General features: G+C 45.0%; 1 protein-coding gene across 1 annotated transcript; it reads right to left on the bottom strand.

Moving 5' to 3' along the window:
• Positions 1-21,653: 21,653 nt before the first annotated feature.
• LOC110496813 (glutamate receptor ionotropic, NMDA 2D) lies at positions 21,654-84,658 on the bottom strand. The gene is made up of 14 exons (XM_036952719.1): positions 84,389-84,658; positions 68,181-68,799; positions 62,553-62,819; positions 57,723-58,054; positions 48,825-48,939; positions 46,877-47,085; positions 43,826-43,994; positions 43,161-43,314; positions 38,851-38,976; positions 38,308-38,537; positions 31,400-31,560; positions 30,697-30,884; positions 28,220-28,452; positions 21,654-27,275 (listed from the first exon to the last, which is right to left on the bottom strand). The coding sequence occupies exons 1-14, from the start codon at positions 84,442-84,444 to the stop codon at positions 24,258-24,260; spliced, it is 5,877 nt and encodes a 1,958-aa protein (XP_036808614.1). The 5' UTR covers positions 84,445-84,658; the 3' UTR covers positions 21,654-24,257.
• Positions 84,659-111,838: the final 27,180 nt, after the last annotated feature.

Below are 111,838 nucleotides of genomic sequence, written 5' to 3'. Positions count from 1 at the left end.
TGCAAGGAGCCAAAATCCTACGACACAGAAGCAGGCAGGGACACGCAGTTGGGTTGGCTATCGCACTCACGCAAGCACGAGCCCGCACGCAACTAGCAACACGTACACACACATTGCATTCAACGTGGTATGGAGAGGGTAATGAGGACAGTGATTATTCTACCAGTCTCGCGCAACAACACAGTGCTAATTGGAAACATTGCATTGGTTCATCCAATTAATGTATCATTTGAATTGAAACAGAGAATGAACAGGGAAGCATATAGAAACTGCTCCTGAGTTAGAGTCTAATTAGGATTTTCAATACAAAATGTTTTTTTTTACGGAGAGGAGTGATCAGAGACAATATATGTATGGTTTTGAATCATATATCAATACTATTTCATGCTCACAGATATACTGACAAAAATACAGAAACGCAGCATGTAACAATTTCAATTATTTTACTGAGTTACAGTTCATATAAGGAAATCAGTCAATTGAAATAAATTTGTTAGGCCCTGGAGGCGGCTTATGGTAGAGAAATTAACATTGTACTCTCAGGCAACAGCTCTGGTGGACATTCCTGCAGTCAGCATGCCAATTGCACGCTCCTTCAAAACTTGAGTCATCTGTGGCATTGTGTGACAGAACTGCACATTTTAGAGTGGCCTTTTATTGTCCCCAGCACAAGGTGCACCTGTGTAATGATCATGCCATGCAGGTACTTCTACACCTGCATTGCTTGCTGTTTGGGGTTTTAGGCTGGGTTTCTGTACAGCACTTGGAGATAACAGCTGATCTAAAAATGTCTATATAAATAAATAAATAAATAAATACCTATAAAATCATATTCTTGGTATGCCACACCTGTCGGACGGATGATCTTGGCGAAGGAGAAATGCAAACATAACAGGGATTCAAAGAAATGTGTGCATTAAATCTGAGAGAAATAAGCTTGTTGTGTGCATGGAACATTTCTGGGCTCTTTTATTTCAGCTCATGAAACATGGAACCAACACTTTACATGTTGCCTTTATATTTTTCTTCAGTGTATATTTGATGCATGCTTAAAAAGGCAAGCGAGTGAGCTGCGCTAGCTTGCAGAGGGAGCTGAAGTTGTATAAGGGAAGGGGAGGAGGGACTGGCAGTAGTAGCTCAGTTCAGGCTGCTGCTCCACCGCATGACGTACACCGCTCTGCTTCTATGCCTACAGCCAACTGCACAGCCGCACACACACACTGGGCATACCTGACTTTGTGGTCATCCAGATGTATAAATCGCCATGGTGTGTGTGTGTGTGTGTATGTTCATGCATGCATGCGCCCATTCATGCCCGAGTAGCCACAATAACCTTAACAGACTGATAGGAATGGCTGTGAGTCACAGAGGTGTGTGCTCAGCATTGGACTCTATCCCTTTCCAAACCACACACAACCACACACAGGACCGACTGTACCGCCAGTCCTGCATAATAGACTGAAAGGTCACAAAGTAGATCAGAGATTATTTTATTGATGGGGGAAATTAGACCTTTCAACCCTATGGATGCTATCACCATAGCTGTCAATCATTGGTCCGATCTGATGCTCTTTGACATTTAGTAAAGTTTTCATTGAGTTGCATGAGTAGTTAGCCGTTAGCTATTTCCAGGTTCTACGTTGCTTATATTTAAGCAATGAGGCCAGGGGAGGTGTGGTATATGGCCAATGTACCACAGTTAAGGGCTGTTCTTATTGGCCATATACCACAAACCCATGAAGTGCCTTATTGTTATTATAAACTGGTTACAAACGTAATTAGAACAGTAAGAATACATGTTTCGTCATACCTGTGGTATATGGTCTGATATACAGCTTTCAGCTTTCACAGCTTTCAGCCAATCAGCATTCAGAGCTCGAACCACCCAGTTTATAATAATGGGTAACTCCCTGTTTGCTGTACTTGAGTATAACTGTTTATTGCTATGGCACCAATGCATTAGAACAAGGGGATTGGGAACTGCAGAACTTGCTTGGTCACAGAACTGTTTTGTGCTCTCATCCCAACTCCTAAGGTGACAATGACCAAAGGAGTTGGCAAAACAGCACAAACAGATCTTGGACCAGGCTAGTAGAATCATCAAGCACTTGGGGGGAAAAAAAACAGAAAATCTGAGATGACAAAATAGGATTCAAAAACCAGAAAAAAAAAACGATATGTTTCTGAAATATGTTAAAAAGAAGCCTTCATTTGAACACAGCCCCCTTGAGAGAGGGGCAAGTGGGGCCTCATTGACCCAAACACCCCAAGCCAGCTCATGGAACACCAACAACACTAAGAGGACATATTATTTTAATCGTTCATCATCCCTCCCTCTTCCTTCCCCTTTGTATTTATTTATGGTCCCCCTTCCCTCCTCCTTTCTCTATTTTTTTCAGTCTATTTTTAGATGCATGCTGGGGAAATCCAATACATGAACAGTGATATAAATAGCATGCTGTACATTGACCGCCACACATGAAATAAAAGGTGACACGGTCATAACCATGTTATCATATGTCATAGCAACTGATATAACTTGTTCATAACCTGTCATAATGTGGTCATAACACTGTCATGACCCATATACTTGCACATATATTGTGTTATTTTATGGCTGGTGATGACACCTACATACTGACTGTCAAAACCCTCATTCATTAAATGTGTTTGTTTTTGTTCAATGCCAAGAAGTTTCCATTAGTTTGAAAGTTTGTTTCTGAAGCCCTTTGCTGTTGTTGCAATTAATTCTTTACAGTCATGTTTTTTTTTTTACATCCGAAATAACTTGTAGAAAAGACACTTTATGACACTGTCATTAAACATTATGACCCTCCTGTGTCGCTTTACTTGGACTAAGAAAATGCACTTTTTATGACACTGTCAAGAAGCATTATGACCCTCACAATCATTTAAGCCAGATAAGGCCTATCACATACATGCCCTTATGTCAATCCTCAGTCACAAAGAGGGTGTCTTGTCCTGCTCCTAAAATATGCTCCTGCATTCATCCCAGTCATTGGGGGTAGGTGCACGTCTGACATCAATGTTTGTGCAATTACAATTATCATTTAATATGGTAATTTTCAGAACATGTTACAATAACAAAAACATACGGGTGACAAGTAGGCTATGGTGTAATGGAACGTTTTGTCATAGGTGTCATAACCAGCCATAGGATAACTACCATGGTGGGTTTTGACACTTTTATGTAGGTGTCATAACCAGCCATAGGATAACTACCATGGTAGGTTTTGACACTTTTATGTAGGTGTCATAACCAGCCATAGGATAACTACCATGGTGGGTTTTGACACTTTTATGTAGGTGTCATAACCAGCCATAGGATAACTACCATGGTGGGTTTTGACACTTTTATGTAGGTGTCATAACCAGCCATAGGATAACTACCATGGTGGGTTTTGACACTTTTATGTAGGTGTCATAACCAGCCATAGGATAACTACCATGGTGGGTTTTGACACTCTTATGTAGGTGTCATAACCAGCCATAGGATAACTACCATGGCGGGTTTTGACACTCTTATGTAGGTGTCATAACCAGCCATAGAATAACTACCATGGTAGGTTTTATGGGTTTTGACACTCTTACGTAGGTGTCATAACCAGCCATAGGATAACTACCATGGTAGGTTTTATGGGTTTTGACACTCTTACGTAGGTGTCATAACCAGCCATAGGATAACTACCATGGTAGGTTTTATGGGTTTTGACACTCTTACGTAGGTGTCATAACCAGCCATAGGATAACTACCATGGTAGGTTTTATGGGTTTTGACACTCTTACGTAGGTGTCATAACCAGCCATAGGATAACTACCATGGTAGGTTTTATGGGTTTTGACACTCTTATGTAGGTGTCATAACCAGCCATAGACTAACACAAGATATGTCACAACAGGTCTAAAAATGTGTGTCATGACAGTGTTATGATCATGACAAGTTATGTCAAGTTATGTCAGCTGTTATGACATATTATGACATGGTTTCCAAATTAGCATGTAAGGAACAGAGACACCTGCTTAGAATTTCAGGCCAATGTTGATGCTTGAACCTATGCCAATGAATATGTCCAGTGTGGCATGATAAATAGAACAAAGCTATAACAGGAATGTTACAATATAATTCTGCCTACGTTGATGTATATGAAGACGTGTGATCCGTGTGTTTGTTTTGGGGGGCTGCGTCCTGTTGGAAATTCCCACTCTCCTTATAAAGATGGTCTTGAATACTTCCATTATCTTGTTGCTGTGACAACCATGACTTCAAAGAAATTCTGTCAGAAGAAAAAGGTGGGGTGGGAGAGGGAGAGAGGGAGAGAAAAAAAATGTGTTCAGCAACAACAAAAAAATAGCAGAGGGGGTTTGACAGTGAGCTGTGAGTTCGTGATGGGGAGGGAGGTGAAGAGGAGAGGGTAGCAGTTGATGTGCGGTCTACGGAGAGAAAGGGGGAGGGAGGTGAAGAGGAGAGGGAAGCAGTTGAGGTGCGGTCTATGGAGAGAAAGGGGGAGGGAGGTGAAGAGGAGAGGGAAGCAGTTGAGGTGCGGTCTACGGAGAGAAAGGGGGAAGGGGTTAAGAGGAGAGGGTAGCAGTTGAGGTGCGGTCTACGGAGAGAAAGGGGGGGGTGAAGAGGAGAGGGAAGCAGTTGAGGTGCGGTCTACGGAGAGAAAGGGGGAGGGAGGTGAAGAGGAGAGGGAAGCAGTTGAGGTGCGGTCTACGGAGAGAAAGGGGGAGGGAGGTGAAGAGGAGAGGGAAGCAGTTGAGGTGCGGTCTACGGAGAGAAAGGGGGAGGGAGGTGAAGAGGAGAGGGAAGCAGTTGAGGTGCGGTCTACGGAGAGAAAGGGGGAGGGGGTGAAGAGGAGAGGGAAGCAGTTGAGGTGCGGTCTACGGAGAGAAAGGGGGAGGGAGGTGAAGAGGAGAGGGAAGCAGTTGAGGTGCGGTCTACTGAGAGAAAGGGGGAGGGAGGTGAAGAGGAGAGGGAAGCAGTTGAGGTGCGGTCTACGGAGAGAAAGGGGGAGGGAGGTGAAGAGGAGAGGGAAGCAGTTGAGGTGCGGTCTACGGAGAGAAAGGGGGAGGAGGGTGAAGAGGAGAGGGAAGCAGTTGAGGTGCGGTCTACGGAGAGAAAGGGGGAGGGCGGTGAAGAGAAGAGGGAAGCAGTTGAGGTGCGGTCTATGGAGAGAAAGGGGGAGGGAGGTGAAGAGGAGAGGGAAGCAGTTGAGGTGCGGTCTATGGAGAGAAAGGGGGAGGGAGGTGAAGAGGAGAGGGAAGCAGTTGAGGTGCGGTCTACGGAGTGAATGGGGGGGTGAAGAGGAGAGGGAAGCAGTTGAGGTGCGGTCTACGGAGAGAAAGGGGGAGGGAGGTGAAGAGGAGAGGGAAGCAGTTGAGGTGCGCTCTACGGAGAGAAAGGGGGAGGGGGGTGAAAAGGAGAGGGAAGCAGTTGAGGTGCGGTCTACCGAGAGAAAGGGGGAGGGAGGGTGACCAAACAAAGTGGTGGGAAATGTGGGTGGGATACAAACACTGAAACTAACAAGCAGAGAGAGATATACATCAACAGTAATGTATACAGCACAGCTACCTGTATGTACAAACAGAGAGGGAGAGAGAGAGAGAGAGAGAGGGGGGGGAGAGGTGAGGGAGAGAGAGAGGGGGGGGGCTAGAGAGGTGAGGGAGAGAGAGAGGGGGGGGAGCGAGAGAGGTGAGGGAGAGAGAGAGAGACAGAGAGAGAAAGAGAGAAAGAGAGAGGGGGGAGCGAGAGAGGTGAGGGAGAGAGAGAGGGGGGGCGAGAGAGGTGAGGGAGAGAGAGAGAGAGAGAGAGAGAGGGTGAGGGAGAGAGAGAGAGGGGGGGAGCGAGAGAAGTGAGGGAGAGAGAGAGGGGGGGGCGAGAGAGAGAGAGAGACAAAGAGAGACAGAGAGCGAGGGGGGTGGGAGCGAGAGAGGTGAGGGAGAGAGAGAGGGGGGGGGAGAGAGGTGAGAGGGAGAGAGAGAGGGGGGGGCGAGAGAGGTGAGGGCAAGAGAGAGATGGGGGGGTGGGTGGGAGGGAGGGAGCGAGAGAGAGAGGTGAGGGAGAGAGGTAGAGCAGTTTCGTTCAGACTTTTAGATCGAAATTTAGAAGGACAAGGAGAAGGAAGAAAGTGGTGGGGAGGGAGGGAGGGAGGGATGAGGAGGAAGGCTTGGGTTACTGAAAAAAAGAGAGGTTTTGCTGTTTCAACCATTACTAAACGGAGTGGTCAGCATCTTATGACTGCAGACTGAGGAAAAAGGGAGGACAGAGGAGGTGCGATAGAGAAAGAGTGGGAGCGGAAGAGAGAAAATAGGGAGGAGACCGGGTCAAATTGGAGAAGTGAGAGATGGAGGAATGCAGTAAAGGAATGAAGCTTGGAATAAGAGATAAGGGAGGTAAGGGAGGATGAGGGGTTGAATGAGAGGAAGACCAGAATGACGAGGAGAAGGAAAAGGTTACAGTGGCTGGTAAAGGAAGAGAGAAGAAACGAAAGATTGGGAAAATGGAGGAGGGAATTATGGAATCATTGGGGGGGGGGGGGGGGTTGAGAAATTTGTCAAGGATTCAAAAGACGCATTAAGATTTGGCGCCATCTCTGTTGAAGTGCGCCTGAATCATTTCTTTAGGCTTTTAAAGCAATAACAAATCAAATCAAATCAAATGTATTTATATAGCCCTTCTGATGAGCTGATATATCAAAGTGCGTTACAGAAACCCAGCCTAAAACCCCAAACAGCAAGCAATGCAGGTGTAGAAGCACAGTGGCTAGGAAAAACTCCCTAGAAAGGCCAAAACCTAGGAAGAAACCTAGAGAGGAACCAGGCTATGTGGGGTGGCCAGTCCTCTTCTGGCTGTGCCGGGTGGAGATTATAACAGAACATGGCAAAGATGTTCAAATGTTCATAAATGACCAGCATGGTCAAATAATAATAATCACAGTGGTTGTCGAGGGTGCAACAAGTCAGCACCTCAGGAGTAAATGTCAGTTGGCTTTTCATAGCCAATCATTGAGAGTATCTCTACCGCTCCTGCTGTCTCTAGAGAGTTGAAAACAGCAGGTCTGGGACAGGTAGAACGTCCGGTGAACAGGTCACGATTCCATAGCCGCAGGCAGAACAGTTGAAACTGGAGCAGCAGCACGGCCAGGTGGACTGGGGACAGCAAGGAGTCATCATGCCAGGTAGTCCTGAGGCATGGTCCTAGGGCTCAGGTCCTCAGCGAGAGAGAGAAAGAAAGAAAGAGATAATTAGAGAGAGCACACTTAAATTCACACAGGACAATGGATAAGACAGGAGAAATACTCCAGATATAACAGACTGAGCCTAGCCCCCCGACACAAACTATTACAGCAAAAATACTGAAGGATGACACTGTATAATATGAGGCAAATTCCACCAAATATCACAGCATGAAAGCAACAACAGTGTTCATCCTCATAATTTGGTCCCACTGTAAAAGATACTGAGCAAGTGTTGATCTCATGTTTCACGAGCTGAAATAAAAGATCCCAGAAATGTTCCATATGCACAAAAAGCTCATTTTTCTCAAATTTGGTGACGTTCTGAGGGAGCGTGCAATTGGCATGCTGACTGCAGGAATGTTCACCAGAGCTGTTGCCAGAGAATTTAATGTTAATTTTCCTACCATAAGCCACCTTCAACGTCGTTTTAGAGAGTTTGGCAATATGTTCAACCGGTCTCATGACCTCAGACCACGAGTATGGTGTTGTGTGGGCGACAGGTTTGCTGATGTCAACGTTGTAAACAGAGTGCCCCATGGTGGCGGTGGGGTTATGGTATGGGTATTCATAAATTATGGACAATGAACACAATTGCATTTTATCGATGGCAATTTGAGTGCACAGAGATACCGTGACGAGATCCTGAGGCCCATTGTCGTGCCATTCATCTGCCGCCATCACCTCATGTTTCAGCATGATGATCCGTGTCGCAAGGATCCGTACACAAATCCTGAAAGTTGAAAATGTCCCAGTTCTTCCATTGACCCATTGAGCATGTTTGGGGTGCTCTGGATTGACTTGTACGACAGTGTGTTCCAGTTCCCGCCAATATCCAGCAACTTCTCACTGCCATTGAAGAGGAGCGGGACAACATTCCACAGGCGACGATCAACAGCCTGATCAACTCTATGCGAAGGAGATGTGTTACGCTGCATGAGGCAAATGGTGGTCACACCAGATACTGACTGGTTTTCTCATCCACGCCCCTCCTTTAAAAAAAAAAGATATCTGTGACCAACAAATGCGTATCTGTATTCCCAGTCATGTGAAATCCATAGATTAGGGCCAAATAAATGTATTTCAATGGACTGATTTCCTTATATGAACTGGAACTCAGTCAAATCTTTGAAATTGTTGCATGTTGCGTTTCTATTTTTGTGCAGTATATAATCACTACTTTGTCGCACATGCAAACTTTGCCAAGCCTTTGGATGACATAAGTAAAGAAATTATAATATGCCCTTCGCAGGAGAGAGAAAAAAACACAAGGGGCACATATACAATCTGGAAAAATGTGAGTTAGCTGTCATACATCTCATAATACTTACAGTACTGGAGATGCTGCACTAATGAATATGTGTATTAAAAAAAGAGAGAAAAAGGAGGTGCATAGTGAACATACACAATCTGTCATACATGACATAGTCATGCACGTACACTACCGGTCCAAAGTTTTAGAACGCCTAGTCATTCAAGGGTTTTTCTTTATTTTTAAAACTATTTTCTACATTGTAGAATAATAGTGAAGACATCAATGCAGCGCTCCATCGCTCTCCTTCTTGGTCAAATAGCCCTTACACAACCTGGAGGTGTGTTTTGGGTCATTGTCCTGTTGAAAAACAAATGATTGTCCCAATAAGCCCAACCCAGATGGGATGGGATTTCTGCAGAATGCTGTGGTAGCCATGTTGGTTAAGTGTGCCTTGAATTCTAAATAAATCACTGACAGTGTCACCAACAAAGCTCTCCCACATCATAACACCTCCTCCTCCATGCTTTACGGTGGGAAATACACATGTGGAGATCATCCGTTCACCCACACCGCGTCTCACAAAGACACGGCGGTTGGAACCAAAAATCGCCAATTTGGACTCATCAGAACAAAGGACAGATTTCCGCTGGTTTAATGTCCATTGCTCGTGTTTCTTGGACCAAGCAAGTCTCTTCTTCTGATTGGTGTCCTTTAGTAGTGGTTTCTTTGCAGCAATTTGACCATAAAGGCCTGATTCACACAGTCTCCTCTGAACAGTTGATGTTGAGATGCGTCTGTTATTGAACTCTGTGAAGCATTTATCTGGGATGCAATTTCTGATGCTGGTCATTCTAATGAACGTATCCTCTGCAGCAGAGGTAACTCTGGTTCTTCCTTTCCTGTGGCGGTCCTCATGAGAGCCAGTTTCATCATAGCACTTGATGGTTTTTGCGACTGCACTTGAAGAAACTTTCAAAGTTCAAATTTTCCGGACTGACTGACCTTCATGTCTTAAAGTAATGATGGACTGTCGTTTCTCTTTGCTTATTTGAGCTGTTCTTGCCATAATATGGACTTGGTATTTTACCAAATAGGGCTATCTTCTGTATACCCTACCTTGTCACAACACAACTGATTGGCTCAAACGTATTAAGAAGGAAAGAAATTCCACAAATTAACTTTTAAGAAGGCACACCTGTTAATTGAAATGTATTCCAGGTGACGACCTCATGAAGCTGGTTGTGTCACACCCTGATCTGTTTCACCTGTCCTTGTGCTTATCTCCGCCCCCTCCAGGTATCATCCATCTTCCCCATTTATCACCTGGGTATTTAAACCTGTGTTTTCTGTCTGCCTGTGGCCAGTTCGTCTTGTACGTTCCAAGTCAACCAACATGGTTTCCCCCGTGCTCCTACCTTTTCTATTCTCTTTTGCTAGTCCTCCCGGTTTTGACCCTTGCCTGTTTTCTGGACTCCGTACCCGTCTGCCTGACTATTCTGCCTGCCCTGACCTCGAGCCTTCCTCCCACTCTGTACCTCCTGCACTTTGAACTGGTTTTGACCTTTTGCCTGTCCACGGCCATTCTCTTGCCTACCCATTTTGGATGATTAATAAATATCAAAGACTCAAACCACCTGCCTCTCGTGTCTGCATCTGGGTCTCTCCTTGTGCCCGTATAGGTTGAGAGAATGCCAAGAGTGTGCAAAGCTGCCATCAAGGCAAAGGGTGGCTATTTGAAGAATCTCAAATATAAAATATATTTTGATTTGTTCAACACTTTTTTGCTTACTACATGATACCATACGTGTCATTTCATAGTTGTGATGTCTTCACTAACACAGTATTCCACAATGTAGAAAATAATACAAATCTAGAAAAACCCTTGATTGAGTAGGCGTGTCCAAACGTTTGACCAGTAGTGTACATACTGTCTAGCAGAAATGAACAGACAACGCACACATATTTATAAGCATATACATATCCACATGGGGACACACATGACTGAACACACAGATCACACACCCCACATTTCCATTAAAAACAGCAACTTCCTTCCCCCCGCGTTGGGCAGAAGCCACAGAAGCCATGTTCTATTGGCAGAAGGTGCAGGAGCCTACAGGGCATTGGCAGTGAACGTGACTGACTCCTCTCCATCTCTCTCTATCTAGAATATCCAGACACATCCACGTGTATCCGATTCTGATGTATTGCCTTAACGCACTTCCATGCACCTGGATTAATATGGATTCAATGACTACATACATTAGGGCTATTGAGGAATATTAAGTGGCTGTTAAGAGTGTTTTTTGGCCTATTGACCCAGTTAGGGACTCAAGTGAGAGGTACTCTGGGAAGCTGTGTTTTTAGCCGCTAGCTACTCAGCTCAGGCACATCTGTGACAGAAGCCTTTTGGACCTCCAACATGTGTTTATGAGGACTTAGAGGCTTGAGTCCTCACTTTGCCATGTGTGGGATTGTGAGGACATAGGGATCCCATGTCCTCATTTCTTGGCATCCTTACAGTGTGTCTTTGAGGACTCAATGACCCGTGTCCTCACTTTGCCATCTGTGGCAGTTTAGGTGTTTACGTTTACTGAAAGCCTTCGGTTACAGTGTGCTTGTGAGGACTCAATGACCCGTGTCTTCACTTTGCCATCTGTGGCTGTTTAGGTGTTTACGTTTACTGAAAGCCTTCGGTTACAGTGTGCTTGTGAGGACTCAATGACCCGTGTCTTCACTTTGATATCCAGTGTGTTTTTGAGGACTTACTGACCCGTGTCTTCACTTTGATATCCAGTGTGTTTGTGAGGACTTACTGACCCGTGTCTTCACTTTGATAGCCAGTGTGTTTGTGAGGACTTAATGACCCGTGTCTTCACTTTGATATCCAGTGTGTTTGTGAGGACTTACTGACCCGTGTCTTCACTTTGATATCCAGTGTGTTTGTGAGGACTTAATGACCCGTGTCTTCACTTTGATAGCCAGTGTGTTTGTGAGGACTTACTGACCCGTGTCTTCACTTTGATAGCCAGTGTGTTTGTGAGGACTTACTGACCCGTGTCTTCACTTTGATAGCCAGTGTGTTTGTGAGGACTTACTGACCCGTGTCTTCACTTTGATATCCAGTGTGTTTGTGAGGACTTACTGACCCGTGTCCTCATTTTTTCCCCAGTGTGTCTTTGAGGACTGAATGAGCCATGTCCTCACTTTGCCGCCTGTGGCTGTAGGTCTTTTTGAAGGTCTTTCATTTAGCTACTGCTCCAATGGTGTATGTGGCATTAAAAATGACCTAATAATTATTCCAACTTTGCAGTTCATTCAAATATTTGGTACGAGACAGTTTCCAATAGTTTACAATTCTTTAAAGGTTACGCCAAAAAGCAGTGCTTGCTACCACACCAGTCAAATACCAACTGAAAATGAACTATAATGAGCTGCAACAGGGACTCGAACCATTGCTCCTAAGGTGCAGAGGCATCTTGTGAACTGTGCCTCCGGGCCGAGGCAGTCAAATGTTACCAAGGTTTTTACCATTTAGATTTCAGGTTTCTGATTAATAGATTGATGTGTCAATGTCATCACATCACAGTGAGCATGAAGATATATTATGAATATGTAATGACAGAGGTGGCTCTAAGAAACGTGAGATGTAATCAATCGTTAGATAACTATCTCGCCATCACACACACGTATGCACGCACGCACACACACACGCTCGCTTTTACACTCACATATCCGACACACACATTATGTAACTCGCTTTAGGTCAAAATGCAAGAGCAATCTGTTCTTGTTAAACACCCCAGCGCATGACTGTTAATAATGGCCTTGTTAGGAGACGCAGGCTCCTTTTTAAAATGAACTTGGTTAATTAAAGCACTGAAGTGTGCCAGCGTTGAACATTAAAGGGGGTGAAACACCTATGAGACCAACGATTAAAAGGTACCCCTCGTTATCTGCCTGTTTACATATATTACCCAGACTACTGTCCCCATATTACGGGACAACAAGGGGTGATCAGTGTTCCCTTCTCTGCTTTCGTATATACATTGTCTCTCATTTCGTGTAGTGTAGTTTGACAAGCCTTTCGTAATGAGCCGTGTGTGTCCACACCCTCGCCATGACACTGACGATGAGTTGTCAATTGCACCTCTTCCACTTTTTAGGGCATCATGTCCTAAATAAATAAGATGGATTTTTGCATCTGAGCCTCCATTTTGGTTTTCTCCTTGTTTTTCGACAGTGTGTGGCTATCTATCCTTCCTACACTCTCAATTTCTCTGTCGTATACAGGACAGGACATACAGTGTGTGTGTAATGCTTGAGTTCCTTCCCAGGACTGCTGACCTGGGACATTAACTTTAAAGGTCAAATGCAGCCGTTTTGATCTCAATATCAAATCATTTTTGGGTAACAATTAAATACTTTCCTGTGATTGTTTTAAATTAAAATGGTTTAAAAAAAAACACAAAAATAACAGGCGCCGGGTGGCGCAGTGGTTAAGGGTGCTGTACTGCAGCGCCAGCTGCACCCCAGAGACTCTGGGTTTGTGCCCAGGCTCTGTTGTAACCAGCCGTGACCCGGAGGTCTGTGGGGCGATGCACAATTGGCCTAGCATCGTTTGGGTTAGGGAGGGTTTGGCCAGTAGGGATATCCTTGTCTCATCACGCACCAGTGATTCCTGTGGCGGACTGGGTGCAGTGCACGCTAACGTTGCACGGTGTTTCCTCTGACACATTGGTGCGGCTGGCTTCCGGGTTGGATGTGCGCTGTGTTAAGAAGCAGTGTGTCTTTCTTATTGGTCTAATAACTAATTTACAACCCCAGGCAGGTCGAAATTCCATTTCAGGCTGAAATTTCAGGCAACCTTTTCAAACAGCTCTTACGCTAAAATGCCATTATCCTAATTTTCACAATTTCAGAGTATTATTCCAACCCCATAGTGTGGAAATGTATAGAAAACACCAGAAAATCACGTTTTTGACTGCAAAGGGCCTTTTTATTCTGCTAGGAGACATCTGCTACATAAGTATGTATGCTGAGTATTTTGCATACAGAACATATACACTTGGTTTCGGTTTCCGTTGTCTGTTATGTAAATATATCCTCACACACATGCACACACTCACGCACGTGCGCACGCACGCACGCACACACACACTTTCTTTACACACACTGAAGAGTACACACTATCCCTGCCTGTTAAAACACACACATATTTACTTCTCATCATCAATCAACCTCACTTTCCAGCAGCCTCATGCTCATGGCCAGAAACACACTGCACACACTCTCTCTAGCTTGAACACAAGCCCACAATGACTCTCTTCGCCTCTATCACATTCACTCTCCTCTGCATAAACACACTCTTTTCCCCCCTTGCCATGTGCACGCACGCACGCGCACACACACACACCAGTGGAGGCTGCTGAGGGGAGGACGGCTCATAATAATGGCTGGAATGGAGCAAATGGAATGGTATCAAACACATGGAAACCACTTGTTCAATAGATACAATTCCACTACTCCGCTCCAGCCATTACCACAAGCCACCAACCTTCTGTGACACACACATACTGTATGCACGCGCATGCATACAATATCCCCCTTTATCCCTCTGCCACATGCACACACACACGCACGTTCTGCGTAAACACACTCTTCCTTGCCAGAATGTGCACTCATTCACGCACTCTCCATATCTCTCATTGTCACATTTTCACACCCCACCATCGTCCTCATTGGTCCTCTGCATCTCATATTCTCAGTGTGGTGCAGTGAGACCCTATCTGGGGGCACAGCACTGGATCGTTCTGTGACTGTTACCATCTGACGCTGTAGTCTACTCTACCTCCTCTTTCCCCCATCCCTCCTGCATAGGAAAACATTTACCTAACTCCAAATGTGTGATCACTTCTGTATCTAAATCGATATAGACCTGGGCCTGAGTCGGCAGCATTTCAGTGGTGGCGTTGGCCAGATCCTTCGAAGGCGTCCAGGCGGCATGGGAATGGGGCTGAAATTAGCCTCATCGCCGTCGTGCGCGGGCAGTTCTCCAGGAATATGCGTATGGTGAGTGATTCATTCCACTGGCAACCGCCACGCTCTGCTGCAGAAGAGGACCCCACCTGCGCCATGGTGGCGGAAACAGAGTACTGCACCCTCCGCAGCGTTTTTCATACATACAAACTCCCAACACCAAATTAAATGTAATGTGTTCGGACAGCACAAGAGCTTTGACGTATCCGAGGTCGCTGGTGCTTGTGGGTCGTGAAGGCAGCCGAAGCCGCTCTGAGTAAAATCAGAGTTCAAAAGGAGAGAGGGCTAAGATAGTAATTACTAATTAGTGATTGAAACACTAATTTGATTTATTTCCGTTAGGTCAGTACAGTACGTGGGGATTCCCTGGTCCCATTCTGGTGGTTCTGCTGCCCTCTGGTGGAGTGAGGAGGACTGTGCTGCAGAACAGCAGACCACTATTATGACTCATACATAGTCAATGACCACCGGCTCGTCTGACCATCACATGTTAATTTCATGTAGTTTCTTTAATTACACTATAAATGATTTACAGTTCAGAGGCCTTGTTAAGGGACTGGATGTTATTCAATTGGTCCCAATTTTATCTCCTCGTATATATTAAAAGAAAGAGGTTAAAGGAGTATATTCAACAGAATATAACATTTTCGTGTGTGAAGTCTAGGTAGAAGAGGAGTAAAAATCTCCAACAGTGCAGTAATGCCTAGCAAGACAAAACAATACACACACAATCCAAAAAGTTAAATTAAGAAATATCAGAATAAACAATGTCAGTCTGGAATATGCACTGCATATAGTTTTTTTTTAACCTTTATTTAACTAGGCATGTCAGTTAAGAACAATTTATTATTTTCAATGACGGCCTAGGAACAGTGGGTTAACTGCCTGTTCAGGGGCAGAACGAAAGACTTGTCAGCTCGGGGAATTGAACTTGCAACCTTTCAGTTACTCGTCCAATGCTCTAACCACTAGGCTACCCTGGTGTGTATCGACAGCATGGACAATATATGAACAGCAAAAGGTGTGTACATTAGCACTTATATAGGATGAACCATGACTAGAATACACTATATACATTTAAAATGGGTTAAACAGTATGCAAACATTATTCAAGTGACCAGTGTTCAATGACTCTCTGTACCTAGGGCAGCAGTCTCAACAATGCAGAGTAGAGTAGAGTATCGGGTGATAGCCGGCTAGTAACAGTGGCTAAGGTTCAGGTCAGTGTACTGGGTGGAGGCCGGCTAGTGGTGACTAACAGTCTGATGACCTGGAGATATAAGCCGTCTCTATGTCCCAGCTTTGATGCACCTGTATGCTCTCTGCATTCTAGATGGTAGCGGGGTGAACAGGCCTTGGCTCGGGTAGCTGAGGTCCTTGATGATCGTCTTGACCTTCCTATGAAACCGGGTGCTGTAGGTGTCCTGGAGGGCAGGCAGTGTGCCCCCGGTGATGAGTCGGGCTAATCGCACCACCCTCTGGAGAGCCTTGCGGTTGCGGACGTTGCAATTGCTGTAGCAGGTGATACAGCAGTGATACAGCCCGACAGGATGCTCTTTACACCTCTCCACCCCCCCCGCCCTTCTCTCCCCCATGTCTCTGAACCCTCCTCTCTGTCTGTCAAAGTCCCCCTCTCCCTTCCTCTCCATGTCTTTCTTGGGTTCTAGCCTTCTCCTCCCCCCACCCTTTTCGTGTGTGTGACTCTCTCTCTCTTTTCCCCCTCTTCTCTTTGTGTGTGACCCTCTCTCTCTTTTCCCCCTCTCCTCTTCGTGTGTGTGACCCTCTCTCTCTTTTCCCCCTCTCCTCTTCATGTGTGTGACTCTCTCTTTTCCCCCTCTCCTCTTTGTGTGTGTGACTCTCTCTTTTCCCCTCTCCTCTTCGTGTCTGATTCTCTCTCTTTTCCCCCTCTCCTCTTCGTGTGTGACTCTCTCTCTCTTTTCCCCTCTCCTCTTAGTGTGTGACTCTCTCTCTCTTTTCCCCTCTCTCTGTGTGTGTGACTCTCTCTCTTTTCCCCTCTCCTATTCGTGTGTGTGACTCTCTTTCTCTTTTCCCCTCTCCTCTTCGTGTGTGTGACTCTCTTTTCCCCTCTCCTCTTCGTGTGTGACTCTCTCTCTCTCTTTTTCCCTGTTCTCTTTGTGTCTCTCTCTCCATTTTCCTCTCTGTCTCTCTCCTCTCCTCTTCATGTGCGTCTCTCTCTCCATTTTCCCCTCTTCGTCTCTCTCTCCTCTCCCCTAATGTGCGTCTCTCTCTCTGTTTTCCTGTCTCTCAACTCCTGTGCACTGTCAGGGTTTACTTTGGCCTGGTTTCTGTTCTAGTTTGTCTAGCAGGAACAGAAGAGTGAACAGGCTGTTCAGACAATATGACAGGTGTTCTGTCATCTATACATAGAATAGAATACATTAACATTCATGACATACATATGTTACACAATAAACACGCCGTGAATTAATTAAGTGTAGACTCCCTCAATAATAGCGGAATTAGTGATATCATTTTAAGTGGTGATATAATTTAAGTATTGCAATAAAGGACAATTGTATTGTATGGTGTAATTGCGGTGTGACAACAATTCTGAGAATTTTAAGGGGCGATTATGGTGAAAGGCAGAACACAAGCACTTCCTGAGACAGGCAACAATGGCAACTCAGGGCGAGAGCCTATCTTCTTGGCAGATCATCACGTCTGCCTCGCCTTGGATCGTGGCTCTCACACCAAGAGTGTCTGCCTGAATACCAAGTCTGTCAGGTGGTTGCATCAGAAAGTGAGGACCTTAGTAATGGAACAGAAATAGGCTACGTGCACATCCATCTCACGGGAGAAGACATTACTTCACGTACAGTGCATTCGGAAAGTATTCAGACCCCTTGACATTTCCCACGTTTTGTTACACTACAGCCTTGCTCTAAAATGGATCAAATAAAAACATGTTCCTCATCAATCTACACACAATACCCCATAATGACAACGCAAAAACAGGTTTGCAGACATTTTTGCAAATTTCAAAAGATTGTAAATAAAAAAAGTACCTTATTCACATAGGTATTTAGACCGTTGACTTGAAATTGAGCTCAGGTGCATCCTGTTTCCATTGATCATCCTTAATTGGAGTCCACCTGTGGTAAATTCTATTGATTGGACATGATTTGGAAAGGCACACATCTGTCTATTTAAAGGTCCCACAGTTGTATATCAGAGTTGTATATTTCAGAGCTACGAGACAGGGTTGTGTTGAGGCACAGATCTGGGGAAGGGTACCAAAAAATATCTGTAGCATTGAAGGTCCCCAAGAACACAGTGGCCTCCATCATTCCTAAATGGAAGAAGTTGGAACCATCAAGAGCTGGCCGCCCGGCCAAACTGAGCAATCGAGAGAGAAGGGCCTTGGTCAGGGAGGTGACCAAGAACCCAATGGTTACTCTGACAGAGCTCCAGAGTTCCTCTGTGGAGATGGGAGAACCTTCCAGAAGGACAACCATCTCTGCAGCACTCCACCAATCGGGTGGAAGCCACTCCTCAGTAAAAGGCACATGACAGCCAACCTGGAATTTGCCAAAAGGCACCTAAAGGACTCTCGGACAACGAGAAACAAGATTCTCTGGTCGGATGAAACCAAGATTGAACTCTTTGGCCTGAATGCCAAGCGTCACGTCTGGAAGAAAACCTGCTCCAGAGCATTCAGGACCTCAGACTGGGGCGAAGGTCACCTTCCAACAGGACAACGACCCTAAGCACACAGCCAAGACAACACAGAAGTGGCTTTGGGACAAGTCTCTGAAAGTCCTTGAGTGGCCCAGCCAGAGCCTGGAGTTGAACCCGATTGGACATCTCCGGAGAGACCTGAAAATAGCTGTGCAGCGACGCTCCCCATCCAACTTGACAGAGCTTGAGAGGATCTGCAGAGAAGAATGGAAGAAACTCCCCAAATACAGGTGTGCCGAGCTTGTAGCGTCATACCCAAGAAGACTCGAGGCTGTAATCGCTGCTAAAGGTGCTTCGACAAAGTACTGAGTTAAAGGGTCTGAATACTTATGTAGTGATGAAGGTATTTATTTTGAACACATTCGCAAAAATGTCTAAAAACCTGTTTTTCCTTTGTCATTAAAGGGCTATTGTGTGTTGATAGATTGGCGGGAAAACGATGTAATCAATTTTATAATAAGGCTATAACATAACAAAATGTGGAAAAAGTAAAGGGGTCTGAATACTTTGCCAGCAGCATACCACTGCTGGCTTGCTTCTGAAGCTAAGCAGGGTTGGTCCTGGTCAGTCCCTGGATGGGAGACCAGATGCTGCTGGAAGTGGTGTTGGAGGGCCAGTAGGAGGCACTCTTTCCTCTGGTCTAATAATATCCCAATGCCCCAGGGCAGTGATTGGGGACACTGCCCTGTGTAGGGGGATGTTAAACGGGTGTCCTGACTCTCTGGCGTCATTAAAGAGCCCATGGCACATATCTTAAGAGTAGGGATGTTGACCCCAGTGTCCTGGCTAAATTCCCAATCTGGCCCTCAAACCATCACAGTCACCTAATAATCCCCAGTTTACAATTGGCTCTCTCATCCCCCTCCTCTCCCCTGTAACTATTCCCCAGGCCGTTGCTGCAAATGAGAACGTGTTCTCAGTCAACTTACCTGGTAAAATAACGGATACATTTTTTAAAATTAAAAAACTTTCTGAATGCACTGTCAAAATGTGAATACAGTAGATATTAGATACGGACTGGAGCACCAAAACAACAAACTATAGATCAATATAAATATATTTGATATTCAGAGGAAATAATGTTTATAAAATATACACTGCCCAAAAAAATAAAGGGAACACTTAAACAACACAATGTAACTCCAAGTCAATCACACTTATGTGGAAGCAACACTGATTGACAATAAATTTCACATGCTTTTGTGCAAATGGAATAGACAACAGGTGGAAATTATAGGCAATTAGCAAGACACCCTCAATAAAGGAGTGGTTCTGCAGGTGATAACCACAGACCACTTCTCGCTTCCTGGTTGATGTTTTGGTCACTTTTGAATGCTGGCGGTGCTTTCACTCTAGTGGTAGCATGAGACGGAGTCTAGAACCCACACAAGTGGCTCAGGTAGTGCAGCTCATCCAGGATGGCACATCAATGCGAGCTGTGGCAAGAAGGTTTGCTGTGTCTGTCAGCGTAGTGTCCAGAGCATGGAGGCGCTACCAGGAGACAGGCCAGTACATCAGGAGACGTGGAGGAGGCCGTAAGAAGGCAACAACCCAGCAGCAGGACCGCTACCTCCGCCTTTGTGCAAGGAGGAGCAGGAGGAGCACTGCCAGAGCCCTGCAAAATGACCTCCAGCAGGCCACAAATGTGCATGTGTCTGCTCAAACGGTCAGAAACAGACTCCATGAGGGTGGTATGAGGGCCCGACGTCCACAGGTGGGGGTTGTGTTTACAGCCCAACACCGTGCAGGACGTTTGGCATTTGCCAGAGAACACCAAGATTGTCAAATTCGCCACTGGCACCCTGTGCTCTTCACAGATGAAAGCAGGTTCACACTGAGCACGTGACAGACGTGACAGTCTGGAGACGCCGTGGAGAATGTTCTGCTGCCTGCAACATCCTCCAACATGACCGGTTTGGCGGTTGGTCAGTCATGGTGTGGGGTGGCATTTCTTTGGGGGGCCGCACAGCCCTCCATGTGCTCGCCAGAGGTAGCCTGACTGCCATTAGGTACCGAGATGAGATCCTCAGACCCCTTGTGAGACCATATGCTGGTGCGGTTGGCCCTGGGTTCCTCCTAATGCAAAACAATGCTAGACCTCATGTGGCTGGAGTGTGTCAGCAGTTCCTGCAAGAGGAAGGCATTGATGCTATGGACTGGCCTGCCCGTTCCCCAGACCTGAATCCAATTGAGCACATCTGGGACATCATGTCTCACTCCATGCACCACAGACTGTCCAGGAGTTGACGGATGCTTTAGTCCAGGTCTGGGAGGAGATCCCTCAGGAGACCATCCGTCACCTCATCAGGAGCATGCCCACGCGTTGTAGGGAGGTCATACAGGCACGTGGAGGCCACACCCACTACTGAGCCTCATTTTGACTTGTTTTAAGGACATTACATCAAAGTTGGATCAGCCTGTAGTGTGGTTTTCCACTTTAATTTTGAGTGTGACTTCAAATCCAGACCTCCGTGGGTTGATAAATTTGATTTCCATTGATAATGTTTGTGTGATTTTGTTGTCAGCACATTCAACTATGTAAAGAAAAAAGTATTTAATAAGAATATTTCATTCATTCAGATCTAGGATGTGTTATTTTAGTGTTCCTTTTATTTTTTGGAGCAGTGTATTTTATATCAGTACCCCTTATAAAACAAAATCCCATTCCTTCTCTTACATTATCTTATACAGATCCATCTAATCCTTTTTCACTTGAACTGTGTGGGTGATAACTGACCTTCTCGCAGTGAGGGGTGATGGGAGAAAGGCACTCTGGCATAAAATGGCAGTCAACCAACATCCATGAAGGTGTTTATTAATGGCCCTAGCAAACTCGTAACAATGCACTGCTCTGTAAATGCTCCAATATCTGTTGAGGGGCTCCATCTCAATGAAATGTGTTATTGGCATTAATGAGCTTCCGTATTAATTGGTATGTGTGTGTGAGTGTTCCTAGTCCAGAGTTGGTACGTGGTAAAAACACATTTGAGTCAACACTTTGGACGTGAGCCTCGACGAACCCGCCTTTCTCTTCTTATTGCCGTTGCATTGTTGAGAGGTGAACCTGCAAGTAAGAATTGAATTGTGTACACAATGTGTTCCTGTGCAATATGACAAATGAACTTGACCTGTAAAATAATTGAACTGGACGTGGACCCTAACCACAGCTGTGTGTGTGAATGAGAACACCTCATTCTATTAGTCTCTCCACCACAGTGTCACTCGCTGTGATAAAACCGTTGCACTTTTCTCAGGACGGACTGTCTCCTGCACAACACGTCCCCATTGATATATGTGAAAAGATGTATCCCTCGCTCCACGTTTTCCCAATCATCCCTCTCGCACCCGCTTCTCTGAGGCCGACACAAAGAAAAAAATGGAAATGGACGGAAGAGGTTTTAATACGAAAATTATTTTTTATTCTGTTCTGCTTGCAGTACAGCACAGTATTGTCTTTCCAGTGGCGCGGCAGCCCAACGTAGCCACTGCGTTCTGCCCTAGTATGGCACATTGATTCTCACACAGTGACGCAGTGCAGGTCCGCCTGGACACAGTGTGGCGTAAAGACCGCGCAGGGTTAGCGGACGGAGACAGCGCTGGACGGGGCGCTACAGTGGGGATTGTTATGGAGGAACACAGTGTGTTTTTTGTTTGTTTAGTTCAGCACGACAGACACAGGTTTGCAGAGAGGGAACACACGACACCGTCCTGGTATGGCTCACCATGGATAGTATACTGCTGCATGACGCAACAAAAAGCCTGTTGCTGCCCGCTAGACCACATTGCGTTTTGGTGTTTAAAGAAGTTGAAATCCAGGCTCAGTTATCTCATTGGTGTTACTGAGCAGACTATGCCCTGGTAAAAAAAAATACCTAATATATTAGAACGGTTATTAATAATGTGTTACAGCCAAGGCCCAAACGTACACTACTACAGTGACACGGTCGTCAGACACACACCTCCATCACATGGCGAATATCATTGTTAACTAATCGTGGTGGATGGTCGGTAAGAACACAGTCAGGTACTGGTCTCTGATTTCACTGGGTTTTGAGACAAGGTAAGACAGACAAAAAGCCAGCTTCCTAGATAATACTGTAAATGTAGTAGACAAACTTAACAGATAAGATCTTATCTTTGAGATATATTATTATATATAGATATGCTATTATTCAGATGAAAGAAATATTCACAGATACATCATAAAAAATAGGACGGTTTACAGTTGCAGACACTCACCAACACAACAAATAGACGAGGAGAAGGGACAGAGATTTCGGTTCAATTGTGGCACAAATACCTTAGCAGGTAACATTTCGCCCACGGTTAGCCTCGTCATTGGATTCTTGCAAGCTGTTGATTGTAACAAGCAAAGCACTGCTTCCATTGTGTTCCTGTCGCTCTCGGGTCAACTAGGTTTTAAGAATAAAAACCTATACTTTTAGCAACAAAAAGCGCTCCCAATTTGCGGATGAAAAAAAAGGGAGATATTTCCTTCACATGGAATATTCATATCTTATCTAATGACACTGGAATGATAAACAATATCCCCATATCAAGATGCTAAACAACAATTACTCTAATGCTACCCAACTACACAAATATATATATATATATATGCGATATATATCTAGATATTCAAAGAAATGCAGACAAACTTTACACAACAATTTTGTGTTAACTAAGGTTACTCTTTTTTCTTCCTCAGCTGAAGTATGGCTCAGATGCAGTCACTGGCAGATGAATGAGCTAAACAGACTATATGGAGAAGATGAAACTACCCTTGTGGGTTACTGACAACACACACACACAAAACTGGCTGATTTGAAAGTACATCTGACTGTGCAGGTATCAGCTTTACCGTCAAATTGCTACGAGCAAGCTAGCTCGTGATTACGGATTTTCAAGCGCAGCTCTGGTAGCATCATTTAGGCACCTATCATGTTGACATCATTACTGGGACACAGAATGAATCCTGGCCACCTGTGAGGCCACATGTCCAACAATTCCATCTAGTCCCCCCCCCCCCCCCCCCCCCAAAAAAAAATGCTACAATCTTATAGTGTCTTCATAGTTGCAGCAGACTAGGTCAGACTAGGGGGGGGGGGGGGAGGCTGCCAATGACGTTAGGTAGTTGAAAACATTTTGCTTGTACCCAGTATAGTACAGCACAGTGCTAACATGTTGTCAAAATGAAAACATTTGTCTCAGTTTATAATAACACTATAGTAAAATAACCTTTTAACATATAAAATGCATGAACTGTTGGTCTGCAGGTAATGTATTGCTCAAGAGGGTCATGAATGGGGGAGTACCTGTGGCATCAATGAAACAGCATTGTATGTGAGCTCCACTGAAGTTTGGCACAGTATAAGATCAGTCACAGTCGACTTACCCTGTTGTCAAGAATACAAACACGCTAAAACACAGACACAGAACATCAAATGTGAGTTTGAGAGGGTGAATGGAGAAAACCGAGAGAGCTAGCTACTATTCTATTCTCCCTAAACGTGAAACATAGAACGTACACAACTATGACCCTCAGATCTCACAGGCATGTGAGGTGTACACCGCTTGGTAAAGGAACGTTGGAGGTTCATGTTTCAGGGATGTGAGTCAAATGTTCCTGCATTGGAGCCCTCAGTAGGGAGGCCTATGAACGAGTACCTGAGCCCTCGTGAACAAATATAACTGAACAATGACAACCACTTCACTTCAAGACCCAAAGACGCGGCCGTGTCAGGAGGACGGCCCCATTTCGGAGATCCCACATCTGACACCAGTTTCAGTTCACCAACAATACATGTAGGTCTCACAGATACTCTGACCAGAATGAAGAGAGCCCCAGTAAACATGACATTACTGTGCACTCCCTTTGACTGGACAATGGGGGTTGTGCAAGAGTTACAGGGGGCTGAGATACAAAACTGCAGTGGCCAAACAGTCATGACCCAAGGTTGTCTGAATAGGTTGGTGTTTCCGACCCAGGTAGGTGTCTATGATTCGCCTCACACCTCGCTCTCAACACTGGAGAAGTGTGCAGACCCCCTCCGTGAGCAGAGGCTCTTGGCCTTGAGGGGCAGGTGAGGTGACTGTAACCTTTGGGGCGGAGGCACTGAGCGCAGTCTCTGGTACAGAAGTTTGGCACTAGCAGAAGCCATAAAAGACGGCTGGGGGGCGCCTGGGGTGGAGGATACTACAGAGGGAGACGAGACCGAAGAGGAGGAGTTCGGAGGAGGGATGTGGATGGGATGGGATGAGGAGGGAGGGGCAGGAAGGGCTGGGAGTGTTGGTGGAGGGAGGGAGGGGATGAGGACCTGCGATGTAGAAGGCTGCCGAATGCGGTCTGTCCGCTGGATGCTGAGGTTGGACTGGCTTCCCAATTTGGGTTGATTCTGGGTCCGGTCGGGTTTGAAGGAATGCCGTTTGGAATTGGCGCTGGTCACAAAGCTTTGACAGTGTAGAAATAGTTCCTCCTGGCTAGGAGAGCTCACCTTGGCCAATTTAGAGTGAGCGTGTTGATGTTCGAGGGCAGATTGGCAGTTGCAAGCCACATCACCTCGCCCTTTGTCCTTGTCCTTCCGTCTCTCTTTCTTCTCCTCCTTCACGGGAAGCTTGTCCACGGACCAGTATCTTCGAGGAGCTGGTGGTGTCAATGGAGGTGGAGGCCACTGTGTACCACCTATCCTCCCTGATCCCCAGCCACCTTCCCCTACTCCCTCTGCTCCGCCCCATCCCTCCCCACGGCCCAATAATGAGCCATCCCTACTGTTTATGCTGCCAGCTTTTTCTCTGGCGGGATAAGTGCCGAAAAACCAACCTCCCCCTCCTATTCCCCCAACCGCTCTACCCTCATGACCCTCCCAGTACCTTTCGAACTTTCCAAATTCTCCCGAGGAGCCGTCGTCGTCTGAGTAGATGCCCACCATCTTATCACTTTCCCTTTCGGACTCTGATGCGGTCCTTCGTCTTCTTTCATGTCTCTTCTCTTGCTCCACTTTTCTCCTTTCCTCCTCGGAATCTTCATCCTCATCTTCGGAGTCCCACTCGTGAAACGACAGACCTTCTTTGGAGTGAACCTCCACTCTTTCGTTCCTGCCCAACAGGGGGCGCGTCTCCCCTCCTTTCCCTAGGGCCGCTCTATCTGAACCCTTACTCCTGCGCCTGGACGAGAGAGGGATCAGTGGCAGAAATGCAGACGAAGGAATCTCTGACGATGGGTTTCCCGCTCCCCAGAACTTGACAGCGGTTGAGGGTTTTCTGGGGCTCTGGTACTGCTTGCTGGAACTGGAAGGCCTACCTGCATGCCTGTGGCGAGAGTAAGGACTTCTGTGCCTTTCCTTGCCTCTAGTGTCCTCTCCATCTCTTGCCTTGTCATCGCTGTCTCTCCTCTCTTCCTCCCTTGGAATATCCCATCCGTAACTTCTGATAGAACCTTCACTCTTTTTCCTCATAGAGTCACGCCTCAGAGCCGGGTAGGAGGAGTAGGCCTCTTGCATTATCGCTTTGAGCTGCCCTCTCTGCTCACCACCTCCCTCCTCGTGCTCTGACCGCTTGCCCCGGTCTCTTCTCTTCGCCTTGTCCTCTCTCTTCTTCTTCTTCTCCTTCACTTTACGCCGCTTGCGCTCCCGCTCCCTCTCCTTCTCCTCTCTCTTTTTTTTCTTCCGGCCTTTCTTCCTCCTCTTTCTCTCCCTTTCTCGCTCTTTGTGATGCCGTTTCTCCTCCTTCCCCTCGGCCCTGGTTCCTGTTCCTCTGCGTCTTTCTCTCTCGCCCCAGGAGGCCCACCACTCCTGCAGCTGGGCTAGCTGGCTCCCAGCCCTCTCTCTCTCATACTGCAGACGAGGCTTGCGGGGTGGTACAGGCGGAGGGGGCGGACTGCAAGGCAGTGAGCGAGAGGACATGCGTCGGGATTTGCCCTTTCTCCGTCCTAGCAGGAGGCTAGACTCCTCTGTCAGCTCATCAGAGTCATAGACGTCCTCAACATCCCTACTGCCAGCCCTGTACTTAAAACTCTGGGACGATGTGTATGTGATGGTGGAGGATGAGGGTGAGTTGGAGCGTGAGGGGGAGACGGAAGATGAAGACGAGGATGAACTGGATGAGGTGGAGGAGCAGGAGCTGGAGGTGTAGAGGGCGGAGTGAGAGGGAGTGGTAGGGGTAGTGAGGGCAGGGGACGCGACAGGGACAGGCAATGGGAGTGGGGGAGGGCGACGGCCTCGCCTGCCACCTCCATCCCTTACTCCGTACCGCCCTCCCCCTCTTCTCCCCAAGGGGAGGATGTTCTCATACAGAGGCCCCCCGGAGCCCTTTCTTTTCGGGAGGCTGCCTCTTCTCCAAAATGGCGGTGGATGTGGGGATGAGGGGAGCGGTAGAGGAGGCTTGGACATTAAGTGACCAGGGGGCGGTCCTTTAGAAGGTAGCCGTGGAATTCCTGAGGACTTTGTCCCCCTCTGGTTCATTTTGGGGGTTTGAGAGCCACCTGTTTGTGGGTCAGCATTTGCCCCTAAGCCCTCTGGATCGATCGGGCCATAGTATCGCTTGTATTCATCCAGACTCCCGTCCCCTCCACTGGCTCCCCCAGCCCAATGAGGGGGCAAGCCCTGTTGAAACTGTGCCATGTCTGGGATCCCACCGCTGCCACCAATAGGCTTGTCCGTGCCGGGCTTGGGACGGTTCCAGCGGTCTACCACAGCCAATCTGCGGTCATGGCGAGGCAGAAAAGTGGAGCACGGCATAGGACCCTCCAAAAGGGGACTGTTTGATGGCCCAAGGGCCATTGCAGAGTGCCCAGTAGTTGGAGGAGATCCAGCAGGAAGCATGCTGTATGCTTGCTGCTGCTCATGCTGCTGGTGATGATGCCTCTGCTGCTGCTGCACCATGGCAAGAGTGGTGTTACAGGTTACAGCCGCTGAGATGTGGGACTGGGGTGGAGGCGGCATTGTGGGAACACTCTGATATAGGGGAAGTGTGTTTCGGAGGCCTCCAGAGACGGTTTCATCTTCAAACTTGCAGCAACTGTACATACCCTGTGTAGACATAGAAGGGGAAGCTAGTTAGGATACAGCTAGAAAACTCCACATCCCAGTATCCCTAGACGAGAGCATGGACACTGAAAGTCACGCAAGTCTCGTAAAACTAGGTTACATAAGTTGTGGCAGAAATGTAGCAGAAATGTGTCCCCGTAGAGGTCTGCATATACTTACCTCAGTGTCTGCCATTACGGTGCACTCAAGCTTCAGTTCGACTGATCTTTCTAAATGACCACTCGGGAGCTCCTAGCGCAGTGGTCAAACAGTAAGTCAGAACTGACTCTTTAAAAGAGAATCATTTGTCCTCTCTTTCCTCTCTAGCATAAAACGTGACGTGCAATGAATGATGGCGGATGCCCCTGTATGCAATCTCTCTCTACTTTGTACTCTCGGAGAGGAGGCAACTGACCACAAAATACTAATGAGGGCGGAGGAGGAACTCGTGTTCTAAATGCAGGTCATTTACAGCCTTAAAAGACTGATAGGCTATTGGTTAAGTGTGTTGAATGGGCGGGGCCGTGTAAATCATAACAGCTTTATCACCTTTACTTGAAGAAGATTCATTCAATACCAATATGTCTTATTGAAAATCAAGAGTCATCCCACTGAATCGCAATTAACAGCGGGACAGAAATCCGATGGCCGTGAATCAACACTGCCCGTTGAGCACGTGAATCAACATTCGGTGAAATTGAAAGCGGGAGTAACAGTCGGAGATATCCCGGAACGTTGACGTAGAACGCAGCAGGAGGAGGAAGACACAATGTCATCTGATATCTTGGAGAAAACTAGGTCACTTTTAAAAACGAGGTACGAGGACCTACCTTTTGAACAGTACTGCCTAAACATAGCCTGTGATGTGTTGATGCACCAAGCCCTTTTTCCTTTCACCACCACCAGGGGGCATCGCTTCCATCACTATAACTCAGTCAGTAACTCACCCTGCTGAGAGCCAATAGGAAGTCCATGCCACCGGAACGGCCCAGGCAGTGCCTGATCTTCCAGTACACCAGGTGCTCCCAGGCGAAAACCAGCAGACTGAGCCCCATGGCCACCAGCAGCATGTAGAAGACCCCCGCCATGTTGTCGATGTCCAGCTTGGAGCTCATCACCTCAATCTTGTCGTTGTGACAGATCCCCGAGAGCCACAGGCGCTCGAGCATGTCGATCTCGTCTGACGGTGGGAGAAGAGGAGATGGGAGAGACATTTTTAAAAACAACAAGGAGGGATTATCTGCCATTGTTATGGGACAGGCATTGTTCTATACCTTAAGGGGGAAGCTGGGAAGGTAACAGTTGAGAGGTCAGGAGGAAGAGGGGTGAAAGTGTGTCTGGCTCAGAGCTGTTGCATGATGGCAAAAAGAAAGCTGAAAATTGAGAAAATAGTGTGTGTGGGGGAAAGGGGAGGTGAGAATGTGAGAGAGTAAGCCTGTGTGTGTGTGTGTGTGTGTGTGTGTGTGTGTGAGAGAGAGAGGGGGGGTGGAGGAAAGGGGGAGAGAGAGAAGCCGCATAGCTTTGATGGATGTCGGAAATGGCCTGGATACAGAGTCTCCCGTGTTAAGAGTGACCTCGACAGATGAAAGGCAGTGGACACTAATAGGAGTCCCAACACAAACCATTAGTTCCATATATCAAAAACAATTGTTACACTGGAAAGGGAAAAAATGGAGGAAAACCCAGAGTTTGTGCTCAGCGAAGAGCAGACAACATGTATTGAAATGACAGCCACGTCTTGCGGCTAAAGCACCCTGCATTGTAAGAGTAGCTACTTAAAGTGCGTTTCAAAATCCCTGGTCATCAGAGTTAAAACAGTGAGACATTCAACTATATTAAACTTAGGTCAACTGCCCTGTGTTGGAAATTGTAAAGCCCAAACTACATGGATTAGAAAAACATGAATTAACCATGTTGACTGGAATGTCATAATCCACTCCAATAAAACAAAATAAAAAGGAATCTACCTAATAGAAATATTCTTCCCAGAAAGTGTAGCTAAGAGTCAGGAGCTAAAGTGATCTCTATGATTACATTTTAGTCATTTAGCAGATACTCTTATCCAGAGTGATTTACAGTTATTGCATTCATATTAAAATAGCGAGGTGGGACACCACAGTCATAGTAAGCCCCCCCCCCCAATGAAGTATCGATCCGCAAAGTCGGTGGAAAAATTCAAGAGCTAGATGACGAAAATCACCATACTTCACCGCCAATTATGTTGCTGTTGTTTTTTTAACAATATATGCTAATTTGCGTGATCATAAACTGTGACAGACTCCTAATCCCACTCATCTCACATTTCAATAAACCCCCCGCACCCTTTCACATTCAACCCTTACTCGTGACCAAACTCAGGGCCTCGTAGAGCTGCTTTGAGCTGAGACGGAGCTGCAACATCCTCAGCACAAGCCGAAGGAACAACGCCACCTTCTAATCACAGAACCGGAACAAATGAGAGTCAGTCACAAAAATGTGTGTAACAAAGTAAGTCCCCGATTGTGAAATTAGCAACGCAACGTATGACACAGTGCTTGAGAACACATATATGGAACCTTTAAGACCTTTTAGGATGTAAGGATTTGTGAAACATTCTGGGGGGTGATTGCACAGAAGACATACACGTAACTGCCAAAATAATGGAAACACTTGAGTAAATGAGGGACACAAAGAGTCTATTGAAAGCAAATGCTTCCACACAGGTGTGGTTCCTGAGTTAAGCAATTCACATCCCATCATGCTTAGGGCCATGCATAGAAATGCCGGGCAGACCATTATTGTTTTCCAATATTTTGGCCACCATGACTATAGGATGAAAATGCCCCCATCCACAGGGCACAAGTGAAAATCAAAATGAATGGTTTGTTCAGCATGAAAACGATGTAAACCATATGCCATACCCATCTCAGGCCAGATTTCAACCCAATTGAACACTTATGGGAGATTCTGGAGTGTCGCCTGATACAGTGTTTTCCACCACCATTCAACAAAACACCAAATTATGGAATTTCTTGTGGAAGAATGGTGTCGTATCCCTCCAATAGAGTTCCAGACACTTGTAGAATCTATACCAAGGTGCATTGAAGCTGTTCTGCCTCGTGGTGCCCCAACACCCTATTAAGACACTTTATGTTGGTGTTTCCTTTAATTTGGCAGATACCTGTAGTATGTAGGTCTACTGTACAATGTACAGTATGCAGGACAAACTGTAAAACCGTGAATGTGAACAGCATTCAACTGAATTAAGCAGAAGGTACTGCAGGAAAGTGGTTTCCCCCCCCCCACCTCACTTCAATCCACCACTAAAAGCAGAGACAGATTGATGCTGCCAGCCCGCCACCAACAAGCCAGAACATTTATCAACTTCTCCTGCCTGTCCCCAACCCCTCTCTCCCCCCCCCCACACTCCTTTCTCTCTCCTCACCGTCTCCCACCAGCTGCAGGAGGGCCAAGTCCACGGGGCGTTTCCAGCGGGTGTTCTTATGCAGGGCGATGCCGTAGCCCGTGGTGGCAAACACCTTGCCCGAGCCAATGGTCATCACCTTACAGCCCTCGTCTTTCCTCGCCATGTAGTTTAGCACAGCCGCGTCATAGATGAAGGCATCTAGTTTACTGACGGGGAGGGAGGGAGGGAGGGAGGGGAGGGGAGAAAGAGAAGAGGGGATGAGGGTGAGATGATAAGTGAGAATGTGAGGTTCAATAACACGGTACGTCAAGTCCGGGTGAGGACTAAGCTTCTGGTGGCCAAGTCGCACAATTTGTGACAACTACTCTAATAAGTGTGTGTGAGTTTTATCTAATGTAAGCATAATTCATACAGTAGTTTGCACTATAAACCCCGGCAAAGACATAAACACACATACAGTAGGACAGGACTGCATGAGGAGATAACTGTTACTAAGAGGCTGCTATGCTGGGTCATGTTCATTAGGGCACACAACAGAAAATGTATATAAAAATACGTTTTTTGCAACGGAAAACGAAAATTAGCGTTTCTTATTGGACAAGTCTAGGTAGTCCCTCCATGTTTCAGGCTGTTTTCCTCCGTTTGGTGCCTAATGAACATGGTCCTGGTGGAATGCAATGAAATGAACGGGGATGTCGTCTTCGGAAACACACAAACTGACCCAGTCTTGAGGTTGTCGATGGCCTCCTCCACGCCCTTCTGGTTGTTGCGGATCATGAAGTTGTGCATGTTGGCATAGTTGCTGCGGATGTTCTCCTCCGTGCTCCCGTTGGGGACGGTGCCAAATCGGAGCGGGGGGTACTGCTCAGTGGGCTGCTGGAACTGGGGGGATAGAGGGGGAACTAGAGGTTGATGTGGAGATTCAGGGTAAGTGTTGAGTGACAACAGTACATTACAACGTAAATAATGCATGCATCGTGATCTAAGGAAGTCGGACAGTTGGACAATACATCAAGCAACATGTCAAAAATCATAGAACTGCCAAAATGCAAGAACATTCGAAAATATTGGTGCTCAAATCTCCAAAACCAACTCAACAAGTTGAGCATCTATCTTTTGAGATGTTCTTGTGATTTTGGGCTGCATCTCGTGGTGCTGTCCGGTGTCCACCCAACTTCCTTAGATCTCATTTAAAAGACAGTTTCTTCTTCTCCCCCCAAAGAGAACAGAATTCTGCTCTCCTTGCATTTTTATTACAAAGATCTTTAGAAAGGGAGAGAAGTGAGAGGGATGAACATTAGGGATGGATCAATTGTCATGACAGAAGACATGAGATGGATGTTTCATAATACCACACAAATGACTAAAATAAGTGGCTACTCTGACTGACAAACTGAGGACAATCTGGTCTTGAATTCAAACAATCAATGGCCCAGGCCAATGAAGCGACACACAGATTGTACAATGTTAGGAGGAAATATGTATACAGTTAAAGTCGGAAGTTTACCTACACTTAGGTTGGAGTCATTAAAATACATATAGAAGTTTACCTACACTTAGGTTGGAGTCATTAAAATACATATAGAAGTTTACCTACACTTAGGTTGGAGTCATTAAAATACATATAGAAGTTTACCTACACTTAGGTTGGAGTCATTAAAACTCATTTTTCAACCACTCCACAAACGTATGGTTAACAAACTATAGTTTTGGCAAGTCGGTTAGGACATCTACTTTGTGCATGACAAAATAAATTTTTCAAACAATTGTTTACAGACAGATTATTTCACGTATGACGTGAAATACGTGAAATACGTTCACTGTCTCACAATTCCAGTGGGTCAGAAGTTTACATGCACTATGACTGTGTCTCTAAACAGCTTGGAAAATTCAGAAAATTATGTCATGGCTTTAGAAGCTTCTGATTGACTAAAATGATGTCAATTAGCCTATTGGAGGTGTACCTGTGGATGTATTTGAAGGCCTACCTTCAAACTCAGTGCCTTTTTGCTTGACATCATGGAAAAATCAAAAGAAATCAGCCAAGACTTCAGGAAAAAATGTGTAGACCTCCACAAGTCTGTTTCATCCATGGGAGCAATTTCCAAACGCCTGAAGGTATCACGTTCATCTGTACAAACAATAGTGCGCAAGTATAAACACCATGGGATCCCGCAGCCGTCATACCGCTCAGGAAGGAGACGCGTTCTGTCTCCTAGAGATGAACGTACTTTGGTGCCAAAAGTGCAAATCAATCCCAGAACATCAGCAAAGGACCTTGTGAAGATGCTGGAGGAAACGGGTACAAATGTTTCTATATCCACAGTAAAACGAGTCCTACATTGACATAACCGGAAAGGCCACGCAGCAAGGAAGAAGCCACTGCTCCAAAACAGCCATAAAAAAGCCAGACTACCGTTTGCACCTGCACATGGGGACAAAGATCATACTTTTTGGAGAAATGTCTTCTGCTCTGATGAAACAAAAATAGAACTGTTTGACCATCGTTATGTTTGGAGGGAAAAGCTCACAAGCCGAAAAAACACCATCCCAATCGTGAAGCACGGGGGTGGCAGCATCATGTTGTGTGGGTGCTTTGCTGCAGGAGGGACTGGAGCACTTCACAAAATAGATGGCATTTTGGGGAGGGAAAATTATGTGGATATATTGAAGCAACATCTCAAGATATCAGTCAGGAAGTTAAAGCTTGGTTGCAAATGAGTCTTCCAAATGGACAATGACCCCAAGCATACTTCCAAAGTTGTGGCAAAATGGCTTAAGGACAACAAAGTCAAGGTATTGGAGTGGCCATCAAAAAGCCCTGACCTCAACCTATAGAAAATTTGTGGGCTGAACTGAAAAAGTGTGTGCGAGCAAGGAGGCCTACAAACCTGACTAAGTTACACCATCTCTGTCAGGAGGAATGGGCCAAAATTCACTCAACTTATTGTGGGAAGCTAGTGGAAGGCTACCCAAAATGTTTGACCCAAGTTAAACAATTTAAAGGCAATGCTACCAAATACTAATTGACTGTATGTAGACTTCTGACCCACTGGGAATGTGATGAAAGAAATAAAAGCTGAAATAAATCATTCTCTACTAATTCTGAAATTTCACATTTTAAAAATAAAATGGTGATCCTAACTGACCTAAGACAGGGAGTTTTTACTAGAATTAAATGTCAGGAATTGTGAAAAACTGAGTTTAAATGTATTTGGCGAAGGTGTATGTAAACTTCCGACTTCAACTGTACAGTGTATACACTACATGTCCAAAAGTACGTGGATGCTCATCAAACATCTCATTCCAAAATCATGGGCATTAATATAGAGTTGGTCCCCCCGTTTGCTGCTTTAACAGCCTCCACTCTTCTGGAAAGGTTTTCCACTTGATGTTGGAACAATGCTGCAGGGATTTGCTTCCATTCAGCCACAACAGCATTAGTGAGGCTGGACACTGATGTTGGGCCTGATTTAGGCCTGGCTCGCAGTCGGTGTTCCAATTCATCCCAAAGGTGTTCAATGGGGTTGAGGTCAGGGCTCTGCAGGCCATTCAAGTACTTCCACACCGATCTAAAAAAAAAACATTACTGAATGGACCCCGCTTTGTATATGGGGGCATTGTCATGCTGAAACAGGAAGGGGACATCCCCAAACTGTTGCCACAAAGTTGGAAGCACAGAATCGTTTAGAATGTCATTGTACGCTGTAGCGTTAAGATTTCCCTTCACTGGAATTAAGGGGCCTAGCCCAAATCATGAAAAACAGCCCCAGACCATTATTCATCATCCACCAAACTTTACAGTTGGTACTATGCATTTCAGCAGATAGCATTCTGCAGGCATCTGGCAAATCCAGATTCGTCCTGTCAGACTGCCATATGGTGAAGCGTGATTCACCACTCTTGAGAATGTGCTTCCACTGCTCCAGAGTACAGTGGCGGTGAGCTTTACACCAATCCAGCCGACGCTTGGCATTGCTCATGGTGATCTTAGGCTTGACCTGCGGCTGCTCGGTCATTGACACCCATTTCATGAAGCTCCCGACGAACACTTATTGTGCTGAGTTGCTTCCAGAGGCAGAAATTTGACAAACTTGTTGGAAATTTGACGACTTGTTGGAAAGGTGGCATCCTGTGACGGTGCCACGTTGAAAGTCACTGAGCTCTTCAGTAAGGCCATTCTACTGCCAAGGTTTGTCTATGGAGATTGCATGGTTGTGTGCTTGATTTTATACACCTGTCAGCAACAGGTATGGCTGATATAGCTGAATCCACTAATTTGAAGGGATGTCCACATACTTTTGTATATATAGTGTATATACCATTGCCTACAGTAGGCTACATAATAACATTTCCAGTGGGACAATGTCTCACCTAATGATAAAGATTAAGCCATAGGCTACTCACAGTGATGGCCGATGCGCTCATCGTGGCAATAGCCTATCTCATGATGAGCTACTTTGATAAACAGCGCTGCTGTTCGCAAAACAAAATGGGAGTTGTTGAGAAAAATGTGTTTCTATCGGTTTTACAGACAGATCAGACTTTTCAGAAGTAGGGATTTGCTTTCCAAACTGTACATTTTTCCCACAATTGTATTTTGAAATCTTCAAAAAGGCAAAACGACAACCGCAAACAACCATAGAAATATAATCCATAGATAGCAGTTCAAGTCTGGACAGGCATCCATTGCTAGAGTACCCATGAGTTTAACAGTCAATTTGCCAGGGTAAGAAGTTATAAAACCTTTCTATGGATTATATGTCTATGGCCACAACGCAACAAGCTGTATATTTGGCACGCATGCTGGCCAAAGAGCAGCATTCCTGACTGGAGGCATACCGGTAACTGCCAAAATAAAGGAAACACTTGAGTAAACGAGGGATACAAAGTATGTGAATTTTCCTGGCATGGTTTAGGTCCACTTGTAGAATTTATGCCAAGGAAGCTGTTCTGACAGCTCTTGGTGGCCCAACACCATTTTCATTAAGACACTTTATGTTGGTGTTTCCTTTATTTTGGCAGATACCTGCATGTGAGTGTGGTAAAAAATAAATCCACAATCATTTTTTAGAAACTATTGATCCTCTGTGGCAAAATGATGCTCTCTGGTGTGGTGTGATAAAACGATTCAATATTACAAAAAATAACGCAATTTTATATGTTTTTTTTTTTTTGCATCTTGGGCTTAGGCCCAAAATATATATACTAATACTGAACAAAAATATAAACGCAAAATACAAAATTTCAACTGAGTTATAGTTCATATAAGGAAATCAGTCAATTGAAATCAATTCATTAGGCCCAAATCTATAGTATTTCACATGAATGGGCAGGGGCACAGCCATGGGTGAGCCTGGAAGGGCATAGACCCACCCACTGGAGAGCCAGGCCCAGCCAATCCAAACAGAAATACTCCTCAGTTTCATCAGCTGTCCGGGTGGCTGGTTTCAGATGATCCCACCGGTGAAGAAATTGGATGTGAAGGTCCTGTGCTGGCGTGGCAAAAAAACCCCGTTGGAGGTGGCTTATGATAGTGAAATGAACATTCAATTCTCTGGCAACACCTCTGGTGATGATTCTTGCAGTCAGCATGCCAATTGCACGCTCCCTCAAAACTTGAGACTTCAGTGGCATTGTGTTGTGTGACAAAACTGCAAATTTTAGAGTGCCGTTTTATTGCCCCAACACAAGGTGCAACTGTGTAATGATCATGCTGTTTAATCAGCTTCTTGATATTACACACCTTTCAGGTGGATGGATTATCTTGGCAAAGGGGAAATGCTCAATAACAGGGATGTAAACAAATTTGTCCACGAAATTTGAGAGAAATAAGCTTTTTGTGCGTATGGAAAATTTCCAGGATCTCTTATTTCAGTTGATGAAACATGGGACAAACACTTTACATGTTGCGTCTATATTTCTGTTCTGTATACATATATACAGTTGAAGTCGGAAGTTTACATGCACCATAGCCAAATACATTTAAACATTTAATCCTAGTAAAAATTCCCTGTCTTAGGAATTAAGAATGTGAAATGTCAGAATAATAGTAAAGAGAATGATTTATTTCAGCTTTTATTTCATTCATGACATTCCCAGTGGGTCAGCAGTTTACATACACTCAATTAGTATTTGGTAGCATTGCCTTTAAATTGTTTAACTTGGGTCAAACGTTTCAAGTAGCCTTCCACAAGCTTCCCACAATAAATTGGGTGAATTTTGGCCCATTCCTCCTGACAGAGCTGGTGTAACTGAGTCAGGTTTGTAGGCCTCCTTGCTCGCACACGCTTTTTCAGTTCTGCCCAAAAATGTTCTATAGGATTGAGGTCAGGGCTTTGTGATGGCCACTCCAATACCTTGACTTTGTTGTCCTTAAGCCATTTTGCCACAACTTTGGAAGTATGCTTGGGGTCATTGTCCATTTGGAAGACCCATTTGTGACCAAGCTTTAACTTCTTGACTGATGTCTTGCTTCAAAGATGTTGCTTCAATATATCCACATAATTTTCCCTCCCCATGATGCCAACTATTTTGTGAAGTTCACTAGTCCCTCATGCAGCAAAGCACCCCCACAACATGATGCTGCCACCCCCGTGCTTCATGGTTGGGATGGTGTTCTCCCCATTTTTCCTCCAAACATAACAACGGTCATTATGGCCAAACAGTTCTATTTTTGTTTCATCAGACCAAAGGACATTTCTCCAAGAAGTACAATCTTTGTCCCCCTGTGCAGTTGCAAACCGTAGTCTGGCTTTTTGATGGCAGTTTTGGAGCAGTGGCTTCTTCCTTGCTGAACAGCCTTTCAGGTTATGTCAAAATAGGACAAATTTTACTGTGGATACAGATACTTTTGTACCTGTTTCCTCCAGCATCTTCACAAGGTCCTTTGCTGTTGTTCTGGGATTGATTTGCACTTTTGGCACCTAGTACATTCATCTCTAGGAGACAGAACGCGTCTCCTTCCTGAGCGGTATGACGGCTGTGTGGTCATATGGTGTTTATACTTGCGTACTACTGTTTGTACAGATGAACATGGTACCTTCAGGCATTTGGAAATTGCTCCCAAGGATGAACCAGACTTGTGGAGGTCTACACATTTTTTGTTCTGAAGTCTTGGCTGATTTCTTTAGATTTTCTCATGGTGTTTCTCATGGTTCTCTTAGTGTATGTAAACTTCTGACCCACTGGAATTGTGATACAGTGAATTATAAGTGAAATAATCTGTCTGTAAACAATTGTTGGAAAGATTTGTGTCATGCACAAAGTAGATGTCCTAACCGACTTGCCAAAACTATAGTTTGTTCACAAGAAATGTGTGGAGTGGTTGAAAAATGAGTTTTAATGATTTCCAACCTAAGTGTATGTAAACTTCAACTGTAAAACATATATAATTGTTTGCTTCCTCTTTTCGCCCCAAGGGGCTGGGCCAAGGGGCTTCAGCCCTGGTAAGCCCCCGCATGAATCTGGCCCTGCCTTCCCCAACGCAATGCTTTTAAATCCATAGACAAGTAATGTGCAAGTGCACACATTGGGAGACGTGTGAAGAATTGAGGCATCACTGTGCTATGGAAAAAGACATTATAGCCATCTTGGCCTTGGATCAGAATGGCCTCCTCGCTCACACACCTTCTTGTCGCTGAGGCCAGACACAGTGTCGATGTACTCCTCCTGGATCATGAAGGCTGCCAGGTTGGCCGTGTAGGAGGCCAGGAAGATGACCGCAAAGAAGGCCCACACCAGCACCATGATCTTACTGGTGGTTCCTCTGGGGTTCTCCACAGGCACTGAGTTATTGAAGACCAGAGCCCACAGCAGCCAGATAGACTTCCCTATGGTGAATTTAGAGCCCCCTGTCTCTGGATAGAGAGAGGTCGGGGGGAAGAGAGAGGGGGGAGTGGGAGAGACAATGAGTGAGAGAGAGAGAGAGAGAGAGAGAGAGAGAGTGAGAGAGAGAGAGAGAGAGAGAGAGCGAGAGAGAGAGAGAGAGAGAGAGAGAGAGAGTGAAAGAGCGAGAGAGAGAGAGACAGGGAGAGAAATGGACATTGAATGGAATAGAAACATCCCCAGGGTACTACTCACACTGGTATGTAAACTCAATCACGACTACTTCAATAGCTTCAATGGTGATAACCTGAAATAATAATGATCATACTGTAATAAATGACTTACTCTTTGCACTTTGCAGGCTGCGGTTGTAGCCGACGGGACTGAAGAACTCGAAAATAAAGACTGTGACAGCGACCACGGAGAGGCACATGACGAACATCATCACCCACACAGCTGGGCTGTATGGCTCTGAAACATCGCATCAGAAAGACAAGGGTTCTGTTCCAAGGATGTCGCTAGCTTGCTACTTAGAATGAAGCTATTGACGCTTCCCAAATGGTACCCTAAAATGTCCTATATGTGGTTGGGTCCGAAATGATCGACACCCTTGATAAAAGATGAGCAATAATGATTGCATAAAATAAATCATCAGAACCGTGAGCTATATTGTATGCTCCCAAAAATTGGGTAATTCTATTATTTTATACTAATAAAACTGCTTAGAGAAAAATATTTAGTTAGTAAAAACTTTTTTCTCAAAAAGATAGGGGGGAAAATGATTGACACCCCTAAATATTCTTGTACATAAAGTAGTCAAAGGTTTGCTAAAGATACTTATGAATAAAGTAGTCAAGGGTTACTAAACCTTTGACTACTTTATTTAAAATCATATTTAGGGGTGTCAATCATTTTGCCCCCTACCTTTTTGAGGCAAAATAATAACATTACTTGTTAAACAAAATCTCTTTCTCTGAGCAGTATTAGTATAAAATAGAATACTTTCAACATTTTTCTACATTTGATCCCATATTCTACATTGGGTCCCATGTTCCTAGCACACAATGGCTACACAAAGCTTGTGACTCTACGAACTTTTGTTGGAGACATTTTGCATTTTGGTTGTGTTTCAGATTGTTTTGTGCCCAATAGAAATTCATTGTAAATATTGTAATGTGTCATTTTGGATTCACTTTTATTGTAAATAAGAATAGAATATGTTCCTAAATATGTTCCCTTCTACGTTAATGTGGATACTCCTAAATGAATCGTGAATAATGAGGAGTGAGAAAGTTACAGCAGGTCAAAGCCCGTACCCCCCCAAGACATGCTAACTTCTCACCATTACCAACAACAGGGGAGGTTAGCGTTTCTTGGGTGTATGGATCTTTGACCCGCTGTAACTTTCTCACTCATCATTATTCACGATTCATTCAGGATTATCCCTAAACATGGTAGCATCCACATGAATGTAGAAGTGTTTAGAAACATATTATATTCTTATCTACAATAAAAGTGATTCCAAAATGACACAATAATCAACTGAAATGCAACCAAAACGAACTGCAAATGCATCCAACAAGTTTGTAAAGCTTGATGCAGTCCTTGCATGCTAGGATTATGGGACCAAATACTCAACTTTTGACTCGTTTTTATTTATTTATAAGAACCTTTAGGGGTGTCAATATATATATATTTTTTAAATACAATATAGCTCAGTATTTCAATTATTTATTTTATACAATCATCAATCGCTCATATTTATCAAGGGTGTCAATAATTTGGGACCCCACTGTAGTGCACTACTTTTTTGGTAGAGCCCATTGAGCCCTCCGTCAAAAGTAGTACACTACATAGGTAACAGGGTGCCATTGGGACACAGACAATGTATTGGACACGCATTAGACGGTTGCTCGACCTCATCCCTTTAATAAGGCTTGTAAATGGACAAAGTTTCGATCCAAGAGTGGATGCACATTGTGCATTTACTAGCCTTATTAAATATATAAGTGTGTGTGGTGGAGCATTTGTCTATGTTAGTTTTTACATGGCCCAGCAACCCTCTAACAAGTGATGTGTGTTTAACAATACAGACAGATTACAGGCATGCATTCTAAGTGGTATGCTAGCATTGACATTGGAACATAGCCAAGGAGGGAATTCAACAAAAAAAAGCCATTCTCAAACCACTACACTCGTGCCATCGAATCCCCAAGCCGTCAAGGTAAAAATCTGTCGTTCTGCCCCTGAACAAGGCAGTTAACCCACTGTTCCTAGGCCATCATTGAAAATAAGAATTTGTTCTTAACTGACTTGCCTAGTTAAATAAAGGTAAAATATACATTTTTTTAATAATAGGTAAAGATAGGAGGCATTTAAAGGGATTGTTTTGTGGTAACACGATGTTGATTGGATACCTGTGACGTAACTAATTATTCATGTTTATTACAAAGTAATGAAGCAATTGCTCTGTAATTGCATGGTAATGAAATTAAGACGTTTTTGTTATTACACAAGAGGAATCGGGAATGGTCTTTAAATGATTGTTGGAGGTTCAGATTCTGTCTGACCTTAGTCATGGAGGAGTAACCTACAATATCAAAAATATTAAGGTCAAAACAAGATGGTTGAGAAAATGGTTGAAGGTCTCAAGAAAACAGCCTTACAAAAAGAGTCAGGCTAGAAGAGCCAAGATTTTTTTGGCAAGAGATTACCCCTGGGCTCTGGCCAGCTAATACACACTAAGAGCAAACCAATGACCCTTGGGTTACCATCAAATCAGTGACCCTTGATTCAGACTAAATGGCCTTGGGGTAAAAAAATAAAAAAAACTTCTGGGTGGCCATTGGATACAGAACATGTCCAGACTGTCTACTAAATCTTCGTTGACAGACAGATATAAGTGACATGAATCATTCAGGGGGGAAACGACATCCAGTCTGTGTTGTTTGAGTGTCTGAAACTAAGACTACATCCAGCCTGTGCCGTTTGAGTGTCTGAAACTAAGACTACATCCAGCCTGTGTTGTTTGAGTGTCTGAAACTAAGACTACATCCAGCCTGTGCCGTTTGAGTGTCTGAAACTAAGACTACATCCAGCCTGTGTTGTTTGAGTGTCTGAAACTAAGGCTACATCCAGCCTGTGTTGTTTGAGTGTCTGAAACTAAGACTACATCCAGCCTGTGCCGTTTGAGTGTCTGAAACTAAGACTACATCCAGCCTGTGTTGTTTGAGTGTCTGAAACTAAGGCTACATCCAGCCTGTGTTGTTTGAGTGTCTGAAACTAAGGCTACATCCAGCCTGTGTTGTTTGAGTGTCTGAAACTAAGACTACATCCAGTCTGTGCCGTTTGAGTGTCTGAAACTAAGACTACATCCAGCCTGTGTTGTTTGAGTTCATATCTGAACTAGCTCGTTTTACGTCCAGCACAGCCGTCTCCAATGGCCAGATTGCTGTGTACTACTGAGTCATATCTGATGAGCTGCCATTACCTCGGTGCATTTCACACTGTATAATCTAAGATCCGGCTGCAGATTTAAACGTACCATCCTGTCTCAATCGACAGCTGTAGGATTAAAATGTCTGCCTTGTTTGCAGACTTTATTTAACCTTTATTTAACCAGGAAGGGCTCATTGAGATTAAAATCTCTTTTTCAAGAGCGCCCTGGCCAAGATAGGCAGCACCAAGTCATTACAAAAAACTACAGACAGACAACATGAAAAACTGCATGTAATCTAGTAAAAACCATTGAATTCACAAGAGTATAAAACAGCAAATTAAAAACATTGACAGGTCTGGGAATCAGCCTCAAAATCCTTCATCAGTGATTTAAAAACACCAATCGGGACAAGTTCTTCCAGTTTAAAAGTATTTTGTAAGGTGTTCCAAGACGATGGTGCAGAGGACATAAAAGCCCTTTTACCAAATTCAGTTGGGACATTTGAAACAGTTAGCAGGATAAAGTCCAGCGAACGAAGAGAGTACCCACCACATTTCTGAACAATAAAAATGCCCAAATAAAAAGGTAGTAAACCCAAGAGTATACCAGTGACTGAGCCTACGAGTGACTAGAGAAGGCCAGCCAACCCTGGTATACAAAGTGCGGTGGTGCGTAAGGGTTTTTCAGTTTAAAATAAATCTCAAAGTGCCATGGTAAAGAGTGTCAATTGATGTCAAACACTGAGCGGAAGCATTCATATATAAAATATCCCCATAGTCTAGTAAAGGCATAAATGTAGCTGATACTAGTCTCCTTCTGGCTTCAAAAGAAAAACAGACTGAGTCTCTCTACATGGTTGAACAAAGACTAGAATTACGCTAAGGCGATTTGAAATATCGAGGCGTTACCTTAGAGACATATTTTACTCTGAAATATTTTCACCATTCATTACCGAGGAGCGACATAGCCCATTGGAATACTGAATGGGTTTATGGATTTTAGTTGAGAAGCCTGTGAAACATTGCTTGACAACTTTGATACTAAACCAAGAGAGAGAAATCAAGGTTTTCCTTGTTGGTTGGATTGTCAGGTGTTGTGTGTTACCATAGACCCTTCATAGCCCATCAGAAGCCCTTCACAGCCCATCATAGGCCCTTCATAGCCCCTTCATAGCCCATCATATGCCCTTCATAAGCTCTTAATCTGCCCTGCTCACCAAGGAAAGCCGACGGCGAGACGGTGCCGTTGCTACGGGAGACCATGACGCTGATGCCCGTCTCCACGAAGGGCACGGAGAACTCCACAACCTCCGACCTCTCCTTGTTGACGGTCAGGGAGCCAATGGCCATGTCGGCCCGTTTATAAACCACCTGGTGGGCGGGAGGGGAACTGCAGTTAGGAACAGAAAAAAAACGAGCCCATTCACGTTCACAGGCACTCACTTCCAGCTGTCTCAGTAGTGAAATGGTTACGGTAACGAGATCCGAGAGCGAGTTGAGCGACTGTGGAGCCTCGCGGCGAGAGAAAAGGGACACCGGCACCTCGTAGAAGGAGCCTAGCACCCGGTGGCTGTGTAAGTACAACAACACACCCTTAGCCGTGCTGGTATATAACATCCCCTTCTCTGTTAACCACCCGTATTAATCCCGGCCCTCAGAGGGGGATTGGCTTCCCTGGAAATAACGAGGCATCTGCCCAAGACTCCAAGCCAAACACTCCAGTTACTCTTCCATGGGAATACTAATCTATTTGACAGTTCTTAGTCTCATTCTGTCTCCACATTTATTTATAGGGGATTTCGAGGAGGAATTGCATGGTACCCCTTGAATAGGTTTTTGAATACGAAAAGAAAAGGAGAAGAAGAAATGCATGACCCCTGACCTCCCCGACCATGCCATTCCACTGCCCATCACTCCCCCTCTTCCCGTGTCTGCCATTGGTCACCAGGTAGAGGTCATAGGAGAAGCCCACTATTTTGGCCAATCGCTTGAGGACGTCAATGCAGAAGCCTTTGCAGCAGTGCTTCGACGATTTCTCATCCACCGGCACACTGTGGGTATAGAGAGAGAGAGGGGGAGGGAAGGAGAGAAAGACAAGGAGGGAGAGGGTAGAGACAAGAGGCAGAGGAGAGAGAGAGAAACAGAAGGGAGACACAGTAGGGCAAGGAGGAATGTATGAATTATTAGCAAGAGCTGTAGTAGCTGGATCAATACTGCCTGTAGTTGGACTGCTCAGTTTTAGAGCGGGGAGGCACATCAGGACAGACAGGAGGACTGCATTAAAACAGGATGAAATGCTATTTTTCTGTGTGGTTTACCCTCAGCAGGGGACAAGGAGATTTAACAGGACATACGTGGACTCTTTCCAAGCATGTAGCTTTACAACAGGTAAGTTGACAGAAAAGGCCTGATGGTAGATCAAAAGCTACATTTATCAGGGCAAATATCAATGTGTGATCCCTCCCTGTATGCCCACTGTGATAACCCACCAGTGTAGGTTTTAAGATTCGAATGGAATGTTCAAAGTAGGCTGATTAAAAATGGGCCAATCTCCCCGAGCAAATCAAATTGATGGAACTTTCAGCAGGCCTTGTTACCAGGCATCAGAGACAGACTGGCGGAACACACAACACACTCATCAGACCGTTAGAGACCAGGGCAGACTGTGAAACACTGAGTGAGAGTTTATAAAAGAGGACCAGAGAGAATACACAGGATGTCAATAAGTAAAACGGGCAAAGCACGAGTTTACCGGTTAGACTAAGCTGCATCCAAAAAAGTTACTCTCAGGGGAAACTTCAATCAAAAAGTTACACTAAGGGGAAACGTCGATCAAAACGTTACTCTCAGGGGAAACTTCAATCAAAAAGTTACACTAAGGGGAAACGTCGATCAAAACGTTACTCTCAGGGGAAACTTCAATCAAAAAGTTACACTAAGGGGAAACGTCGATCAAAACGTTACTCTCAGGGGAAACTTCAATCAAAAAGTTACACTAAGGGGAAACGTCGATCAAAACGTTACTCTCAGGGGAAACTTCAATCAAAAAGTTACACTAAGGGGAAACGTCGATCAAAACGTTACTCTCAGGGGAAACTTCAATCAAAAAGTTACACTAAGGGGAAACGTCGATCAAAACGTTACTCTCAGGGGAAACTTCAATCAAAAAGTTACACTAAGGGGAAACGTCGATCAAAACGTTACTCTCAGGGGAAACTTCAATCAAAAAGTTACACTAAGGGGAAACGTCGATCAAAACGTTACTCTCAGGGGAAACTTCAATCAAAAAGTTACACTAAGGGGAAACGTCAATCAAAAAGTTACTCTAAGGGGAAACGTCAATCAAAAAGTTACTCTAAGGGGAAACTTCAATCAAAAAGTTACTCTAAGGGGAAACGTCAATCAAAAAGTTACTCTAAGGGGAAACGTCAATCAAAAAGTTACTCTAAGGGGAAACTTCAATCAAAAAGTTACTCTAAGGGGAAACGTCAATCAAAAAGTTACTCTAAGGGGAAACTTCAATCAAAAAGTTACTCTAAGGGGAAACTTCAATCAAAAAGTTCACATTTGAGGTTTTGTTTGGAACCTTTTAATATTTCAAATGATCATTTTATGAGTGTGCAAAACATTAGGAACACCTTCCTATTATTGAGTTGCACCCCCTTTTACCCTCAGAACAGCCTCGATTCCACAGGGATGCTGGCCCATGTCGACTCCAATGCTTCCCACAGTTGTGTCATGTTGGCTGGATGTCCTTTGGGTGGGGGACCATTCTTGATACACATGGGAAACTGTTGAGCATGAAAGACCCAGCAGCGTTGCAGTTCTTGACACACTTAACCCGGTGCGCCTGGCACCTACTACCATTCCCCCTGTTCAAAGGCAGTTAAGTCTTTTGTCTTGCCCATTCACCCTCTGAATGGCACACAATCCATGTCTCAGTTGTCTCAAGGCTTAAAAACCCTTCTTTAACCGGTCTCCTCCCCTTCATCTACACTGATTGACGTGGATTTAACAAGTGACATCAATAAGGGATCATAGCTTTCATCTGGTCAGTCTATGTCATGGAAAGAGCAGTTGTTCCTAAGGTTTTGTACACTTCAGTGTATAAAATAAATTTTTAAGTTCAAAGGCTTTATTATTTATTTACCACAATTCAGATGCTAAGTCTTTACAAATTCTTTCCAATTATTTTCCCTGAATGGCTCGAGGAGAGGGAATGTAACCCTGTGACATCATACTTTTAGGAGTTATGTCCTTTTTAGTTAGTGTGGAGGAAAGCATTGTATATGAAACACACTCTCAATAAACTATATGAATAATGAGGACCAACATGGCCGACCACGATTTTTGAATGAAATTCCCCTTTACACTTATGATAGTTGCAACATTTAAACTACGTTGGTTACATGTTGGTCATGGTAAAACATCTGCATGGTTAGATCACGGTCGGTCATGGTAAAACATCTGCATGGTTAGACCACGGTCAGTCATGGTAAAACATCTGCATGGTTAGACCACGGTCGGTCATGGTAAAACATCTGCATGGTTAGACCACGGTCGGTCATGGTAAAACATCTGCATGGTTAGACCACGGTCGGTCATGGTAAAACATCTGCATGGTTAGACCACGGTCGGTCATGGTAAAACATCTGCATGGTTAGACCACGGTCGGTCATGGTAAAACATCTGCATGGTTAGACCACGGTCGGTCATGGTAAAACATCTGCATGGTTAGACCACGGTCAGTCATGGTAAAACATCTGCATGGTTAGACCACGGTCGGTCATGGTAAAACATCTGCATGGTTAGACCACGGTCGGTCATGGTAAAACATCTGCATGGTTAGACCACGGTCGGTCATGGTAAAACATCTGCATGGTTAGACCACGGTCGGTCATGGTAAAACATCCGCCCCAGTAGCAGGTCTTACTTGGTGGTGTTGAGCGGTAGTCTGCAGGGTACCGAGTCCCGGATGCAGGAGTTGGTGCCTGGGTCGGCTGGCTCCACAATGACAAAGGGCCTCTCCTCCAGGGTGACCACCTTGAGGTGCTGGGTGTCATCCAGCGGCTTGAGGAAGGAGCCGTAGCGTGAAAAGGGCTGAATGATGAGATCCAGAACACCGTTCTGCCACGTGCCAACCTGCAGGAGATCATTCAGAGACACTTAGGAAGTATCTGGAGCGCGAGGTGGAAAAAGGAAACCTTTCTGCGACGCAGTGTCTCTTTTGTTCACCACTCCGCTTTGTGGTAAGTGTGGCATGTACTTAACCCTTTGAGAGTGTTCCAGTGTCTCAGCGGTCAGGCTAACATAGGAGACAGCATACTGGGGGGGAATTAAAACCAGAAGCGACCGCGACCCGTGTTGAAGTGATTCACAAATTAATTGAAGTAAATCACTGTTTTCTGAAGCACCAATTCATCAGTTCTCCTTCTGGGGTCACTTGAAGTCGTCTGGTTCGAATATGACCAGCTACAATGTATTAGTACGTGTACATGTCGACCATGGAATGGCCTACATTTGTATATTATTATCTTCATATTTTGAACGGTGGTTATGATATACTATAGTACTATATACTACAGTAAATTACAGTACTATGGAGACTATGAACGCACTGTAAATCATAAGTGGTCTGACTTTCCCATCATATAATGGTCTGGGGTCAGAAACTGGTCCCAGAGCTCAATCATCCACTGCTTGATCACTGCCCTCACCTGATCTGAGCCCAGAGCGCTCAGTAAATATACTCGGAGGAGATGGGAAATGAACGGAAGGAGCCCCACCGCAGGGACCATGTTATCGTTCAGCTGCAACTGGGTCAGATTAGCCCACCTTGACACTGACAGTATGGAGGCAGTGGTGTAAAGTCATTCAGTTTTTTTTAAATACTTTAAAGTACTACTTAAGATGTTTTTTTGGGGGTGTCTATAGTTTACTTGACTATTTATATTTTGGACAACTTTTACTATACTACACACCGAAAGAAAATAATGTACTTTTTACTCCATATGTTTTACCTGACACCCAAAAGTACTAATTTTGAATGCTTAGCAGGACAGGAAAAAGGACACACAATTGAACATCCCTGGACATCCCTACGGACGATCTGGTGGAATCACTAAACACACATGCTTGGTTTGTAAATGATGTCTGAGTGTTGGAGTGTGCCCCTGGCTATCCGTAAAAAAAACAAGAGCATCTTGCCATCTGTTTTGCTTAATATAAGGAATTTGAAATGATTAATAGTTGAACTTTTGACACTTAAGTATATTTTAGCAATTACATTTACTTTTGACACGTATGTATATTTAAAACCTAATAATTTTAGACTTTTACCCAGTAGTATTTTAATGGATGACATTCACCTTTACTTGAGTCATTTTCTACAAAGACATCTTTAATTCTACTCAAGTATGACGTTTGGGTCCTTTTTCTACCACCGTATGAAGGCGTGTTGAGTATATCACGATTCACGCTGAACAAATTCTGGTGGTTGTGAATGGATATCCATGGAATCGCTAGGCCTTGAGGCAACGACGTGGGTAAACATACAGAGTACTGAAAGGTTAGTTGAAAACAGCAGGAATGGAGTGAACGGAGAGCTGAGGCAAGAGCATTAGACGAGTTAGCCTGTTAACGAAAGCTAACAAGGTTTCCAAAACGTGAAGGAGGGGTACGTAGGCACATCCGATGGACTGTTATAGTGCGGTTAGTGTGGTTAGCAAGGTGAGGGGAGTGTGTGTGTGTGTGTGTGTGTGTGTGTGTGTGTGTGTGTGTGTGTGTGTTTGTGAGGATGTGTTAGCAAGACTTGATGGGGTGTGGGATGGTGGTTAGTGAGCGTGTCAGCTAATTAAAGGCTAGCGCGCTAACTCACTGACCTCCTCCCAGCCTTTCCCCTCGGTGTAGGAAATCACATCCAGCACTGGATTGGACAGGTAGCCGTCACTGTTGAACGAATAGTCCCGGCCACTCAGCGTAATGTTACTGAAGAACCTGGAAGACAGGGAATTGAGTGAGAGAATGGCAGAGAGAAATAGAGAGAGGGAGAGAGACAGACAGACAGACAGACAGACAGACAGACAGAAGAAACTGAGAAATGGACAAACAGAAAAACAAAGAAATGGAGAAGCAAGCTTCATTTTTTAGCTGGAAGTGACAATGAAGGCAATGAGGGTGGCAGAGAGAAAGAGAGAGCGAGCACACAGCCATGCAATCTCCATAGACAAAAATTGGCATTAAAATGGCCTTACTGAAGACCTCAGTGACTTTCAATGTGGCACCATCATAGGATGCCACCTTTCCAACAAGTCAGTTCATCAAATTTCTGCCCTGCTAGAACTGCCCAGGTCAACTGTAAGTGCTCTTATTGTGAAGTGGAAACGTCTAGGAGCAACAACAGGTCAGCCGCAAAGTGGTAGGCCACATAAGCTCACAGAACGGGACCGCCGAGTGCTGAATCGTGTAGCGTAAAACAATCATCTGTCCTCAGTTGCAACACTTACTACAGAGTTCCAAACTGCCTCTGGAAGCAACGACAGCACAAGAACTGTTCGTCGGCAGCTTCATGAAATGGGTTTCCATGGCCGAGAAGCCGCACACAAGCATAAGATCACCATGCCAAGCGTCGGCGAGAGTGGTGTAAAGCTCCCCGCCATTGGACTCTGGAGCAGTGGAAACGCGTTCTCTGGAGTGGTGAATCACACTTCACCATCTGCCAGTCTGACAGATGAATCTTGGTTTGGCGGATGCCAGGAGAACATTACCAGCGCAAATGCATAGTACCAACTGTAAAGTTTGGTGAAGGAGGAATAATGGTCTGGGGCTGTTTTTCATGGTTCAGGCTAGGCCTCTTAGTTCCAGTGAAGGGAAATGTTAATGCTACAGCATGCAATGACATTCTAGACGATTCTGTGCTTCCAACTTGGTGGCAAAAGTTTGGAGAAGGCCCTTTCCAGTTTCAGCATGACAATGTCCCGTGCACAAAGCAAGGTCCATACAGAAATTATTTTTTGACATCGGTGTGGAAGAACTTGACTGGCCTTTGGGATGAAATGCCGACTGTGGGGCAATTAGGCCTGGCTAACATCAGTGCCCGACCTCACCGATGCTCTTGTTGCCGAACGGCAGCAAGTCCCCGCAGCAATGCTCCAACATCTCGTCGAAAGCCTTCCCAGAAGAGTGGAGGCTGTCATAGCAGCAAAGGGGGGGACCAACTCCACGTTAATGCCCATGATTTTGGAATGAAATGTTTGATGAGCCGGCGTCCACATACTTTTGTCATTTATCTTCCATGCGTCTTCAGCTGCAAGCTTTGTACTTTAGAGATACAACAAATGGAAGGGGGAGAGTGGCAGAGTGGCAGGGAGGCAGAGTGGCAGGGTGGCAGGGTGGCAGAGTGGCAGGGAGGCAGAGTGGCAGGGTGGTAGAGTGGCAGGGTGGCAGAGTGGCAGGGTGGCAGGGTGGCAGGGCGGCAGAGTGGCAGGGTGGCAGAGTGGCAGGGTGGCAGGGTGGCAGAGTGGCAGGGTGGCAGAGTGGCAGGGTGGCAGAGTGGCAGGTTGGCAGAGTGGCATGGTGGCAGAGTGGCAGGGTGGCAGGGTGGTAGAGTGGCAGAGTGGCAGGGTGGCAGGGTGGCAGAGTGGCAGGGTGGCAGAGTGGCAGGGTGGAAGAGTGGCAGGGTGGCCGGGTGGCAGAGTGGCAGGGTGGCAGAGTGGCAGGGTGGCAGAGTGGCAGAGTGGCAGGGTGGCAGAGTGGCAGGGTGGCAGAGTGGCAGAGTGGCAGAGTGACAGAGTGGCAGGGTGAGAGACAGCAGGCTGCAGGTGGGCTGTTAGGCACTACACTAGAAATCTCTATGTCCCAAGCTGCTTGTTATTATGTTCCAGCCATGTACAGTTACAGGCGACGTGACATGAAACAAATCAAGGAGTTGATGAACCACACATGTGAACTTGCCTCTCAAGAGAGGGCTTTAGATTAACCAGAGTTCTACAAAAAGGCAGGTCGTTTCTGAATATCACATGGATACTGTGCAGTGTGACTTGCAACGACTGCGGTATGCAGAGAGGTATGGTAGGCAGGCTATTTTCCCCTAATCTTCAACGCATCTGTAACTCTTTGATATCGAGAGTGCTAATGGCTTCCTAGCCCCACTCTGATAATCAGGGGTACAAGCTATAAAGCAAACCACACTAGTTGTTGGCTTTCATGTGGAATATTTTGCTGTTAGGGGTAGTCTGTCTGTTGCAGAGTCTGAGATGCTTCTGTGTCACCATGACAACACTGCACCTAAAAAACCCATTCACAGAGGACGCCGCCAGTCAGATAGAATGTTAAAAAACCCAACACCGGTTTTGTTTTTCTCTCCTGTCCTTTTCGAAAGGCATTTGGAATTTGTCGGCAGCGCTTTCTTGTTTTCATGATGCAGCAATTGTTGATTGAAGATGCCCTCATTTCATTTTCCACTTTCCTATTTATTTTGGCCATTATTTATACGAGGCTGTCACATAAAAAGCCTACTACACAATATGAGATTTTTTATTTACGCCTTAAACACTGCCCTCTCGTTGACTTCCCAAGAGAAATGAGCTGAACTATGATTTATAATTGATGGGTTTTTCAATATCATACAGTCGGAGGAATTATACGCATCCCGGCATATGGTCAGACTGGCTGGAGCCCTATGGTGTGGCTTTGGGCTATGTTGGTTTTCATATCCATCCTGTTGCTACTGTACATAAAACGGGCAATGATGGCATGCAAAGTAATGCAATGCAATACAAATGAGCTAGAGGGCCTTATACAGGAAGAGCTGTGTGAAGAAGACATAAAGGGTTTCATTACCTTTTTTTAACGACCCATACCCTATTACACACAATCACGGTCACACGCGATTCGTCAAAGCAAGCCCACGAAGAGAACACTGACCCAAGCATAGAGAAATGAACGTAGGAAACGCCCTTGGTCTCTATTCTACATTCAAATGATCCTTTAAATGGCTTGGGGAAAAAAAAGAGATGCCTTAAAAAAAAATCTGCTGACCAATATGGAACTATTCATCCCACCGTATGGATGTTGCTTTTCTTATTTGAGGAAAAAAGACAATGTTAATATTCACTTCAACTCTGCAATGCCACTGATCGCTCTTGGTGAGTGCCATGTTGTCATGGCGACACACAGTCATTGACATTACATGTGTTTCCTCTGATGCCGAACATTGTGAGGTGAACAAACAACCAGACGCTGCGGACTATTTGAATGTAGATTTGTCTCCCGTGACGGAACAAAGACAACTCATAATGGCTAATGCATTCAGACAGAGGGAGAAGGAGTCAGGGATAGAGAGAGCGACAGAGAGAGAGAGAAGCCAGGAAAGAGAGCGAGAGGATAGGCAGAGAGGGAAAGAGAGTGGAGAGAGAGAGAGAGAGAGAGAAGGGATGGAGGGTTTGGGGGGGATGACTAGCTGTTTAAACATCAGACAACATTCAGTCGGATTTTAATGTACTCTCTTTTGAGCTACATTAGTATGTGCCCTCTTTATTAGATTCTCCCATGCCTTACTGATGCCAGCTTCTTCATTAGAAGGAAACTGGACGGGCCTAGTGGTGGTGGTGGTGGGGGGGGGGCTGTTCGTGGCTGTGTGTAACCGCCTTCGATATTTCTACCCTGCATTACACCACCATAACCAATTATCCAATTTACATGTAAAACGATGCCGCATCAGATCCCTTTTAGAGTCGGGCCAAGGGAAGAGAGAGGGGGGGAGAAGGGGGAGTGATGAGAAAAAGAGAGCGAGCCAGGGAGAAAGAGAGGAGAGAGAGGGCTGCGAACTGACAATAAGATGGGAGAGCGTGGGAGGGAAGGAGCGGGGATGGGACGGAGGGGAGAGGGAATGAGATTAGATTGAGGATGAAATTGAATGGCGGAATGAAAACAAAGCATAAAGAGCAGAGCAGTGGGAGAGACAGAGGGAGGAGGGAGGGGTGAAGGGATAAGAGAGGAGCAGAGAGGTTCAGAAGGGGATGCAGGAGAAATGATTGTAAGATAAAGAGGGGAGAGTGGTGGGAGGTAGATAATTGTAGTATTACCCTGCCTGGTCAAAGAAATGCATTAAAAGAGACCCATTATAGCTGATACGTTAACAATGAATGAACAGTAAGTGGATATTCCTTTTTTTGGGGGGTTACACTTTATTTGGATAGTCCATCTGTAGATGCTCTATAGACTATAGTGCCTTCAGAAAGCACTCACACCCCTTGACTTTTCCCACATTTTGTTGTGTTACAGACTGGATTTTAAAATGGATTCCATTGAGATTTTTTGTTGTTGTTGTAATAACGTCAGATTTTCGGTAATAACGTCAAAGTGGAATTGTCAAAGCTTAAATGTCTTGTCGATAAGTATCCAACCGCTTTGTTATGGTAAGCCTAAATTCGTTCAGGAGTAAAAATAAAAAAAAACACTTAAAAAGTCGCACAATAAGTTGCACTCTGTGTGCGATAATAGTGTCGAACACGATTTTTGAATGATCGACTGCCTCATCTCTGCACCCCACACACACAATTATCTGTAAGGTCCCTGAGTCGAGCAGTGAATTTCAAACACAGATTCAACCACAAAGACCAGCGATGTCTGCCAATGGCTCGCAAAGAAGACCACCTATTGGATAAAACATTTGATAAAAAAAGGCAGGCATTGAATATCCTTTTAGGCATCGTGCAGTTATTAATTACACTTTGGGATGGTGCATCAATACACCCAGACACTACAAAGATACAGGCGTCCTTCCTAACTCAGTTGTCGGAGAGGAAGTCAACCGCTCGGGGATTTCACCATGAGGCCCATGGTGACTAAAACAGTTACAGAGTTTCGTTACAGAGTTGAACGGCTGTGATAGGAGAAAACTGAGGATGGATCAGCAACATTGTAGTTACTCTACAATACTAACCGAATTCACTGAGTGAAAAGAAGGACACCTGTACAGATTACAATTTTCCCTAAACATGCCTTCTGTTTGCAACAAGGCACTAAAGTAATACTGCAGAAAATGTGGCAAAGCAATTCACTTTTTGTCCTGAATACACAAGCGTTATGTTTGGGGCAAATGAAATACAACACAATACAACCACTCTCCCTACTTTAAATGATAGTGGTGTCTGCATCGTGCAATGATATGCTTGTAATCACTGAGGACTGGGTAGTTTTTCAGGATAACAAATGAACGGAGTGGAGCTAAGCACAGGTAAACCTGGTTCAGTCTGCTTTCCACCAGACACTGGGAGATGAATTCACATTTCAGCAGGACAACAACCTAAAACACAAGGTCAAAATCTACAATGTAGTTGCTTACCAAGAAGACAGTGAATGTTCCTGAGTGGCCGAGTTACAGTTTTGACTTAAATCTGCTTGGAAATATACGGCAAGACCTGGAAATTATTGTCTCGCAATGATCAACAACCAATTTGACAGAGCTTGAAGAGTTTTGAAAAAAGTAATGGGCAAATGTTGCACAACCAAGGTGTGGAAAGCTCTTAGAGACTTACCCAGAACGACTCACAGCTGTAACTGCTGCCAAAGGTGCTCCTACAACGTAATAACTCAGGGGTTTGAATAATTATGTAAATGAGATATTTCAGTATTTCATTTTCAATAACTTTGCCAACATTTTGTCAACATTGCCAACACTTTGTCATCATGGAGTAGGTTGTGTAGATGGGTGACAAACAATATAAATGTTGAATTGAGGCTGTAGCGCAACAAAATGTGGAATAAGGCAAGGGGTATGAATACTTTCTGAAGGCACTGTATCTACAGACTATCAGTTCAACTAACAACCTACTAACCCTAACCCTGACCCTAACCCTGACCCTCTCTTTTCAACTAACAACCTACTAACCCTGACCCTAACCCTGACCCTCTCTTTTCAACTAACAACCTACTAACCCTGACCCTAACCCTGACCCTCTCTTTTCAACTAACAACCTACTAACCCTGACCCTGACCCTAACCCTAACCCTCTCTTTTCAACTAACAACCTACTAACCCTGACCCTAACCCTGATCCTTAACCTAAACCTGACCCTAACCTAACCCTGACCCTAACCCTCACTTTTCAACTAACAACCTACTAACCCTGACCCTAACCCTGATCCTTACCCTAAACCTGACCCTAACCTAACCCTGACCCTAACCCTCACTTTTCAACTAACAACCTACTAACCCTGACCCTAACCCTCTCTTTTCAATTAACAACCTACTAACCCTGACCCTAACCCTCTCTTTTCAACTAACCCTGACCCTAACCCTGACCCTGACCCTAACGCTGACTCCTACCCTGACCCTTACCCTAACCCTTACCCTAAACTTAATCCTAGCCCAGTGGTCACCAACCGGTCCCAATCGACTGGTCATCTCCAAGGAATTCCTAGTTGATCACTAAACATTTCTGTAAAAAACAATAATAAAGCCTTGCGTTCTTCAATTTGTTATTTGTTTCGCGCTATTGGTGGTAGGTGCACTTGATTCAGCAGCCCTAGCGCCGGGAAGGCAAAGTGTTCCCATTTTGAACCATTTCATGTGTCTGAAGGTAGAACTCCGCCTACCCGGCAGGCCCAGGGAGCAAATCAAGTGCACCTACAGGCCTACCACTGGCTATTCAGATAGCTCAGATCACCATGTCTGCACAGTTTCCTCGAGCCATAGACTGTAAAAAGAAGAATACAGCAAGAGCTGATGTTTTGATGAGTAATTTCATGTTTAAGTTATTCAGCACTGTCAACACTTTTACAAGCCACAAAATGCACAATCTTCCTACTTCCACTTACGCTACAACCAGCACTGCAGCTGCAATTAACGAGTATATCAACGTGTTCCGACTTTCTCTGGTCATAGGAGTAACAACATGAATTGGCGCATGAGGCAAAAAATAATGCAGTGGGACTTGAGTTTTGCCATCAGCTAGAAGGCTGTGTCAGAATCAGGCCATCAGTCCAGTAAAAAATTAAGAAGCTAATTATTATGCTGTGCCTCACAAGTAATACAACAAATTATCATATGATCATATACCATTCTTTTTTAAAATATAATTTCAAATTGGTCTGAGAAGAACAACATTGGCAGGGCAATTCAAGCGTCTTGGGCCTATAGCTTACTGCACAAACCTCATTGCAAAAGAACTGGATTAAAAAAAATGTGGGGGGGGGTGTATCCCCTTTATCTCCCCAATTACAATCTTGTCTCATTGCTGAAACTCCCCAACGGGCTTGGGAGAGGTGAAGGTCGAGTCATGGTTCCTCCGAAACATAACCCACCAAACCGCACTTCTTACCACCCTCCAATGAACCCCCCTCGGCCAATTGTGCACCGCCCTATGGGACTCCCGGTCAGTTGCGACACAGACTGGGAATTGAACCTGGGTGCCTCAAGCACTGCGATGCGGTGCCTTAGACCGCCTCACCACTTGGGTGGCCCCACTACAGAACTGTTATTAATAAGTTAACGTTGCTTACGTTGCTAAACTCATGTTTAAAAGAAATCTAGCTTGATTCACGTAGAAAAGTCACGCATCTTCAACTTGATTCACATGGACGCAAGAAGTCATCTTTAACTTGATTAGCAGGGACTCAACAAGGCTTGCATCTTCAACTTGATTAGCAGGGACTCAACAAGGCTTGTATCTTCAACTTGATTAGCAGGGACTCAACAAGGCTTGTATCTTTAACTTGATTAGCAGGGACTCAACAAGGCTTGTAATCTTTAACTTGATTAGCAGGGACTCAACAAGGCTTGTATCTTCAACTTGATTAGCAGGGACTCAACAAGGCTTGTATCTTTAACTTGATTAGCTGGGACTCAACAAGGCTTGTATCTTTAACTTGATTAGCAGGGACTCAACAAGGCTTGTATCTTTAACTTGATTAGCAGGGACTCAACAAGGCTTGTATCTTTAACCTGATTAGCAGGGACTCGACAAGGCTTGTATCTTCAACTTGATTAGCAGGGACTCCACAAGGCTTGTATCTTTAACCTGATTAGCAGGGACTCGACAAGGCTTGCATCTTTAACTTTAAATGAACAAGGTTCATGCATTGTTAATTCAACACAGGAACATGGCTCATTACTTTATTCTGACACAAACTCTATATGGATGGACACGGACATACAGCATGTACACATGGCTCATCTCTCTTTCAGCCAAGTGTACTGAATGAATGACATGAGAGGGACTTGGAGGAGTCAACTATGAGACACGGCTGACAGGCAGCAAAAGACAGACAGAGGGAGATACAGCGACTTCTCATACACAACCGGGAACCAGTCATGGAGAGAGAGAGAGAGACAATGAGAGAGGGAGAGAGAGAGAAAGAGCAAGAGAGGGGTTGAGGTGTTCCAGCTGTTGATGGGGAGAGAGAGGCAGACAAGGGGGAGAAACAGAGAAAGAGAGAGAGAGAGGGGGGCAGAGACCGACAGAGAGAGAATCACAGATGACAGAGTAAGGCAGACCGAGAGAGAGAGGAAGAGATGGAAAGTGAGAGGGGGGAGAAAGAGAAGAGAGAGAAGGAAAGGCATAGACACACTGAGGATAGAGAGAAGCAGATGGACAGAAAGAGGCAGGCAGAAAAATAGAGAGAGAAGGAGATGGCGAGAAAGAAGCAGAGAGCGAGAGAGCGAGAGAGAGAGAGGAGCAACCAGCAGTAGCAAGTGACACTCCTCCTCCACAGAGGAGAAGTTCTGAAGGAGAAGTTCTGAAGGAGGTTCTGAAGGAACATATAACTCTGTCCTCACCTGATCCTGTCTGGCACCCTTTGCGTCTGGTTGCCATCTGTCTGGCAGTTGCCTGCGAAGTAGTGTGGCCCTCGGGCCCAGCCGTACTCCTTCCTCAAAGCCATGGCTCCGTGGATCAGCACAGACACCCCTTTGGCAATCCTCCGACGGGGCTCGTCTCTCCAGCCCTGCGGCCGCACTGCGAACAGGGCCTTGGGGAGGCCCTCCAGGCCAAGGCCGGACAGGGCTGGCCCCACGGCGAACCACATGTGGGAGTGTCCGGCCTGACCCGAGGCCCAGGCCGCCTTGAAGATCAGCGCGGCCTCCTCCTGGGAGCAGTAGAGGAGACGCACCTGGAAAGAGCGGGGGAGGAGGGAGAGGGGGAGAGAGCGAGTGGTTAAGTGGGAGTCTTGTTGCACCGAACTGGGTCAAATGATGTCAGTCACACTGTGGCAGTTTTGGGGTTGCTGACCCCATTCACTGCCTTCTTTGAAAACATCTCAACTCAGACCATTTCCCATTCAGGCTGCAGCAGTGGACAGTGTTTGGCATGAAATGTTATATCGTTACATAATTTCTGTTTCTTTTTGTCCATTCTCCGATTTCTTATTTACATACACTATATATACAAAAGTATGTGGACGCCCCTTCAAATGAGTGGATTCTGCTTTTTCAGCCACACCCATTCCTGACAAGTGTATAAAATTGAGCACACAGCCATGCTCACTACCGAGTTCCAAACTGCCTCTGGACACAACGTCAGCACAAGAGCTGTTCGTCGGGAGCTTTATGAAATGGGTTTCCATGGCCGAGCATTCACACACAAGCCTAAGATCACCAATGAGCAATGCCAAGTGTCGCCTGGGTTGGTGTAAAGCTCACCGCCATTGGACTCTGGAGCAGTGGAAACGCGTTCTCTGGAGTGATGAATCACACTTCACCATCTGGCAGTCCGACGGACGAATCTGGGTTTGGCGGATACCAGGAGAACGCTACCTGCCCCAATGCATTGTGCCAACTGTAAAATTTGGTGGAGGAGGAATAATGGTCTGGGGCTGTTTTTCATGGTTCGGGCTAGGCCCCTTAGTTCCAGTGAAGAGAAATCTTAACACTACAGCATACAATGAAATTCTAGGCGATTCTGTGCTTCCAACTTTGTGGCAACAGTTTGGGGAAGGCCATTTCCTGTTTCAGCATGACGTTGCCCCCGTGCACAAAGCGAAGTCCATTCAGAAACGGTTGGTCGAGATCGGTGTGGAAGAACTTGACTGGCCTGCACAGAGCCCTGACCTCAACCCCATCGAACACCTTTGGTGATGAATTGGAAATTGCGACTGCGAGCCAGGCCTTATCTCCCAACATGAGTGCCCGACCTCCCTAATGCTCTTGTGGCTGAATGGAAGCAAGTCCCTGCAGCAATGTTCCAACATCTAGTGGAAAGCCTTCCCAGAAGAGTAGAGGCTGTTATGGCAGTAAAGCGGGCACCAACTCCATATTAATTCCCATAATTTTGGAATGAGATGTTCGACGAGCAGGTGTCCACATATTGTTGGTCATGTAGTGTATGTCAAAAACACCATCTACAGCTGGATCTCAATTACATGTGTTGCAGGTTTTTTATTTTTTTCATTTATGTTCTGAGGTTGGACTTTAGCACGTAGGGTGCACCGATTGGTGTCACCTCGTTAGTCAGTATGTTTTACACCTGTGCTGGTTGCCGTCTCATTAGTGGGTAGGTGTTTCACCTGTGCTGGCCCAAGTGCTATTTAAGAGTGGTTAGCCCAGTTTTCCTGTGGTCTCGAGAGACATGGAGGGTTAACACCTTTAGTTGGATCGCCCTACTGCTAGAAAAACAATCCTTTATCTGATCTTCCCTGTTTTTGTTTGGCTCCACTTTTATGCTTGGCTTCCTGACTTTAAAAGTCTGGTGTGAGTTTTGTTTGCCTCTAAGTGGGCAGATTTAGTGGGAGCTCATGGTGAGTGTCTTTTAGGTTGCAGTTGTTGTTGCTAGACAACTTTCCGTGGACACCCTCATGAGTGTCTTTTTGAACCCCTCCTAAATCCCCACCTGGGTTGGTTGTTGTCGGTGACTCTTTGCTAGTTCCCTTTTTTGAGCAACAATTTTTGTTTTTCTTGCTGGGGAATTTAACAAAAATGGGGGCACATCCAGGATCTTGTTTCCCATGAGTATGGTAGTCGCTCTAATCACCTACTCTGAAGCTCTGCTGTGTTCAGAATAGCCTTTTGTGGTAGCGTTTCTGTCACTGCCATCCACCCTGAGGGGTAATGAGAATGGTAGAATCCGTTTCAAAGTTGCACAAACACACCGGCTTATAAAACTAAAGCCATGGACTGTAAGTTGCAAGTCTTTGTGGAAAACAATATGAAATACTAGATAAATGTACAAAGGTGAATTTGCTCATCATTGCAAAGCATTATGCCAAAGTGACATCTGGCGATCCAAAAGCAGTAGTCAAAGAGTTGATTGGTACTGCTTTGGTGGAGGAGGTTGATGAAAAGGGTCCTACGGGTGGCAGAGTACATCCCGTAGATGTGCAACTAAGAGAGAGATAAAACTAAAGGCAAAGTTGAAGCAACAGAAATTAGAGCGTGAACAACAGAAATTAGAGCGTGAACAACAGAAATTAGAGCGTGAACAACAGACATTCGAGCTTGAACGACAGACATCTGAGCGTGACCAACAGACATCTGAGGGTGAACAACAGACATCTGAGGGTGAACAACAGACATCTGAGGGTGAACAACAGACATTCGAGCTTGAACATACATTAGTGCTTGAACAACAGACATTCGAGTGTGAACGACAGACATTCGAGCGTGAACGACAGACATTCGAGCGTGAACGACAGACATTCGAGCGTGAACGACAGACATTCGAGCGTGAACGACAGACAGAGCTTGAACGACAGACAGAGCGTGAACGACAGACAGAGCGTGAACGACAGACATTTGAGCTTGAACGACAGACATTTGAGCTTGAACGACAGACATTTGAGCTTGAACAACAGACATTCGAGCGTGAATGACAGACATTAGAGCTTGAACGACAGACATTCGAGCGTGAACGACAGACAGAGCGTGAACGACAGACAGAGCTTGAACGACAGACAGAGCGTGAACGACAGACATTTGAGCTTGAACGACAGACATTTGAGCTTGAACGACAGACATTTGAGCTTGAACAACAGACATTCGAGCGTGAACGACAGACATTAGAGCTTGAACGACAGACATTTGAGCTTGAACGACAGACATTAGAGCTTGAACAACAAAAAGTAGTGCTTGAGCACAAATAAAAGGGACCGTGCAGGCAGACTAGAGCAAGAACAAGAGGAACGTGTGCATGCCATTTGATTAAGAGAGATGGATCTGGAAGCGCTCCCAATCCAGTCAGGCCATCCCGCACCCTCCACAGAGTTTAATCTTGGTCGGAACAGCCGGCTTGTACCGCCTTTCAACGAAAAGGAGGTGGATGTATATTTGTGCTCTGTCTGAGCGGATTGCCACGTCCCTAAAATGGCTGCAAGATATTTGGTCACTGCTCCTTCGAAGTGTTCTCGTGGGAAAGGCTCAGAAAGTGTCCGCCGCTTCATCTCTTGACCAGAGTTCAGATGATGAAAAGGTTAAAGCAGGTTAAAGCGCCAGGCTTACGAGTTGGTCCCAGAAGCACACAGACGACAGTTCCATACAGTTTATACTGCCCTGAGAAAGGACACAGGGTCTCTGTGTCCTACGTTGAAACAGACCAACGAGAGGGAGAAAAATACATTTCATTCTCGTGAGAACACTGCAGCCCATTACGTCCCTGGTTGAGACTGGTGTCTCCCAAACAATATTTGGTATCAGATGTGTACGAACCCTTTGCTTCAGACAGTCGTGCCAAATCCTGTGGTTTGTACGGACCCCAGATTAGAGGAACCTGATGGGTTATCAGAAGAGTAACATAGAGTGCTCCCGTGTGCCGTTACACATTTCGTTACACGTTTCAGTTGTTTTTGGTGACTATTTGTTAGACCCCCCCCCCCCCCCTTCTGTTTCAACAAAATGTTTGGTTTTCTTGATTGTTAACGTAACGAAGACCACACTGAATTCAATGTCCCAAATCAAACTACTTGAGGTACGCCAGGTATCTTATTAAGTTGTTCCTAAAGATGGGTGATTGGAGTGTCTTTCAGGTGATTGGCTACCAAGACAATACTGTACTAATCAGTGTCAAATCATTTCTCAGCGGGGGGGGGGATCCGGCATGTCCCGCACAGCAGGGTCCCCGGGAACACGGAGGAGAAAAACTGTCCTGTAATACAGGTCCACTGCAATGACGGGACTGCAAAGACGGGACGACGGCCTGAAACACAGGCAAGGTCCCACAGACCTGGGGCTGGCATAGCGGGGTCGAGTTACCATCTGCAGCACATCCATACAGTCCGATGGTGCGGACCGGGAATGTGCAGGACTGGGGCGTAAACACAACTGCATGTTTACCCCTTCAGTGTGGGATCAAATCCCAGTCCCACAGCTATTCAGTATTCTCTCCCTGTCTCCCTTCTATCCTTAAATCCTGTCTCAATGAATAAATGATTAAGAAGAGTGAATTAAAAGATCCCCAATGTCGACTCCTTGGTCTAGTGGTAACAAACCCACTGCTAGTACATATACATACCTCCCCACCAGAAACCTGGGTTCAACCCCCCCCCCCCCCCAGTGTCTGTCCTTCCTGCTGTGTCTCCCCTCTTCATCAGTATCCCCCTCCACTTCTGTACCATCAGACAAAAGATGGTAAAGCATAACAAGACAGCTACTACCCCCCCCCCCAAAAAAAGACGGTCTCACCTGCGCCTCGTTCTCCTTGAGCAGCCTGCTCGCGCGTGTCCCTCCCGGGTCGTCGGAGACGTTGAGCATGACCACGCCCTTCTTCTCCCAGCCGATGAAGGATCCGTCCGTCAGTGCCTCCACCATGGCCAGGAAGTCCTCGTAGCCGTGGTGACGCGTGGCCACCACGGAGAAGGAGGTCCAGTCGAACTCTTCCAGCACCTCAAAGACCACGTCCAGCTGCATGGCTGTGGAGCAGGTGAACTGGAGGTAGATGGAGCCGCTTTCCTGGGGGAGGAAACAGTTTGTTAAGGAGTGAAATGGGTTTTCAGGGCAGGGAGGGGTAAAGAGGGAGCGAGAGAGTGCAGTGAACTGAAGGATGGAGGTAGTATCTGTCCATAAGAACACAGAATTTAATTTTCTGCTATAAAAGGAGGAATCCAGGCCTCATATTCACAGAGTCTCAGAGTAGGAGTGCTGATCTAGGACCCGTTTTGACTTTTAGATCATAACGCGTAAGATACATGGACAGGAGATCTGATCCTAGATCAGCACTCCTATGCTGAGACACTTTATGAATACAGTGGGGTCAGAATTGTATTTAATAGGGAGAAAACATTTTCTAACAGAGTTAAACGGCAAGGTGGCACCTGAACTTGTCAAATGAGAACACAGATTTTCCCTACTGAACACGTCCAATGTTAGGAGTAACGTAAAATTCGAATGGCAGTGTGAGCCTAATCCAGGCCTACACACATTGCTGTGGCTTAGTCTGATGAAGGCCTATTTAGACCATAACGTTGGTTAAGAAAGATACATTAAACTTGTGGTGCATCAAGTTTCTTACCTATTCAGTGGCTTACATTCATGCCATAGCAATATTACCCATGGTTAAATAGGCTTATAATTACACAATGTCTCAGGGTATTTATAAACTCCTTGGGGTAGCAACTTCCTGTTTTCAGAGTAAGAAAAGCTTCCCGCCTTCAGAGTAACAAAAGCTTCCCATTTTCAGAGTAAGAAAAGCTTCCCGTTTTCAGAGTAAGAAAAGCTTCCCGTTTTCAGAGTAAGAAAAGCTTCCCGTTTCCAGAGTAAGAAAAGCTTCCTGTTTTCAAAGTAAGAAAAGCTTCCTGTTTTCAGAGTAAGAAAAGCTTCCCGTTTTCAGAGTAAGAAAAGCTTCCCGTTTTCAGAGTAAGAAAAGCTTCCCGTTTTCAGAGTAAGAAAAGATTTCCGTTTTCAGAGTAAGAAAAGATTCCCATTTTCAGAGTAAGAAAAGCTTCCTGTTTTCAAAGTAAGAAAAGCTTCACGTTTTCAAAGTAAGAAAAGCTTCCTGTTTTCAAAGTAAGATAAGCTTCCTGTTTTCAGAGTAAGAAAAGCATCCTGTTTTTAGAGTAAGAAAAGCTTCACGTTTTCAGAGTAAGAAAAGCTTCCCGTTTTCAGAGTAAGAAAAGCTTCCTGTTTTCAGAGTAAGAAAAGCTTAACGTTTTCAGAGTAAGAAAAGCTTCCCGTTTTCAGAGTAAGAAAAGCTTCCTGTTTTCAGAGTAAGAAAAGCTTCCCGTTTTCAGAGTAAGAAAAGCTTCCCGTTTTCAGAGTAAGAAAAGCTTCCCGTTTTCAGAGTAAGAAAAGATTCCCGTTTTCAGAGTAAGAAAAGATTCCCATTTTCAGAGTAAGAAAAGCTTCCTGTTTTCAAAGTAAGAAAAGCTTCCCGTTTTCAGAGTAAGAAAAGCTTCCCGTTTTCAGAGTAAGAAAAGCTTCCTGTTTTCAAAGTAAGATAAGCTTCCTGTTTTCAGAGTAAGAAAAGCATCCTGTTTTTAGAGTAAGAAAAGCATCCTGTTTTCAGAGTAAGAACTTCATGCCTGGGTAGGAGTTTTTAAACAAAGACAGAGGAAACATCGATATGGCCATTTGTAATTTAATTCCAGTCTCAATACCATCCCTTTCTTTTTATTTTCCCTTTGTCTGTCTTGTCTACTGTGAAGGCTTTCCAGTAGGGTCCACCAGCACGGTCCCAAATGGCACCCTATTCCCTTTATAGTGCACTAGTTTTGACCAGAACCTTATGGGCCCCTGGTTAAAAGCGGTGCACTATGTAGGGAACAGGGTGGATTTATGGGACACACCCGATATGTACGTTCAATTATTCTTTATTCACTGTGCAATTATTTCTATTTTTACTACATGTTTTATCTTATCTTTATCTCCGTATTGTTAGAAAAGGACTGTTAGTCTACACGTGTTGTCTGTAAAGCATGTGACAGATCATTTTGATTTGAGATTCTGTATTGCACTGTAGACCGTGATTTTTTTTTTTTATGAAAAAGACTAGCCTTCCTCTCCATGTCTCCTTTCCTTCATCTTCCCTGATCTGGCCAGACTGGAAAGCCTATGCTTGTTCAGTTATTTTAGATTATATTAGGATAAAAACAGATAAGGGAATGGAGAGAGGAAAGGGAGATACTCTACTGAAAGGTTCATGTACAAGTAGAGGATACGATTTCTAGAGTCGTATACATAAGACAGACAAGATAACAGACACAGAGATGGGCAAAGATACTTTTAAAAAATGTTCTTGTTACAAAAAATATATCTAAGTAAAATATTAAATACTTTTGCCAAGTCATGTATTTAATAGCAATACTTGCAAGTAGCCACCTTTACTGTAACTACAACAACATTGTCAGTAACAGTTACAGAAACATTTGACTTGCTATGACTGTGATGTGGTTGGTTATCTACCTTAGTTGAATGCTCTGGATAAGAGTGTCTGCTAAATGAACTAAATGTAAATGTAAAAAAAAAATGCACTTGCACGCTGGGTATTATTCTAATGAGCTCCACCCCCAAACAATTTGTATTTGAATAAAATGTGGCCTATTGTACTACGCAAGTGTTCATTTTCCAATTGACATTTTGGTCATTTAGCAAACGCTCTTATCCCACCATAGTGCCATCAGACTTCTGATACCAATGCCGCAAATTTGGGGTGGTAGGGGGCCACAAAATTGTGAACCACTATATTTTTTTTTAGCGGAAAAGTATTTTGTATTTTGAAAATACACAAATGTAGCTCTCTAAAGCAGCATTTCCCAAACTCTGTCCTGGGGATCCCAAGGGGTGCACGTTTCGTTTTTTGTCCCTAGCACTACACAGCTGATTCAAATAATTACATCTTGATGATTAGTTGATTATTTGAATCAGCTGTGTGGTGTTGGGGGGGGACAAAATGTGTTGTTGGGAAACACAGCTCTAAAGTATCTTGTTACAAAATACATTGGATTGTAGTTCAGGCCAGTGAAGTACAAATTACAAAAAAATTATAAAGGTCATTTAAATACGTATTTCAAATACATGGAACAGAAATACTGCCCATCTCTGAACAGAAGGATACAATGTAGATGGAACTATATTATGCACATGTAAATGCCCACCGTTGAACTCCCTCGCTATATTAATTATTCAGTGAGCGATGCACAATTAACAAGGCCAAGTGAGACTTGAATGGGGCCTGTAATTGTAGAAACGTTCACAGTTGGATATGTGTGCAAAAATAGGTTAAGTATCAAATGACACATTTGTGTTTGAGAAGAAAGGACTGATGAAAGGCGATAGAACTGAAGGGGTTGGCTGTATTTATCCCCAATGAGACTGTGTGGAGAATATAAGTATACAGTGCATTGGGAAAGTATTCAGACCCCTTGACTTTCTGCACATTTGTTACGTTACAGCCTTATTCTAAAATGGATTAAAATCAAATCTACACACAATAACCCATCATGACAAAGCGAAAACAGATTTTTAGAAATGTAAAAAAAAACAGAAACCTTATTTACATAAGTATTCAGACCGTTTGCTAAGAGACTCGAAATTGAGCTCAGGTGCATCCTGTTTCCATTGATCATCCTTGAGATGTTTCTACAACTTGATTGGAGTCCACCTTTGGTAAATTCAATTGATTTGACATGATTTGGAAAAGCACACACCTGTCTATATAAGGTCCCGCAGTTGACAGTGTATTTCAGAGCAAAAACCAAGCCATGAGGTCGAAGGAATTGTCCGTAGAGCTCAGAGACAGGATTGTGTCAAGGCACAGATCTGGGGAAGGGTACCAAAAAATGTCTGCAGCATTGAAGGTCCCCAAGAACACAGTGGCCTCCATCATTCTTAAATGGAAGAATTTTGGAACCACCAAACTGAGCAACCGGGGGAGAAGGGCCTTGTTCAGGGAGGTGACCAAGAACCCGATGGTCACTCTGACAGAGCTCCAGAGTTCCTCTGTGGAGATGGGAGAACCTTCCAGAAGGACAACCATCTCTGTGGCACTTCACCAATCAGGCCTTTATGGTAGAGTGGTCAGACGGAAGCCACTCCTCAGTACCTTTTACAGAGATGGTGGTCCTTCGGTAAGGTTCTCCCATCCCCACAGAGGAACTCTGGAGCTCTGTCAGAGTGACCATCGGGTTCTTGGTCACCTCCCTGAACAAGGCCCTTCTGATTGTTCAGTTTGGCCAGGCGGCCAGCACTAGGAAGAGTCTTGGTGGTTCCAAACTTCTTCCATTTAAGAATTTTGGAGGCCACTGTGTCCTTGGGGACCTTCAATGCTGCAGAAATGTTTTGGTACCCTTCCCCAGATCTGTTTCTCGACACAATCCTGTCTCGGAGCTCTACGGACAATTCCTTCAACATAATGGTTTGGTTTTTGCTCTTACATGCACTGTCAACTGTACACCTTATACATACACCTTATACAGGTGTACAGGTGTATGCCTTTCCAAATCATGTCCAATCAATTGAATTTACCACAGGTGGACTCCAATCAAGATGTAGAAACATCTCAAGGATGATTAATGGAAACAGGATGCACCTGAGCTCAGTTTCGAGTCTCACAGCAAAGGGTCTGAATACTTATGTAAATAAGGTATTTCTGTATTTTTTAATTATGCATTTGCAAACATTTCTAAAAACCTGTTTCTGCTTTGTCGTTATGGGGTATTGGGTGTAGATTGATGAGGATTATATTTTTTTTCACAGAGTGAACTACATGGAACTCATAATAGTTCTACCTGCAACCAAAAAGGGGACATCCAAAGAACCCTTCTGGAACCCTTTTTTCCCGGAGTGTAGAGTTGCACAACTCCAGTCCTCGAGGGCCACTCTCCCTGTTTTCGGTCTTATCAAATGGCCTTTGGAAACCAAGTGTTGAACCTTCTCAGCAATCAGTGACATTAATTGTTACATTAGAGTAAGTGCCAGGCAGACACAGAAAGCAGCAGGACTGCAGCCACTCGAGGACTGAAGTAGTGTTCTCCTACTCAGACCACACCGCAAAGATGACATCCTCATACTAGTTGTAAATGGAGGAAGTTTTGTAAACATCTTTTTAGCAACCAGATAACAACCAAAATACAACGTCTTTCCCATGACGTTTTGAAAAAAAGACATCTTTACCTGGTTGTAACAGAGACCAGCTGGTTGCAATCTGGTTTTAAGGCGTCTTCTCAACCAGAAACCCAGTTTCCAACCAGAAAATGAAGACGTCATGTGCCAAATTCTGCCCACTGGGTAAGATGAGGCTTCCAACACACAGTAACTTAGGACTGATTCATTACTTGAAATCCATTAAGAAGGGAAAGTTCACAGCCAGGTAGTTACCTGTGGCTCCCTGCCCAGGCCGGCCCCTCCTCCCACGGCCACAACAGGCACTCCGGTCTGGGCCGAGACAAACTCCAGCATGGGGGCCAGGGGAGCCTGGTCGGGTGGCGGGGGCCTCTCCTCCTCGAACACCAGCCCCTGGAGCGGCGTAGTGGCCAGCAGCTCACACAGCTGCAGCAGAAGGCTCGCTGGGCTGCTCTCGTTCACCGTCAGGTAGATCACGTTGGCTGGGCCATACTGCGTCATCACGCTACCGCCCACCAGAGCCGCTGACGCAGAAGCCAATGGCGCAGACGCCGCCACCATAGCCAATGACGATGAGGCCCCCCTCCCCTGAGGACCTCCCGGCCCGTTCGTGGCGCCCGTTCCCCCAGCAGCGGCCGTCTCCGGGAGCAGGGAGGAGCCCGAGTGGACCACAGCGATGTTGACTACACCCAAGTCCCTCTCTCTCTCCCGGGGGCGGAGCAAGAGGGGAGGGGAGGAGCGGGCGGGCCCCGTGCAGGCCAACACGGCCAACAGGAGGGAGAGGGCGGGCTTGGCTGCCATGTGGGGGAGGGGAGGGGGGGCGCAGTTCGGTGGGCAGAGCAGCGACGGCGGCAGTTCACAGGCGAAGAAGGACCTGGAGTGGAGAGGAGAGGTGAGAGAAAAGGATTCAGGGGGGAAAAGTCTGAAGAATGAAAGGCCTGTAAGTAAGTGAGGAGAGGAGCAATGATACGCATAGAAGTAAGTAGGAGCTACAGTGGCGAGGGATACTACTGAAAAACAATCAAGTGGAAGAGAGAGGGGGGGGTAGGCGTAATGGGAAACGGGGTGCTACCCACTGAGCCTCATTTAAAATGAGCAGGTTTCAAAAGGAGAGAGAGAGAGAGAGAGAGAGACTGGGGAAGAGAGATTGCACTAGACAGAGGGGTGGATGGAATGGGCCTGCATCACCTACCATACAATCAATCAACATCTTAAGGTCAGTGTAAGCGTAAAGCCAAGTACAGTGAACTACAGAGGAACATAAGCCCACTGCTTGGGGACTAGAGTAGGAGTGCTCACCCCTTGAACTCAACACCCCCCCCCCCCGCCCCCCCCAGGAGCAGGAGCTGATTCATGGTTTGATCCCACATCTTTGGAGAGCTTTGAAGCTGAGCTATAAATCTTTGCAGCCATAAACCACCAATGGGTACTGTACATCTAAATGGACAGGGGTAAATCACAATACAAATAAAACTGGGGACGGGTGGCGAGTTTGGTCGAGGTAGTTGTGTGTATGCATGTTATGATAAACAACTGTGGTTGAGGTGGGGAAATGCTCTGTGCAGTTGAGTGACGCTATGGGACTGTACACGAAATGTAAGGAGATGTAACGCAAGCAACACTTAATGAATCATTTTGAAGTCGCTTAGCGTGCCAACCCCCCCCCCCTCCTTCTCATCCCCCCCTTTCCATTCACTCTCTTTAATTAACCCTCCCTCTCCCCCTGGGGCCCACACAAATAGACACAGAATCAAAAACCCACTCTCTCCGGGTCACTAACACACAGAACAACAATCGGTATCTGTCACTCCCTCTCATATTGCCCGTTTTCTCTCCTAGCGTCCGTGGCTAATGTCATTGCTTTGAACCAGAAGGCTTGCTGATGTAATGTCCTCTTCACTGCCCCAAACAAACAGCTTCTTCCTGCCTTGTTCTCTCTCTCTCTCTAATTCCGTTTTCACATTCCTACATCGCTCCTTTTGACGCCGAGTTATCATCTGAGGAAAAAATAGAGGGATTACGATGACGAAAAGTGCTCAATTTGGGGGGAAACGGGGGGGGGGGGGGGGGGGGGGGGGGGGTGTAGACAAATTAAAAGATACTGTGGCTGTCGGGGAAGACAGAGAGCAAATAGGGGATTGAGCCAGTGAGCCAGATAGCCACAGCGGCTGTAAAGTGGGAAAACAATAAAAGTATTGAGAGAGGATATATGAAATATATTTAAAAAATATCTATATATTTTATTGTCACATACACCAGATAGATGCAGTCAAATGTGTTGTTTTACAGTGTCAGCCATAGTAGAATGGTGCCCCTGGCATTAATTAGGGTTAAGTGCCTTGCTGAAGTATATCTAAGGGGCGGTAGTATGGGGTAGGCAAGAAAGATAAGTATTTAACATTGCCCTCAATATACCATTCAGACAAAGCCAGACCTCGGCTTGAATGGCTCATCCGAGCCCCGTTGCATAATTCAATTGGATATTACTACCTCGGTTAAGCCTATGGGCAGAGCCCGCCATGGAACCTAACGGCCTCAGCATTTTTCAGCGTGAGAAAGACTGGAATGGCGTGCGGCTTAATCCGGTTCAGACTGTATGAAACAAATACAGATCTTATGAAACCAGTACAGACCACACAGGTTCTGTACTCAGTTCGAAGGATATACAGCTGAATCCAGTACAAACCGCACTACTGACCATACGTACGGGTTCCGGATCAATCATTCCAGGCTAGCAGTCCATCCGCTGGCCCTGAACCACTCAGCTTGTGTTGTCACTTCCCAGGACTCTCATACTCCCCAGGGCTCTCATACTCCCCAGGGCTCTCATACTCCCCAAGGCTCTCATACTCCCCAGGGCTCTCATACTCCCCAGGGCTCTCATACTCCCCAGGGCTCTCATACTCCCCAGGGCTCTCATACTCCCCAGGGCTCTCATACTCCCCAGGGCTCTCATACTCCCCAGGGCTCTCATACTTCCCAGGGCTCTCATACTCCCCAGGGCTCTCATACTCCCCAGGGCTCTCATACTCCCCAGGGCTCTCATACTCCCCAGGGCTCTCATACTCCCCAGGGCTCTCATACTCCCCAGGGCTCTCATACTCCCCGGGGCTCTCATACTCCCCGGGGCTCTCATACTCCCCAAGGCTCTCATACTCCCCAGGGCTCTCATACTCCCCAGGGCTCTCATACTCCCCAGGGCTCTCATACTCCCCGGGGCTCTCATACTCCCTGGGGCTCTCATACTCCCCGGGGCTCTCATACTCCCCAAGGCTCTCATACTGCAGTCTTATGGTCTTCCCTTGATATAGTAGTGCATTGTTTGCTGCCTATGTTAAATGGGCCCTGCGGTATCATGGCCGTGGAGTGGTATAGTGGTTAGGGAAATGGCGTTGGGAGAAGACTGGTTAGTAGTTCAGAGTACAGGTCAGAGGTTACTGTAAAACACCCAGCTGGGTGAATGGATTATGCGTATCCTGGCTGACGGAAACTGTGTCAGCTGTACAGTCCTGTACGGGAACTCTGTAGCCATGTTATCTATCCAGGCATTAGCATAGAGGCTATACATACTTGAACTCCTCCCCCATACCTATTGGTTGTCAACGGCTTACTGGGTAATACACCAGGAACAGACGTCCTCATACAGTATTTTCACTCTAAAAAAAAACCTGCATCTTGTGTGAGGGGGTTGTATGGCACATTCAGCTCCAACATGAATCTTCTGTGATGATCATATAGCACGGTCAGCGCAAAACCCGATCTGGACAACGGGATAACCAGTAGGCAGAAGTAACTGTACTGACCATGAGGGAGACAGAGAGTGATTATGTCGAGTCTCTCTTTATGGCCGTCTAAGTGTTGGCAGACTCTCAGAGCAGCGCGAGAGTCATGAGGAACTGCCTGGCCCTGTCTTACTCCAAGCGGTATCCGCTGGCGCTTTGGCACACAGACACCATAAGCAGGAGTGTGATGGTATGCTCAAAATATTTCAGTCCCATGACCCAAAAGTCAGGGCCCTCCTGACTACCCCTGTCACACACACACACACACACAAGGACACACACACACAGACATTCACACACACGCACGCACTCACACACGCACACACACTCTCATACACACGCAATCTTATACACACTCACACAGAGTAAGAATCATTTCAATTTTGTCAAAGCCAACTGCTTTTCAAGGCACTCGGTGACTCCATGTCTAACAGAAAAGGAATTCCACGCAGTTAAAGAGGTCTTCCTCCCACTACAACACCTAGTGTAGGTACAGTTTGAAGCACTTGTAATATATACACCGAGTGTACAAAACATTATGGACACCTGCTCTTTCCATGACATAGACTGACCAGGTGAATCCAGGTGAAAGCCATGATCCCTTATTGACGTCACTTGTTAAATCCACGTCAATCAGTGTAGATGAAGGGGAGGAGACAGGTTAAAGAAGGGTTTTTAAACCTTGAGACAATTGAGACATGGATTGTGTGTGTGTGCCATTCAGAGGGTGAATGAGCAAGACAAAATATTTAAGTGCCTTTGAACGGGGTATGGTAGTAGGTGCCAGGCGCACCGGTTTGTGTCAAGAACGCTGCTGGGTTTTTTCACGCTCAACAGTTTCCCCTGTGCAACAAGAATGGTCCCCCACCAAAAACGACATCCAGCAAACTTGACACAACCGTGGGAAGCATTGGCGTCAACATGGGCCAGCATCCCTGTGGAACGCTTTCGACACCTTGTAGAGTCCACGCCACAATGAATTGAGGCTGTTCTGAGGGCAAAAGGGTGGTGCAACTCAATATTAGGAAGTTTTTTTTTTTTTGTTTTGTACTCTGTGTACATTGCCAGACAGACGGTTACTATTTATTACAGTGCCTTCGGAAAGTATTCAGACCCCCTTCCCTTCTTTTTACACATTTTGTTACGTTACAGCCTTATAATAAAATTGATCAAATACTTTTTTTCCCCCTCATCAATATACACATCCCCCATCATGACAAAGTGAAAACAGGTTTTTAGCAATTTTTACAAATGTATTTAGAATAAAAAACCTAAATATTGTTTTTTTATACACATTTGCTACATTTAAAAAAAAATGTATGTTTTGTTTTGTCATTATGGGGTATTGTGTGAAGATTGATGAGAGAAAAAAAACGATTTAATTAAGGCTGTAACGTAACAAAATGGGGAAAAAAGTCAAGGGGTCTGAATGCTTTCTGAATGCACTGTATCTTCTTCTATTTCTACATATTCCACATAGGATAAATCCCCTTGAGGTGATCTGTCTTGTTTCCAAAGAAGTGCCAGGAGAACAACAGAACCGATACAGGACTCCTTGAGCTTTAACCAGAAAGATTCCCTCACAGTCAGCACAGCAGTTGGTTATACGGAGCTACTTTCAGGAGGCTATTTAAGATAAACTGTATAAAGTATTTGCCTGGATGAAATGCAATCATTACTTTATACATTTTGTTTTTCTCTTTCAATTTTACACCAAATAAGCACAAACAAGAAGCAATATTTGCCACTTCCTACTATACCTCCAAATCACCACTGATTGTGTGGCTGAAAATAAGGAATATCGCATTCCAATTTATTGGGGGATGTGATGCTTTACCTCATGCATGAAAGTCATTTGGTGGCGAAAATTGTACTGGGATCAAACTTTGCCCAATAGCACTCTGCATACAAAGAAGCAATATCATTTATAGAAATAATTGCTACTCTAAAAATACATACCACAATGCATTTGCTGACGGTCATTGGTAGCATTCTTCATTTCCCATATGCTGCGGCTATGGATGGTGGGAGGGGAAGGAACGAATGAACGCGGGCCTGCTCGGCTCAGCACACAGCACCGAGGAGGAAGCACAGAGGTATTTAAGAGCATCTGCTCTCTCTGCAAAGAAGTAATCAACAGGCTGGCCGGTGACCTCGCTAATAATGTTTTTAATAAACATGACCTTCATTAGATTGAAAGAGAAGCTGGTGAAGGGAGTTACGGATAAAGGGGCAGAGGAACAGATTTCGGCTATATTTTTTCAGGAAATTAGAGATTGGGAAGAAGGAAGCATAAAAAAAACAGGCAGTGAGAGAGAGAAAAGGGGGGGGGGTGGATTAGCTAATGTCATGGTCCTTTGTAGTTCAGTTGGCAAATCATGGCACAGATAACACCAGGGTAGTAGGTTCGAGTCCCAGTACCATCCATATGTAAAATCTTTGCGTGCGGGACTATAAGTTGCATTGGATAAACGCGTCTGCTAAATGACTTTTCTATGAAGGAGAGACATGAGGACAAAAAATGAGCCGCGGAACGGATTCCATTGGGCACAGACGTCAATTCAACATCTATTCCATGTTGGTTCCATGCAATTTCATTAAAATGGTGTGGAAATTACATTGATTCCACCAGTGTGTGCCCAGTGGGATATAGGATTCTGAGGGTGCCTGATGCTCCCTCGACCCCCCCCCTGGTATCTTGCTCATGTTTGTTCTGACGCCTTCTATCTCTCTCTCCTCTATCGACCAGTTCATCTCCCTCTCCCACTCCCTCTCTATCTATCCCTGGCCTGTCCCGCTCTCCCTCTCTATCTATCCCTGGCCTGTCCCGCTTTCCATCTATCCATGGCCTGTCCCGCTCTCCCTCTCCCACTTCCTCTCTATCTATCCATGGCCTGTCCCGCTCTCCCTCTCCATCTATCCCTCTCCCTCTCCCACTTCCTCTCTATCTATCCCTCTCTATCTATCCCTCTCCATCTATCCCTCTCCATCTATCCCTCTCTATCTATCCCTCTCCATCTATCCCTCTCCATCTATCTCTCTCCCACTTCCTCACTATCTATCCCTCTCCCTCTCCATCTATCTCTCTCCCTCTCCCACTTCCTCACTATCTATCCCTCTATCCCTCTCCCTCTCCCACTTCCTCACTATCTATCCCTCTCCCTCTCCATCTATCCCTCTCCATCTATCCCTCTCCCTCTCCCACTTCCTCTCTATCTATCCCTCTCCCTCTCCCTCTCCATCTATCCCTCTCCCTCTATCCTCTCCCTCTCCCACTTCCTCTCTATCTATCCCTCTCCCTCTCCATCTCCATCTATCCCTCTCCCTCTTCCTCTCTATCTATCCCTCTCCCTCTCCCACTTCCTCTCTATCTATCCCTCTCCCTCTCCCACTTCCTCTCTATCTATCCCTCTCCCTCACCCTCTCTATCTATCCCTCTCCCTCTTCCTCTTTATCTATCCCTCTCCCTCTCCATATCCATCTATCCCTCTCCCTCTCCATCTATCCCTCTCCCTCTCCATCTATCCCTCTCCCTCTCCATCTATCCCTCTCCCTCTCCATCTATCCCTCTCTCTCCATCTATCCCTCTCTCTCTCCCTCTCTATCTATCCCTCTCCATCTCTCCCTCTCCATCTATCCCTCTCCCTCTCCATCTATCCCTCTCCATCTACCCCTCTCCCTCTCCCTCTCCATCTATCCCTCTCCCTCTCCATCTATCCCTCTCTCTCTATCCCTCTCCATCTATCCCTCTCCCTCTCCATCTATCCCTCTCCCTCTCCATCTATCCCTCTCCATCTATCCCTCTCCCTCTCCATCTATCCCTCTCCCTCTCCATCTATCCCTCTCCCTCTCCATCTATCCCTCTCCATCTATCCCTCTCCATCTCTCCCTCTCCATCTCTCCCTCTCCATCTCTCCCTCTCCATCTATCCCTCCCTCTCCCACTTCCTCTCTATCTATCCCTCTCCCTCTATCCCTCTCCCTCTCCATCTATCCCTCTCCCTCTCCATCTATCCCTCTCCCTCTCCATCTATCCCTCTCCCTCTCCATCTATCCCTCTCCCTCTATCCCTCTCCATCTATCCCTCTCCCTCTCCATCTATCCCTCTCCCTCTATCCCTCTCCATCTATCCCTCTCCCTCTCCATCTATCCCTCTCCATCTCCATCTATCCCTCTCCATCTATCCCTCTCCATCTATCCCTCTCCCTCTCCATCTATCCCTCTCCCACTTCCTCTCTATCTATCCCTGGCCTGTCCCGTTCTCCCTCTCTATCTATCCCTCTCTATCTATCCCTCTCCCTCTCCCACTTCCTCTCTATCTATCCCTGGCCTGTCCCGTTCTCCCCCTCCATCTATCCCTCTCTATCTATCCCTCTCCATCTCTCCCTCTCCATCTACCCCTCTCCCTCTCCATCTATCCCTCTCCCTCTCCATCTATCCCTCTCCATCTATCCCTCTCCCTCTATCCCTCTCCATCTATCCCTCTCCCTCTCCATCTATCCCTCTCCATCTATCCCTCTCCCTCTCCATCTATCCCTCCCCATCTATCCCTCTCCCTCTCCATCTATCCCTCTCCATCTATCCCTCTCCATCTATCCCTCTCCATCTATCCCTCCCTCTCCCACTTCCTCTCTATCTATCCCTCTCCCTCTCCATCTATCCCTCTCCCTCTCCATCTATCCCTCTCCCTCTCCATCTATCCCTCTCCCTCTCCATCTATCCCTCTCCCTCTCCATCTATCCCTCTCCCTCTATCCCTCTCCCTCTCCATCTATCCCTCTCCCTCTCCATCTATCCCTCTCCCTCTCCATCTATCCCTCTCCCTCTCCATCTATCCCTCTCCATCTATCCCTCTCCCTCTCCATCTATCCCTCTCCCTCTCCATCTATCCCTCTCCCTCTCCATCTATCCCTCTCCCTCTCCATCTATCCCTCTCCCTCTATCCCTCTCCCTCTCCATCTATCCCTCTCCCTCTCCATCTATCCCTCTCCCTCTCCATCTATCCCTCTCCCTCTCCATCTATCCCTCTCCATCTATCCCTCTCCCTCTCCATCTATCCCTCTCCATCTATCCCTCTCCATCTATCCCTCTCCCTCTCCATCTATCCCTCTCCCACTTCCTCTCTATCTATCCCTGGCCTGTCCCGTTCTCCCTCTCCATCTATCCCTCTCTATCTATCCCTCTCCCTCTCCCCACTTCCTCTCAATCTATCCCTCTCCCTCTCTTGTATCTTATTCTCCCTATTTATCTCTTTCTCCCTCAGTCTCTCTTCCATTATCTCTTCCCTGTCCCTCTTTCCCTAACCTCTTTCTTCCTCTCGCTCTCCTTCTAAAATCAAATCCAACTAAATTGTATTGGTCGCATACACATTTCGAAGATGTTATTGCGGGTGTAGCGAAATGCTTGTGTTTCTAGCTCCAACAGTGCAGTAATATCTAACAATTCACAATAATACACACAAATCTAAAATAAATATTAGCACGAGCAATGTCGGAGTCCGTGTGGGTGGGTGGGTGGGTGGGTGGGTGGGTAGGTAGGTAGGTAGGTAGGTAGGTAGGTGTATAGACATTATGTGAATAGAATATTTAGTATATCTGTAGAATATATAGGATAGAATAGTATTATATACAGCATTAGTTGAACAGGATGGCATTTACTAGAATACAGTATATGCATATGAAATGAGTAAAACAGTATGTAAACATTATTAAAGTGACAAGTGATTCCATGTCTATGTACAGAGGGCAGCAGCCTCAATGTGCAGGGTTGAGTAACTGGGTGGTAGTTGGCTAGTGACAGTGTCTAAGCTCAGGCCAGGGTACTGGGTGGAGACTGGCTAGTGATGGCTATTTAACAGTCTGTTATTTAACAGACAGAAGCTGTTTTTCAGTCTCTCTGTCCCAGCTTTGACGCACCTGTACTGACCTCGCCTTCTGGATGATAGCTGGGTGAACAGGCCATGGCTCGCTCGGGTTGTTGATGTCCTTTTGGCTTTCCTGTGACATCGGGTGCTGTAGGTGTCCTGGAGGGCGGGTAGTTTGCCCCCGGAGAAGCGTTGGGCAGACCGCGCCACCCTCTGGAGAGCCTTGCGGTTGGGGGCGGTGCAGTTGCCGTACCAGGTGGTGATACAGCCCGACTTGATACTTTCAATGGTGCATCTGTAAAAGTTTGTGAGGGTCTTAGGGGCCAAGCCAAATTTCTTCAGCCTCCTGAGGTTGAAGAGGCGCTGTTGCAAAGTGATGTGTTTGCCGAGAAAGATTTTCACCTTCTCCAATGCTGTCTCCTGAATTCCACGATCAGCTCCTTCGTTGGTCTAGGGTGTCAGGTAAGGTGGAGGTGATATGATCCTTAACTAGCCTCTCAAAGCACTTCATGATGACAGAAGTGAGTGCTATGGGGAGATAGGTATTTCGTTCAATTACCTTTGCTTTCTTGGGTACAGGAACAATGGTGGACATCTTGAAGCAAGTAGGGAAAGCAGACTGTGATAGGGAGAGATTGAGTATGTCCATAAACACTCCAACCAGCAGACCTGTGCATGCTCTGAGGACGCGGCTAGGGATGCCGTCTGGGCCGGCAGCTTTGCTAGGGTTAACACGCTTAAGTGTCTTACGTCAGCCACGGAGAAGGAGAGTGGACCGCGTCAGTGCCACTGTGTTATAACCGCACTGTCTGTATTCGATCATATTCCCAGTCACCTTGCCGTGATTAAATGTGGGGGTTTGCACTTTCTGTTTTGCACGAATGCTGTCATCTATCCACAGTTTTTGGTTTGGGTAGATTTTTATAGTCACAGTGGGAACAACATCCCTTATACACTTCCTGATGAACTCAGTCCCCGTGTCAGTGTATACATCAATGTTATTCTCAGAGGCAACCCGGAACATATCCGCGAGGTCAAAACAATCTTGAAGCATGGATTCCGGATTGGTCAGAACAGCGTTGAATAGACCGTAGCACAGGTGCTTCCTGTTTGAGTTTCTGCCTATAGGAAGGATGGAGCAGAATGTAGCTGTGATCTGATTTGCCAAAAGGAGGGCAGGGGAGGGCCTTCTAGCCATCCCGGAAGGGATAGTAACAATGGTTGAGAGTTTTTGAAGCGTGAGTACTACAGGCAATATGTAAATAGAACTTCGGTTGCGTTTTCCTCAGATTTGCTTTGTTCAAATCCCCAGCTACAATAAATGCAGCCTCAGGATATGTGGTTTCCAGTTTGCACAAAGCCCAGTGTAGATCCTTGTTCCTTGAGGGCCGTTGTGGTATCGGCTTGAGGGGGAATATACCCAGCTGTGACTATAACCAAAGAAAATTCTCTTGGGAGGTAATATGGTCTGCATTTGATTGTGAAGTATTCTAGGTTGGGTGAACAAAAGGACTTGAGTTTCTGTACGTTATCACAATCACACCAAGGGCAGTTAATCATAAAACATACACCTCAGCCTTTCTTCTTTCCCGAGAGTTCTTTATTCCTGTCTGCGCAATGTACTGAGAACCCAGCTGGCTGTATGGACGGGGACAGTATATCCGGAGAGAGTCGTGATTCCTTGAAACAGAGTATGTTACAGTCCCTGATGTCTCTCTGGAAGGAGATCCTTGCCCTGAGCTCGTCTACCTTATTGTCCATGGACTGAACATTAGCGAGTAATAGAACTCGGAAATGGTAGATGGTGTTCAATCTGGGATAAGTTAAATTGCCTTGGAGAGTACGAACAAAGGATCTGGAAATTCTGGAAAGTCATATTTCTGGTCAAAATGCTGGTTATCGCGGTTCTGATACCCAAAAGTTATTTCCGGCTGTATGTAAGAAATAACACCAAATTTGTTTTACAAATACTCTTGCTCCCACTCCCTCTCTATCCCTCTCCCTCCCTTGTGTCTCCTTCTCCCCTCTCCTATTTCTTGCTCCCTCAGCCTCTCACATGCTTCTAAGGGTTTTATTTCTCCAGAGCCCCATTTGGCCAGGCCTAATGAGTTGGTATTTAGCTGGCTCACGATCCTCAACTTTGACCCCAGGGGAGCTGGCGGATTACAGGTCTCCTCCAGTGGGTGTCTAGGTTGTCACGCCACAGTAAAGAACTGGCAAAGGTGCCTATCTACATGCCCAATGCGGTGCCACTGCAGATTAACGACCTGTTGCATTCCCGGGCACAATGGAAACTCCCAAATGAGCGGCCATATTGTTAAACAAAGCTCTATGACCAGCTTTATTAAATCCATGTGTCTGACAGTAGGCCTATTTATTTCAGATATAAGTATGTAAAAATCCCTTGGCTGTTGTTTTGTTGTTGGATGGTTTGGTGCTACGGTGGAATAAAAGTTAACAGAGTAAACAGAGACAAAGAAATCGTCAGGGTCTGTACACAAACACAGCTATTGCAGGGAAGGCACGCCTGGGATAAACGAAAGAATAGAGAAAATAAAACAAAATGTATACCAGAGGCAACGCACAAACGTCAACTCTTTATTTCGGTCTCTATACACTGTCTTTCTCTTATGCCTCATTCAGCTCCCTCTCCCTCTATTCCTAGACATGTACTGCACATACTGTACAGGGGTTTTGTGCCAAAAACCTGCCTGTGTGTTAAGGTCCACAGACTGATTCATCAAACGGTATTCATCGGCTCTGTCAGATTCGTCCAACCAGCTACCAATCAAGCAACTGAACACTAAACCTGCCTGTCAGTAGAACTGACTCAGAAAGAAATACAAAAACACAGCTGATCCGAGATGTGTAATCATTTGTGTCGGTCAGAGTCGTAGTGTAGTTGACTGAAGCTCAATTGCTCTCCTCAGAGGAAGCTAAATGAAGACAGACGTTTCCGGTTGCACTGGTAGAAGAGACTGTGGCCTAGCAGGTAGAAGCAGTAACTTCATCAAGCCAAAGGGTGCAAATGCAATGTCAATTTACATTTGATCGAAAGGGATTTACAATCGATGCCATTAGCCAAACGTTAGCTCTCTCTGCTAAGGGAGATGGAATTTATGACCCGATTAAAACGCAATGTTAACAGAAAGCAAAGCAATCCGTTCCACGATGTCCACCAAGCATTATCGCTAGCATTATATATTTAGAATAGTATCAGCCCCACCATAGTCAAGTACAGAGTCCCTCCATGTCCCTTCATACCAAACTGTTTGCCCAAGCCTAAAAAAAGAGAGACAAATTAAATAAATAACCACCAAGGTTATATGGCCCCCGGAATGTACTAGATCAAGACGACAGCCGACGGACGTTTCTTTTAACCTGAAGACTTTTTGGAAAGAGCGCTCAGCTCACAGTAAAGGCAAATGAGTCACCCATGAACATTCCGCCGTTCCTCATCGTTGGGACATTGTCAGGTTTTGTGCTTTAGACGTAGAGTAGAAATGGCAACACCGACACCATAGCCGTGATATACCACGGGCCTATCTGCAACGGATATACACTGGCTGGCTGCACTGTGGATATGGAAACAGTGACACAAAGGGCACCGTTAAAACACCAGTTCAGTGAGTCGCCGAGGAAAGAAGCTTGAGTCGGTTATCATTGCAGCCCTCATTTATTTATGACCTGCCGAACTACACAACAGCCGATAAAAAACAGAAAAGGAGCATTTCTTTGTTTTGAAAGTTCATTGGAACATTTGGACATATCGTCTCCCAGATATATGCTTGTGATAAACGAGGGGGTCGCCTTCTTTGGTCACTGCGCTCTGATACGGAGAATGATAGCCTTTATGCCTACCTTTAGCCTAGCATATTGTAAGCTATCTGAATAGGCCAGGGGTATTCAACTCATACCCTAAGAGGTCTGGAGCCTGCTGGTTTTCTGTTATACCTTATAATTAATTGCACACACACCTGGTGTCCCAGGTCTATATCAGTCCCTGATTAGAGGGGAAAAACGAAAAAAAATGCAGAACTGGCTTCGAGGTCCAAAGTTGATTTTTAAATTTTTTTTAGAATTTTACCCCTTTTTCTCCCCAATTTCGTGGTATCCAATTGTTGTAGTAGCTACTATCTTGTCTCATCGCTACAACTCCCGTACGGGCTCGGGAGAGACGAAGGTTGAAAGTCATGCTTCTTAACACAGCACGCATCCAACCCGGAAGCCAGCCGCACCAATGCGCCGGAGGAAACACTGTGCACCTGGCCACCTTGGTTAGCGCACACTGCGCCCAGCCCGCCACAGGAGTCGCTGGTGCGCGATGAGACAAGGACACCCCTACCGACCAAGCCCTCCCTAACCCGGGCGACGCTAGGCCAATTGTGCGTCGCCCCACGGACCTCCCGGTCGCGGCCGGTTACGACAGAGCCTGGGCGCGAACCCAGGGACTCTGATGGCACAGCTGGCGCTGCAGTACAGCGCCCTTAACCACTGCGCCACCCGGGAGGCCCAAAGTTGATTTTGAAGGCTATGCAGCAGTCCCAGCTAGGCTAATCCAGACAAGGACGATAGAACACTTGGAATGAAGATATGGTTCAGAAGTTTCAGAGTGGCCTTCAAACAGGGTCTGGGTGTGTCGAAGGCGAGGTTTGGATCACATGATTCTGTCACGTACATTCAGGCGGTCGGTCGTCTTTGGATGCAACCTCGCGGCAGGCCTCCCGCCTCCAGCTCACTACTTTAACGTTAAGTTGGATCGAATGCTTTAACCCATTTTTTTTTCCCCCAGCCAGGAAAGTTGAGCAGGTTTCATGGCGGCTCCCCCGGCGTAGCCAAACCAACCAACACTTTGACCACCATTACCATAGAGGAAAGCCAGGGCCACTTGGCTTGTCTCTAAAGAAGATGAAGCTAAAATGGCCTCAGTTCCCCCTCTTAACAGAACAGGGGATTTCAGTCCAAGGCTGCCAGCGTAACTGATAATGTCACGCAGCCAGCAACCATTCGTTCATACACGAACGACTCAATGGAACACCTCAGACTGAGTGCAATTCTCAGGGATGAAGAATCACCCTTCTAAAGGAGCTCGATATGAAAGGAGCATCAGGCATCAAATGGAAGAAAACAGACAAACAGGAAGGAACTACCTGGACTTGTCCACAAAGAAAAAGGTTTTCTGTTGCTTGAAAACATTTTCCCGTTGTGTGCCCGAATGAACACAACCCACCCTTAACTGGAAGTTGGAAGCACAGAGCTAAATCCCAATGTGACGCTACAGGTGCAGCCCTTCTCCTCCACCTCCTCTGTCTCCTACTCAGTGGACCTGCACTTCTGAGTGTCACATTAGTCTGATGATTTAATGGGACACGTCCCCACAAGTCCAGAGTTACTCAAGAGCTGAAACAACGGCCTGAAAGAAGCTTCGCCTGAGCAACTTGGGCCTGTCATTGTCAGATTTGTTTCCCTCCATAAAGGAATCGCTCAGAGATTGCTTTGCCGAAGTCAAAGTAACACGTGTTTTCAACATCCTTCCAGGATTAACTGGATGAAATGGTGCATTTTGGATTAGGATGAGTTCCACAATCGGTTTCACTGAAAACGACCTGAATAAGACTGTATGGCCCTGTTACACATTGTGTGTGTGTGAAAACGTATGACACATGAAACTAGGTCCATTATAATCCAATTGCAAATCCCACCCTCTTTCGTGCTCACAGGTCCAGTCCAGAACAACCGACAAAAGAAAACATGTATGGTACAGTGTCGTCAACTGAACAATGGGTTTTCAGGCAGACAGTCTGGAGATCCCATGCCGTCAAGCACTTGAGAACCCCAAACATGGAGGGTGTCCCTTCAAGGCTATATATTACATAATGATCCTTGAAAAAAAAAAAACGTGTTTCAACTTGCTCTAGGATAGAATTAAAAGGCCTGCAATATTGGTTTTCAAAAGAATCAGAATATATGCATGGACCGGTTAAGGATGCAAATATGATTTAAACATGCCACCAGCCTATAGATAAGGTATTTACTCAATATACACCCAACAGTGCACGTGGGATAGTTTTGCCGAAGCAATTCTGATAAGATCAGAGCAAATTACCTTCTGCACAGTTCAGAATTGCAATTCAAAGAGCTGTCTTCCAATAAATTCACACAAAGTCGGGAGCACAGCTGACAGATGGGTACGTACAGAAAGCTCAAGGATTGATTCAACATCTGAAAGCTGCCTTGGGCAAATACCAAGAGATGTGTCATGAACAAAAAAAAGAAGGCTACAACGTGTTCTCCGTGGACAAGAAAACAATCGAAAGGGACAAATGCGCATAAACCGGTTTCAAACGAAGGCAATGTGTATCACTAACGGCGACTGGTAATGTACCCAGATTAAAAACGCCGATTGGGGGAGATAAAAAAAAAAAAAAAAGGTCCACATTTCTTTCATCACTAATGTAAGTTATGTGTGGTGACTCAGAACGTGTGTGTGTGTGTGTTTGAGTGTGAACAAATGCCCGTGCCAGTGTGTGTATGTACAGTAGGTTATGCCTGTGCAGTGTTCGTCTGGAAATCAGTCAGAGCACTTGGAGTATGCAAGCGCATCAATGACAGAGGGGTCAAAGCCTCGCTCACCGGCCCGGTTGTTGCCTATCCATCAAACTAGCTGCCAATATGAACACATTTAGCCTCGAGAAACACCACGCCACTATTCCGGTCCCCCGTGCATAACATTCAGCACATTTTTGAAGGGCAAAGCTTGGAACACTTCTTAAAGGAAACCTAAACATATCACCCTCACAGCAAGGTGTAAAATACTCACTGTTTTTCAGGAGCCCAAGACTCTCTTCTCCCCTCGTCTCTCCATCCACAATACATCCATTCCTCTCCTGGCCATATCCTGCGGGTTATCTCCCGTTGTGTAGCCTATGTATTCAAATGTTGCACCTATACACAGTATCGACCTTTTCTTTACTCCGCGAGTCTACATGTTGCTGACTACATCTCTCTCCCTCCCTCTTTCCCCTCTCACCAGTTATTTTGTTAAAATTCAGTATATACGCCTCGTCACCTAGCAACCTCCCTCTTCATCACTCCCGCGACACGTGTTGAATGCTAAACTTGTCGTTGTGGATTTTTTTATTTTTTTTGTTACGATGGAGTGGAGGGATACACACTCTCAGTGGTGTATCAGTATGCTGTCAAGATATTTATTAGAACTCTCCCTCCCTGTCTCACTCCCTCCCTCCCTTCCCTCTCTCTTTCCCCCTCCCCTTAAACCCATCTGTAAACCTATATTCCTCCTCCTTGCTCCCTCACCCACATCTCTTCTCTCTCTCTCCAAGCAAAAAAAGAAGTCAGTTTATAAAAAAAAACCTTTATAAAAAAAATAATAATAATAAAACAACACTAAAGAGAATTCAAGCCTTGCACTTTGCGGTTATGTGTGCCTTAGGGGAATACATGATCATTGCAATTGTTTATAATATTCAACTCTGGGCTGAACTTTTTCCACTGTAAGGGAATTTGGGGACTTGAAACTGTTACACACGGATAAATAACTTATTCATGCATATGTTAGAGACACACCTTTGAAGGATAATGTGTTTTTTAATTACTGTAATCCTGTCTGCGTTGATCTGGTAATTATTTGATGTCACAACATTAGGCTTTTGCAATTGTTCTACTTCTGTAAATAGGTGCTATAATTAGCCCTTACGGGGAATAACAGAGGAAAATCCTTTTTTGATATTTTCTGCTGAGCACCAGCCATTTTGTCCTCTATGCTGGACATAAAATGTTTGACTGTAGCAGAGAAGAAGAGAAGACATGCGCCTCTGTACCATGCACATCCCTTTTATCTTGATGTAATCATTAAGGGAAATGGTGTGTGTGTGTGTGTGTGTGTGTGTGTGTGTGTGTGTGTGTGTGTGTGTGTGTGTGTGTGTGTGTGTGTGTGTGTGTGTGCTGTGGCGCGCGCGTGCGTGAGCCTCTGCCTTCTGTGTCTATGTCTCCGTTATGTTTCAAGTGAATCCACTGGTATTTTTCTAGAGGCTTGTTTTCCTGCGTAAATATAGAGCTGCCACGCCGCCGATCGGTTCTGTGAAACATTAAAAATAGTGCCCAATTAACGGGAAAAGTGGACACTCGTCTTGCTTGGTCACCCTGTTGTTTTGTAATTGGAAGACCAGGGCACTGACCTCTTCGTCGTGAGGTCAGAGCGAGAGTAATATGAGGAATATTGTGGTGAGGGATAGGAACCTGAAGGAGCCTTTCATGAATCTATTACAAATCGTGGAACAGCTGAAACAAGCTGCCAAAGGTAAAACAGTACTAAGTGGCTATAAAACCACATGGCTGTTACCCTACAAGCTCTATCATTTCTGTACAGTCACTGCTTCTGAGTGTGTTATTAAATACCTCAAGGAGATCCGAAAGCTAACCAAATCCTCCTAAGCTAACCAATCTATTCATCTCAGAGAATAATTACAGGCAAATTGTATTGGAAAGCCGCCATGAAGAATTCACTGCAGTTCTGCACACGTTTGAAGGCGGAGCCTCAGTACTGGAATGGCACAATTAAAACAGCATATTCATTCTTTGTTAATAATTGAGTTTAAAAGCAAGCGATATTCTCAGAGAAATATGACGGCACACTTTTCATTTAGTCTACGATAAAAATGTAATGTCAGAATTCTCCCTTTCTCTGTTCTGACTGGGAATACAATGGACTTAATTGCCTTGACTTTTTCTATTTTTTAAAAAACCCACAAGCAATTGACACGTTCATTTTTTTCCCTCACAGCAGAAAAGGAAAGTTGAGGCAAAAGGCATGAATGAAGTGGTAGCTTGACTGAATACAGTGAAGTGACAATACCATTTTCTATTTAACAAGGCTATAACTCAAAGTTTGTCCGATGCTTTCCGAGCTCAATAGTGGTCTGATGTCAAGACGAGTCGTCAATCCCAAGTAAATAGAGACGATGAAAATAGAGATCGAGGCGCATATAGCTGAATATGGATATAAAGCTGGAGCAGATGGCACGGGGCCGTTAACCCACTGTGGAGCTCTAAAAACATCCGGCAAAACCTTGATTTTGGAGCGAACTATCACTTTAAGTCTTGTGACACTCCTTGTTCCCGAAAATAGACCAATTTTAAGCAACGACAACAAAAAAAGTCACCTGAAAAACAAATCAAATCTAATCAAAATGTATCAATAGTGCATTTTCACCAAACATGTCTCTCTCACCACCAAATATCATGTAGATCCAGATCTGCAACTTGGCCAGGTGAAGGAAGCCTCGAAGCTAATTTGACAGGAGACATTACCAGATCATTGGGAGGATGATTTGTAAACTCCCAGCCTTGGTGAGAGGGAACCTAATAGAGGTGCCCAGACAGAGACATCCACGGCATGTCAGTATCTCTGCAGACTTAACAATGGAGACGTGCAATACACTGAATACGTATAGCCTTGATAGGAGCATTCGCTGATAACATGTATGTTACTAATGACACAATTAAGCAAAAAAAAAAGTGCAAGATCCCTCCTTCACTCACTCATTCCCTGGCTCATTAACTCGCTCACTGTTCCCATAACAAGCTTGTTATGTGTGCATCTCTTCAGTATAAGAAGACCAATGAAGATGTGTGTTTATGTTGCATAACCTTAACCCTACCCACCCATTACCCGTTAATTGTTTTATTTCGTTTACTTCTAGCGTTTGGGGTTCCTGCCTGGTGTGTCAGGTGGGTGGGGGGTTGCCCCTTTGGGACAATTCCATTGAATCCATTGCACCAGGCAAGCTCAAACAAGCACAGCTAAAGTATTTAAAAGAAAATGTACACTATTTGAACCCAGGTCTGCTATGTTGACAACTGTAGCGAGATTGCAAGAAGTCCGAGAGCAGTATGTCATACATTCAATTTATTACCTAGAGTTGAACACTTCGAGGTTTAGGGGGAAATGGGGAAAATAACAAATCAATTGACAGTCTATCTATCAGCAGGCATTCCAGCCTATAACCACAGCTCAGCAGAGCTGTGAGAAATAGTCTCTCATTAAGAGCTCTATGGAGGCGCTGTCCAAGCTAAAATGAATTTAAGGCTTTAGTTTGTTTTCTCTGTCCATGGTGCTGAAATATTTCTAATGTGGCATCACATTTTATGAGTCATTTCTTGCTCAAGTGTGTTGCTACAAAGTGCAGCGTTAATATACATATGAGGACTGGTCCAAGGTGCTGAAACTGTGTTTTAGCACTGGTTTAGCATTGGCTATGCACCGCTTGCTACGCACATTAAAAATGCATCAATACTAAAGTTCAATGTAAACCCGTGAGTGTTTCATATAATACAACAGTCTTACAAGCTTGTTAAAATATACTGAATATCTCATATTGGAATAACACATCAGCATTCACCTTGAGACGGTCACTATATATATATAATTTATTTTTAGTGCAACATTGGTTTTTGGCCAACAAAACGGATATTAACGATTAGCTTAACTTTGCAAAAGCTTTAGGAATCTCAGCCTGTCTGCTTTCTGCAGATCACTTTTATACATTCCCTCTCCGTGATTAGGTCACATTATTTTCATTCATCCGGAATTGCTTCTTACCACAACCAATCATTGAAATGCCATTTTTCAGACCTCCCAATCGCAGAATCTCAACATCTCCCTGATAAGGGAGCCTGCAATTTCTTCGGTTCCCGATCTGAAATAGAAATTTCACCAAAAGTCAAATCAGTGTCTCCATCCCTTGAATGTATGTTGAAATAAAAATAATTCAATATGCATTTACCGTATCAATTCTGTAGCCCTGTTTTTGTTTTTTTCAAGTGCAGGCAGACAGACGGACAGACAGGTAAAAAAAGAGGTAGACAGGTCAACAGAAAGTCAGCCAGTCAGAGAGACAAACAGGTTGAGAGATAGACCGATTGACACCCAGCAACTCTGTAAATACAGCCGATAACCTTTGACCCCCCCACTCAGTTGGCGAAGGGGTCCTAATGTGGCGTGAAACTGTAATCTCTAGAGTTTTATAGTCTCGGTGAGTCTAATCTTTGTGCCACAAACCCACAACAATCTCCTTTTTATTTGCATGGTTGACTCTATCGTTGGACATCGTTTATCTCCTGGCGGGTTTTCTGCTCATTAATCATAATGAACATCATGTTCGAGTGGAACCAATAGAGGCTACCTCTGTGCACCTGTGAACCGGAGTACATCTCCATCTATTCCCCAGACCCAAATAAGTGGCCGTAAATGTAGAGAAGTCAAAGAAAAGAAAAGTCTAATCAGACATCTGGTCAAAACTATCCCAGAGTTCTTTGTCATGAGTCAGAGGACTTTTCCGTTCGCCACAAGAGATATTGGACTGTGGCCTGAAATGACCTACAGTCAATGTACCAAACTATGTATGTAGTGTGTTTAGCCTATGGGTGCGTTAGTAGTTTGGGTTAGATTAGCTACTCCCAAACCTGGTCCTGAGATGCCCTGTACATTGCTGGTTTTTATTCACACTAGGCTGGAGGACTCTCATAGGATGACTGTGAGATCATTATCAAGATCCAATGTGAAAATCAGTATCACATCTTGAATGTACACTGAGTATACATAACAGAACATAGACTGCCCAGGTGAATCCAAGAAAAAATATGATCCCTTATTGATGTCACTTGTTAAATCCACTTCAATCTGTGACAATGTGCGTCTAGGTGGTAGGTGTAGGAGTCAGACGCAGGAGAGCAGGGATGTCTGAGAAGCGTGTTTTTCATAAGAAAGACCACCAACACAGGAATGGCACAATCAAAGGGTACAACGCCCTCGACCACAGAGAAGCCGTGCAAACGCACGGAGGAACAAACAAAGTTCCGACACACTTACAGTGCCTTGCGAAATTATTCGGCCCCCTTGAACTTTGCGACCTTTTGCCACATTTCAGGCTTCAAACATAAAGATATAAAACTGTATTTTTTTGTGAAGAATCAACAACAAGTGGGACACAATCATGAAGTGGAACGACATTTATTGGATATTTAAAACTTTTTTAACAAATCAAAAACTGAAAAATTGGGCGTGCAAAATTATTCAGCCCCTTTACTTTCAGTGCAGCAAACTCTCTCCAGAAGTTCAGTGAGGATCTCTGAATGATCCAATGTTGACCTAAATGACTAATGATGATAAATACAATCCACCTGTGTGTAATCAAGTCTCCGTATAAATGCACCTGCACTGTGATAGTCTCAGAGGTCCGTCAAAAGCGCAGAGAGCATCATGAAGAACAAGGAACACACCAGGCAGGTCCGAGATACTGTTGTGAAGAAGTTTAAAGCCGGATTTGGATACAAAAAGATTTTCCAAACTTTAAACATCCCAAGGAGCACTGTGCAAGCGATAATATTGAAATGGAAGGAGTATCAGACCACTGCAAATCTACCAAGACCTGGCCGTCCCTCTAAACTTTCAGCTCATACAAGGAGAAGACTGATCAGAGATGCAGCCAAGAGGCCCATGATCACTCTGGATGAACTGCAGAGATCTACAGCTGAGGTGGGAGACTCTGTCCATAGGACAACAATCAGTCGTATATTGCACAAATCTGGCCTTTATGGAAGAGTTGCAAGAAGAAAGCCATTTCTTAAAGATATCCATAAAAAGTGTTGTTTAAAGTTTGCCACAAGCCACCTGGGAGACACACCAAACATGTGGAAGAAGGTGCTCTGGTCAGATGAAACCAAAATGTAACTTTTTGGCAACAATGCAAAACGTTATGTTTGGCGTAAAAGCAACACAGCTCATCACCCTGAACACACCATCCCCACTGTCAAACATGGTGGTGGCAGCATCATGGTTTGGGCCTGCTTTTCTTCAGCAGGGACAGGGAAGATGGTTAAAATTGATGGGAAGATGGATGGAGCCAAATACAGGACCATTCTGGAAGAAAACCTGATGGAGTCTGCAAAAGACCTGAGACTGGGATGGAGATTTGTCTTCCAACAAGACAATGATCCAAAACATAAAGCAAAATCTACAATGGAATGGTTCAAAAATAAACATATCCAGGTGTTAGAATGGCCAAGTCAAAGTCCAGACCTGAATCCAATCGAGAATCTGTGGAAAGAACTGAAAACTGCTGTTCACAAATGCTCTCCATCCAACCTCACTGAGCTCGAGCTGTTTTGCAAGGAGCAATGGGAAAAAATGTCAGTCTCTCGATGTGCAAAACTGATAGAGACATACCCCAAGCGACTTACAGCTGTAATCGCAGCAAAAGGTGGCGCTACAAAGTATTAACTTAAGGGGGCTGAATAATTTTGCACGCCCAATTTTTCAGTTTTTGATTTGTTAAAAAAGTTTAAAATATCCAATAAATGTCGTTCCACTTCATGATTGTGTCCCACTTGTTGTTGATTCTTCACAAAAAAATACAGTTTTATATCTTTATGTTTGAAGCCTGAAATGTGGCAAAAGGTCGCAAAGGCACTGTATTTCAGAACCCGTGAAAACAGATAACGGGAGAACCGAACCGAGCACCTCACAATAAAAGACTAATCCCGTAACAAACTTAGGCAGGCAACAGGTTACCATTATACACACAGAAATTAACGCAAATGAAACCAGGTGTGAAAAATATTTTTTTATGAATTTATTTGCAAATTATGGTGGAAAATAAGTATTTGGTCACCTACAAACAAGCAAGATTTCTGGCTCTCATAGACCTGTAACTTCTTCTTTAAGAGGCTCCTCTGTCCTCCACTCATTACCTGTATTAATGGCACCTGTTTGAACTTTGTAGACCTGCACCAGGCTGGGAAGACTGAATCTGCAATAGGTAAGCAGCTTGGTTTGAAGAAATCAACTGTGGGAGCAATTATTAGGAAATGGAAGACATACAAGACCACTGATAATCTCCCTCGATCTGGAGCTCCATGCAAGATCTCACCCCGTGGGTTCAAAATTATCACAAGAACGGTGAGCAAAAATCCCAGAACCACACAGGGGGATCTAGTGAATGACCTGCAGAGAGCTGGGACCAAAGTAACAAAGCCTACCATCAGTAACACACTACGCCGCCAGGGACTCAAATCCTGCAGTGCCAGACGTGTCCCCCTGCTTAAGCCCGTACATGTCCAGGCCCGTCTGAAGTTTGCTAGAGAGCATTTGGATGACCCAGAAGAAGATTGGGAGAATGTCATATGGTCAGATGAAACCAAGATATAACTTTTTGGTAAAAACTCAACTCGTCGTGTTTGGAGGACAAAGAATGCTGAGTTGCCTCCAAAGAACACCATACCTACTGTGAAGCATGGGGGTGGAAACATCATGCTTTGCGGCTGTTTTTCTGCAAAGGGACTAGGACGACTGATCCGTGTAAAGGAAAGAATGAATGGGACCATGTATCATAAGATTTTGAGTGAAAATCTCCTTCCATCAGCAAGGGCATTGAAGATGAAACGTGGCTGGGTCTTTCAGCATGACAATGATCCCAAACACACCACCCGGGCAACGAAGGAGTGGCTTCGTAAGAAGCATTTCAAGGTCCTGGAGGGGCCTAGCCAGTCTCCAGATCTCAACCCCATAGAAAATCTTTGGAGGGAGTTGAAAGTCCGTGTTGCCCAGCAACAGCCCCAAAACATCACTGCTCTAGAAGAGATCTGCGTGGAGGAATGGGCCAAAATAACAGCAACAGTGTGTGAAAACCTTGTGAAGACTTACAGAAAACGTTTGACCTCTGTCATTGCCAACAAAGGGTATATAACAAAGTATTGAGATAAACTTTTGTTATTTACCAAATACTTATTTTCCACCATGATTTGCAAATAAATTCATTAAAAGTCCTACAATGTGATTTTCTGGATTTTTTTTCTCATTTTGTCTGTCATAGTTGAAGTGTACCTATGATGAAAATTACAGGCCTCTCTCATCTTTTTAAGTGGGAGAACTTGCACAATTGGTGGCTGACTAAATCATTTTTTGCCCCACTGTAGATACTTTTGTACCGGTTTCCTCCAACATCTTCACAAGGTCCTTTGCTATTGTTCTGGGATTTATTTGCACTTTTCGCACCAAAGTACGTTCATCTCTAGTCGACAGAACGTGTCTCCTTCCTGAGCGGGATGACGGCTGTGTGATCCCATGGTGTTTATACTTGCGTTCTTTTTTTTTTCTTTTTTATTGTTTGTACAGATGAACGTGGCACCTTCAGATGTTTGGAAATTTCTCCCAAGGATGAACCAGACTTGTGGAGGCCATTTTTTTTTTCAAGCAAAGAGGCACTGAATTTGAAGGTAGGCCTTGAAACACATCCACAGGTACACCTCCAATTGACTCAAATGATGTCAATTAGCCTATCAGAAGCTTCTAAAGCCATAACATAACTTTCTGGAATTTTCCAAGCTGTTTAAAGGCACAGTCAACTTAGTGTATGTAAACGTCTGACCCACTGGAATTGTGATACAGTGAATTATAAGTGAAATAATCTGTCTGTAAACAATTGCTGGAATAATTACTTGTGCCATGCACACAGTAGATGTCCTAACCAACTTGCCAAAACTATATTCTGTAAAACAAGTAACTTGTGGAGTGGTTGAAAAATTAGTTTTAATGACTCCAACCTAAGTGTATGTGAACTAGTTTTAATGACTCCAACCTAAGTGTATGTGAACTAGTTTTAATGACTCCAACCTAAGTGTATGTGAACTAGTTTTAATGACTCCAACCTAAGTGTATGTGAACTAGTTTTAATGACTCCAACCTAAATTTATGTGAACTAGTTTTAATGACTCCAACCTAAGTGTATGTGAACTAGTTTTAATGACTCCAACCTAAGTGTATGTGAACTTCCGACTTCAACTGTATGCGCCTTTGAACGGGGTGGGGTCGTAGGTGCCAGGTGCACCGGTTTGTGTCAAGAACTGCAAGGCTGCTGGGTTTCTCACGCTCCACAGTTTCCCGTGTGTATCACGAAACCACTGCAAAGGACATCCAGCTTACTTGAAACAACTGTGGGAAGCGTTGGAGTCAACATGAGCCACCTTGTAGAGTCCATGTGAAGGCTGTCCTGAGGGCAAAAGGCTGTTCAACTCCATATGAGGCAGGTGTATGCTTGCTTCATTGGCAGATCAAAGTTAGGATGAATACCAGTGTGCACAGGGGGCTCCCAGAACGTAACTCAGGAGAGACAGCTTTAGATCACGTAGAACCTCAATTGTACCTGGTTGTATCTGTTCCCTGTCTCCTGAATACCATGGATTTATGGATTTTCTGGTTTGGTTTATTGTTTTGTGGCTAGTGTCATGGTTCCATGAGACAACATTTCTAGGACTATGATGATTTCGGTTTGCTATCGGGAATTTCTCTGCATGTTTGTCGACTTTGCGGTAAAATTATGAGATTTTGTGTTCAAGGACACTCTTTGGTAGGGTCTGAACTCCGGTATAGGTGACCTACAGTAGCTGTTGTGTTGAATTATATTTCAATCAGACCACTTATTTTCTCACTGGATGGATGGGGATGGGAGGATTTGGCTTCTATAGAACTATTAGAGCTAATATGTCGTAACAAAGTTTTGTGAACCTCAAACTTTATATTTTACTGAGGTAAAAATATTGGGGTCACTGGTCAGCGTAATACTTCTGTATGGAGAGGAAAATCAAAATGGTTCCACATATACAGCACAATAATGATCCTCAAGAATGATTCATTCAACTAATGAATAGTCTTGTCACAGACACAAACCCCAATGAGCAAATTCACAATGTAACTGAAAAATGTAGTATTGGAAAAAAAGTCCCAAGTTCCAAGAACTATTTGTAATCCAAAGTTAAAACCCTTAAAAAAAAACAAAAGCAGTAACCTCAGAAAATGTAAGGTCCAAGGGATGCGGATGGCTCTGAACCACTCTGTCTATTTTCCGCTAAAAGAGGTGTGGAATCTAGAGAAAAGACCGCTGGGGTTAATTCGTTAGTCGGATTCCGTTGCAAAATGTTTGGTCGGCTGTAGAATGTTTTGCAACGGAAACAAGAGTTTCTATTGGACAAATTCAGGTAGGCCCCTCCCCGCTTGATTGTGTTTGCTGTACATGCTTCCATTTGGTTCCTAGAGTATATGGTAAGCAGTTTCCGTTGCAAAACGTTTTGCAACTGACCAAGCGTTTTGCAACAGAATCCGACTAATGAATACACCCCTGAAATCCCTCTTAATAGCAAACAATGGTGCTGCAGCCTGATCAAATATGGCACCTGCAGCCTTAAAGCCTACTGCATGATAGGCAATTATTAGCACAATACAGTGTGCTAACGTAGTACAGTACATACTTTGGCACATTATTTTTGTGGTTTAATAATTTCTTTCAGGGGCACTGTTTCCATTTCATTTTCACTTCATTCTTTCATGTGACAACGTTCTTGTTAAATGAGCGCTTACAAAACAATTCAGAAGGTTGACACGTTATAAACTCTCAACTATTTCGGGAAATAACTTTTTGGAGCTACGTTCCTCCCTTAGGATTCCCAGAACCCAGAAATGTGCTGATCTTCATGGTACGTGAATGTGGAATGTGACGGAGGCCGTGGGGCCCAATACGTAAGCTTATTAAAGATCGGGGGATACTATCCAGAGCAGTGTGCGGTTTCCTTTTTCCTTCAACGTGAATGTGGAGAAAAATCAGGAGTCAATTAATTTGCAATGGACATTATCTAGGGATGATGATCTCATTTCTGGAGGAAGATAATCTTCAGCTCTCCTTTCTATCTCCCACCTCACATCTCAGTCAAACCCATCTGCTGTTTGAGTTCAATTGGAATTAAACATTGCTGCTATCACACTAATTTTGCATTCCACTGGCTGTGTTGGTATCTTGGATGAATTAGGCACTGATTATGTGATCATATGGAGTGAATTCCAGCATACAGAGTGTGTATATGAACTCATCTGAGATACAACAGCCTGAATATCTTGCCCTTTTTGTTCTCACCTGTTTTTCCCTCACTGGAATATGGACTGAATATGGACCTTGTATTTTGACTTCCTCTTCCTCGCTGATACACACTGGCCCCGTTCACCTGACACTCCATTTCTAATCAGGGATAGGACCGCAGGGACAGGATAAAGGAAGGGTGCATGTTTAAAGAATTTGAACGGGGCCAGTGGTTGCAGTTCTGTGAGCAGTGCAGTGCAGTCCATATCCCGAGGACAGGGTGTACCCTGTCTGCCTCTGGCAGTCTGTTGGCACCAGTGCAGTTGCACTTACTGTATCAGGCCACAGTTACAGCTAGTGAACAGCAGGTGGCAGCACTGTGTTGCAACATATTTTTGGGGGGCCCTGCAGGCTGTCCTCTCAGCGTTTGATAAGTGAGTGGAGCTATGTGGCTTCTCATGGGCTTTCATGTAGTCACACAGACACAGTTCCCCTCTCTATCTCCCGGCGTATACTCACCGCATAGACACTCATACACGTATAAATGTCCATGCGCACACGCGATCTCACATGTTGTACAGGCATCCATAAATGCACATACATGCGCACTCACACAAACCACATACACGCTCACACATAAGTTCCCATGGGCATACACACACTAACACAAAGTCCCGAACACAAATACACAGGTATTTCCATTTACCCTAAAGATCACATGGGTGCACGTGCATTTGCACAGACATGATCGAACGTAAATTCTCATGCACACAGACACATTTACAAATTCCTGTACAAGCGCACGCACGCACGCACGCACGCACGCACGCACGCACACACACACACACGCACACACACACACACACACACACACACACACACATCCCACATTCACACATGCCCCCCCTCTCTCTTCCCCTCGCTCTCTCACTCAATCAGTCTCTGTCTAACAGATGGGGCGAGGGCACTGCCAGATCCTGGTCCCCTGACAGAGTCCAACAATCTGATATGTGAGAGAGAGAGTAGGAAGAAAGGATGGGATTTTATGGTGACACACAGGGCTCAGAAGACCCCAGACAGACAGACAGACTAGGAAAAGAGAGAGAAAGATGGAGATGAGCGAGAGAGAGAGAGATATAGGAGAGAGAGAGCAGGTAGAGATATATAGGAGAGAGAAAGCAGGGAGAGATATATATAGGAGAGAGAGAGCAGGGAGAGATATATAGGAGAGAGAGCAGGGAGAGATATATAGGAGAGAGCGAGCAGGGAGAGATATATAGAAGAGAGAGAGCAGGGAGAGATATATAGAAAAGCGAGAGCAGGGAGAGATATAAAGGAGAGAGAGCAAGGAAAGATATATAGAAGAGAGAGAGCAGGGAGAGATATAAAGGAGAGAGAGAGCAGGGAGAGATATATAGGAGAGAGAGAGCAGGGAGAGATATATAGGAGAGAGAGAGCAGGGAGAGATATATAGGAGAGAGAGAGAGAGCAAGGAAAGATATATAGAAGAGAGAGAGCAGGGAGAGCTATATAGAAGAGAGAGAGAGCAGGGAGAGCTATATAGAAGAGAGAGAGCAGGGAGAGATATATAGAAGGGAGAGAGCAGGGAGAGATATATAGAAGAGAGAGAGAGCAGGGATAGATATATAGGAGAGAGAGAGCAGGGAGAGATATATAGAAGAGAGAGAGCAGGTAGAGATATATAGAAGAGAGAGAGCAGGTAGAGATATATAGGAGAGAGAGAGCAGGGAGAGATATATAGGAGAGAGAGAGAGAGCAAGGAAATATATATAGAAGAGAGAGAGCAGGGAGAGCTATATAGAAGAGAGAGAGCAGGGAGAGCTATATAGAAGAGAGAGAGCAGGGAGAGATATATAGAAGAGAGAGAGCAGGGAGAGATATATAGAAGAGAGAGAGAGCAGGGATAGATATATAGGAGAGAGAGAGCAGGGAGAGATATATAGAAGAGAGAGAGCAGGGAGAGATATATAGGAGAGAGAGAGAGAGAGAGCAGGGAGAGATATATAGGAGAGAGAGAGCAGGGAGAGATATATAGAAGAGAGAGAGCAGGGAGAGATATATAGAAGAGAGAGAGCAGGGAGAGATATATAGAAGAGAGAGAGAGCAGGGAGAGATATAAAGGAGAGAGAGAGCAGGGAGAGATATATAGAAGAGAGAGAGAGCAGGGAGAGATATATAGAAGAGAGAGAGCAGGGAGAGATATCTAGAAGAGAGAGAGCAGGGAGAGATATATAGAAGAGAGAGAGCTGGGAGATATATAAAGGAGAGAGAGAGCAGGGAGAGATATATAGCAGAAAGAGAGAGCAGGGAGAGATATATAGAAGATAGAGAGCAGGGAGAGATATATAGAAGAGAGAGAGCAGGGAGAGATATATAGCAGAGAGAGAGCTGGGAGAGATATAAAGGAGAGAGAGAGCAGGGAGAGATATATAGCAGAGAGAGAGCAGGGAGAGGGGGGGGGGTCAAGAGGTGTTTAGCGACTGGCTAATGGCTTTGAAATGACAACCTTGGTGACATATTCATGAGATGTTTATTTTGCACAGTTAGCAATGCAAATCAGTGGGCGACGAGGAGCGATAATTTACATGCTAATACGTTCTCGTTTATGTGTCGAATGTTTTACATGCAAATATGCATTTTTGAGAGCTCTTCTGCATGACGAAGGCTGTCTGGGTCTGAAAAAAGCAAAACGGTCATAATGCACAACTTTCTAGTCAGCATTAGTCCCAATTTTATGTCAAAGGCTTGTCGCAGCAAATTATTTCAAAAAAAGTAAATGTGTGTCCCTGTTGAGATGCAGAGGAACTGTAAAAAAATAATTAAAAATTAAATAATATATACATGTTTTTTTAAGTATTTCATTTGTCAACTTTGATTCATTTTATGGTTATCGAAAGTCATACTTCTATGAAAATACATACGGTCTGTAAAGTATATCCCAGGGACCAACCAGCTTAGCCTGCTACAGCTTGATAGTAGACTATCCTATAGACCTGTTGTGTTCAGATTAGTCATGTAAATCACATTTCTTCATTTTTTCCCATTCATTTGAATTGAAGAAAATTTAATTTGGGAAATGTGTGTGTGTGTGTGTGTGTGTTTAGGCGGAAAGGAGTCTCTGTTTCTCCTTCTCTGTCAATATCAGGATTTCCTTTTTCTTCTAAAACCTTAATGAACCACATTAAGACCAATCTACAGTATTGTCAATGTTTTCCGTGTGATTCCAATCCTTTTGGGTGTGTGGATCAGGTATGAAGCTGTGAGATTTGGCATGACTCATGATAGGATTGGAAAATAGCATGAAAGGTATTTAAAGGATTAGTGTAATGATGAGTGAAGGTAAACAAATCACATTGAATCAGATCTGACTGGCTCTCTATCTCTGACGCATACACACATACATGCACACATGCACACACACACACGCACGCACGCACGCACGCACACACGCCGATATGAGAGAAATCTGTCTAAGCCCTCTGCCTGAGGGAAGGAGATAATTTTAGAGTGTGTGTGCGTGTACATGCAGGCGGGCATGTGTCTGTACGTGTGTGTTTGTGTGTGTTTACATGTGCGTGCAGGCGTGTGTTTAAATCTCCGAAAGCATTGTGAGAAATCACGGCACAGCTGTGCGAGAGGGTTAGAGACACATCTGGAGACATTGGGCAATACCCTCCACATGGCATCTTCATTTTGGCAATAGCGGGGCACACTCACAGCCTGACTGACAAATCTTCTCGGCACTCACACAGAAACAGACATATAGAGGGTGGGAGAAAGAGACAGGGACCGGAAATGAGTGTGCAGGAGAGAAAGAGGAAGAGGGAGAGAAGGAAAGGAAAGGAGAGATACAAGAGTTGTGAAGTGATCTAAAAGGAAATGAATGCACTTTGAAGATAAGTGCTGTTCGAAAGTTTCGAGGAGAGGCCCCACCGCCACACAGCCCACCATCACTCAACCAAAAAAATGTTGATGTTGTTAGCTTAAGCAGGTCTGAGTATAAAACCCAGCAAGCCAGCCACATGAACAGGCAGGCACAAGGCAGTCACACGAGGCTAACGTAGCATAGCGTAGCATAGCGTAGCATAGCCCAATTAAAAAGCAGTGAGCAGGAATGCGGTCGATGCTACATGCCGTACCAAAGAGATATCAAAGAGATGCTAACGACTACGTGGTTGAAATAATACTTTGATACTCCGAGGGGGGAGGGGGGGGGGGGGGTTGAAAGGGTTCCCTCTGGCTTATTTCAAATATGCAACATTACAGGAATCTAAATATAGCACTTAGAGTCTGCTATTTAACAGATTAAAATGAACTAAGCTTGCTTTTCCTGGCTCCAAAAACAGAAATGAAAAACTGTAACAGGGTCATGTTTCATCTCAGATGTTTTTTATGTACAGTCGAGAGAAGAGAAGGTTTGTGAAATATCTTTTCCTTTTCAGACATTTTCTGTATAGCCTACAACCACTGTTTTTGTTTATACCTCACTAAAATGGGCAAAATGGTGTTTCGGTAGATTTTAGATAATCAGGTCAATATTCTACATGCTGTTAAAAATTGTAGGTGATTTAGGCCATAACGGGAATACAAAGGCCACAATTTTATGATATGCAATCTGAACGGATTTCAAATGCTTCTCATTTCACAGTATGTGGCTTACTGGTCATCTGGCTATAGCTAGTTCTAGCTGGTTCTAGCCAGCATGGCAACAAACTGCTAAGCCGCTCACAGCAAGCTGCTTTCAAATAGCCCCTTACAAAACGTGTTTGAGCCCAGATCGGATTCGGACTCTGTGGCATTTAAAAACCCAACAAGCCACCACAGTCCGTAAAGACCTACTAACTAGGGGTGATGCAGTGGCTCTTCCTTTAAAAGTATATTCAATCGCCAGCAAGCATTTTGGGAAATTCTGTGGCCGTTAGCTATCCGACTGTGGTAGCAAACAGTACAGTTCTATTCCAGCACTACTCCTTTGATGCAACACACGGAATACACACACCAACACGTCTGTGTCAGGACTTTCCAGCTGCAGTACTGCGAGCAAGACGAGACAGTGCAACTGCAAAAGGAAGATATTGGAGTCTTTTTTGTGTGCAAAACTCTTCTCTTTTTCCTTTGATGTAGCAAAAAGACATCATGACCTGGAGCCAACTACTGTTCACACCTACTGTACAATCATTTACTGGGAGATGCATGCAACTCCCAATGACTGTAATGACTGGGACTGCTCTAAATGGGGGTATTAGACCAGTACAGAGAGATATCCACAGCTATACAAAAAAATGTTTGTTTTTTTTAAATTTGGAACGGTGTACTGCAATACAGTGTGCACTTATATAATATATTGATTTAAGATATAGGCCCTATTGATTTAAGATATAGGCCCTATTGATTTAAGATATAGGCCCTATTGATTTAAGATATAGGCCCTATTGATTTAAGATATAGGCCCTATTGATTTAAGATATAGGCCCTATTAATTTAAGATATAGGCCCTATTGATTTAAGATATAGGCCCTACGTGATCACATCTACAGTGTCCATTTTAGGACGTTCATCAGCCGTCTGTCTCCAACAGACCTCTGCCCCTCGATTTGGGTCATATGCCTCTCTCTCTCTCTCTCTCGCGATAATAGATCATAAACAATTCAAATTAACAGTAAACATTACACTCACAGAAGTTCCAAAATAATAAAGACATTTCAAATGTCATATTATCTCTCTATATACAGTGTTGTTACAATGTGCAAATAGTTCAAGTACAAAAGGGAAATTAAATATGGGTTGTATTTACAATGGTGTTTGTTCTTCACTGGTTGCCCTTTTCTTGTGGCAACAGGTCACAAATAGGATGGCAGACTCTGAGGTCATATCTGTGATGGCAGACTCTGCGGTGGCAGGTAGCCTAGTAGTTAGAGCGTTGGGCCAGTAACCGAAAAGTTGTAGGATCGAATCCCGAAGTTGACAAGGTAAAAATCAGTTGTTCTGCCCCTGAACAAGGCAGTTGTTCCCCGGTAGGCAGGCATTGTAAATAAGAATGTATTCTTAACTGACTTGCCAGGTTAAATACAAACTGTGGTATTTCACACAAAATTGGATTTGTTTTTGAATTCTGTGTAATCTGAGGGAAATATGTGTCTCTAATATGGTCATACATTTGGCAGGAGGTTAGGAAGTGCAGCTCAGTTTCCACCTCCTTTTGTGGGCAGTGTGCACATAGCCTGTCTTCTCTTGAGAGCCAGGTCTGCCTACTGCGGCCTTTCTCAATAGCAAGACTATGCTCACTGAGTCTGTACATAGTCAAAGTTTTCCTTAAGTTTGGGTCAGTCACTGTGGTCAAGTATTCTGCCACTGTGTACTCTCTGTTTAGGGCCAAATAGCACTCTAGTTTGCTCTGTTTTTTGTTAATTCTTTGCAATGTGTCAAGTAATTATATTTTTGTTTTCTCATGATTTGGTTGGGTCTAATTGTGCTGCTGTCCTGGGGCTCTGTGGGGTGTGTTTGTGTTTGTGAACAGAGCCCCAGGACCAGCTTGCTTAGGGGAGACTCTTCTCCCGGTTCATGTCTCTGTAGGTGATGTCTTTGTAATGTAAGGTTTGGGAATCTCTTCCTTTTAGGTGGTTGTAGAATTTAACAGCTCTTTTCTGGATTTTGATAATTAGCGGGTATCGGCCTAATTCTGATCTGCATGCATTATTTGGTGTTTTACGTTGTACACAGAGGATATTTTTTGCAGAATTCTGCATACAGAGTCTCAATTTGGTGTTTGTCCCGTTTTGTGAATTCTTGGTTGGTGAGCGGACCCCAGACCTCACAACCATAAAGGGCAATGGGTTCTATAAGTATTTTTAGCCAGATTCTAATTGGTACGTCAAATTTTATGTTCCATTTGATGGCATAGAAGGCCATTCTTGCCTTGTCTCTCCACAAAGCTCTCTTCACAGCTTTGTGGAAGTTACCTGTGGCGCTGATGTTTAGGCCGAGGTACGTATCGTTTTTTGTGTGCTCTAGGGCAACGGTGTCTTAATAGAACTTGTATTTGTGGTCCTGGCAACTGGACCTTTTTTGGAACACCATTATTACTGTCAGGGCCCTGGTCTGACAGATTCTTTGCAGATTCTCTCTCTCTCTCTCTCTCTCTCTCTCCCTCTCCCTCTCTCTCCCTCCCTCTCTCCCTCTCTCTCTAGTCCTGTGCCTGTTGACTTTGAGCCGTGCTCCAGGAGAGGAGCCAAATCCAGGGTGCTGGGTTGCACTCCCCCTGCAAGCAGCCAGGAGCCAGGGCTCCAGATGAGCTGAGCTGCTCTCCAGTGTGTAAAAGGAGCAGTCACACAAGAAGCTTCGCCTCCACTGCAGCTGCCACCCACACAGCGCATTGACACACACACACACACACACTCCGCCACTTCACTTCACTGTAGCCTGCCTGCAGACATATGATTAGAGTTAAACAAAAGGCATGTGTACAGTGGGCTGAATACAGAAATATAACTGTAACACACACTCACCGGATAGTACACATTGCTGGGTAACTAGGAGTGTGGAGAATGCCCTCCAGAACAGGCAGCTAGACCAGCTGACAAGCAAGAGCCTCATTACCGCCTCTACTTCACTCACACACTCTCTCTCTCTCTCTCGTACAAACATATTGTACACAGCATGCATGCACACACACACACACACACACTTCACACACACACACACACACACACACACGCACACTTCACACACACACTTCATACACATTCTCACACATGAGCGAGTTTCACATCACTAGCCCTCCCCACAGCACTCCAGCACCAGTCTCCATAGCGACAGCCAATCCAGAGCTGGGGGGGTCTGTCATCTTCGAAGCAGAACTGGCAGAGGAAGTCCAGGAAAGGAGAGGTGCAGGAAAATATGGAGCAGGAGAATGAGGAAGCAGGGGGGAGAAGGCAGGGGAAAAGGCTCTGGGGCAGGGGCCAGAAAGAAAGAGGTCAAATTTAACCCGAACAGAAGAGAGGGAGAAGAGAGGGAGAAGAGAGGGGAGAAGAGAGGCGAGAAGAGGAGCTCTTGGGGTGTAGAAGTGAGAGGTTGCCGTGAAGCTTTGCGGGATAGGTAGAACAGTTTTCACATCCACACCCCACGCCACTGAATAACTGTCAAATCTCCACATGTGCCTACACTGTCCGTAACTGTCAGCATGTTATGAAGGCCTCTGTAGTGTAGACAGCCTATACCTCCTTCAGGGTAAACATTACAGAGATTATAGTCAGAACCTAAAGCACATGACCTTAGGAAAGAGTTGGTTTCCACCACTTAGTCAAATTGCCTGTTGCCAGGAATCAATTAAAGCGCAGTGTGACAAGCGTACTGCAATTGACTTTTAAAGGTCATTTAATTTACTTCACCGTGAATGCAATCTCCGTGAATGCAATCTCCGTGAATGCAATGCAGTTTGCTTGTGGACAACGCATCTGATTGAATCCTGGCCTGTGTGTAGGCTAAGTAAAATGGTGATGTCATCCTGAGAGTATGGAAAGTGTCTCTGACCCAGCAGGCCTATGGAGGGATGGTTATAGAGATTGTACAGTTGTAGCTAGCAACACGTCCTTTCAACAATATTCCAGTAGAATCTGGAAATTTCCTGGTGTTCCTGGAAACTTGGCCTCCTTTGACGCTTCAGGGTTTCAGGGACCAAACTGAGAGTCGCTCCCTCACGTTAGGGGTTGGGTTAAATGCGGAAGACACATTTCAGTTGAATGCATTCAGTCGTACAACTGACTAGGTATCTCCCCTTTCCCGTTCCATTCGTTTTCCACCATCCCATTGAGAAGCTGCAATAGGACAATAGATTTTAGTCACAGTGCATTCAGAAAGTATTCACACCCCTTTACCTGTTTAATTCTAAAAATGGATTACAAAAAAAAAGTATCTGAATAAATCTACACATAATACCCCATGATGACAAAGTGAAAACAGTTTTTTAGACATTTTTACAAATGTATTTAAAAAAAACAACCAGAAAAACCTTATTTACATACGTTTTCAGACTCTTTGCTATGAGACTCGAAACTGAGCTCAGGTGAATCCTGTTTCCATTGATCATCCTTGAGATGTTTCTACAACTTGATTGGAGTCCACCTGTGCTAAATTCAATTGATTGGACATGATTTGGAAAGGCACACACCTGTCTATATAAGAAGCCATGGGGTCGAAGGAATTGTCCGTAGAGCTCAGAGACAGGATTGTATCAAGGCACAGATCTCTGGGAGGGTACCAAAAAATGTCTGCAGCATTGAAGGTCCCCAAGAACACAATGGCCTCCATCATTCTTAAATGGAAGAAGTTTGGAACCACCAAGATGCTGCCTAGAGGTGGCCGCCAGGCCAAACTTAGCAATCGGGGGAGAAGGGCTTTGGTCAGGGAGGTGACCAAGAACCCAATGGTCACTCTGACAGAGCTCCAGAGTCCCTATGTAGAGATGGGAGAAACTTCCAGAAGGATAACCATCTCTGCAGCACCACCAATCAGGCCTTCATGGTAGAGTTGCAAGACAGAAGCCACTCCTCAGTAAAAGGCACATGACAGCTCGCTTGGAGTTTGCCAAAAGACACCTAAAGGACTCTGACCAGGAGAAATAAGATTATCTGGTTTGATGAAACCAAGATTGAAACCAAGATTGAACCCTTTGGCCTGAATGCCAAGTGTCACGTGTGGAATAAACCTGGCACCATCCCTACGGTCAAGCATGATGGTGGCAGCATCATGCTGTGGGGATGTTTTTCAGCAACAGGGGCAGGGAGACTAGTCAGGATCGAGGGAAATGATGAACGGAGCAAAGTACAGAGAGACCCTTGATGAAAACCTGCTCCAGAGCACTCAGGACCTCAAACTGTGGCAAAGGTTAACCTTCCAACAGGACAACAACCCTAAGAACAATGCCTAGACAATGCAGGAGTGGCTTTGGGACAAGTCTCAAAATGTCCTTGAGTGGCCCAGCCAGAGCCCAGACTTGAACCCTATCTAACATCTCTGGAGAAACCTGAAAATAGCTGTGCTGCAACGTTACCAATCCAACCTAACAGAGCTTGAGAGGATCTGCAGAGAAGAATGGGAGAAACTCCCCAAATACAAGTGTGCCAAGCTTGTAACGTCATACCCAAGAAGACTCGAGGCTGTATTCGCTGCCAACGGTGCTTCAACAAAGTACTGAGTAAATGGTCTGAATACTTATGTAAATGTGGCATTTCAGTTGTTTATTTTTAATACATTTGTAAAAATATCTAAAAACCTATTTTGCTTTGTCATTATGGGGTATTGTGTGTAGATTGATGATTAGTCAATTTTAGAATAAGGCTGTAACATGTGGAAAAAGTCAAGGGGTCTCAATACTTTCCAAAGGTACTGTACACTACCGTTCAAAAGTTTGGGGTCACTTAGAAATGTCCTTGTTTTTAAAAGAAAAACACATTTTTTTGTCCATTAAAATAACATCAAATTGATCAGAAATACAGTGTAGAGGGCCTCCCGGGAGGCGCAGTGTGCGCTAACCAAGGTTGCCAGGTGCACAGTGTTTCCTCCGACACATTGGTGCGGCTGGCTTCCGGGTTGGATGCGCGCTGTGTTAAGAAGCAGTGCGGCTTGGTTGGGTTGTGTATTGGAGGACGCATGACTTTCAACCTTCGTCTCTCCCGAGCCCGTACGGGAGTTGTAGCGATGAGACAAGATAGTAGCAACTAAAAAAAACAATTGGATACCACGAAATTGGGGAGAAAAAGGCGTAGAATTCAACAACAAAAAAACTAAAATAAAATAAATACAGAGTAGACATTGTTCATGTTGTAAATGACTATTGTAGCTGGAAACAGCTGATTTTTAATGGAATATAGCCAGCCGTACAGAGGCCCATTATCAGCAACCATCACTCCTGTGTTCCAATGACACGTTGTGTTAGCTAATCCAAGTTTATCATTTTAAAAGGCTAATTGATCATTAGAATACCCTTTTGCAATTATGTTAGCACAGCTGAAAACTGTAGTACTGATTAAAGAAGCAATAAATCTGGCCTTCTTTAGACTAGTTGGGTATCTGGATTAGTGTGTTCGATTACAGGCTCAAAATGGTCAGAAACAAAGAACTTTCTTCTGAAACTCGTCAGTCTAACCTTGTTCTGAGCAATGAAGGCTATTCCATGCGAGAAATTGCCAAGAAACTGAAGATCTCGTACAACGCTGTACAGTACTCCCTTCACAGAACAGCGCACACTGGCCCTAACCAGAATAGAGAGAGGAGTGGGAGGCTCCGGTGCAAAACTGAGCCAGAGGACAAGTACATTAGATTGTCTAGTTTGAGAAACAGATGCCTCACAAGTCCTCAACTGACAGCTTCATTAAATAGTACCAGCAAAACACCAATCTCAACGTCAACAGTGAAGAGGCGACTCCGGGATGCTGGCATTCTAGGCAGAGTTGCAAAGAAAAGCCATATCTCAGACTGGCCAATAAAAATAATAGATTAAGTTGGGCAAAAGAACACAGACACTGGACAGAGGAACTCTGCCTAGAAGCCTGTAATCGAACCCAGAAATGCTGATGCTCCAGATACTCAACTAGTCTAAAGAAGGCCAGTTTTATTGCTTCTTTAATCAGGAACAGTTTTCAGCTGTGCTACCATAATTCCAAGAGGGTTTTCTAATGATCAATTAGCCTTTTAAAATGATAAACTTGGATTAGCTAACACAATGTGCCATTGTAACACAGGAGTGATGGTTGTTGATAATGGGCCTCTGTACGCCTATGTAGATATTCCATTAAAAATCTGCCATTTCCAGCTACAATAGTCATTTACAACATTAACAATGTCTACACTGTATTTCTGATCAATTTTATGTTATTTTAATGGACAAAAAATGTGTTTTGCTTTCAAAAACAAGGAAATGTCTAAGTGACCCCAATCTTTTGAATGGTAGAGTGCATTGACATGTGACGCATCCTCTATATTGTCCCACTATTTTTTGTTGTGTATAGCCAGGGGTGCAACTTTGGTTTTAGAAGTGGGGGGGGGGGGCATAACTTATTATTAGATGTTTTTTTGTCTAGTTGCATTGTCACGTTCTGACCTTAGTTCCTTTGTTTTGTCTTTGTTTTAGTATGGTCAGGGTGTGAATTGGGGTGGGCAGTCTCTTTGTTTTTCTATGTTGGTTTCCGTGTTCGGCCTAGTATGGTTCTCAATCAGAGGCAGGTGTCGTTAGTTGTCTCTGATTGAGAATCATACTTAGGTAGCCTTTTTCCACCTGTGTTTAGTGGGTGTTTATTTTCTGTCTTCCATGTCAGTGCTTGTTGCCACACGGGACTGTTTTGTTTATTCATGTTTATTGTTTTGTTCCAGTGTTCTGTTGTGTTTTGATTAAACATTATGGACACTTACCACGCTGCGCATTGGTCCTCCGATCCTTCTCGCTACTCCTCCTCAGGAGAGGAGGACGAGATCCGTTACATGCATAGACACTCCAAACAGCCTACCCGACCGCTCGGAAGCGTCCGCATGGTCCTAAAGCACACAAGTTGCCTCGTTTTGCATCACATTCCAATGATATAACTGGGGGGGGACGGACAAAAATGCTATTTCAGAATGTGGGGTCCCCCCCCGACCCAGTGAAAGTTGCACTCCTGTATACAGCGATAGAGTAATGATACTTATACATTGATGTGTTCCACACCAGTGCATTGATATGCTGTGCCTGAGCTTGAAACTGAACTGTACAGTCAAGGTGAACTTGAGAACACATTCAAGTCCTGTTTCATCACTCGTGTCTCTCCATAGATATCGCAACGCAACCTCCAAAGCAAATAGAGACATTTGCCGTAACTGCAGGCAACAGAGATTATGGAGTTTGTTGCCCTTTTTTAATTTACTGCAGTATAGATGTACTTAATCGTGTTGATACTTACAGGAGAAAGGGATTCACAATGATTTACAAACAGTTTGCAAATGGTTAATAAGCTACTTATAACAGTTAATAAGTAGCGTATGACCTTCCTGTCCGTGTCACTTGGTTATTCACCAGTGTCTTCTATATCCCACCCCTCATTACTCATCGCTCACTTTGCTGTCAACTCTGCACTGCAACCTAAACTACGAAGGTCAGGGGTCATATATCTTGACAACCCTGCATGTCAGACAGGCTTGCACCATATATATCCAGCACACTGGTGATCACTCACACTGCCTTAATTACATTACAGCCTGGATTGAATAGGCACACATCATCAGTGGGATTTATGTCTCCAACTACAACCGTCGCTCATTAATGCTGGGCGGCCTTCGAATCTGATTGCGCACGGAACTCGATACCACCCGGAAACAATTAGAAGGATGATTCGGTAATCAGTATGCCCGTGACATTTGGCTCGCTCATTATCGAGACAGCTTTTCCAGACCTGTCAGATATGCCAACCTCCCGTGCCACCACCGCAGAACCGCTCTTCAGGCCATCGGCACGCTCAGCTACAGTGGAGGAGGAAGTGGGAGGAGGGGGTAGGAGGTGTCTGCGTGCGCTGTGCGAGGCCACGCTGAGACAATTTGGAGTGACATTCTCGTGCGGCGGCTCTGAGTCTCTGGGCTATGATGTGACAGGATACCCAGCTTGACCCCCCCCCCCCCCAACACAAACACACACCCAATCCTATAGCATTACAGGTTGGTTTGCCAGGGAGATGGAAAAGGGAGGGGAGAAGGGAGGGGAGGAGGTAAGGAGAGTACAATCTGTCTTCCTTGGCTGTCAAAATGGCTATTGAAGAAAACTGTAGGGTGAAAGAGAGAGAGGGGGGGGGGGGGGTGAGGAGTTAGTGGGGGGCAGGGGAGTGTCCTGTAGGCTAGGGGGTAAAGTGAAAAAGAAGGGGAGAGAAAGTGAGAGACGTAGGGGTGTTTGTGGAGTTTTGACTATGGGAGAAAAAGAGAGAAGGAGAAAGAGGATTGGGGAAAAGTGAGAGGGAGGAAAATAGGGGCAAGGAGATGGGGGTACATAGAGAGATAGCGAGGTGGGGCTAGTAGCCGAAAGGTCGCTGGTTCAAGTCCCTGAGCCGGCTAGGTGAGCAAGGCACTTAACCCTATTTGCAGCTAGCTGTATGTTGCTCTGGGATAAGAGCATCTGCTAAGTGACTTAAATGTAAAAGTGAGAGGGTGGAGAAGAGATGGGCACCGCTGGGAGGGACCTTACATTGAGGAATGGCACATAACACAGCCGTAATGAAGGGAACCTTTCCTCCAGTTCCGTAAGGAGCTGAGCGAGGCTTTGAAGAGCGCAGAGATAGACATTCAACAAGTAGAGACATTACACTGCCACACTCTCAAGCAAGAGCTCTTTGTCTCCCTCTTCAATTCTCTCCGGCTCAAACTCTTGCACTTGCACACGCACATTCTCTCTTTGTCAGCTACTAGACTAATTGTCTTCTCAAAGGTTCCCCCACAAACAGTTTCCACCCATCCCTCCTTGCAGTAAAACAATAAGTACAATTATTTCCCTCAAGTAATCTTCCTGTTCTCTACCATCTATGATTTCTTTCACACAGCGCAGTACTTCTTCGGGTATTTCCCTAGCTCAGTGACAACACCTGAATAACACTCGGTACTGGTTTAATCAGTAGCAGGCCAAGGCCTTGATACCGCGGTCAAAACACTGGATGCGTCTTAAATGGCACACTATTCCCTTTATAGCCCCCTCCTTTTGACCAGAGCCCTGGATAAGAGGGTCTTGCTGAAAAGTAGTGCACTAAAAAGGGAATAGGGTGCCATATGGGACACACTCACAGTCGCCTCCCTCCTCTCAATGGAAGGAAACCCGTTTGTCCCCCCCCAGCAGTGTTGTCAAGGACACTATGAGGCCTTGGTAATTGAAAGGGTTGCAGTGTGTCCGCCAATTAGTCACCGCTCATGATCACTGCTCTGAGGGACAAACTTGCCTTTGGCTTTGCTCCTATCGAATAGCCTCATACGTTTGCATTCCTACCTTGCGATAGTGATACTGTGACACATGCTCTGCTAGATGATCAATGACTTCGTCTAGACTGTTTTCCTACTCAGACATTGTCTGCATTGCCATCACATCATTGTAATGTAATGGCATCCAGTGGTTGTGGACGGTTCCTTGTCGTCACACGTGAAGTCAACCTGCGCTAGTGTCTTTCATGAACTACAAACATCCGAAATGGTTTTGTACAACCTAATATTTACTTCACCTGGGAAATCAGATGGAGGTTTATCATCTTTTCATCAAGTTGAGCCCCGAAAGTCTAGCAAAGTCTAGCAAACCTTCCGTGGTGAAATGGATACTGTGGTCAGAAAAACAGATGCTCTGGGAGTCCGTGTGGATCTATCATTTTAACCCATGTTAGTTAACACCTGTGTGGTGGTATGTTGTTGCTGCTGCTACTGATTGGACAGATGGCAGATGGAGTTACGTGGGGGACTGCTTGACGCAATCCATGTCGACGAACAGCTGAACCAGCCCACTGGTCACAGGTGGCATTGGGAGCGTCGGGCCGCCATTTTATGATGTCTAATATGGTCTGGAGAATAGCGGCATGTTAAATGGGCCTTAGTGCCCCCCATTGGAGCTCTGTTGTACTTTCTGATGCTGTGGGACTTCGATTCACTGCAGTTTCACACAAAGAGAAGATAGAAAATCACGACAACATACAAGACACCACAAAAGCTTTCTCAATGAGTAAGGATGAGTCTTTATTGGTGTTTTCGGGAAAAGCCAGATCACATTCCTCAGCATCCTTATAGGCAGGATAAGTAGACATTACTGGGGCAAATGGGTAGTGGTGTGCTCATGTGACTTGTAGTTTATTTATAACAGTCACAACAGGGAGTAGTTTGTAATCCACATGGGGAAGGGAAAATATCCTGTGCACATTACCCGCAATGCCGTTTAGTAGCATACCATCACTGTGAGGATGGGCTACAAATGCCCACAAAAAGTTGCAGTATGCATATACAGACACATAGAAAAATATCACTGTCAAAAGTGTATGTTTCTGCAAACAAGTTCCAGGTATCAAAAAGTTGCTTCTTTGTCCATCAAAAGATGGACTGTGTTAGAAGCCTGCTGCTGGGAGATGTAGTCTTCCAGGGTTTCAAGTCCATAGTTTGTGGTCGTTTCAGCTTTTGTTCAAATACAAAACACACGGACAAGCCTACAGTCCCCACAGTGCACCTGGAGCTTTGTACAGTCTCATTGGATGGTGCCGATAGTGAACAGGCTCATAGAAAATAAAGTCGAGTAAAGATGGTCTTGAAAAATACAAGGGAGATAAAATGAGAACTGCATTCTCCCTTAAAAG

This window comes from Oncorhynchus mykiss, chromosome 18 (genome assembly GCF_013265735.2).
Source record: "Oncorhynchus mykiss isolate Arlee chromosome 18, USDA_OmykA_1.1, whole genome shotgun sequence".
Lineage (NCBI taxonomy): Eukaryota > Metazoa > Chordata > Actinopteri > Salmoniformes > Salmonidae > Oncorhynchus > Oncorhynchus mykiss.
Note: the sequence above shows the minus strand (reverse complement) of the source record. Positions and strands in the feature narration are given on the sequence as shown.

What these genes read in the sequence shown, in the direction of transcription:
- LOC110496813 (XM_036952719.1), bottom strand. Translation starts at nt 84,444, where the DNA reads ATGTATTGTGGATGGAGAGACGAGGGGAGAAGAGAGTCTTGGGCTCCT. An exon ending in TCTTGGGCTCCTGAAAAACA is followed by an intron (nt 68,800 to 84,388) that starts GTGAGTATTTTA and finishes TCTCCACTCCAG; the next exon opens with GTCCTTCTTCGCCTGTGAAC. An exon ending in CTCGCCGTCGGCTTTCCTTG is followed by an intron (nt 38,977 to 43,160) that starts GTGAGCAGGGCA and finishes GCGATGTTTCAG; the next exon opens with AGCCATACAGCCCAGCTGTG.